The following is a 144,179-nucleotide window of genomic DNA, read 5'->3' as shown; positions in this document are numbered from 1 at the left end:
TTCGCCCCTCCGCCTGGGAATAAGATCAAGGAGATCCTCTCCTTCGCCGAATTCCCAGTTACCTTGGACAACAACCATAACATCATTGACTCGCTTCCCAGAACTGGAAAGCATAGTCACTAATTGATGGTCGGTGTCCTTGGCCCTAAGGAAATAACGTCCATGCCGACCAGAAGACTTGGCCAAGGCATAATAATGCCGAATAGCAGGTATGCCGAGGTTAATCTTAAGGCGACGGTTTAGCTCTATGATCCCCATTACGATTCTAAAAAAGTTGACATTGGGTTGGGAGGGAATTAGACCCCAATAACGGAGGACAGTCCTAAGAAATGGGTGAAGCGGGAAACGGATACCGCCTTCAGCAATTGATAAGAGGGGGAAAACGATTGTGCTTTCATCAACCCTCTCCATATCGAGGGTGCTGTCTGTCACAAGCGACAGACGGACATCATCAAGAATAGAAAATGGCGTCGAAAGCCAAAGATTCGGTCCGCGGAGAGGAGGTTTTTCAGGTGCTTTTCCATTTCGGTCAGCCTATAAGAGCATACTTAACTAAAGGCAAACCAGGAAAAGGGATTCAAAGCAGAGGAAGAGAACTTACAAAAGATAGAGAGGACGGTGAAAGATGAATGGAAGTTGCAGAGACGAGTCGGAAGGCAGTCAAAAAACCAGCAACCAAAAGTGTGTTTGAAAAGACGACATGATTTTAAATCACAATAAATAGAAGTGTATGAAGGGGCGGGAAGTTGAAATGATAACCGAGAGGCATGTGCTCTGACATTTGCGTTGGAATGAGGTTAGCTGCCGAATTTCGGCTCTGACTTTTCGAGTTCGAAACCAAACACTCCAGCTAATTGTTGTTAGTGGAGTGCTTGGGGGGCAATTATGGGAACCGAATTATTGAGAGACGTAAATAGGCCAATAGATGGACTAAGAGAGTCGAAATATATACATCGCATTCGGCCCTATTTGGCCAAATAGCCAGTTCATTGAGGGGCTGAGTGGAAAGCGGTTTTGCAGTAAGAGGAGCCGGATAAGTAGTTATATGGCGAATCGGAAGTGGGCCCAACCCCAAGGCCCAAGAAAGAAAAGATATATATAGAAGAACGTCAGACAGAAAGAGGTATGTGAGAACTAGTATGCTTAACTTAAGACACAAGTAATCAAGAGAGTATACACTGACTTATCCGTCAGAGTGCTAATTCTGGCACTCCCGACCGGCGTGTTCATTCCTTTTCAAGTGACTAGCTGAGGATCACGAGCGTCCCCCAAGATCTGAAGAGTTTTTCCAAACCACTTCCTCACATATATATTTTTTTTATAATTTCTGTAGTTTATGATGATGCAAATCCCCATCTTTCTGTGTGTTTGTAATTGCAATATCTTGTAGAATCTTGTAGATCTTATCATAAATTCTAACTTCCATGAAATAATTACTCCTCATCCTTCTTCTTCTTCTCTACAAACTATAAAGCAATCACACTTCTCTGATTAAATCCACTTCTCTCTCTAACTTTTAAACCCACAAAGCAAACCCACATTAAACCCACTTTTTAATTGTAGCCACCATATAAAGCAAACTCCACTTTTTCTCTCTCAATTAAACCCACTTTTGTGATTTCAAATTTCTTTTTGGTATAATCGTTTGTATATTTGTTTGTTTTGTTTTATAAATATATATATATATATCCTCTCTGTGTTTTGTCTAGATCTAGAAGGAAACGAAAGAAAGAAAGAAAGGAAGAGGAAAAGGAAAGAGGAGAGGTGTGGCTAGGGAGCACCACCAGAAGAGGAGAATGACTGGGGAGGCGTCAGAGCTGGTATAGAAGGTGGCCAATGATGGGATTTTTGTTTGGTTATGTTTTATCTGCTGCTGCTGCTTGTTTTGTTTTGTTTTTGTAATTTTATGTTTTGCCTCAAAACAACGTCATTTTGAGACGCTATAGAAAAAGCTTGCAAGAAAAACTTGCAGATTATTTGGACTGCTTTGCTTCCTTTTGTTGCATTAGGACACAAATCATTCACAAGCATTTCTTTGGACAGTGACATAAAACAATAGGGTCTAGTACAATATTTGGATGAGTCTACATTTGTTAACAGGACTAATTATATTACAAGACTAATTATATTTATATTAATGATTTGAAATATTTATTTTGTATGATAAATTGAGAAAAGTAAATATTTAAAAAATTTAGTTGATCAAATATAAATAACGAGAGAGTTAAACCATCATATATATATATATATATATTAAAAGTAATATTTTTCTTATGTTTAGATGACATATTTTAAGGGCTTGTTTTTTTTTTCTAAGAGAGCCATGTCATTCTGTATTTTTTTAATTACATATAAAGGTTTACCCCAATCCAAACTTAATTTAAATTACACTAACTTTACCTATTTTATATGAACTCTATTTGACATATTTTTTTTCCCCATATATACTCTCGAGGAACCTCTAAAATTTGGATTTACTATTTGAATTACTTTTTCAATTGTTGAACTATAAGTTCTTTTATATTTTGACATCATATTATAGATGATTAATCACTTCACACATTCAGATGCATCTACCATTTTGATGTTTTCATTATTTTTTCTTTTTAAGTTTAGATGCTGTTATGTGATTCTTTATTGGTTAGTCATTATTGAATTTCTTTTATATAGTTGATATTTTAATTTAATTAATAGTGTTTATTTTATAATCTTATAAGTTAATATATATATATATATATATATCATATGAAATCATTATATGATAATCCAACTACAACATATTTATATTTAATTTTTTTAATAAATTTTATATAATTTCTGTTTCTAAATATTTTTATTTTCCAAATGAATATAAAAGAAAATTAAATAGTTAGAACTCGTTTTAATTTTATGTTACTAATTTTTCTTCTAATTTAACTATTATTTTTAATATCAAAATGAGTATTTATTTTACTATTTTTTAATTTAATATATATCATACAAAATTATTATATGATAATTACACTTTTATAATATGATAGAACTAAAATTATTAAAATATACAAATAATTAAACTAGAATTAATATATATAAGTAGTCAAGTAATAATTTTGTAGAACGATAGCGTCAATATTATCAAAATAAATAATTAAAATCATACTAACATAATTAATTTATGTTTTTTCTTCTTAATTATATTTAATCTTGTAAATAAATTTTGTGTAGTTCTATTTCTACATATTTTTATTTTTTAAATGAACATAAAATAAAAATAAAATAAAATAATTGGAATCACTTTTAGTTTTGTATTACTAATTCTCTTTTTAATTTAATTATTATTTTTAATATCAAAATGATTGTTTATTTTACTATCTTATAATTTAATATATATATATATATATATATCATATAAAATCATTATATGATAATTATACTTTTATAGCACAATAGAACTAAAATGATCAAAATAAATAAATAATTTAACTAAATTTATTGTATATAAGTATTCAAGAAACATTTTTATAGAACGATAGACTAAGATTATTAAAATAAATAATTTAAATTATAAAATGTTGTCATATAAAAGTATTATAATAGATCATAATCAAATACCACTTGAAATATAATTAAGGACTCGATACACCACTTTAGACATAACCAAAAATATAAGAAATTAGCAAAGACCTTTTCGATTAATAATCAAAATAATACATTATGAGTTATAACCAAGTCATAATTTGTATATTATGAAATATATATATATATATATTATTTAAACTTTGAAATAAATTGCTTTTATGAGCCTTTCACATAGAACTACATACACAGTGACAAAAAATTTTATCAGCCATTAGCAAATCTGTTTATATTTGGCTTTCAATTGTTAAATTTTTCTATACAAAGTATTAAGATTCAAAATCAATTTTTCATTTTAAAAATGAATTTCCGTGCATTGCACGGTCAACTGCTAATGTGTGTGTATATATATATATATTATAATAAATGAATGATCTATTTTTAAAAATATGAGTCTGTATAGATAAAAGTTGATATAATAGTATGACAATTGATCTTAGATTAAATTGATATTTTGCATGGATAAATTTTTAGTTGATTGTATAAGATGAATGGTTTAGATCACAAAAATAAGTCCAATTTAGTTCGCTAATAGGTCAACTTCATCGTGAAGTTGAGATCTTTAACTTTAACAAATCTAGACTTTATTTGGATTAGGGGATGCTGTCACAGTTCATAAAGTTCATCATGGTCCCATTTCAATAATTTATTTTTGTGATGTTGTTAGTGTGTATCATTCACAAAAGAAATTTAATGCGATCCCCTGATCAATTTATAGCATTTGTCTCTATAAAAATGAATAAGTATTTTTTTTAAATATACCATTTATTTTTTTTAGTGAAAAATGCAATAGTATAAAAATGAATAAATTAACTATTTTTCGCAACATGTCATTGATTTATAAGTATCGGATAGTCGTAATCTATAAAAATGAATAAATTTATAACATTTGTTCATAAAAAAATGAACAAATGCTTTTTTAAAAATAGATTATTCATTATTTTTGGTAAAAAATGTGATAAATTGAATAGATTATGATTATTGGATTTTTTTTTCCCTTTTTCTGGTGAATGATATTATGAAGAGTCTTATAAAATATATAGTTTGGATTATTGAAACAGAACTAATAGTGATCCTCACAGGCTCGGACATTACCCTGTAGTCCAGATCTGTACGAGAAAAAAGCCCAACCCAAAATGATAGTATAAAAATGAATAAAGTACTTACGTAGTCCTTCCAGTTTTTTTGTTTTTAATCAATTGGTCCTTATAATCTTTATTATATCAAATTTGTGATTAACTTTTTCATATTATGTCAATTTAGTCTAATTAATAATACCTCTTTAGATGTTGGATTGAAATTATGAGTAAAATAATTTATTCAATCTTTTTAAAATGATTGAAGGGCTATGTCCAATTTAAAACGATTAATTCTCTCTTGAATACAGCATTTTACTTTACCTTTTATTTTTATCAAATTTATCAACGAATGTTATTAATTAGATAAAATTGATATAATTTAAAAATTTTAAAAAAAAATTAATACAATTGAAATTACAAACACCAACTGTCACAAGATAAAAATTACAGGTACCATTGGTATAATTTTTTTAGAAAAATTTAAAAATAATATAACTTAGAAAAAAATTTCTTTTAAGCAGTGGGTCCTCGTGTAGGTGCTATCAAATACTGATGGAAGCTCAAGGGACATCATGGACCAACAAGGTTTTTGGCGAATTATTTCGCTATGGGAGTGCATGTGGATGAAGGATATTTGACAAAATGTTCTGGTTTTATTTGAATTTGGGAATCTATGTTAAATCATTTAGTATAGTTTTTATTTACAGATTATGAGACATAAATAATTTATATAAGTTAAAAGAAGCTAATCATCTTGAAATTGGAAAGGAATGCTTTAGGTTTTTGGTTTTTAATTATCACCTTTTAACTTACAATGGCTTCGTTTGGGAAGTTGACTATTTTAGTAGGCTATTTTAATAGGTTAAAATATTTGTATTTAGAAAGAGGGTTGAATTTTTTATAATTAGATGTGATATTTGTGAGAGAAAAAATAAAATAATTATAGATTTGATGTGATTTTTTGTATTTTAACATATTTTTTCTTTTTGTAAATTTTAATCCAAAAAGCTAAAAAAATCTTTTGCCAAATACCCCCAATAAACTGTATCAAACAAACCTAAGAGTAGAGTTGTGGGATATCTACAGAGGCCTTACAGTCATCCTCGACTAACGATTGCTATGAGTTGAAATCGAATTTGATTATGAGCGATTGCTATGAGTTGAAATTGAATCTGATTATGAATTAGCGTCGAAGTTGGCCTAAGAAGGAGCACCCACAAAATTGTAGAAGACTTCAAGGTTTTACTGTTGAGGTTTACATCAAACATATTTTCTAAAAAAAGGTAACAAATGTGTAAATTTCTAGGCAAATATGGATATGGATCCAATTGAGCCATTGGTGGTGATGGAAGATTGATTTGAAGGAATATTTGTAATGTTTATTATAAATAGATGTGACATGTAATTATAAAATTTAAAAATGTGAAATAAGATTTAATTTATTAATATATTAGATGTCACATTAAATTTTAAAAAAAAATTGTGAGAAATTGTTTGTTGTATAAATTGTAAAAGCCAATCACGATTCAATATGTGGCATGAGAAGGGCAATTTGGGAAGGCAATATAAATCGCTAACCATAGTAAGACACGTGTCAACCCATACTGGCAATAATAGGTCTGCATAACATTGGAATGATTAAGGGATATAAGGTGATGTGGCCTAACGATAGTCACAAGGTTCAAATTCAAAATTAGGAGGGGAGCCTAACTGCAGACATGGCGTAGTAGAGCTAACTATGAGTAAGCATGATCAGCGATCATGGAGAGATGCTCTGACGGTTAGAAGCTCATTTCGACAGTTATCATTGATAAGTATAAATAGCAGAGAAGACCCCAGGAAGACGGACCCAGACTCAAATCCAGAAACCAGTCATTTACTTCATATTTTCTCTCCAGTTTTTACATTTCTTGTTCTTTACATTTCTATACTTCAAATTCTTCTATTGCACTTTATTCATAAAAGTAGTTTCAAGTATCTTGTTACTGTAAACCTCTACGAGACTGAATCAGATTATTGTAAGTTTTTTATTTTTATTTAATAAAATGCTGCAATTGTTCTTAATTTGATTATTGTTTACTAAATTCTCCTAAACAAGCCACCAGTAAAAGTCCTCTTCATTGAGGCTGAAAGAACTGAAACACAATCGTCTAATAATTGGTTGGCAATTAATCTTCTGTAAGAACTGATTGATCCTTGCTGACACGCTTAAAATTACAATACTAACCTTTGAAAGTCAAAATAGCCAACATATATTTTTGGCACACTCAGTGGGACTAATTGAAATGGCTAGACGTAGGAGACAAGGAGAAAATGAATGCCTAGAAGAAGGTGTGGAAGGAGAGGTAGGGGTACCTGATCCAGAGGATAATGTAATAACACATCCTATAGAATCACCTATCTCATCAAAACCTATCGTCGAACAGACCAGTAATGCAGAACATGCACCACGTGTTCAGAATAGTAGACGAGACCATGGAATTAGACCGTCCACTGTTCCATCTACTCAGCCAATGAATCCGTGAGGAGGCCTAGTAGATGCCATGGGATAGCAATTAATGAACACAATGGAAAGATAGACAATATCCTTTATGGATCGGATGAATACCCATCAACCAACTAACACAAGGCATATAGAGGAAATTTCAAATGTCCCTCAGCAAAGATTGGCTAGAGACAAATAGCCTATGCAAAGTAATGGACATACTAATGGTCAGACTAATAATCAAAATTATAAAAGACCATCACCTCAGTCTTAGTATGAGCCACTTTCGAGGCCTATGATTAATCAAAATGCCTCATTACTTAACAGTGAAGCCATGCAGATTGGTGGATCTGGACCAACACAAGAGAATGGCATAAGGATATTTCCAAATCCCATGTTCGAAGCCATACTTGGCACAAAGGGGTTCATTAATCCTTTGTTCGAATTTGTACCCGGGGGGTTGGAAGGGTTTCCTATGGCTGGAAGAGACACAACATCTGTTCCTCCTATTACAACACATTTCGCAGGTCCCTTTGCAGGACAGGCACAGAGAGGTCAACCATACCCTCAACAGTAGCCAGTCCCAAATATACCTCCCCATGGACCAAGAGGACCTCAGGCACAAGGTTTTCCACCAAATCCTGTATTTGTTCCTCCAGTGGTGGTTCAACAAACACAAAATATGGTTCCTGGGGACCAAATTGCTGATATTGTTAGAGAAATGTGTGGACCTATGGCTCGGGGGGTTCAAACTCCTGTATATAGGAAACCATATCCATAATGGATGTATAGGGTACATGAATACCCAAAAGGGTTTATAATTCCAGACTTTGCTCTTTTTTATGGAAATGGAAACCAGTTAACAGTAGAACATATTGCTAGGTTCGCTGCCCAATGTGGTGAATTTACTAATAATGATTATATGAAGTTAAGACTTTTTTCAAATTCTCTAATTGAGCTAGCTTTTGTATGGTATATTAACCTTACACCTGGCTCTATCCAAACTTGGCAACAAATGGAGGAGGCATTTCATGCCCAATTTTTCTAAACAGAGCCAGAAGTTTCCATGGCAAACTTGGCAAGGTTGAGTCAAAGGCTTGATGAGAAGGCTATTCAATTTATTGCCAGATTCAAAAGAGCACAAAACAATTGTAGAGTCATTCTACCAGAGCCTGAATTTGTGAGATTGGCTCAAAATGATTTAGAGTTTAGGCTTCGAGCCAACTGAGTTTCGAGACTTAGTAGAATTAACCTATAAGGTGTCCAGATATGAGTCACTACTTGAGGAAGAACAAGATCGAAGTAATGCATCATATAAAATGTATTATAAAGATCCTAATTATGAGATTAGTGCTGCAGAGATCATAGGAAAAGAGTCTGTGATCTGTGAGGCGTTAATTCATAAGGATACTACAATAGATCAGCAGTTTAAAAAGAAAGACCTTCATAGAAAATATTCTTTCGATTTAACAAAGGCAAATGACATTTTTGATCATTTGCTTGTAGCAAATTTCCTAAAGTTACCAAAAGGAGTCAAAATTCCTTCTCCAGAAGAACTTAAAGGAAAAATGTATTGTAAATGGCATAATTCTTGATTTCACTCAACTAAAAACTATATTGTTTTTCGAGATAGGATCCAAGAACAGATTCGCAAAGAAAGTTTAAAATTCTCAGCTAAAGCAGAGAAAGCTATGGGGATTGACACTAATCCATTCCTAGAAATTGGAGAAGTTACAACCAATGTTATTGTGCCAGACTTCCAAAACTTATCCTTGAAGGAATTGGAAAAGGTTAATGTGCAAATATATGTTGCCAGTTATACTATTGTCGAGAAAGATGCTAGAAGTTCACCAGCGAATGGGCAGGGCTTTGCAGACCAAAGGGAAGACTTTGATGAAGAGGCACTGGATGACGACTCTTTAAAGGCAGCTGTCATGCAAAGAATGTGTCCAAGATGTAGGTTAAGCTACAAATAGTTGAAAAGGTTTTCGATTGATGGGAAGCAGTATTATAAGGATGTGCAGGGACACCTTAAACCAACTAGTGCCTTCAACAAAAGGCCATACCCAACTGGTCCTAGACAGTAGCCATTCTTGGTTGGACCAACAGCCACTAGAATGCATTCCAAGGGCAAGAGACCTTTACATGAGTTCAGACCACCCAACTATTGCAGAATAGAAGACAATCATCCTGAGAGGAGACTTGAAGTGGGCTTAAGTTATGGGGTCAAAGCCAGAGATTGGCCTTCTAGACCAGCCTCACACAAGATAGAAAGTAGCCACCATGGAAGGCCTGAAGTAGGCCCAATCCAGGGGATTAGGGCCAAGCAAGGACTTCCACAGACAGCTTCGAAGTAGGCCTCGAAGGTAGAAAGAGCTAGTTCAGCAATTGAGCTAGTGAGTTCATGGGTACCTGGGGTTCCAGATTGGTTTGTAATGCAAAACAAGCCTAGAGAAATGTCTGCCCAGAAAAGTGTTGTTGGGGACCAGGGTAGACTGGTAAAACCTCATTTGGTGGCTCTAAATAATTGGGTGTTGCTAAAGCACCCAAAAACAAAGGAACCATATATAGTTCCAGTAATTTCTAGGTCTCAAAGAAGGAAGATCCAATGAAGGTACACTCAGTACCAGAAGGATCTGAAAGAAAGTGAGGAAAGTTCTTCATTGGCCCAGCCAAAAGGCCAGACAGAAGAAAGAGAAAATCCAAAATTGGACCATAGTCCAAAAATCGACTCCTCAGAATAGAAGAAGTTTCAGCAAAGAGCAGTTGGCTAAAGTTCACTTTGAACTGAAAGCCAAAGAAAGATCTAGCTTAGCAAGTCTTGAAAAAGCTTTGATGGAAAGTGACAGTGAAACAGAAGGAGAACTTGGCCTAGGCCAGAGGAAAGAGATGGTCGAAGAGGAGACATTTTGGGTCAAAAAACCAGCAGTAACAGACCATTCAAAGGAAGCCACTAGTACTGAAGTTCCAAAGTGTAGCATGGAGAATGCTTCTCAGGTAACTGAACAAGTTAGCCTGGAAAAGGAACAAGATCAGCTGGCAGTTCAGTTTGGCTCATTTCCTCTAGTGTCAATAAATATGGTGCATATATTACCACTGGAGTTCCAAGCTGAAAATGGAAACCAAGAGGGTCAGAAGATTGACCCTATTCCAGTTTCTAGTGAAGATTTACATGTTAGTATGGTTCAAGATAAATCCAAAGTGGCCACACCAATGGAAACTAAAGATGAGAGTGAGAAAGAGATGAGTATTAATCTCTCATATTCTTTGGAGTATCCTATAACATCCATGACACAGCATGTCAAGCCCTTGTATATCAAGGCTTTTTTCGATAGGATACAGATGAATAAGGTATTGGTGGATAATGGAGTAGCGGTGAACTTACTTCTGAAATCTTATTTGAAGAAATTAGGAAAAAGGAACCCCAGATTAATCCCAACCAGCACAGCCATTCCTAGTTTTGCTAGAGATAAACAGATGGCTCATGGTATTTTGCCCATCAACCTGAGTGTAGGAACCAGAGATTGCATGACTGCATTCTTTGTTATTGATAGCAATGTTAAGTATAATGCTCTACTTGGTAGGGATTGGATTCACACCAACAAATGTGTGACTTCCTCTCTACATCAGAAGATAATGATGGCCTTATGCAATGGAGAGATAGAGGAGATCAATGCAGACCCTCAACCCTTCATAGCTTGTGCTGACTTTGCAGAGGCCAAATTGTACACTGAATGAGTGACACCACTCAGCCTACTGAGAAAACCTGATGGATCAACCGAAATGACGGCTGATAAGGAATTAGCACACCTGAAGCACTTGGTACAAGAGAGTACTGATGAAGAATTCGTCGTCAAAGATGATAATGATGCTTGGTTGTAGGCAAGAAGATGAAGCCCAAGAAGCCAGACCTTTGGCTTTAGTTAAGTTCACAGCATTGGACTTAAAAATAATAGTTCAGAAGGTTCAGGTACAAGAGAAGGAAGCCATGATAGTTGGCTGTAAGCATAAACAACGACAGGTCAGACCTTTGACCTTTGACAAATACTGTGCATTAGACAGCGAAACAAAAGTCCAGGAAATATAGGGGGAAGAAGCCTTATGGACAGACTTTGTCTATGAGGAAGAGGGCAAAGATGGTGAATCAAAGAAACTGGGAGCAGAACAAAGCAAAGAAATTGCTTCAAAGATAGAAGAAATAAAAAAAAAAAAAAAAAGCATTAGTGAGTTCTCAGATACAAGACCCCTTGGAAGAGGTTAACTTAGGGGAAGGTTCTATATAGCAACCCACCTACATTAGTGCTTGGTTAAGTGCTCTTGACAGGGTCCAGTTGTTGGTGGTCTTAAAGAGATATAAAAATTGTTTTGCATGGTTTTATAATAAACTACCAGGATTGGATAGGTCATTAGTAGAACATAGGCTCCCTATGAAGTCTAATTTCAAGCCATACAAGCAAAAATCAAGAAGGATGAGTCCTGAAGTGATTCAGAAGGTCAAGAAGGAAATTCTTAGGCTTCTTAAGGCAGGCTTTATTAGGACAACCAGGTATGTCGAATGGCTATCCAATATTATGCTTGTAGTTAAGAAGAATGGTAAAATGAGAGTATACATCGATTTTAGAAACCTGAATTTAGCAACTCCAAAAGATGAGTACCCCATACCCATAATAGATTTATTGGTGGATAGTTCAACATGGCACAAGATTTCATCAATGATGGATGGGCACTCAGGTTATAACCAAATCTACATTGCAAAAGAGGATATCCATAAGACAGCATTCAATGTCCTAGGAACATTGGCACCTTCGAATGGGTTAAAATACCATTCGGCCTGAAGAATGCCAGGGCTACATATGAAAGGGCTATGAACACTATCTTTCATGATCTCTTTAGAGGATATTTAGAGTGTTACATTGATGACATTGTAGTGAAGTCCCAATCCATGGAGGAATATTTGTTTCACTTGGAAGCAGCTTTTGAAATAATGAGAAAGTTCAAATTGAAGCTTAATCCTCTCAAATGTGCTTTTGGCGTATCAGCTGGAAACTTCTTGGGTTATGTAGCACACAAGAAGAGAATACAGATTGAGCAAAACAAAGCCAAAGATATCATTGAAGCTAGGCCTTTATCAAGTAAGAAAGAAGTACAAAAATTCCTTGGACATGCTAATTTTCTTTGAATATTTATTTCTAATACTGCAGGGAAAACTAAAGTATTTTCTTCCTTATTAAGGTTGAAAGATGAAGAGGATTTTGTGTAGACAGCAGAGCATCAAACTGCTTTCAAAGGAATCAAAGCCTACTTAGCCAAGCCTCCAGTGTTGATCTCACTAAAGGGTGATAAGCCCTTGAAGTTGTATATTGCTGCAGCAGAAGATTCACTAGGAGTTTTCTTAGCCCAGGACAATAAAGAAGGCAAAGAGCAAGCAGTTTATTACCTTAGTAGGTTCCTAAATTCTTGTGAATGTAAATATTCAGCTGTAGAAAAGCTGTGCCTTGTATTGTATTTTGCTGCAATAAAACTAAGATACTATCTTTTGCCTACAATTGTCTTGGTAATTGTAACCACAGATTTGGTTAAATATATGTTGTCTAAACCTATGTTAAGAGAAAGAATTGGCAAATGGATACTAGCTTTATAAGAATTTTATCTAGAATATGGCCTCCAAAAGGCAGTAAAATGACAAGTTTTAGCTAATTTCTTAGCAGATCATCCATGTCAGACAGAAAGCCAAGAGATAATGGATCTTAGTATGGTCAGTATTGAACCATAGAAAATGTGGTTCAATGGATCAAAAGCCAACGGTCTAATTTATAATTGATGTGGTGATTAAGTCACCACAAGGGGTAGAGACCACACATGGTTTCAGAGTGAACGAAGTTACTTGTTCCAATAATCAAGCTGAATATGAAGCTTTAATAGTGGGACTAGAAATACTTATTGAATTGCAAGCTCATGCAGTTGATATATTTGGGGATTCTCAATTGGTGGTTAACCAAATGAAAGGAATTTTTAAATGTCAAAGTACAAGCATGTTGCCTTACTATGTTGTTGCATTACATTTGCTTTCTCAATTCTAGATAGCAAATGTGACTTACATCCCAAGATTCATGAATAACAAAGCTAATGATGTGGCTCAGAAAGCTTCAAATTTCAAGAGAAAGGATAACACTCAAATGAACATAAGCCAAACAACATATCAAAAAGTAATCACATCCTTAACTAAAAGGAATGTGGTGTTAGAAGTCAATTATAATGACTTACAAGAACCAGATTGGAGGCATTCAATAATGCAGTATCTAGCTGGCCCATCTTCGAAAGCCAGCAAAAAAATCAAATTGCAATTTATGCAATATATAATGTATGGTAATGCTTTTTACAAAAGGAGGGTAGACGGGTTATTATTAGTATGCTTAGGGCCAAAGAAGGCATTGACAGCAATGGCTGAGGTACATGAAGGCATTTGTGGTGCTCATCAGCCTGATGTGAAGATGAGATGGCTGCTTCGAAGATATTCCTACTATTGGCCAACTATCCTTAAAGATTGCATAGAATATGCTAGAGGTTACCAGGCATGCCAAAAGCATGGCATGATAAGACATGTACTCATAACTGATCTGTATGCGGTTGTGAAGCCTTGACCGTTTAGAGGATGGGCTATGGACATGATAGGAAAAATACATCCACCCTCTTCAAAGTATTATTGTTTCATCTTAGTGGCCACAGATTACTTCACTAAGCAGGTCGAAGCTAAACCATATAAGGCTATAGACCAGACCGAAGTTATTGGATTTATTAAAGATCTGATCCACATATTTGGCATCCCATAAACTATAATTGTTGATAATGGGACTATATTTGATGGGAAGGCGGTAAAGTCTTTTATGGCACAATTTGGAATTAGCCTTGTTAATTCTACCCCCTATTATGCACAGGCAAATGGTCAAGCAAAATCATCCAATATATCCTTGAAAGAAGGAATACAGAGAGTTGTGGAAGACAATCCCAGGGATTGGCATAACTTATTGTTGGATGTATTATGGGCTTATAGGACTTCTCCAAGATCAAGTACATGAGTTACTCCTTATGCCTTAGTATATGGGCATGATGCAGTATTATCTGTAGAAATTAACATCAAGTCCTTGAGGGTGAGATGCCAGGATCAGTTAGTTCCTGAGTAGTACCATCAAAGTATGTGCTTGAAGTTAGAGAATGTGGATGAAGCTAGAATTCTAACATTAAATAGCATTCTTTTCCAAAAGAAGAAAGCAACCAAAAACTATAATAAGAAAGTCAAACATATTAGCTTTGATGCAAGTGATTTGGTATTGAAGATAATACCCACAATAGGGATTAAAAGCCATAGGTTTGGCAAATGGTCACCTAATTGGGAAGGACCATATCAAGTTTATAGAGTTTTGCCTTGGGGAACATATCATCTGAGAAATTTGAATGGATATGTACACCCTAAGAAAATTAATGGCAAATATTTGAAGCTTTATTATCCAACCGTGTGGGAAACACAAAGAATATAATAAGTGTTAAACAAAAGAAGCATGAAAACACTCAAATAACAAATAAAGATTTTATTTCATAAGGAGTTAAATACATGCAGCCATAGATTGGCCCAAAAGTCAGTACAATGTTTCAGTTGTTCCTTTACAATTGACTCTCTACTCTTAAGAGACGGGAACAACTAAATGGTCGTAGCCATCTCCTGCTTTCGATCAGCCAGTCCTTGGTTAGTAATCTACAGGTTGGTGGTAGTTCGATCTAAAGCCAGTTTGACTGCTGATAACTCTTCTTCTAGCTGAGCTTTCTTCTTCAATAGTTGAGCTCGAAATTGGGAGACAGAAGAATGTTGTTCTTTCAATTCTGACACTTTAGCATGTATCTGGGAAACAAATCTCTGGTCTCTCAACAATTTCTCCTCTGTAGCTTTGGTAACATGGCAGATATTGATATAAAAGTCAATGATAGTTGCTGCCTGAGATAAATGACTTGAAATAGTCATGCTAGATTGCTCAACAACTTTACAACACTGGAGGAAACCATTCTTGATAATAGGCCTTTGCAAGGCCTCGAAAGGGATCCTCAAGAAAAATGTCAGCAACTCCAAACAGCTGTTCAAATCTAATGAAGGCAAGGAAGTCCTACTGGTGGAGGAAGAGCTCTCAAAAATTTCTAAGAGAGAATCAGCCAGAACTAACGGCTCAGTTTCATTGCTAGCTGTTGGGATGGTAGAAGGCATGTCAAAAAGGCTAGCTAGACTAGCCTCGAAAATGTCCACCTCTTCTGTTGACATGGTTGGTGTAGAAAGGGCTCTGGTAGAAGGAAGAGATGGCTACATAGGGATAAGAGAGGAAGATGAAGTATCCCTAGCAGTTTCTATAGTCTTGGCTACCAGTAAGTCAACAGAAGAGGGATTGGAACTAGATAGGGATAATGGACAAGGAATTGGTGAGCTACCAGCGTCTTCTCTAAGGGAATCAGCTATCACTGGAGATAAGGTAATAGATGGAATTTCCTCAGGAAGGGAAGGAGCAGCAAGGCTTGAAGGGAGAATAATTTGGGCAGAGTTAAAGGATAGAAGAGGAAAGTATAGAGTTAAGCCGAATGATAGGGATGCAGGAATGCTTTGCCTCAAGAAAGGTATGAAAAATGTAGGACTAGGGAGTGGGAGTATTCCTTGAATAGGCTCCACATTTCGAGGTCTTTTAGCTTCAGATGAAACTGAAGGAGTTCTTATTAAAAGAGAAGGTAGAGTAGTTATTGCTGCAAAAGAAGAAATACAAAGTAATGTTAAGTTTCAGTATTAAGAACTTGAGAAAAGAAATTAGAGATACGAAAGGAAATTACTGGTTTCAGAAGTGGTAGCAATGGTTAGAGAGCTGCGAATGGTATAATGTTCAGCAGTTTGTTGTTTCCTTGCAGCTTCTCTTTGGAGTTCGTTAGCAGCAGCAACTTCATCCCTAAGCATTTGTTGTTGCCCCATCTTCTCAGCCCTCTGAAATACAATAAGTTCTTTAGAGTGTTCTACTTCCACTGCTTTAGCAGATGCTTTGTGAATGGGGTCCCCAATGAAATCAGAAAGAGAGACCGTCATTTTCTTCTTTCTTTTTAATGGTGTCTCTTGCTCTTTTTCTGTTTCTTCTTGCTTTGCTTCCTTTTCTTCTACATTAACCTTAGGTACCTCCTCTTCAGAATCAAGCAAGATTTTTCTTTTCCTTTGTTGTTGCTGTTTGCTCTTGAGAAGATTTAAAGCTTGAACTTTTTGGAGAGAATCTCCCTGTGAGGCACCCACACCATCTACACCAGAGAAAGAACTATAAGTAAGAGCAAGAGCATCATAAAAGAGGAGAAAAGAAAAGAAGCAGTGGTACATACTTTTTTTTGAGGCAGTAGGAACAGACTTTGTAGTAGCAGGCGCAAGAGCTGGGGTAACATGAGTAATGGAGGAAGTAACAACTCCAGTCCCTTTGGACTTGGCTTGAGGTACATCTAGTACCCTCAATAAATCTTGAGGAGAAATCACCAAGTGCACCTCCATGTTATCCATCTACCGGTTCTGGTACCTCTTCAATGAATTGCTTTGAGGAATGAAGGGTAGGTACTCAAAGTTAATTAAATCTTGGATAAATTTGAAAGTTGCTTCTTCCAATCTAGATCTTCGAATCTTCAAATCTCTGCTGGTAAGGCTTAAATTGGACTGACTGCAGAGAGAGATAGGGACCCCTTGTGAGAATCCAAATTGCCTAGCAAATTGGGTAGGGCAATTGGGCTTAGAGATGCACTTATAAGCTCTGGGGTTCATAGTCCCAATGAATAGTTCCCTGGGGATCAGAATAGAGGCCCACATGTTTTTGTGTTGGGGCATAGAACGTGATCTATCACTCAAAAAGGTCTTTAGCCAGGCTGGGCCAACATTGGTAGTTTCGAAAGGGTGGAAGCTATGAGAAGAAGGGGAAGCTAGGAGCTAGTGAAAGAAAGAAAAGTAAAAGGCAAAGTTAGAAGGATAAAGTGAAACATTGGCTAACTTCATACCATGAGTGGTGAGGTTTGGCTCCAAAAAATTTAAGTATTTAGACTGCAAATCAGTGAAGTATGTAAAAAGCCAAAGTTGGAGTATCCAAAATGGGCCTCCTTGATTGGCATCCAAGGGTTTTTCACAAAAAATGGAACAAGCTCTATAAACATGACCCAAAACGTATGGAGCTAAGGCCACATTTCTTTGTAAAATAAGGACTTTGGCAAGAGGAGCAAACTCAAGCATGATCCTCTGAGAAGTATAGAAGAGGAATTTGCAAAACCAATACAATAAAAAAGAGAAAAATTCCCTATCAGTCACAGGGCCTTTTTTCTGTTCTCAACCTTGACAAAGTCACTATAGGATGAGTTCAGAGAGGGGAGAGAAAAAGGGGTTTTGAGGTCAGGATAGTCTGGACCAATGGAGGTACCAGTAGGGGATAATCCTAACAGATGGCAGATGTCAAGGATAGTAAGAGCCATCATCCCACATCTAAATTGAAAGAAGTTGAAAGCAGAATTCCAAAAACAAAGAGCAGCAGGTATTAAAAATGGGTCCTTTGAAATAGTGAACCTAGACAATTGAAGGGCGTCGAAGAGGCAGAGCTCCTGAAGATCTAGTGTCTTATCAGGGACAACCCGATCATACTATTCCTGCCACTCTGGTCTTACTGTGGGCCAGCAGCGATGGGGTTAGTTCATTCTCCAGCTTTCCCAATCAAGACCGCCTTCATAAAGGAGGCAATGATCTTCCAGACGTGGATACAGAGTTGGATGCTTAGTGGGAATCTCCTTAAAAATGGGCCCAAACACATATTCTTGTTGCTCATGACAACGGGGAATGAAGATGTGTCCGTCAATGGCACTTTTCTCACCAGCCTTGTATTTCTCATATTCTTCATCAATGATCCTTTTTAAGGCTATGGATGGATTTGCACGCTCCACAACCGGTATTTTCAAGGAAGAAGAAGCCATTGACAGGAGTTTTTTCAGGAGACAAAGTTGAGGAAGAGGGTAAGGGGAAAGAGAAAGTTAATAGAGATGAAGGGTTTGTGTGTTAGGTAAACAAGTGAATTGAGGGCACGAAATAAAAGGGTTTTTAAACCTTTCTATCTAAGAAAATACCCAATCATTTTAAGTGGGTTGAATTCGTAAAGAAGTGCTAAAGGTACAGATGCAAAAGGTTTCTCTCAATATTGATAATTTCGGAGGGAAACGTATCTCAAATACTAATATTGGCTTCGAAATCAAATGTTTGGCTTCAAAGTCAAGCTTTGGCACCAAAATCAAGTGACAAACAGCTTCGAAAGCAGGAAGTTGACTTCGAAACACATTTCACACCTAGGAGTGCAGGAGTGTCCAGGTATTTGTTTACTTCAAAAGGATTAAAGACCTACTTTTAGGTTTCTTGGTGAAAGTAAAATCCTTCAAAGCAAAGTTTGAAATATCTAACGGTTAGAATTTGTTTGTTCTAGGCATCGAAGTGACGTAAAACCAATAGTTGGTTTAGTAATATACAAAAAGAATCACTCTTTTAGAATGAAACAATGCAGTCCTTAAAGGAAGTTTCCATACTTCAAAAAATTTAGACTGTTTGTTCGAAGCAAAAATAATTGATTCGAAATTGTTGAGTGTATTAACCATATTGGGAAAATTATCAATTACACTCCATATGCTGGGGAAGTTCAAATTAGGTCTCTAGTATTCCATTAGATATGTTTAAATCAAGTTTCGAAGGACAAAATTGGTGAATTCGAAACTTTAATTTTGTTCATTTTGGATAAACAGAATAAAATCAGACCATGCCGAATAAATAAAGGAAAGCCTAGCTTTATTAAGTAGAAAGTAATTGCATCAGAAGGCCTTTTTGGCTACATATTCAATTTCATAAAAATAAGGAATAGAGAAAATGACAAGGTCGATGAATTTTTGTTCCTTTTTTATTCTGTCTTCTATCTTCTCCAAGCTGGGCTGCTGAAGCTGATATGCTCTTATTTGATGAAAACGTTGTTCGGCTTTTATTTCGAGCTCTGTTTCCTTCAATCCTTGTTCTATCTCGTCCATATCCAAGTCATCCCAGTATGCAGAGTCTTTATTCTTGAAGTTATTATATTCATCGATAAGGTTCTCTGCTTCATACTAGGTGTAAATTCGACGGGCTGAGATGTTGTCCAAAGATTGAGTGGTGGCCACAGAAGTTTGGTGCCAATGAAGAAGAAGTGGGAGTTGATCCAAAAACATCTGAAGCTCTACTTAGGCAATATGATTGAGGACATGACTTCGAGTTATAATATCACAAGCCCATCAAAGGTTCTTAAGAGGAACATCACCCCAAGAACATTGAAGGACAAGTGAGAAAAGGCCTCAAGCAGAAGCTGAGCTTGATATCACTCAAAAATAGTGGGGGAAGTTGGAGGTTGATAAGAAGGAAGAAACTAATTCTCAAAGAAAGTAATTCTTAATTCTTTCACCCAATTAGGGTTTTGTGGAAGAGGAGGCGCAGGAGGATCCATCTCGAAAAAATGAGGGAACTAGGGGTTGTTTACGCAGTTAAGCCAGTCAGAAGAGCAAAATTTTTCCCTCTGGGTTAAGAATGATGGGCTGTACCCTTGTGCTTTCTCCAAGAAACAAGCGACTTGCACAATCTTCGTCAGCATGGTGGACGTGTACCATGCTATGAGCAAATTTTCTTCCAAACTATGTCAGCGATCAATGGATACATATAGGTAAACCACCGAGCTCCGAACAAAAGGAGGGAAAGACAGAAGATCAGTGAATTTGACGAAATGATGATTAATGCACTCTCTCAGCTTGGATTCCTTAGGTTCTGGCTAACCTCCCTAGCCAGAAGTCTTAGAAGAAGAAGAAGAAGAAGAAGAAGAAGAAGAAGAAACTGCAGCTTCATCCCATGCAGACGATTTTGGGTCAGAAGAAGAGCTTCCAATATCCATGTTTGCGAAATTTTGGGCTAGAGAATCATGAACAATAGGTTCGTAATCCAAAGGTCAATAGTTTGCAAAAGTTTCCATGACTTGAATATAGGAAGGTGGATAGGAGTGGCTAACAAATGCATGAAAATTCTTTCGAGGGAAAACATTATTATCTAGCAACTCCTCGTATGCTTGATCTATGTCAAAGAAAGTTTGTTTGGCCATGCGAGCTGTATCAGTCCTTTCGAATGCTCAGATAATGGGAAATGTTTAAAGTATGGAAAAGAATTTAATGCAGGCAGTTGCAGTTCTAAGAAGATGTGAAACCCATGCACGTCCTAGGACGTGGGTGAAGTGTTTTGATCCACTAATATCACCAAATATTAGGTATATTAGTGCGGGAGGTAATGTTCGCTGTATAAATTGTAAAAGCCAATCACGATTCAACACGTGGCATGAGAAGGGCAATTTGGGAAGGCAATATAAATCGCCAACCATAGTCAGACACGTGTCAACCCATATGGGCAATAATGGGTTTGCATAACACTGGAATGATCAAAGGATAAGGTGATGTGGCCCAACAGTTACTCACAAGGTTCAAATTCAAAATTAGGAGGAAAGTCTAACTGCAGACATGGCGTAGTAGAGCTAACTATGAAGAAGCATGATTAGCGATCATGGAGGGATGCTTCGAGGGTTAGAAGCTCATTTTGACAGTTATCATTGAGAAGTATAAATAGCAAAGAAGGCCCCAAGAAGACAGACCCAGACTCAGATCCAAAAAGCAGTCATTTACTTCATATTTTCCTTCCATTTTTTATATTTCTTGTTCTTTACATTTCTGTACTTCAAATTCTTGTATTGCACTTTATTCATAGGAGTAGTTTCAAGTATCTTGTTGCTGTAAACCTCTACGAGGCTGGATCAGATCATTGTATATTTTTCATTTTTATTTAATGAAATGCTGCAATTGTTCTTTATTTAATTATTGTTTACCAAATTCTCCTAAACAAGCCACTAGTAAAAGTCATCTTCATTGAGGCTGACAGAACTGAAACACAATCGTCTGATAATTGGTTGACAATTAATCTTCTATAAGGACTGATTGATCCTTGCTGGCACGCTTAAAATTATAACACTAACCTTCGAAAGCCAAAAAAACCAACATAAATATTATTATTACTATTTTTGTTTGTATAATGCTACTCTGATAAGTTATATGAATTTTTGTTATATTGCTTGCTTGTCAGTGTTTCACTTTCAATGTACCCCCCAAAAAAAATGACCGTAGTAAAAACAATTGAAGGCAAAGGAAATGTAAAAGAAAACTAAATACAAAATTGACATGAACATTGTCTAGTCATCTTCTCATTTTGCAATAATGTTTCATTTTTTGGCCTATGTTTACTAATTAAATTTGGGTGATGAAATATTTAAAATTTAGATTAATCATTTAAATTTAGATTAAAGTTACAAAACAATTGAAGCATAAGACACAATTGGATTCTTTACAAAGGAATGGAAGTGGGCCAAATTTGGCATGCAGCCCTATCACATGGGCCTGGATTAGTTCAGGTTGACGATGTCTTAACCTTGGCTAAATTGTAAAATCGACGAATGGCACTGATCATCTAAAATTGATTGAAATTTTAGTTAGGAGAACTGTCTCAAAAAAATCAATTAGAAAAATGGTGTAACAATACGTTCTCTTGACTTTTTAGTGCATCAAAAGGTCTTATTCACTTTTAATTGTTACCGCAATGTTTTTTTTTTAAAAAAATGTTTTAGTGACATTTCATAAAAGGGAGTCACTAATTATTAGTTTTTAGCGACAGTTAAAAAATTCATTATAAAAAATATCATTAATTGTCATTTTTTAGCGACAGATTTAGAATATCGTCACAGAAAAACGTTATAAACATTTGTGGGACTTTTTGATTCATACAAACACTTGTGAGGCTTAAAGATGCACAAGTCCTTATTATAAGACCTATGAGTAATTAACCCTTTTAGTTTTTGGTAGGTATTTCATAACGTACGATATGTTTTAACTTTTAAAAATTTTACATTGATGCGGATTGAACTGATTGAATAATTATCTTCTAATACTTTTTATGTTCTTTTTTTTTTTTTTAGTATTAGAAGATAAATTACAATAAAGGTAAGTACGGTGGATATTTATAGAGCATTTCCATCTATCTCTTTTTATTTATTCTAAAAGTTTTCTAAATTTTTATAAAATTTCAAAGTTTCTTGTGAATCCATCATTTATACTAAATCAAAATATTGACAAAATCAAATAGTAATATGTAATCGGTTTCATTTTTTAAAAAGTTTGATTTGGTACTATGTTTTCACTCATTACCGATTCAATTGTACCGTTTATATCCTGTGAGGGATTGTATTTGGATGAAAAATGATATGGACCCTAAATGTTTTATTAATATCTTTACTAAATGTCTCATATGGGTGTGAAACCCACATCATGTGAGTTTCACGTGGATCCTACACTCATGTGAGACATTTAGTAAAAATATTGATAAAACATTTGGAACCCCTAACATTGCTCTATTTGGATACTATTATTGCGGTGCTCATCATCCCCCCCCCCCAACAAAAAAAAAAAGAAAAAAAATGATTTTATATTGGAGAATTTATTAGAATATTCTCTTTTAAATATTGGGCAAACTTCACTTTTCCCCTTAATGGTTTAGGCCATGTGTGGATTACCTCTCTCACTTTCAAATATAGCCACATAACCCCCATGTGGTTGATGGAGTAATGTACACTGTTAACACCGTGAATGGTAGACGTAAAAAGACCAATTTTCCCTTGTATATATATATATATATATATATCGAAGCTTGCTTACCATTTTCACTTCCAAAAGTCGTGCATCTGAGAAGAGGAAAGTGAAGAGAACTAGGGTTGTTCGATTGAACGATTCAACAAATTAGGCTTGTTCGATTGAACGGATTAGGGTTTCAATCGAATGAAATAGTGTATAGATTTGAGAAAGTAGGGTTTCGATTGTTCGATTGCCACTGATTTGGAGATTTACGAAGCAAAAGAAGCCCAAAAGTTCACGAAGAATAAGTTGTAAGGTATTTTTTCGATCATTGCTTTTTTATTTTGTGTTTCATTCGGTTTGATTTGCTAATACATATATATATATATGTATATAAAATGTTAGTTTATGTACTTTTTGTTGCTGTATATTGTGGTCCCATATGTTTTGCAGATTAGGGTTTGTGTGCCTCCATTTTTCGTACCATTAGTGGTTAACTTTTTGTCATGGCACTGTGTGCGATGCAGTTGTTCATATCCTATTGCTATGGTGGTTTTTTGTATATATAAAGTTCATATACTGTGGTCCCCTATGGTTGTTTGTTTATTTGTAGTGAATGATGTGAGTGTATTACTTTGTTTGCTTATTGTCATTGTGTTTTGTGTTTTGTGTGGGGTACGCACTGAAAAGGTGAAGTTTATCCCTAATCCTCAGTGTATTACTTTGTTTGTTTCTTTCTTCAATTAACTCTTAACTTTATGCTTGAAGAATAGGTTTTTTAATTCTATTACTTTATGCTTTTATATTCTGTTTATGTTTGTGTGATCTGTTTAAGGATTAGGGATTACTTATTATTTTAGTTTATGTTGGTTACATGCATGACTATATCTTTGATTAGGGTTGTGGTCCCAAAATGAATTGATGAAAGTCTTTTCTACTTTAGGAGTGAATGCTGAAAATGTCAGACAAATTCATAACTGTTCAAATGTACCATTGGGGCCATTTTGCCTTTCATCCACATGTTGTTTATGAGGGTGGTAGGGTGAATGAAATAATTAATTGTGACCTTGACAAAATGTCTATGTTTGAGTTAAGAGACCTTTAGTATGACCTAGTTGGTGGAAAAGGAGTAAACATAGATATGTATTATACATGGCTTGGTTATAGTTTAGATGTTGGGTTGAAAGCAATGTACAGTGATGCTGATGTGATGAAAAAGCTTGAGGCTTATAAGGGTTTGGATTATGTAGTAGTTTATGTAGAGAAAGGTGTAGATCCTATTATGGTTTTGTTATCCAATGGTGAGTTGTTGTCAGATCCCAATGGTGCAGAATAGGGTGGTAATGCCATAGGTGGTGGTGACACAGAGCAGGGTGGTAATGCCATATATGGTACTGACATAGACATTATTGATATAAACTTGTCTGATATTGACATCATAGTTGATGATATTGGGAATGACTCAGATGATAGTGCAGAGGTAGCTGAGGGTAAGGATGTGGGTAAGCGATGTGAGGGTAGTGATACATAACATGAGGGTAATGATACACAACATGAGGAGGGATTGCAGCATACTACTGACACTGAGTCTGTAGAACATAATGAGGCTGATGAGAGTGATAGTGCACAGATTGAGACTGATGAAAACAGAACTGGTAGTGATGATTCTAAGGACTTGGACTATATAGTTAGTGAAGAATATAGTGATATTGAGACTTTTGAGGATAGTGCTGAGGAAAGTGATGACCAAAGTTGGTTGTATAAAGACCTAGAGAGTCCAAATGATGACATTTTTTATGAAACCTCACACAGAAGAACTGAAGGACTACCACCTAAAGTTAATCTACCAGGTGATGTTGGGTGGTATTCAGATGTTAATGATGATAATGAATTGAATGATGCTGGATACCCAGAATACAAAGAATGTATGATGAAGAATCCCAAACTTGTAGTTGGAATGAAATTTCCCAATCCCGAAGTTTTCAAAGAGTATTTGAGGGAGTTTAATGTGGTGCATGGTTATGATATAAGGTACATTAGAAATGAGAATGCTAGGATCACTGCTGTTTGTAGGCATGGTTGTACTTTGAGGATACATGCCTCACCATTTGGGGGAACCCCAACCTTTCAGATCAAAACTCTAGAGGGAAACACACATGTGGAAGGAATTACAGTAACAAACAAGCCACCTCTAAGTACTTGGGGAAGAAGTTTGTAGATAAGGTGAGAGATGAGCCCTCCATTAACATAGCCTCTTTCAAGAAAAAAATTAGAAGAGAGATAATGGTAGATGCAAGTAGGTTTCAAATATATAGGGCAAAGAGAAAGGCAATGGAGATAATTGCAGGGGATTTGGTAGAACAATATCATAGGATTAGGGATTATGCAGCTACAATTGTTAGGAAAAATCTAACCTCACACATTTTAATAACAACTAATCTTGAAAAGATGGAGCCTATAATTGAAAGAATGTATTTCAGACTTGGTGCACAGAAAGATGGATTTCTAGCAGGGTGTAGACCAATAACAAGACTAGATGGTTGTCATTTGAAAGGGATTTTTGGAGGGTAGCTACTCAGTGCCATTGGCAGAGATGGAAATGATAACATGTATCCTATTGCAGTAGCTTTGGTTGAGATAGAATGTAAAGCCTCTTGGTCTTGATTTCTTCAGGAATTGATGAGTGATTTTGGGAGTGTTGAGGAGATGGGGTGGACATTTATATCAGATAGACAGAAGGGGTTAGTTGAAACATTTATAGAGTTATACCCTACTGTAGATCACAGATACTGCTTGAGACATATATTTAGTAACTTCAAGACAAAATACAGTGGTTGTGTGTTAAATGACCTGTTCTGGAAAGCTGCATCAACTCTAAATGTGCATAAATTCAATTATTAGATGAAGAAGATTGAAGAAGCTGATCCTAAGACTGGAAATAAGAAGACAACTGTGGAGTGGTTGAGGGAGACTGACCCTGCTTTGTGGGTGTAGACACCACATTTTTGACCGTTCTCAAAGACTTGGGCGTCACCGCTTGAACACTCGGTGATCATCCATGTCCGTGTTTGTTTTGAGTTCTCGGAGGTCTTGGATGCGCGCCTTGCCTCAGGATCTCTCGACTTGCTTGTTCTGTGCTTGGTTTTGCACCAAAGACTTGTGTGTTTTTGTACCTGAGGGTAGAGAGTAGCTTGTTAGCTACAGCTGACACCCATCGGCCCTGGTTTGAGGCCACCAGCCGTGTCTTCTAGCTACCGGCCATTCGTGAAATATATCATTAGTCGGTCGACATTTGGTGTGGTCGGCCGACCATCTATTTGGTCGATGGACTCCTTTTCTGGCCGGTACCACCTTTTTGCCTTTTTCAGGCATGGTGCATGCCAGCTGTGCCAGCTGGAATGCACAAACCCTGACCCCGTGCACATATGTGGCTATTTTGCCCCTTTTGCACCCTTTTGGTCTAGCTTCCCCAAGAAGCTTGGACAACTGTCCCAGCTTTCTGAGGAAGCCTTGGTCCCTTTGCCTTGGCTTCTTTAGGAAACCTTGATCCCTTTTAATAGCTTCCCTTGGAAGCTTAGTCTTGGCATGGTCTATATAAGAGCCCCAACCCTCTCCTTTGTTTTGGTTTAGCAAAATCAGACCTAGAACATACATATATCTGATATACACCTTCTCTCTCTATATCTCCCTCTCTCTCTTCATTTTGTGTGTGTTTAAGGGCCTAAGAGTGTGTTTTGTTCTTAGTTTTGCACTAAAACACACACCATTACACCATACTTCGACTTGGGAGGTCTTGAGGGTTTGATCTTGAAGTTTTGGGTTGATTTTGGACAAAAGAAGGTGGCTGACCTTGTTGTTCTTGAGGTGTTCTTCAAGGGTAACATTCTTACTTTAAATTCCCTAATCTTGCACTAGCTTTTGACCTGCTTTGCATACTGATTTAGACTTTGTGTATAACTGAAAAAAGTCTTGTATTTGCATGCTTAAGATACTTTATTAAGGTTGTTTTGGTGTTGGGGGTTGATCTCTCCCTCTAAGGCCTTGTTTGGCCCCTTTTTGTGCTCTCTTTGTTGAGCTTTGAATACTATTGTGTTTTGGCCTTCTCACCACTGAAATCCAGTGGATTTTCAGTGGTGATGAAGGGGTTTTGAGGTCTTGCATAGGGGAGAGATACCCCTCTCCTCTTGGTCTCTCATTTGTGCATGTTTTTGGCTCATAAGGATAGCTTATGTGCTTGGTTGTTTTTGACCTCATTTCAGAGGTTTTTGGATGTTGTTTGGTCATATGTTGCCTTTGTTTTTGGTCGGATTAAGGGTCTCTTGCATGCATAATATACTTGCTTTGTATTCCCTTATTTTTCCTATAAGAGCATCATGCATTTAGCCCACCATGCTCTCATGTTTTGGCCTAACTTTGTGAAGTTCTTAGCCATGTCTTACCATGCTTGAGGTCTGTTAGGTGCTGATTTGATCATATTTTCCATGTTTGGTATAGCCCCTTTGTATTTTGGCTTGTGAGCCTTGAGTGTGTGAGTCATTAGCATGCTTTAGTTGGGTTGTTTCAATGATTTGGAGTCATTTCACATGCCATTTTAGCCCCTAATCCATGCTTGTATGCTTACATTCATCATCACTTTCTTGCCTTGAAGGGTTGTTCTTTTGTGCCTTAAAAAGGGTCATAGTGCATGCCTTGTGTTTAAGTCATTTGGGGTTGCCATATCAGTGGGTTTTGGGGCATATTTTGATGCATTAAAACTCTTTTTTTGGTTGCATGATTCATGCTATGGGTGGTTGGGGTGGTTGTAGTAGAATACTCATTTTTGTGGCCTTGAATGCTTCATTTTTCACATCCATTCCCTAGCATGTTTTGATGTCATCTTTTGCATGCTTTTCAGAGTTTAACATGAGTGTTTAATGTCCAAGTATATTGTCTTTATGTGTGCTTAGAGTTGTCACCTTCCATGCTTAAGTGATGAACCTTGGTGTGTGCATGCTTGCATACATGATTTGTGCCCTCTTACACCACTTTTGGTCACCGTTTTGGGGTGGGCTGAGGTCTGCCCCTTTGGTTCAAGTCCACCATTGCATGATCATGTTACATTATTTTGGTTTCGTGTTTGCATTGTATCATGTTTGCACACTTGCATATTGTTTAGCTAATTGCATTTCATGTCATAGCATTGTATGATAGTTTGCATCACATTGCATGTTTGCATGCTTGGTTTGCATTACATTTGGCATGTTTGCATACTCAAGCCATCTTACATACCTGAGCCATATTTGTATACATGCATTGCACTGTTTGGTTTGGGGTGTCAAACCAAACATGAGAATTGAGGTGCGTTCGTACTCAAAGTGACGTAACGTGCCTCGATCCTCGGTCGCTGACGTCCTTGACCTCAACATGATAGGGCATTGGCACTCATTTGTTTTGTTTGCATGCATTTACATTGATTTGCAACTTGGCCTCTTAGGCCATCATGCATCGAAATGCGCAATTGATGGCCTGAGGGTCGAGGGCCACACTCCCTTGAGTCCATTACATGATTGGGAGAGTGGCCATGCACACATTTGCTTGAAAATTCCATGCCATACACTGCTTGCCCTCTGCTACTGTCAACTGCAGGATTCTGCAGGAAGCAATGGCCGACCGGCCACATACAGTGCCGACTGGCCACCAAAGTCCAGCCGGTGGCACAAGTTCTGGCCGATAAGACTGTTCCCATGGTCGGTGACCTTCTATCTTGGCCGGTGACATCCCAGAGCACTCGGAGGGTGAATTAAAAGTGGTCTGGAGACTTTTATAATTTTCAGAGGGGTGAGGCAGTGTAAACAGAGGCAACAGTGGCATGGTACAGGATTCCGGGCAAGGCGGATCGAGCATGCATCATCCACGCATTCCGAGGCAGGGCTACGGCCACCTTCCTTTTGCATTTAATTTGTTAATTAATTAAAAGTTCTGTAATAATTAATTTAGTATTATTTATTCAGACTGTAATATTTATTCGGACCCTCCGAGCGAGGGCAATTGTGTAATAAGTGTGTGTGAGTGTGTGCATGTCTTCTAATTCCACGTCTTTCTTCCCTTTTATTTACTAGCTTTCGATGGTTAGTTTAAGGCATGTTTTAATTAGCATACTGATGATAGCACGTTTGCATACATTCATTCGCTTTGCATGCACCGGGCTCAGCGCATCATACTAATTGCATTTGTATTTCAATCCCAAACTGAATACGTGTTGGCTGTAGCATTTCACATGTCATTGTAGATTAGCCGAGCCCATCTTAGTTGCATTTTGCATGTGTTGCATTAGCCATCTTAACATGAACTAGGATCATGCATATGATTACTAACTAGTTTCTGTTTTGGCTTGGAGTACTCGGTAAGTTCTCATGCTTTAGCATCCCTGCATGTGTGTGAATGTTGCCATGACAGCATACTTACCATGAGGCTAGCTGCTTATGTGATATAACTGCTTGAGTGCATGTGGATAGAGATTGAATTACCTAAATTTGAATAATGCACTAAAACTGTGAGTTTTAAAGCCCACTAAATAGTAGCCAAACCATCTTTTCTAAGCACACTCAAGGGTGGCAAAACCTGCATTTTAGCCTACTTGCGAGTAGCAAACCATTTTCAAAACAAACATGCAATGTTTTGTTCCAATTTAGGCGATTTGGTCTATACTTGTTTACTGTGCGCATAACATAGTATTTCTAGGCTAACAACCGGAATAGGAACACATAATGCTTTCAAAATAAGATATCATGGTTAGTAGAGGCCGATCTTTGATCGGACGAGAGGGGGTGCTCATAGCTGACCTTCCCCAATCGTACCCAAGTTCCCGAGCCGAGGCAACTTTGATGATGACGGACACGTGGCCTTTGGCACCGAGTCAAGGTTTCCTAAATTTTCCAAAATAAAATATTTAGGTGGCGACTCTGTATCTAGCAAAGCAGTCCATGTTTGACACTTCTTTTCCAAAAATCTGTTTTCCAAAACGATTTGCTGGATTTGGACTCTTTGGTTCAGATTAAGAACCGTGAGAATTTGAGAGTCCTGAACTGTAGTGAACCCAATATGAACAGAACGGGACTCATCCTCTCGGGGTGTTCGGGGACGTCTACAGTGGGTAAGATCACATTTTTCTCCGAGGAGCAAGTGTGACATCCTTGTGAACAATTAGAGCGAGTCATTCAATTCTTACATTCTAGAAGCTAGAGAGCTACCAATAATCTCCATGTTTGAATGGATCATAAGGAAATTGATGCAAAGGATTCAAGTTAAAAAGGCTGGAATGGCAAAATACAGTGGTGAAATTTGTCCCAATATTCATGACAAACTTGAGAAATTGAAGGTGGAATCAAAGAACTGCTTTGCAACCTAGTGTGTACAGTTGGAATTTGAGGTTGATCATTTTCAGAGAGGTATATAGTGGACCTAAGTTCTAGGACATGCAGTTGCAAGAGATGGGATTTGTCTGGTTTGCCTTGTAGTCATGCTATTAGCGCAATTCAAATCAATCATGAGCAGCCAGAAGGCTATGTGCATGAGTATTATAGCAAGTCTAGGTACTTAGATACCTATGTATTCATGATACACCCAGTTCAAGACATGCATGAGTATGAGGAAGGTGACCAGAAATTGAATCCACCAGAAATAAAGAAATTAGCAGGCGGACCAAAGAAGTTAAGAAACAGACAAGCAGATGAGCCAAGAAATCCACACAAGGCACCAAGAAAGAACATCAATGTCACATGTGCTAAGTGTCTGCGAAAGGGGCACAATCAGAGGTCATGCAAGAACAAGCTACATCCTAAGTCCAAATTGGTGAAGATTAGTGTATACTTATGCATTCATTTATTGTACACATGTTGTTATTTGTTTGTTGTATACTTAATTTATTGTATACTTCATTTGTTTGTTGCAACAGAGATGTACTACTAGGAAATCATCTCAACCTGCATCAACTCCTACTCCTGCTCCTGGTCTTACTCCTATTCCTACTCCTACTCCATCAACAAACATCCAATCAAATGAGGTAACCAACTTTTAATGTTGACTTGTAACTTCAAGTAGGAAACTAACTGGAAATTTTTTTGCCTCAGATGTCCAGTAACATCCAAACTAGAAGAGGAGGCCAAGTAGCATCTCAACCACCAATGAGTATTGCTTCTATTGGACTAAAGAGGAGAAGTACTAGGTCATCCACTTAGATAACTCACTTGTTTATATAACCAACTTTTTAATTTTGTAACTTTTCAATTTGTTAATTGAAAATGTTGTTGCATCCTACAAAACTACCAACCCATGGTGGAAAGGCATCAAGTGGTCCTGGCAAAAGGCTTGAAATCACAGTTGGTGGGAGGGGTAGAGATAGAGGACCAATTAATGCATCTGCATCTGGAGTCAATGTTGGAAGAACTGAAGTGAATGCTAATGTTAGAGGGCATGCTGTTTCAGTAACTTCTATACTAGAGACAATCAAAGTAAGGAGACTACACAAAGAACTGGCAACTGGGTCAAAGTAGACTATACTTATAGTTATGGTTTTTGTATATAGAGTTATGCTTTGTATTTAGAGTTATGGTTTTTATATTTAAGCTATGTTTTGTATTTTGAGTTATGGTTTTTGAGAATGGTTTTCAAATGCAACATACATATGTAAATGGATTGGTATTGAATAGCATTGTCAGCATATTTCTGTAAATGGATTGGGTATTGAATAGCATTATGAATCTCAATTTTTTTTTTTTTTTTTTTTTTTGGGGGGGGGGGGTATTGAATAGCATTGTTTGTGTTGGAAATATTGGTTGTATATTTTGCATTGGAATGCAGTAAAAGAAATTAAGCTTAGCAGGGTTGAATAGCATTGTTAGCATACTTTTGTTTGTGGATTTTTTTCCAATTAAGAATTTATAAGAATTTTTTTCCACTAAAACAAATTATGAATTTGTTGGAATAATTTCCAATGTTGCAACAAAAAAATTCATTCAAAAATCATGTTGCAATAAAAAAAATGAATTTATTTGCATATTGCAGTAAAAAAAATGCAAAAATCACAAGTTTCATAAATATAATTTCATTTCTTTCAAACATACATCATGTACATAAAGCACCTTACAAATTCTTACAAATTCATTTCATACTGAACATTAACATAGTGGAAATGAAACACACAAGCAAAACCACCATCGATGTCTTCATCATTATGGTTAGTGCCTCCATCTTCATCTCCAGTTTCATTAGTCTTCCATTAAACTACACACCTTCCTCAACTCTTGGCTTTTCATCATCAATCTCATCTCTTCCATAGATGGGAGCATATCTAACTGGGTTGCACCAAGCCCATAAATCACAACCTCCCACACCCGCATTTTCACAAACATAGTACAACTTACCTTTTGAAGGCTTCTCAGACTCCACGATTCTAATGGCTGTTTTTCTCCCATAACGCCATTTTTTGCTCATGAACCTCAACATTTGTCCTTCTCCACCACCAATGCTTGAAGATGACATTTTTTTTGGGTAGACTAACTGCAACTCAACGTATAAAGCAGCGAAGCAATATCAAAAGTAAGGTAAGCTTTTATGTTTAACCCTAGGGGCATTTTTGTCTTTTCATTGCGAGGGAACATCATCAGTTCATGGCCACTCGCACCACTCTCGCGTGCACTACACAGCCGGTTAAAAAACACGAAAAAGCTAACAGTGCACATTACTCCATCAATCACATAGGGGTTATATGGTTATATTTGAAAATGAGGGGGGTAATCCGCACCTAGCCTAAACCATAAGGGAAAAAGTGAAGTTTGCCCTTAAATATTTATACCTCAATTAGTTTATAAGATATTCTTGTATTCTAATAAGTTTTATTATTTTGGACATTTGATTCACCAAATTATAATTCTCATATTTAAGATATTTTACAGACAATTTTCTCCTTATAAATATATTTTTGAATCCTTAGTAACTTGGTGATGTGAATATTCACATTAAATGAATTTGACAGTGTGAATATTCACGTTGATAATGTGAATGAACATTCACGGTATCAATGTAAATATCAATATGAATTTCACCCTATTATTATTATGAGATATTTTGATAACTATATTATCCATAAAACTTGTTGGAATATAAGAAAATAATTTAAATTATACAAAATATAAATAAGTGAAAAAGGATTTATAATTAAATGTCCCTCGTATATTATGGGTTCGTTAAATCCTCATGCAATAATTATTTATTTATTTATTTTTGGCACATAGTTTATTCGTTGTTGATAGCCAAATACGAACTTGAGCCTAAGATATTTGTTACTTTGTCAACAAAGGTCGAATTTCAATTTAAAAAATTGAAGTCTTTTATTGTATTTTAATGAAAGGAGAATTACAAAGAAGTAGATAGAACTTTAAATAATAAATAATGTTATATACACCAATTATTTAAGAGATTTTTAGCATTTGTAATTTGTATAATGAGTGCGGTGGTACTATATATACCAATTAGTATACAAGTGTATCAACTAGTGTTATGATATCGTTAATAATCCTATTTATTATGCCACATCATCTGTTGGTACACGAGTGTGTACACTAATTGGTACATATAATATTATTCTAATGAGAGGGGTCAATAATAATGTTATTACTAGTGTTGGTACACTAGTTAGTATACTAATTAATACATATAGCATCACCGTTAAATAATTGTAAAAACATAGATGTGCGGGAGAAACTATTTACTCACAATAAATTTCTCATCACACTTGCAACCTAAATTGCAATATTTGTATATCATTCTACAAATGTGTATAATAAAAAAATTTATTGCGTGTAAATAAAATCACCCTGAATGTGCAAGTCTAGCCTATGTTTTAATGAAAATAAAGTCACAATTTTCACTTCCACCACAGCACAAGACCACTTAGATCTCCGTATTTTCATTTTTTCTTTTTTTTTGATTTTTTTCCTTTGAATTTCCTTTGATTAAAAGGAAAAAATAACATAGTTTGTATATTTAGTATTAATTGATTTGTATATTTACTTTGTGATAGTTGTTCAATTCTTAAACAACTTTAGGAATGATTTTGCTAAGGCCTATGACTTTTCACTAATACATAAATTTCATTGAAGGGAAAGCTTTGTTCACCTATTTTTTTATTCTATTTTATTTTTTTATTAATAAATTAAAATTTATTAAAGAATTATGTACTACAAAATCTTTGATTTTCATCAAATCAAGTAATTCAACTTTTACATTTGTTAGAAGACGCATACTTCAACGAGGAAAACAACTTACAATTACAATATATAACTTCAACAATGATTTGAGAATAATATTAATTATTTTGCTACTCATAATATATGGGAAAATTACAAATACATTTACTGAGATTTGTTTAAGATATTGATTGCCTCTAGTGAATTTGAAAATTACAAATATTTCATTGTTAATTTTTTTATTTAACAGAATTAACAAAAAAAAATAATAATAATTTTAAACTACTGTCCTATATAACAATAAAATTATTAAAATTGTTAATTGAATATATTTATAATATTATTAAAAACTATTAATTGACTTAATAATTTAATAATAAAATGAGTCATTTGTTATGTAATTAATAATTTGAAGGGATGTTATGTAATTTTTAAAACAAAACTAAATAATTCATATTTCAAGTAAATCTTGAAAAGTATATTTATAATTTACATCTATGAATTTATAATGAAGAATAAAGAATGGGACCCCCTTTCCCCCACCCCCTTTGACCCCCTTTCTTTTTTGATTGGTCACTTTTTCCTTTTCTTTTTCTTTTTTTTCTTCTCCTCCGATCACCACCCGCCATGTGTGTATGGGGTGGTGGGGGTTGAAGTTTGAGGGAGTCTAAATCACTGCTGTATAATGAATATGTAGGTACATACTTGTATATATAATTGCTTTTTATTTATTTATTTATTTTTAGGAAAATGTTTTGTACCTCGAAACATTTTCCTCCCGAATGGCCCGAATTTATGAAACGACGTCGTTTTGATTTTGATTTTTTTTTTTCCCTTCCACTTCTTATTTCTCTGTCAAAGGTTGAACCAAACCAGAGAGAAAAGAGAGAAGGAAGAAGAAAGGAACAGGGGGGAGGAAAATCTGTGTGTGTATCTCTTGTGTATCTGTGTGTGTTAATGATGATGGAGGGGGAAGATCCCTTTTGTATCTGTGTGTGTATCTCTTGGGGAGATCTCTCTCTCTCTCTCTCTCTCTCGGTGGTGGGTTTGATTTTTGTGTTTGATTGGGTTTGATTTTTGTGTTTGATCGGTGGGTGGGTTTGATTTTGATTTTGATTTTAGTTTTGTGATGAGTTTCATAGTTTTTAGAGAGAGAAAGTGGGTTTGCTTTAATTTTGTGATGGGTTTGGTAGTTTTTAGGAAAAGAAAGTAGAGGAAGAAGATGAAGGAGGTTCTGTTTGTCAATGTTCACTGTTAACATATGTATATAATATTCATATACTTATTAATATAATCTAATATGGAGACAGCTTTAGTATATAATATAATATAGTATGTAATATAATATAGTATGTATATAATAGGAGCTTTAGCTTTCGGCTTGTCCCTTCTTTCGGCCGCCCACTTCCTTTCGGTGTGCCTTTTTCTTATTTTAGTGATGTATACCATAATGATGTTTGTATTCAGCTCTCCTATATAATGGAGCCTCCATTTGGTTTGTAATCAGAGTGTTAATAATACAAAAACCCCTTTCAATATTACTCTCTCAACTCTCTCAATTTCTCTTTCATGGTATCAGAGCACAGGTGTGTTTCCTAAGTCTCTGCATCATATATATTGTTCCTGACAGATTGCTGCGTACCTGGTCCTTCCCTAATACACAGATTGGACAGTACCATCACCTTCGTCTCTTCACGATGAAGCCAACGCCACCAGATTCATCATCATCTGCCGCCTCACGCGCCTCCACGCGCCGCCAGAACATTCGGCCACGCGCTCACTCGGTTCAGACGCGCTCCACGCGCTTCCTACACTGTCCGGTGCTATTGTGCGCCCCGGCCTCATCTACTAACGTGAGCCGCGTGTTTCTGACGTCAGCCGACGTCAGCCCTAGCTGCTTCCGTGCGCCGTGTGTCTCTCGCCTGCTAACGTGCGCCGCGCCACTCTCTGCTAACGTGCGCCGCGCCTATGACATCAGCCCTGCATCATCCTGTTTGACCAGCTTCGTTGACTAATCCATTTTCGGCCTTTCTGGTCATATTTTTAGTCAGTTCACTCATTTTCTGACTAATTTCGACCTTCTGAATTCACTGGTAACCTCAGTTTTTTTAGATTCTACCTCATTTGTGCTATTTTTCTCTCATGGATCGCCTAGACTCCACTACCCACCCTATTTCCGCTATTCTTGACGGGACTAATTATGTCCTATGGGCACAAGCTATGTCTGGCTTCCTCAAAGGAAAGAAACTTTGGCGCATCATTACTGGGGATGTGTGCAAACCCGTTCCAGAAACCACAGATTCCACTGCCACGGACTCCGCTGCCAAATATATCGACCGACTGGAAGATTGGGATAGTAAAAACTATCAGATCATCACTTGGTTTCGCAATACTTCTATCACATCTATCAGCCTTCAGTTTGGTCGGTTCCAACTTGACTCTGCTTCCTCTCCTGCCAAAGCCATCTGGGATTTTTTACACGAACGCTATCAGACTACTGGCCTTGCTCACCAATATCAGCTTCTGAGTCATCTTCACGGTATGCGCCAAGAAACCACTCAAACCATCAATGATTTTCTCTCCCAAATGTATTATGCTTGGGATCAGCTCGCTCTTTCTGAACCTCCATGGGACTGTACTAAGGATGCTACCTTGTTTACTACTTACCGTGACCAACAGCGCTTGGTTCAGTTTCTCATGGCTCTCACTCCTCGATTTGAGCCAGTACGCGCATCTCTCCTTCATCGAACTCCTTTACCTACTCTTGAGCAAGCAATTTCAGAACTGTTGTCCGAGGAAACTAGATTTGGTACTCTCCATCCGCACCCTGTGGACTCTGTTCTTGCCACTCCCCAGATTCGAAGTTCTCCTTCCTCACCTTCACCACAGAGGTCCAATGCCTGCAATTACTGTCACAACCGCAATCTTCCATCGACTCATCTTCTGGTTAATTGTCCAGTTCGTCTTTGTCGGTTTTGCAACAAGACTGGCCCTGGTCATCTCCAGCAAGATTGTTTCCGCAATCCCGCCCGTGCCTCTCGCAATGGTCCTTCCACCGGGAATTTTTCTCGCAGCTATTCTCACCGTTCTGGGACTCCGTTTAAACCAATACCTGCTCAACGCACTGCTGCTGCTGCCTCCGAGGATTTACCTTCCTCTGTCCCTATAGACCCTTCCACTCCAGTCTTCTCTCAAACCGATGTCGCAGCCATGTTTCAACATTTTTGGCAGAATTCTGGTACTCCTTCATCTACTGCTTTATCTGTCACCGCAGGTAACACTTCTTGGTACTTTGATTCCGCTTGTTGTAATCACATGACCTTTGACCCTACTATTTTTACTCCTCTATCTTCTCCTCCTCATGTTCCTTCTATCCATACTGCTGATGGGTCTCTTCTGTCTATCAGTCATGTTGGTTCTGTTTCAACCTCTCACTTATCTTTATCCCATGTCTATCTTATGCCTGCTCTTACTCTAAATCTTATCTCCATTAGTCAATTATGTGAGCATGGTCTAACTGTTACCTTTTCCCGTACTGGTTGTTTGGTGCAGGACCCTCGGACGAGGCAAACTCTTGGGATAGGCCGTAAGCATGGACGTCTCTACGAACTCATCCATCTTCATGTTCCAGATTCCTCTCAAATCACAGCTCCTACCACTACCACTACTACCACAGCTCCTACCACTACTACCACTGCTACCACTGCTCCTCCTTTATCTCCTTTTCAGCTTTGGCATTGTCGTTTAGGCCATCTTTCTGTTGGTCGTTTAAAATCTCTAATTTCCAGTGGTCATTTAGGTCATGTAAGTTCTGATGTTTTAGATTGTGTGTCCTGTCAACTTGTCAAACAACCTGCTTTGTCGTTTAATAAAAGTGACTCTGTTTCTCTTGCACCATTTGATCTCATTCATTCTGATATTTGGAGACCTTCTCCTACTCCTACTATGGGAGGCGCACGCTATTTTGTTGTTTTTATAGATGATTTTTCCCGTTTTACCTGGTTGTTTCTTATGAAAAATCGCTCTGAGCTCAAACAACTTTATTACAATTTTGCTACAATGGTTAAAACTCAATTTTCTAAAAATATTAAGCTTTTTCGCTCCGACAATGCCATGGAATATAAAGATTCTGACTTTCTTTCCTTTCTTCAGAGTCATGGTACTCAACCTCATCGTTCCTGTCCCGGTACGTCTCAACAAAATGGACGTGCTGAACGGAAACATCGACATATCCTTGACACTACTCGAGCTCTCCTTCTGTCTTCCTCTTGTCCGGAACATTTTTGGGGCGAGGCAGCTCTCACTGCTGCTTACACTATCAATTGTATCCCTACACCTGTCATTCATAATCACACTCCTTATGAGCGTCTGCATGGCACCCGTCCCCCTTACACCACCCTTAGGGTCTTTGGATCTGCCTGTTTTGTTCTTCTCCAACCTCATGAATGTACCAAACTTGAACCACGTTCTCGCCTTTGTTGCTTCTTAGGGTATGGTATTGAACACAAGGGGTATCGTTGTTGGGATCCTCTCTCCCAGCGCCTCCGTATCTCTCGTCATGTAGTCTTTTGGGAACACAAAATGTTTTCCTCTCTCTCTCTCTTCCGTTTGTCCGTTCCCTCACCCTCTCTGTTTTTTACTGACCCTTCCACGGATCTGTTCTCTGATGACCTTACTCCCTCGCCCTTACCAGCCTCTCCACCGCCCCTACCGGCCTCTCTCGAGACTGTCTTGCCTTCTGGTCTGTCCCATGCCCCTGCTCACTCTGATGGTCCTGCTCTTGCTTCCTCGGGATCCTCCTCTCCTGGTGAATCTCTCCCTCTGGCTCCTCCTGCCTCTACTCGACCACGCCGGGTAACCCAACCTTCTACTCGTCTTCGTGACTTTATTGTTGGTTCTACTGCTTTTTCCACTTATGAACCGACCTCCTATCGTGAGGCTCGCTCTAATCCTCTTTGGCAGCAAGCTATGACTGATGAATTGCAGGCTTTAGACAAAACTCACACTTGGGACATTGTTGATCTTCCTCCTGGCAAGACTGCCATTGGTTGCAAATGGGTCTACAAAATCAAAACTTGTTCTGATGGATCTATTGAGCGCTACAAAGCCCGCCTTATTGCAAAAGGCTTCAACCAAGAGTATGGTATTGACTATGAAGAGACGTTTGCTCCTGTTGCTCGTCTCACCTCTGTTCGCAGCCTGATTGCGGTTGCTACCTTCCGACACTGGGATCTTTATCAAATGGACGTGAAAAATGCTTTCCTTAATGGTGTTCTTCTTGAGGAGGTCTACATGCAACCTCTCCCTAGGTCTACTTATCCCCCTCATAAAGTCTGCAAACTTCAGCGTGCTCTGTATGGTCTCAAACAAGCTCCGCGCGCTTGGTTTGCCAAGTTCAGCTCCACTATTCATGACTGTGGTTTCACCTCCAGTTCTTATGATACTGCTCTTTTTATCCGCAACACTGCTCAAGGGACCACCTTGCTTCTCCTTTATGTGGATGATATGATTATCACCGGTGACGATCTTGATGGTATTTTCTGCCTTAAACAGTTTCTTAGGCATCATTTCGAGATGAAAGATCTTGGTCCTCTCAGCTATTTCTTGGGTCTTGAAATCTTCCATGATTCCACGGGGTCTTTTCTCTCTCAGGCTAAGTATACCTCTGATCTTCTCACCCGCGCTGGTCTTACGGATTGCAAAACTGTCTCCACTCCTCTGGAGCCTCAAAGTCGTCTTACACCTCTTGATGGCACTCTTCTCTCTGATGCTACCTTATATCGTCAGCTGGTTGGCAGCCTTGTCTATCCCACTGTTACTCGTCCTGATATTGCCTATGCCGTTCATATTGTCAGCCAGTTTATGTCAGCTCCTCGTACCCCTCACTATGCTGCATTAGTCCGTATCCTTCGCTATCTCAAAGGTACCTTGTTTCATGGACTTCATTATTCCGCCCGGTCCTCTCTCCAGCTTCGTGCTTTTTCCGATGCTGATTGGGCTGGGGACCCTACTGACCGACGCTCTACTACCGGGTTCTGCTTTTTCTTGGGTGATTCTCTTATTTCTTGGCGCAGCAAGAAACAATCTCTTACTGCTCGCTCCAGTACCGAGGCCGAATATCGTGCTCTTGCTGATACTACTCAGGAGCTTCTCTGGCTTCGTTGGCTTCTTGCTGACTTGGGTGTTTCCCCCTCTGGTGCTACTACCCTCTTTTGTGACAATCACAGTGCTCTTCAAATAGCTCACAATGATGTTTTTCATGATCGCACCAAGCACATTGAGATTGACTGTCATTTTATTCGTCAACACGTTACTCGTGGTACTGTCCATCTCCATCCCATCACCTCTGCTGATCAACCTGTTGATATCTTCACCAAAGCTCATTCTCCTGGCCGCTTCGTTGAACTTGTCTCCAAACTCCAGTTGGTTGCTCCTCCTTGAGTTTGCGGGGGGCTGTTAACATATGTATATAATATTCATATACTTATTAATATAATCTAATATGGAGACAGCTTTAGTATATAATATAATATAGTATGTAATATAATATAGTATGTATATAATAGGAGCTTTAGCTTTCGGCTTGTCCCTTCTTTCGGCAGCCCACTTCCTTTCGGTGTGCCTTTTTCTTATTTTAGTGATGTATACCATAATGATGTTTGTATTCAGCTCTCCTATATAATGGAGCCTCCATTTGGTTTGTAATCAGAGTGTTAATAATACAAAAACCCCTTTCAATATTACTCTCTCAACTCTCTCAATTTCTCTTTCATTCACAAATGGTTTGTTGGTCTGCTGTGATGGGTGGTTTTTTGGTCTGTTGTGTTGGTTGGCTCTGCTGCTCGAAGTTGCCCTTTGGTATGTTCATGTAAGTTGGTGTTTGTTCTGCTGTTGTTGTTGTGGTTGTGTTGGTTGGATCCTCTCCAACTAGTTTTTTCTTTCTTCCCCTTTGTTGTTGTTTTCTTGTTGCTTTGGTTTCTTTTTCATTAATAAAATGTTCACAAATGTTTGAGACAGAAAAGAGATGAAGGAAGATGAAGACGGAAAGAAGAAGAATAAAAAAAAAATGCAAAACGACGTCATTTTACATTTTTGAGCTATTCGAGACAGCTGGTTTCAAGCTACCCAGTAGAACTGTTATTTTTATTCCACCGTTGTCCACGTCATAATAGGTTTCTGTGAACACACTACTTTACCCTTTTTTTTCCTTCTCTTTTGACTAAAGGTTGGTTTGGGGTACACTATATAATCTATCCTTTTATCTTTTTTTCATCACATCACCTCTCTACTTTTCTGTACATCTTTTCGTAAAAAAGACAAAAAGTGCACTTTTTTAGGACACTCCAAACCAACCCTAAGTCTCGTTTGTCAATTATATATTTTAATTAAAATGTCAAAATATTATTATAAGTTATCATATCATTTTTTTTTATTTTTTCGCACATTTTTTTCATAAAAATTTAAAAAAATTATTTAAATAACATATTTCCAAACAAGACCTTAGCCCCTATTCCATTTTTGTAGTTTTTTTTGTTTTTTTTTTTTTTGTTTTCTTCATGATATAGAATTTTATAAGGGAAAAGATATGTAACATTGTTATTATGATTGAGATCCTTCAATATTTTTATAAAAATGTTTCTAGCCCTTCACTGAGAAATTAATTACATATTTTATAGAAAAATTTCAGCTCTTTAAAGAGAAATTTCACAGAGAAATTTTAGTTTTTCAAAAAGAAATTTATCTCTGACGAATTGAAATTTCTCTAATAATATTATCGACGGACCTTAACTAATAAGAAAAATGAGGACTTACGTGTAGGTCCTGATATGTGGACTTATTGTCCAATAGGTCCTATGATAATAAATAATGGTTTTCATTAAACACTAATTAATGATGTTTTTATCAAATATTATTAAAAAATGTCACTAATTGTTAATTTTCAATAATAATTTGAAAATTATCACAAAAAATGTCATTAATTATAAATTTTAGCGACAATTTAAAAAAATTGTTACAAAAAAATCATTAATATTTAATTTTTAATGACAATTTGAAAATTTTGTTAGAGAAAAACGTTACTAATTTTAAATTTTGTCGACAATTTATAAAAATCGTGTCAATAAAAAATCATTAATTGTCAATTTTTAGCAAAATATAAAAAAAAAAAAATCGTCACAAAAATTATTTTTAACGACAATTTTACTATGACTTATTTTCCGTAGGACTTTATAGGAATTAAGTCAAATTATTAGAACCTGCTGTAGTTCACCCTAAAAAAAATATATATTAAACCTCTCCTACTACCAAAAATTGGAGAGGATGTTCTACTAATTTTTCCATTTTTATATTGATTGGAAATTCCATGAACTTTTATATTCTATTTTACCCATGTCATTTTCATTTTCATTTTTCCCTTTACCTTCTCTTTCTTTTTTTTCCTTTATTCTATATCTTTTCTCTTTAATTTCGTATCCCTAGTACCCTTATCAATCAAAGTGGTACTCGCTCATGTTGATTAAATATTTTTCTTTGGTGATTTTTTCTTTCTGATTTGAGTTTTCTTCAATTTCTTATCATTCCTTGATTTTGAACAAGATTGCCAATACTTAACAATCCTCACCAAAAACTCAAATTTTCAAAATTTCACCCTAGCAATTGTTATTTTCATTAAATCAACCACACTCTAATGAAAAATTAATTATGACAAATTATTCTTATGAACTTTTATTTTGACTTGAAAATGCTAATTTTGACTCAGAAGTTTCAATTTTTTTGTCAAGAAAATGTGATTTTTGCCGAACACACCAATTTTGAGTAAAAGGTTTAGAGTTTTTGAAGGAGAAATGGACCAAAGTTTTAGAATGTGACAAATAATGATATTGCCTCAAACATTTTCTGTTTGGTTAAGTTTCCAAATTTTGTTTTTAATTTTTTTTTCAAAAGCAAGTTTGGTGAAAAAAATGGAAAAAATTAAATAAATCAAAAGCTCACTATTTTCATTTGTTTTAACTTTTTTTGGGGATGAAAATAATTTTAGAAAATTCAAAAATAAAATTTTTAATTTTTAATTTTGTCAAACTAATTTGTAATTTTTTGATAAATTTTTAGAAATAGATTTTGAAAATTCAACTAAACAACCTTATTTTTTCCTATCTAAAAAAACACCTTAATTTTTTTTTTAAATATTTTTCATGAGAACAAAAAAATTTTGATTGGAAAACTATTCCTTCAATGTAGAAAACTAAGTCCAATGACAAAAGTCCCTTCTTTTGGTTGGGGAAATACAGATAACTGTTTTTGAAATTGTTTTCATGAAAATTCTCTAAAATAACTTACTTTTTAAGAGTTGACTTTTTAGTTTTTTAGTTTTTTTTCTTTGTGAGAGGGAAAGTGGGTTAAAAGCTAGAAAGTGACTTTTAACCCACTTTCCAAAATAGGCCTATTTTCAAAACCACCAACAATATCTCTTGCTCTATCAATTCTTCGACGGAAATCACAATCAACATAAACCACCAACTCCGGTGACCACAAACTTTCAATCTCGCTCTTTTGGCTCGGCAAGGCTGGAGATTATTGAAAATCCCCCACTCTTATTGTGCCCGTATAATGAAAGGAATTTACTTTCCCCACTCAAACTTTATGCAAGCTGCTCGGGGCAGGCGTGCTTCCTGGGCTTGGGCTAATTTGCTTCAAGGCTGGACTTTGCTTCAGCAAGGATTGAGGAGTCAAGTGTATAGTGGTGCTACAACCCGTTTCTGGGAGGACAAATGGATTCCATCTTTGCCTCACTTTAAGGTCATCTCTCCCAGACCAGTGGATACAAATGTGGATTTAGTGGCTGATGTTATTGATGAGGTCTCAAAGACATGGAAAATTGATTTCTTATGGAACCTAGTCACTGAACCTAAAGTCCAAGCTATTGTCTCCATACCCATTTCCCTGGCCCCGAAAGATGATTCCCAAATCTGGCACTTGGAGTCAAACGGCATATACTCGGTCAAATCAGGGTATCACTGTTCTCTTGATCAACATCTTAAAGCCCTCAACAAACCCTCATCCTCCTTTCAAGCCCCTAACAATTTCTGGAATCTTATTTGGGCTTTGAAGGTACCCCTCAAGCTTCGGCACTTTTGGTGGAGGGTGTGCAACAATGCCTTGGCTACCAAAGCAAACCTATGGAAGCGCCATTGTACCCCATCTCCCTTATGTCCTCTTTGCCTGAAGGCCCCCGAAACTGTTGAGCATTTATTGTTCGGATATGAGTGGGTTGCTCCAGTCTGGTTTGGGAGTGACCTGAATCATAGAGTTGATTGGAAGGACATTCACTCTGCCTTGAGGTGGTCCAGTGAGCTTATGCTTCAGTTCAAGCATGGGGAAGACAGGGATTTATTTTTTTAGTAAAATTGTGTGGATTGGTTGGTTCATCTGGAAGACTCGAAATGATTTCGTATTTAATCACCAAATGGTGGAGCCCTCCTCGACTTTACATCGAGCTCGAGTGGCTAAGCTGGAATTTTCTGAAGCTTGCTTAGTTGGTACCCTCCCCCCCTGGAGTCTTTAAAATTAATTGTGATGTAGCTACAATAGAACATTCCAATCTTGCTGCTGTGACTGTTGTTCTTCGGGACTCACCAAGGAGATTGCTCGATGGCTTGGCAAAGAGAGTCCATGTGTCACTACAAGAAAATTGGGTATATGAGACAGAACTATTTGCGACGGCACAGTTGCCGTCTCAAAAAGTCACTTTTTGCGACGGCAGAAAATGCCGTCTCAAAAAAGCAGAGTATTTGCGACGGCACCATTTGCCGTCTCAAAAAATGAGAGTATTTGCGACGGCAGAAAATACCGTCGCAAATACTCTTATTTTTTGAGACGGCAAACAGTGCCGTCGCAAATGCTCTGCTTTTTTGAGACGGCAAATGGTGCCGTCGCAAATACTCTGCTTTTTTGAGACGGCATTTTCTACCATCACAAAAAGTGACTTTCGTGTTTTTTTTTTTTAGTGAATATTTTTTAAATTTAAATATTTTTTTTAGATGTACCTTACTTAGATGTATCTAAAAAATAAAAAAATTATGAAAAAAATATTTTTAAAAATCAATAAATACATAAAAATACAAAAAAAAATGTATTGAATTATTGTATTTTTTTATATTTTTGGTATTTAGTGAATTTTTAAAAGATTTTTTTTACAATTTTTAAAATTTTTAGGTGTGTCTAAAAACAATATAACACGGAAAACAAGAAAGTATAATTTTCTCAAAAGAGTTTTTGGAAAACTCTAACCTAGCATAGTGTTGTGGTTTTGAGATAGCTTCATATGTATACAGTCACAAAATGGTTTGAATAAATTCAACGGTATTTTTCTGTTGCAAAAAGAATTTAAAAAAATAATGTCGTCTTACTCTTTTGATATAACATTTCTCTTTTCATTTATTTTTTCATCTTCCTGTCTCTCTGTCTCTATCTCTCTCTCTTCTCTTTATCTCTTTTCATTCATTTCTCTCTATCTCTATCTCTCTCTCTTTCTATGTCTGCCTGTTTCTCTCTCTCTCATTTTCTCTCTGTGTCTCTCGCATATCTCTCTTCTCTCTATCTCTCTCGCTCATCTCTCTTATCTCTATCTCTTTCATTTTTTTTTTCTCTCTCTCTCTCTTATCTTTCTATCTCTCTCTATCTCTCTCGCTCATTTCTCTTCTCTTTCTGTCTCTCTCTTTTTCTGTGTCTCTCTCTCTCGCTCATCTCTTTTCATTCTATTTCTCTCTTTTTTTTGTCTATCTCTCGCTCATCTCTTGTTTCTCTCTCTTTTTCTATCTTTCCATCTATCTTTCTTTCTCTCTCTATCTCTTTTTCTGTCTATCTCTCTCTCCTTCTCTCTTTCTCACTCATCACTCTTCTTTCTCTCTCTGTGTCTACTTGTCCATTTGTCTATTTCTCCTTTACTATGTTCGCCTTGCTTACTCTCTTACTCACATCTTCTCTATTTATCGAGCTCCTTCTCGATTTATCGATTCACTATAAGAAAATACACTTTTAGCAACCACTTTGTCTATCTCTCTCTCTAGCTCATCACTCTATCTCTCTTCTTTATCTGTCTCTTACAAAATTAAAATATTTTTAAAATATTTAAAATATTTAAAAAATTGATTTGAATTAAGTTTTGAACAGAGTTTTGAATTATCTGTCTTCTTTATTTATTGAGCTCCCTATCGATTTATCGATCCACTACAAGAAAATGCACTTTTAGCGACCACTTTGTCTCTTTCTCGCTCATCACTCTGTCTCTCTATATCTTTTCTCTATTCGTCTCTTACTCATCTCTCTCTCACCACCCATCTTCTCTACCACATTTACCACTATTGCAAATGACATTCAACTACCACCACTCTTCTCTTTCTCTCTTTCACTCATCACTCTTCTTTCTCAGTCTGTTTGTCTATCTATCTGTTTGTCTGTCTGTCTGTGTGTCTTTCGTTCATCTTTCTTCTCTCTATCTCTCTCATTGGTCTTCTCTCTATGTCTCTCTCTCGCTCATCTCTCTTCTCTCTATCTCTCTCATCTCTTTTCTCTCTCTGTCTCTCTCGCTCATCTCTCTTTTCTCTCTCTCTGTCTCTCTCGCTCATCTCTTTTCTCTCTATATCTCTATTTTTCTATTCTCTCTATCATTCATCTCTTTACGCTCTCTTTCTATATGTCTCTCTCATCTCTTGTTTCTCTCTATTTTTCTATATGTCTCTCTCTATCTATTTCTATCTCTGTCTCTCTGTCTCTCTCACTCTATATCTCTTTCTCTCTTTATCTCTCTCTCCCTTATCACTCTTCTCTCTTTCTTTCTCTCTCTGTGTCTGTTTGTTTGTCTCTCACTTTTGTCTCTCTCTCTCTTTCTCTCTATGTGTCTGTTTGTCTCTCTCCCCCATTGTGTTCACATTGCTCATTCTCTCCCTCATCTCTTCTCTATTTACTGAGCTTTCCACTACAAGAAAATGCACTTTTAGCGACCACTTTTTCTCTCTCTCGCTCATCACTCTGTCTTTGTCTCTGTCTCTCTCTTTCTCTTCTCTATCTGTCTCTCACTCATCTCTCTCTCTCTCTCTCTCACCACCCATCTCTTTTACGACCTTCACCACTACTGCAAAACGCCATTCCACTACCACCATTACTTCTACTGTCGCCATTTCACCTCTACGACTACCATTACTACCACTATCGCCACCACTCCACTACCACCACTGCCACTACTGCCATTACTACTACCATTACCTCTCTTTCACCCCTGCCACTCCATTTACACTACCACTACCACAACTTCACCACTAATCTCTTTCGCCATCACCATCACCACCACCATCATCTCTTGTCCACCACATTCACTACTGCTGCCGTTCTTTTTCCTCTACCATAAAAAATTAGTTCATGATTTTTAGTAATAAAAAAAAGTAGGCCGCAGAAAAATATTTTTCATTGACTACAGAAAATTAATTTTTATTTTAGTGGAAAATATTTTTCATTAAAATATATATGAAACAAATAAATTTTCAACCTTAATAACGAAAAGAAAATGAAAATTATTATTTATTTATTTTTATTATTTAAATATTCATTTATGATGAAATTTTTTTTTTATTTTTTTTTCTCATCCCCCCCCCCTCATTTTTATTTTAGTGAAAAATATTTTTCATTAAAATATATATGAAACAAATAAATTTTCAACCTTAATAACGAAAAAAAAATAAAAATTATTATTTATTTATTTTTATTATTTAAATATTCATTTATGATGAATTTTTTTTTTAATTTTTTTTTTCTATTACAAAATAAAAAAATGAAAATAATATTTTTATTATTTAAATATTATTTTTTAAATAATATTTTTTTAAAAATATTAAAAAAAAAACCCATTTTTTCCATTCCCGCGCCCCCCCACACCAAAATCCCCAATTCTTAGAACCAAAAAAAAACCCCCCAATTCTTAGAACCAAAAAAACCCTAAATCTAATCGTCTCCCTTACATCACTCTCTCAGTCGCCTCTCTCTCTCTCTCTCACCCTTTCGTTCGTCTCTGCACCGATCTCGTTCATCTCTGCACCGATCACTCTCTCATTCTCTCGTTGTTCATCTCATCGATTCGCACCGATCATCGCACCGCCGATCTACTCACAGGTAAACTCTTTCTCTCAATCTCTGTCTCTCTCTCTCTCGGCCCGATGGTTGTTTTATATATATATATATATATATATCAGATATATCTCTGATCTAATCTGTCTCCCTCACTCTCTCATCTCATCAGATCAGTCTCATCTCTGTCTCTCTCTCTCTCGCCCCGATAGACTCACATTGTCTCACAGGTAAGTCTTTCTCTCTCTCTCTCCCTGATCTCTCATCTCTACACTGCACCGATCGAATCTGTGTGTGTAATGTCTCCCTCATTCTGTGATGTCTGTAATGTCTGTATGTTAATCTGAATCTGAAATGTTGATCTTAGTTGATCACACTGTGTAATCTGAAATCTGATCTTAGTTGTGTCTCACACTGTGTAATGTTGATCTTAGTTGTGAAATCTGAAATCTGTATGTTAATTTTATTAATTCTGAAATCTAAATTTGAATCTGAAATATGAATCTGTGTGTTTTTGTTTTTAATTAATTTAATTTTTTTTTTCAGATTTGGTATATTATATATGCAAATCAAGACAAAAGTACCCAGAAATTAAAATCAAGTTACATGTTTGTGCATTTAGGGCGTGTTTGGACATCCCATTGGACTTGAATGTTTACATACTTAGTTATATTTCAGCTTAGAAAAGCAGCAGTGTTATAGTGGACAAGTGATATAGTGTCATTTGGGAAGTCATTTGCTTAACTAGACGGTGTGTATTGAAAATAAACTGAGGTAATTGTATATAAAGTGGGAAATGTGCCGATGTAAGTTGAAATTTTCAGATTATAAAAAAAAAAAATTCAGAAAAGTGTATCAGTATAGTATCGAGATTGAATATGCTGAAAATTTGAATGAATGCTCTCAAATTTTGGTGGAAGCATAAATTGACAAATAATAGCAAGTTTGGCAATGATTTTACAAAGATTTTGTGATTCAGTCTAAACAGGATGTGGTCTTAAAGATACTTTTTTCCAATTCATGAATTTAAAGCCAGGGTTGAAACTCATTGATTGATGGTATGATTGATATTAGATGGAGAAACTCTAATCGGTTCTTTTCTCATTAATACATATTTCATTGGTGTAATGGAGAAAAGAACTTGGGGTTGACTGTCTTCTACTGATTGGAGTACAGGTGACTCAAAAGAAAGTTTCTATATTGGTCCCCTGGAAAGCATTTCAAGTCATAGTAATCTGAATCAATGGCCTTCAGAAGGTATTTTAATAATTTCGTGTGCTTTCATTTGTTTATGTTCTCTTAATGTGTCCTCATATAACAATTTCATTTCTCCTGCATTTTGTGATCTGTCATTTAGCATACATTTTGTACAATGGGTACATGATTCCTAAGGTGAAAACATTATTTCTGGTGTTGTCTGGCTAGGAAATTCCAGAAGTTTTTCCATCTTGGAGACCTACTATTGAATCTTACTATGAAAGAGTCCTGTAAGTTTTCCCCATTGTTTATTCCCGTGTCACACTCTGAAAAGAGAGTAGAAAGTTATCAAAAATCATAGTAGATCTATTCACTTAAACTGTGTCTGCCTAGTAAGTTCATTTCCTTCAATCAACGTTAATTTCTTTATACAAAATCAGAAGTTTTGCTCATGCATCCAATACATGATTTCTTTGACTAGTTTATAGTGCTAATTTGTATTTCCTTCCCTTGGATTTGACGTTTTGGATTTCTTTCTTGTGCAATTGAAGTTGGAGTGTTGCAAGAATTCTAATATGTAGAAGACCAGATTGAGGGTTGTGAAATGTGAAATATCAATGATTTCTTTGATTTTTTTACTTGTGTCCAACACATTCCATGCACTTAACTTTTTTTGTTTCTTCTTCCTTCTTGGATGTATGTATGTGGAGAATTCATATCATCTCTGTCATCCCCTTAAATTCTATAATTACTTTGAATGTTTTCATTTATATCTTTAAATTTCAATAATCTTATTTGGATTCTAATAAAGTTAGTAAATGAATTGCTATGACAATCCAAATGATCGAAAAGAGGATATGAGTGGATGGTACACTGACATTTGTTATGCCTTTTTGGTTGGCATTATATTGCCACTCTTTTTGGGTGAATACATTGTATTGCCACTCATATTGTATGTTTTGTGTAGCGCTGCATGAGATTGATCCAGTCTTCAAAAAATTCTCTTGCTCGGAGAAACTATCAAGCTTACTCTTATCCTTAGACTACAAGAGGCCGATGATCATTCAATCAATGTACATATTTAAGGTACCTCTTGTTCTTTTTTCATCATGTTATTAGCACACTTATTTTCTGTTAATGTGGCAGTTGTATGTATCCAATAGGCTGAGCTTGAGCTTGTGCTTGTGTCTTTGACATACAGCACTGTGCGAGCTTAGTGTGGCCTTCTTTAGAAGAAAAAATGCATTTGGCAGATGTCTGTTCAATTATGTTCTTTTTTTTTTTAAATATATAATTGATTTATCAAAGAATTTTTTTTATCAATTCTTTACCATCTCAAATAGTTGATCTCTTTCGCCCAAGATCACCTATGTTGAAGTTTAAGTTTATTAAAATCCCTCTCTATATTTTTTAATTCATCGTCCGTCTTAAGGTAAACATCTTCATTGGTTTAGTTTTAAACTCCCCAGTCCTCACTAGTAGGTGAAGAAATGTTGCTCAAATGATGACAATCCTTTAGGCCTGACATTTTACTCTTTGTTGTCACCATATCACTAAATCAAATATAATTACTCTGTTTCACAACTTGCAGAAAAGCATATATATATAGACTATGGCTATGAGTATTCTTGATCATCATCTCATACAATAATCATTAATGTACTAAATATCTTTCTAGAGTGCCGTAAAATTGTGAATTTTCGTCAACCCTTAGTTTGCAATTTTCAAAAAGGAAGTCTAATTTAATTTTGTTTCCTATTCTGATTTACTATCATTTGATGAATATTTTTCAATTTTTCCTATAGAGTTTTGTTCTCTTGGAGTAATTCTTCAATCCTTTTATTTGTTCTTTCAACTCAAAATTTATAGAGCTACATGTCTATTAGGTTGAAGCCTTGAATTTTAAATTCAAGTATATTTTTTAGATACTGAGTTGGCTCTTTTGTTGTATCTTCTTCAACCTCAACAGCTTTCCGAGGCAGAGAAGGAGATACAGAGGCTACTGGAGAGATGCGATGGTGTTTCAAGCAACAGCCCGACTTCATTGTTCTCCATGGAAGCCATGGATCCACCTTTTCTAGGGGAGTTTGGGATGGAAGGGTTTGGAAATATTTTTTATGTGCCAGAAAACAATTACAATCATGGAATGGATTGGGTTAATCTTATATGATATGTAATTAAAGCAATTCCAGTATTAATGTAGCTAGTGACCATCTTATGTACATTTTTTTGTTTTTTTTGCCCTTGGCTTTGTTTTTATGTTGCAGTGTTTCAGTGGTATTTTACATTTAACTAGAAGATGGAATTGTTAATGTTAGAATATAACTTGTTTTTTAATTATAGATGAATTTTTATTTATATATTGGACTTTTTAATTATTATATAATTATTGGTTTTTTTTTATAGTTATTTTTCATTTAATATAAGTCATTTTTATATTTTTAATAATTTTATTATAGGTTTTTTTTTTGTTTTTTGTTTTTTAATTTTTTTTGAGACGGCAGAACATCTCGTCTCAAAAAGAAATTTGAAATAGGCTTTTTGCGACGGCACCTCTACTGTCGCAAAAGGTAGGGAATATTATTGAAAAATAAGGCCTTTAGCGACAGTATCATAGCCGTCGACAATAGTCATTAGCAATGGCTTAGGTTGTTGTTTCAAATACACTTTTAGCGACGGTATTTTTTCCGTCGCAAAAAACCCTTTTAGCGACGGCAATACGGTGCCGTCGCAAAAAAATTCAGATTTTCATCTATTATTGGCGACAGAAATTTGCCGTCGCAAAAAAAGAATTTTCCCGTCACAAAAGCAAAGGCGACGGCACTTGCCGTCGCTAAAACCCTTTTGCAACCCCTTTTGTTGCGACCCCCACTTGCCGTCGCAAAAAGTCATTTTACCGTCGCAAAAACCTTTTGAGACGGCAATTGGGGTATTTGCGACGGCGTTTTGCCGTCGCAAAAAATAATTTTTTTTGTAGTGTGTCTTCCCCTCTCCAAGGAGAAGCTCTAGCGTGTCGGTTGGCTTGCCTCCTCGCCATAGCTTGCAATCTATTTGAAGTGGAAATTGAAGGGGATAATCAAAGGGTCATCCTGCTCAGTGTCTTAGAATCGGTTCCTCCATGAGAGTGTGAGGCTGTTATTCGCGATATCGGATGCATGACTTCACAAGGCAGGTTCAAACTTGCTTGGTGACCCATATCAGCCAATTCAGTGGCCCACTGGGTGGCAAAAGCCTTTTTTTGGAATCAGCTGCCCATCGACTGAGTTTCCAACCCTCCACTTGACCTTGCTAATCTCTGTGGGGCTTCTGCACCATTTCCTTGATGTCTGTTTCCTTATTTTCACAAGTTCAAAAAAAAAACAAAAAAACATTGGTAATTACCTAGTTCAGTGTCTCATGTGGCAATTGTCAAACCTCTCACAAACCTCTATCGCTCTGCAATCCCTGTGGCAGTAACCATCACAATCGATAGTGATAGTCAAAGACGGCATTGTCGCCGACTAGACTATCCTAAAAAATTAACCAAATTTTAAAATTCCACCAAAAAAAAAAAGGCTTTAATTGTTTTTAGTAGAATTTTCAAAATTTCATCCATTTTAAAAAAAATAAAAAAAAAAAATTCAGTGTCTTTTAGCTTAGAATCACTTGGAGCATATGGGAAAACAAAATTGCAAGTAATTAAATATTATTTAATGGATGAAAATGAGAAAATTTATAATCTCCACCCATGCACTAACATCATTTTAAATCCATTCAATTCGAATTGATATTTTTCCATCACAATTGATGTGAAAAGACATCTACAAGTGAGAGGGAGATTTATGATCTGGATTGGGCCGTGGTAATGGCCAGACAGATTTGGGCCAGACAAGATTGGGCCGAGGTAGCGCGGTCCTGTGCTGAAAGGATTTGCTCGGTTAAGGCAAGGCGTGGTTGGACTGAGCTACATAGCTGCATGGTATAGAGGCCAGTCAAGTGAGATGTCCGGCGCCAGGAAAAGCGTGGTTGGACCGGGGTTCACGAGTTAGCCCGGCATAAAGGCTGACGGCAAACCAGCATGAGCTGTCCCGAGCTCGGCTCTACCGGGATGCAGCCGAGCTCGGTCCTCATTAAGCGCGGCGAGCGGAGCGCTCTGGCCAGTTGCATAGCACGGCCGTTGATAGCCGAGAAGATGTAGTGTAACGCCCTCAAAATAATAACATTAAACCAACCATATTCCTTTATTCATTAGAGCTCCATATCATAAATATTACATGTTAACATCACAACAAAATTCCCTACAGGCTTACAGCTTTCCAAGTTAACACTTGGTTACAACAAAAGAGTACTAACTCGTTTACACATTAAGCCCTAGGCTTGAAGTTACATGTAATACATCAAAAGTTAAGTGACAAAAGTATATCCGCCACTAGCCTCCCAGCTATGTCCTTGGAGGTGGCATGCTTCATGCACCTGAAAATGATGTTCCCATATAGGGTGAGCCACAGCCCAGTAGAAATACACTAAACCAACCATGGACAATGACTAAAACATTAGCAATTGATAGTTGGTCAACACTGATACAATCACATAAATTACATATTTATGTCAACGACTTACAAGTTCCAATTACTTTTCATTTTCCCTTTTTCAACAGATAAGCATGCTAGCTCTATCATCATTTCCACAGATATGTATAAAAACTATATCTCACATTCAGATAAGCATAAAAGCTATATCCACATTCTCAACAGATATGTATATCAACAATATCCACAGATAAGCATACAAGCTGTATCCACACTCTATAACAGATATGTATATCAACAATATCCACAGATAAGCATACAAGCTGTATCCACACTTCACAAAGATAAGCATATGAGCTCTATCTTCACTTCTCTAGACAAGCATATGAGCTCTGTCTACGGAGTTCATCCCCTATCTCCTCCCAATACCTATCCGGTTTAGAGGTACATCCCCTATCTTCCCCTAAACCGCGGAGTACATCCCCTATCTCCTCCTCTACACATAACGTATATAAACACATTGGTTCTATATACAATCACACAATACACACAATTAATGTATTCTATCAACCGTCAAGTTCCATGACACATTCCATTGATTAGTTTCCGTTTACCTAATCATCATGCATTGTCTACAACAATCTCGACTATCCTCCACCGATAGCCCAAAGCAGTTATTTCTAAAACAGAAAATAAATGCACAAATGGATATTCAATCAACATTTCATTTCCTCATTTCTCACCAATTAATTATCCCAATTAATTAAACAATGTAATTAGGCCATTTTCCATAATTACCATTTCAACCCTTAGGTCCCATTTTCATCAATGATTCAATAATCATTCCATTTTTCTATGTCAAACATGCATCTAGGTTTATTATGAATAAAACCCCAACTTTTGTAAAATTACACAAAAGCTCCAAACTTTCACAAAATTACCAAACCAAGCCCAACATCTCAAAATACCAAAATTTAAAGACAAAACCCATAGAGAGGAGTAGGTTATCCCTACCTCAAATTCAGAGTCCCAAAGGAGAAGACGACTAAACCCAACGTGCTCCAAAACCCGAGATTTTCAGATTAAAAAGTAGCCCTCGACGATCAACAACTTTTTTGTAAAGGCCAAAGGTGAGTAAATCACTCCTACTAGATCAAAACCTAGAGAGAAGGTAGAGTCTAGAGTGAGAGGCTCAACAATGGTGATTTTAGAAAAGTAAGAGAGAGAAGAGAAAGTGAAAAAGTGATTTGAAAAGTCACAATTTCGGGACTTAAACCCAGTCGTCCGCTCGAGCGTAAAACACCCCGCTCGAGCAGCCACTCCCAGACTTCCGCTCGAGCGGCCAACCTCCCGCTCGAGCGCAGAATGCACTCGCCCAGCACTTTTGCAGAACCAGGCCTCCGCTCGAGCTCCCAACCCTACGCTCGAGCGGCACTCAGACAACCCCGCTCGAGCGGCCAATACCACGCTCGAGCGTACAACGCTGCACAGGAAAATACTGAATGGGTGTAATCTCCGCTCGAGCGCCAACACCTCCGCTCGAGCGTAAAGGCCAAAATCTGGGCAACTAGTTTTGGTTTGTAAACTCAACCAACCTGTAACAAACCCGCCCAACACATCCTATAACTCAAATACAAAGTAAGAAGGGATGTAAACAAGATAGTAAACAACTACCAACATCCACTGACACATGTCCGGATCACTATACAACAAGGGTAAACCCGGGATCGCTATAACCTCCCCCCCTTAAAGAATTTCGTCCCCGAAATTAAACACAAGTTTTCAAAAACAAGTTTTCCTCCATTTTAAACAATGTTACATTTTAACATTCAACAATTCGACCCATTACCGGTCATCCCATCCCTTTAACAAGAGACATATCACAATATGTAAACAACATATGTATTTTCAACATGCATCAACATTATGCACTATCCTTCCAATTTCAACAATATATTTAACACATATAATGTCATTTTCAACTTCCATATGAGGCAAGTTCCAAAACATGCTTCCAATAATCAAAACATTCTCAATGTTTTACAACTTAAGACATATATAAAAGCTCTTAAGTTCAACATAATGTAAAATTTAAATACAAGATCACACATCAACAAACAAGTCCGGATATTTCTCACGGACTTCCAACTCACGTTCCCAAGTGGCTTCCTCCACTCCGTGATGTTTCCACAAGACTTTCACCAAAGGAATGGTCTTACCACGCAGGACCTGATCCCGCCTATCCAAGACCCGAACCGGTCTCTCCTCATACGAGGCATCCTCATCTACCTCTAAATCAGTCCAATCCAACACATGTGATGGATCTGGCTCATACTTCCGAAGCATACTCACATGAAACACGTCATGCACTCCGGATAACTGCGGCGGTAAGGCTAACCGATAAGCAACCTCACCTATCCTCTCAAGGATCTCAAAAGGACCAATAAACCGAGGGGATAACTTCCCACTCTTCCCAAACCTCATCAGACCTCGCCTAGGTGATATCTTCAGAAAGACATGATCACCTACCTCAAACGCCAAAGGCCTCCTCCTACGGTCGCCATAACTCTTTTGTCGACTCTGGACTATAACAAGCCTCCTACGGATAAGTTCAACTTTCTCCGTCGTCTCCCTAACCAACTCCGGACCCAACAAAGGTGCATCACCCACCTCGGCCCAACAAACTGGAGACCTACACGGTCGGCCATACAAGGCCTCAAACGGTGCCATACCGATGCTAGACTGAAAACTGTTGTTGTAGGCAAACTCTACCAATGGCAAGTGCCTCTCCCACGTCCCACTAAAATCCAGGACACAACCCCGAAGCATATCCTCGAGGATCTGAATAGTACGCTCGGACTGCCCGTCAGTCTGAGGATGATAAGCCGTACTAAAGGTCAACTTAGTGCCCAGTGCACTTTGCAAACTCTGCTACAACCTAGCAGTAAAACGAGGATCTCTATCTGAGACGATCGTCACTGGGACCCCGTGCAATCTCACTACGTCCCGAATATACAAATCGGCAAGATGATCTACCGAATCTCTCACGCGCATAGGAATAAAGTGCGCCGACTTAGTCAACCGGTCTACAACCACCCAAATAGCATCACTACCCCGCTGAGTCCTCGGAAGACCTACAACGAAGTCCATAGTGACATGCTCCCACTTCCACTCGGCAATAGGCAAGGGTTGCAACAAACCCGCTGGCCTCTGATGCTCGGCCTTCACTTGCTGGCAAGTAAGGCACTTCGATACGAAAACAGCCACATCTCTTTTCATACCCCGCCACCAAAACTGGCGACCCAAATCCTGATACATCTTAGTACCTCCCGGATGCACCGCAAGGCGCGAATGGTGAAACTCTCGGAGTACTTCCTCACGGCAAGCCTCCGGTACAAACAAACGGTCTCGGTATCTCACACTCAGGTCGGGATACACCGTCAAACCCTTCTCAACTTTCCCACTGGAGATCTTCTCTCGGAGGGATTCTACCTCAAGGTCACCTCTCTGTGCCTCTAACACTCTAGTCACAAGTGTAGGCTGCGCAACAACAGAAAACAAGGCCGCAGCCTCAACAGATTCACCCAATAGCAAATCAAACTCGCCAAGTGCTCCCAACATCACCCATTCCCGGATGGCTATACAAGCTACATCACTAATGGTTTTCCTACTAAGGGCATCGGCCACAACATTGGCCTTTCCCGGATGATAATGCAGCTCAAAATCATAATCCTCGATGACCTCCATCCATCTCCTCTGCCTCAGATTCAAGTCTCTCTGTGTAAACAGATACTTCAAACTCTTGTGATCCGAGAATACCTCGAACCTCTCACCATAAAGGTAGTGCGTCCAGATTTTCAAGGCAAAGATCACAGCTGCTAACTCTAGGTCGTGTGTGGGGTAATTCTTCTCGTGTATTTTCAACTGACGTGAGCCATAAGCTACCACTTTTCCCTCTTGCATCAACACACAACCCAAACCCTCTCGTGAAGCATCACAATAAACCGCATAACCCAACCCTCTCTCCGGAATAATCAACACCGGAGCGGTGGTCAATCTAATTTTCAGCTCTTGGAACGACTTTTCACAAGTCTCACTCCACACAAACTTGACTCCCTTCTGAGTCAGCCTAGTCAACGGTGACACTAACCTGGAAAAATCTTTCACAAACCGACGGTAATACCCAGCTAATCCCAGAAAACTGCGGATCTCAAACACACTCTTAGGCTGTGCCCAATCTTGCACTGCCTCAACCTTGGATGTATCAACCGACACCCCTTCCCCGGATACCACGTGGCCTAAGAATTTGACTTCCCCCAGCCAGAACTCACACTTCCCAAACTTGGCATACAGCCTATGGGCTCTAAGTAACTCAAGCACCACTCTCAAGTGTGCCTCATGCTCCTCCTCAGAAGACGAATAGATAAGGATATTGTCCACGAAAACAACCACAAATCGGTCTAAGAACTCCCGGAAAATCCGGTTCATCAAGTCCATAAAGACTGCCGGTGCATTGGTAAGTCCGAATGGCATCACCAAAAACTCATAATGGCCATACCGCGTACGGAATGCCGTCTTAGGAATATCTTCCTCCCTGACCCTCAACTGATGGTAACCCGATCTCAAGTCTATCTTAGAGAAACAACGGGAACCCTTCAACTGGTCAAACAAATCATCTATACGGGGCATAGGGTACTTATTTTTAACCGTAGCCCGATTCAACTTCCGGTAGTCTATACACAATCTCAAGGCACCATCTTTCTTTTTAACAAAGAGTGCCGGTGCTCCCCACGGTGAAACACTAGGGCGAACAAAGCCCTTATCGAGCAATTCCTGGAGCTGAACTTTCAACTCAACTAACTCTGCTGGAGCAAAACGGTAAGGTGCCATAGAAATCGGCGCCGTACCAGGCACTAAATCAATAGAGAACTCTATCTCTCGGTGAGGTGGCAAACTAACAAGATCTTCGGGAAAGACATCCGAATACTCACAAACCACCCTCGGCAACACAATCTGTGTCTCATCACACTCACTACTCTCAGAGCTAGCAAGCAAACCACTAAGCTCACTTCGCCCTCGCGAATCATACCCCGGTGGCAAAACACTACCAACCCGGTCTCCCAAGAAATGGAACCACTCCCCGCTCAAGGTACATAACGTGACCCTCTGGCGGTAGCAATCAATAACAGCCCGGTATGACGATAGCCAGTCCATACCCAAAATGACATCAAAACCCTTCATGGGCATGACAACAAACGGAAAAGGAAGCCTATAGTCGGCGACCTCTATATCACATCCTCTAACACCCTGTTTCAGAATCAACTCACCACCCAAAGGCGATACCACACAAATAGGAGATGCTAACTGTGCTAACTCCAATTCCAAAACAGATGCAAATGCAGCAGATACAAAAGAATGAGATGCACCCGTGTCTATCAACACATTAGCAACCGAGTTGCAAAACAGAAAAGTACCTCTCACTACTGATGGAGTCGGTACTAAATCCTGCGCGGTAACAGCATACACGCGCCCCGTAGGCCCCTGGTCTACCTGCTCACCTCTCGGAGCAAAAGACTGCTGCACAGACTGGGATGACGAAGCTCCCGGATTGGCCCTCGAGGCCTGCACAGACTGAGCTGGCTGAAAACCCTGCGTCTGCCTAGAACCAGACGCTCCCGAAGTGGCACTCAACTGTGGGCAAAACCTCTTCATGTGCCCAGGTTGTCCACACTGATAACAAGTCAAGAGCTGCCCCCTGCCCAAACTCTGACTCTGCGGTCTAGCTGAAGAAGAAGCAGCTTTCTGACCCCCACCCTTCTGCGGGCAAACAGATACCTTGTGACCCAGCTGGCCACACTTGTAACAGGTGAAATCCCCCTGACCATCTCTCCCGGAGCCTGCACTCGGCACTGGGAAGGTCGATCTAGCAACACCACCCTGCGACTGCTGAGGGTTATAACCCTTCTGTCTCCTGCCATCACTCTGACTATCCTGGCTCCTCTTGGAGCCTCTCTGACCCTCATCCTCCTCCTGCATCATAAGCTCCATATGAGCTGCAGCGTCCACTAGGTGTCTATACTCTCGAATATAAGACCCACCAATTCTCAACTTGAGACCCCGCCTCAACTTCCGCTCAAACTCATAGCAACGGCGTTCCTCAGACGCCACCAGTTCAGGTGCAAACCTAGACAGACTGGTAAAAGTAGCCTCAAACTCGGCCACTGACAAGCCCTGCTGATTAAGCCGGCTAAACTGATCCCTCAGCTTTTCCCTAGCTGCTGCTGATAAAAACCTCTCCTGAAAAGCATTCACAAACGCCTCCCAAGTACCACCAACACGAGCTTTCTCGTACTTCCACCATTGACCCGCATCTCCCTTCAGTTGGAAGGATGCCAAGGTCACTTTCAGTGCTCCGTCCTCGATGCCAAGCATCTCAAACGTCTTCGTTGTCTGTTCGAGCCATTCATCTGCCTTAAGCGGCTCTTTAGGATCCCCGATAAACTCGTCCGGATTACACCGGAAGAACTCCCTCTTCAAGAAGGAAGGCCCTGTCTCAGCTGCCTGATTCCCAGCTCTAAGAATACCCAAAGCTCCTGCTATCTCTCTGGCCAAGGCACCCATAGCCTGCTGACCCACTGGCTCGGCCACATTGGCCTGCCCAACTCCCTCCTGCACTGCCGGAATCTCACCCGGTAACGGTACTTCCTGCCTCGCAGGTCTACCACGCCTAGCACCTCTTCCTCGTCCTGACATCCTAATAAAGGCAACACAGAACGTTAGCACATTCATAAATGTGCCGAAACTAAACACTCACGTCCTAATGCATGGACAACTGTAATTCACTCCACATAAGCACATAAACACATAAGCACTTACGAATTTCATTTCCGGATAATAATAGTCCCGAGGCGTTACTAGAGTTCCGGTTAGAAACAGCATTGATCAAGTGCTTTTCCAACAAGACTCCCAGAAACTCAAGGATCCAATCAATATCCTAGAAATTAAATCCCATACCCACATAGTCACATAAGCATGTTATCAAATAAACACATAGCATATGGTACTACATCTACGTCTCTATCAAGCGAGACAAACCCATTGTGATCCTAATCACTTCCCACGTACCCAAAGTATTCGAACCCGGTAAGCTCTGATACCAAGTTGTAACGCCCTCAAAATAATAACATTAAACCAACCATATTCCTTTATTCATTAGAGCTCCATATCATAAATATTACATGTTAACATCACAACAAAATGCCCTACAGGCTTACAGCTTTCCAAGTTAACACTTGGTTACAACAAAAGAGTACTAACTCGTTTACACATTAAGCCCTAGGCTTGAAGTTACATGTAATACATCAAAAGTTAAGTGACAAAAGTATATCCGCCACTAGCCTCCCAGCTATGTCCTTGGAGGTGGCATGCTTCCTGCACCTGAAAATGATGTTCCCATATAGGGTGAGCCACAGCCCAGTAGAAATACACTAAACCAACCATGGACAATGACTAAAACATTAGCAATTGATAGTTGGTCAACACTGATACAATCACATAAATTACATATTTATGTCAACGACTTACAAGTTCCAATTACTTTTCATTTTCCCTTTTTCAACAGATAAGCATGCTAGCTCTATCATCATTTCCACAGATATGTATAAAAACTATATCTCACATTCAGATAAGCATAAAAGCTATATCCACATTCTCAACAGATATGTATATCAACAATATCCACAGATAAGCATACAAGCTATATCCACACTCTATAACAGATATGTATATCAACAATATCCACAGATAAGCATACAAGCTGTATCCACACTTCACAAAGATAAGCATATGAGCTCTATCTTCACTTCTCTAGACAAGCATATGAGCTCTGTCTACGGAGTTCATCCCCTATCTCCTCCCAATACCTATCCGGTTTAGAGGTACATCCCCTATCTTCCCCTAAACCGCGGAGTACATCCCCTATCTCCTCCTCTACACATAACGTATATAAACACATTGGTTCTATATACAATCACACAATACACACAATTAATGTATTCTATCAACCGTCAAGTTCCATGACCCATTCCATTGATTAGTTTCCGTTTACCTAATCATCATGCATTGTCTACAACAATCTCGACTATCCTCCACCGATAGCCCAAAGCAGTTATTTCTAAAACAGAAAATAAATGCACAAATGGATATTCAATCAACATTTCATTTCCTCATTTCTCACCAATTAATTATCCCAATTAATTAAACAATGTAATTAGGCCATTTTCCATAATTACCATTTCAACCCTTAGGTCCCATTTTCATCAATGATTCAATAATCATTCCATTTTTCTATGCCAAACATGCATCTAGGTTTATTATGAATAAAATCCCAACTTTTGTAAAATTACACAAAAGCTCCAAACTTTCACAAAATTACCAAACCAAGCCCAACATCTCAAAATACCAAAATTTAAAGACAAAACCCATAGAGAGGAGTAGGTTATCCCTACCTCAAATTCAGAGTCCCAAAGGAGAAGACGACTAAACCCAACGTGCTCCAAAACCCGAGATTTTCAGATTAAAAAGTAGCCCTCGATGATCAACAACTTTTTTGTAAAGGCCAAAGGTGAGTAAATCACTCCTACTAGATCAAAACCTAGAGAGAAGGTAGAGTCTAGAGTGAGAGGCTCAACAATGGTGATTTTAGAAAAGTAAGAGAGAGAAGAGAAAGTGAAAAAGTGATTTGAAAAGTCACAATTTCGGGACTTAAACCCAGTCGTCCGCTCGAGCGTAAAACACCCCGCTCGAGCGGCCACTCCCAGACTTCCGCTCGAGCGGCCAACCTCCCGCTCGAGCGCAGAATGCCCTCGCCCAGCACTTTTGCAGAACCAGGCCTCCGCTCGAGCTCCCAACCCTACGCTCGAGCGGCACTCAGACAACCCCACTCGAGCGGCCAATACCACGCTCGAGCGTACAACGCTGCACAGGAAAATACTGAATGGGTGTAATCTCCGCTCGAGCGCCAACACCTCCGCTCGAGCGTAAAGGCCAAAATCTGGACAACTAGTTTTGGTTTGTAAACTCAACCAACCTGTAACAAACCCGCCCAACACATCCTATAACTCAAATACAAAGTAAGAAGGGATGTAAACAAGATAGTAAACAACTACCAACATCCACGGACACATGTCCGGATCACTATACAACAAGGGTAAACCCGGGATCGCTATATGCAGCCCGGCTGTCGAGCTCCCATTAGAGTGGGCTGGTAGTTTGGTTAGGTGGTGTCAACAAGATTTATGCTAATAGATGGGATAGCAGCACCACGTGTCAAAAGACGGATGGAAGTAGATTTGGGACGCAGAAGGTATATAAGCGAGTCTGCGCCCCCCATGCTGTAGAGATGAACATTTGGTGAGACATACACTAAACACTCAACACTCTCCCTTCTCTCTATCTATCCCCTGTGTGTGTGTGTTCTAACTTGATCATCGGAGGGGTTTTTCGGCCACACACAACCGGGTAGCTCACCGCCGTTGTGCTCGCAGGTCGATTGGACAGACAGGAGTTTGGAAGAAAGGAGTGCGGGCTTACCTGAATATTTTCTCCCCGCACAATTGGCGCCGTCTGTGGGAACTTTGAAAGACAAAACCTTGTCTTCTAGGCTCATCTGATCGCCGTCTATGGCGAACAACGACGAGATTCCGTTGTCTGCCATCGACGGAGTTACCCCGGAGTCAGGTAGACGGAAAGAAGGACATCCCGCCATTCCTCCTATGGCGGACCTGGAAACTTCTCCAGGAGGACATTCAAGAGACGCGCGGGATAAGCGCGGAAGAAGCTTTGGACATTCACGGAGTCCGGACGGTCACCGGCGGCGGAGAGAATCGCACGCTAGGCGACTGGAACACAAGCTAAGGGACCAAGACGCCGTCATCCGGAGAATGGCGGCGGAGATGGAGGATCTTAAGCGACATGTCAAAGGAAAGGGTGTAGCTGGAGTGGGAGACCACAGTGAGCGCACCCAACCCCACCGTTCATGCAGTCAGAGCCAGCGGCGTACTCCGTCCATCTCAATCACCAGAAGTTACAAGGTTGAAGATTCCGACGCGCACGTAGAGAAGTCCAGCGCGCAAGACAGCACCTATCAACCCTCACGTCCGGCGACGACGTCGAGGTATTCTTATTCCACTCGTTCAGAGGATTTGCGGGTAGTCTTGAAGGAATGGACTCGCCGGAGGGAGGCTCAGAGGGTGCCGGCGTTCCAGCGGCTATCCTATGGGGTTCACGCCAGTGAAGAGGTCGGAATGCCTCCACCTCGCCTAGCTACGCCTCTCCTTCTAGACACAGACTTGGCAAAGCTGAGCGCCACCCCTTTCTCCGTGGGGATAGAAATAACACCGCTTCCCGCAGGCTTCCACCAGCCTAAGTTCACGCTCTACAATGGAAAAATCGATCCCTATATGCATGTAAGCCACTTTCGACAGGTCATGGCCGGACATAGGCAGAATAATGCTCTTATGTGCCTTATCTTCCCGTCAAGTTTGGGCGAGCTGGGCTTGAAATGGTTTGAGAGGCTGCCGGAGGGGAGTATAGAAAGGTGGCGACAGTTGGCCGAAGCTTTTGTGATGCGCTTCAAAACCAACACCAAAACGCCAAAGGAAGTTGACCACCTTCTCAGTGTCAAGATGGAGCTGAGCGACACACTAAAGGCATACAACTCTAGATATTGGGAAACCTTCAACGAGATCTTGGATTGCCCGGTCAACTTGGCAATCACCCAATACAAGCGCAGTCTCCCGGTCAGACATAGGCTGAGGGACTCGCTTACAATGAACCAGCCGCCATCCATGGGACAACTAATGCAGCGCATCAATGAGCACATCCGAGTAGAGGATGATGCAGCGGCGTCCACCGCGAAGACAACCCCAGTGGCAACAGATAAACAGGGCTTACAAGATAACCGGACTGGCGGGTAAGGGGGCATACCACTTAGAAGATTTGGATGGCAAAGGCGTACCCCGGCCATGGAATGCGGCTGACCTCAAACTATTATATTCTTATCGTTCTTAAGTAATTTTTTGAGGAAGAACTTGTTTCCCCTACACTTCTGAATGTGATACTCTTTTTGTCAATGTAATAGAAGTGAATTATTTTTGCTGAAGAACTTTTCTGATTCAGTCGAGATAATTTACTCCGGCCAAATGAGTTGATGATTTGCTCAATTCTGAAGTTTTAGCCGAGATGATGTACTCCGGCTAAATGAGTTGATGATTTGCTCAACTCCGAAATTTCAGCCGAGATGATGTACTCCGGCCAAATGAGTTGATGATTTGCTCAACTCTGAAGTTTTAGCCGAGATGATGTACTCCGGCTAAATGAGTTGATGATTTGCTCAACTCTGAAGATTCAGCCGAGATGATTTACTCCGGCCAAATGAGTTGATGATTTGCTCAACTCCGAAGTTTTAGCCGAGATGATGTACTCTGGCTAAATGAGTTGATGATTTGCTCAACTCCGAAGTTTCAGCCGAGATGATGTACTCCGGCCAAATGAGTTGATGGTTTGCTCAACTCTGAAGATTCAGCCGAGATGATTTACTCCGGCCAAGTGAGTTGATGATTTGCTCAACTCTGAAGATTCAGCCGATATGATTTACTCCGGCTAAGTGAGTTGATGATTTGCTCAACTCTGAAGATTCAGCCGAGATGATTTACTCCGGCCAAATGAGTTGATGATTTGCTCAACTCTGAAGTTTTAGCTGAGATGATGTACTCCGGCTAAATGAGTTGATGATTTTCTCAACTCTGAAGTTTCAGCCGAGATGATGTACTCCGGCCAAATGAGTTGATGATTTACTTAACTCTGAAGATTCAGCCGAGATGATGTACTCCGGCCAAATAAGTTGATGATTTGCTCAACTCTGAAGTTTCAGCCGAGATGATATACTCTGGCCAAATGAGTTGATGATTTGCTCAACTCTGAAGTTTCAGCCGAGATGATATACTCCGGCTAAATGAGTTGATGATTTGCTCAACTCCAAAGATTCATCCGAGATGATGTACTCCGGCCAAATGAGTTGATGGTTTGCTCAACTCTGAAGATTCAGCCGAGATGATTTACTTCGGCCAAGTGAGTTGATGATTTACTCAACTCTGAAGATTCAGCCGAGATGATTTACTCCGGCCAACTGAGTTGATGATTTGCTCAACTCTGAAGATTCAGCCGAGATAATTTACTCCAGCCAAATGAGTTGATGATTTGCTCAACTCAAGGCTCTAGCTGAAATTCTCTATCCCGGTGGGAAGCTCAGAGGATGGCGGTGCGAACAACAGTAGAAGAGATTTAGGGAGTTTGGTTTTAGAAGTCGTCAGTTAGAAGGCCGAGGAAAAGGGGCAATTGACAATCATTTTGGTGGAAAGATCAGAGTTCCTTGCGGAGCTGATGTTGCTCGCCAAGAAAGAAGTCCCGGAGCGGACCTTGCTCGCCTTCCTTGGAGTTCCTTGACCGAGCTGATGTTGCTCGCCAAGAAGGAAGTCGCGGAGCGGACCTTGCTCGCCTTCCTTGGAGTTCCTTGCCAAGCTGATGTTGCTCGCCAAAAAGGAAGTCGCGGAGCGGACCTTGCTTGCCTTCTTTGGAGTTCCTTGGCCGAGCAGATCTTGCTCGCCAAGAAGGAAGTCGCGGAGCGGACCTTGCTCGCCTTCCTTGGAGTTCCTTGCCGAGCTGGTGTTGCTCGCCAAGAAGGAAGTCACGAAGTGGACCTTGCTCGCCTTCCTTGGAGTTCCTTGCCGAGCTGATCTTGCTCGCCAAGAAGGAAGTTGCGGAGCGGACCTTGCTCGCCTTCCTTGGAGTTCCTTGCCGAGCTGATGTTGCTCGCCAAGAAGGAAGTCCCGGAGCGGACATTGCTCACTTTCCTTCGAGTTCCTTGACCGAGCTGATGTTGCTCACCAAGAAGGAAGTCGCGGAGCTGACCTTGCTCGCCTTCCTTGGAGTTCCTTGCTGAGCTAATGTTGCTCGCTAAGAAGGAAGTCGCAGAGCGGACCTTGCTGGCCTTCTTTGGAGTTCCTTGGCCGAGCTGATCTTGCTCGCCAAGAAAGAAGTCGCAGAGCGGACCTTGCTCGCCTTCTTTGGAGTTCCTTGCCGAGCTGGTGTTGCTCGCCAAGAAGGAAGTCGCGGAGCGGACCTTGCTTGCCTTCCTTGGAGTTCCTTGCCGAGCTGATGTTGCTCGCCAAGAAAGAAGTCGCGGAGCGGACCTTGCTTGCCTTCTTTGGAGTTCCTTAGCCGAGCTGATCTTGCTCGCCAAGAAGGAAGTTGCGGAGCGGACCTTGCTCGTCTTCCTTGGAGTTCCTTGCCGAGCTAGTGTTGCTCGCCAAGAAGGAAGTCGCAGAGCGAACCTTGCTTGCCTTCTTTGGAGTTCCTTGGCCGAGCTGATCTTGCTCGTCAAGAAGGAAGTCGCGGAGCGGACCTTGCTCGCCTTCCTTGGTGTTCCTTGCCGAGCTGGTGTTGCTCGCTAAGAAGGAAATTGTGGAGCGGACCTTGCTTGCCTTCTTAGTGCGGTCACCGTCTTGCAGACTAAGAACCGAGGAAGAGTTACCCTGATCAGATAGGTAATCCCAGTCACGCTTGCGTGGACTGAATTAAGGGGCAATTGAGAGGGAGATTTATGATCTGGATTGGGCCGTGGTAATAGCCGGACAGATTTGGGCCGGACAAGATTGGGCTGAGGTAGCGCGGTCCTGTGCTGAAAGGATTTGCTCGGTTAAGGCAAGGCGTGGTTGGACCAAGCAACATAGCTGCATGGTATAGAGGCCAGTCAAGTGAGATGTCCAGCGCCAGGGAAGGCGTGGTTGGATCGGGGTTCACGAGTTAGCCCGGCAGGAAAGCCGACGGCAAACCAGCATGAGCTATCCCGAGCTCGGCTCTGCCGGGATGCAGCCGAGCTCGGTCCTCATTAAGCGCGGCGAGAGGAGCGCTCTGGCCAGTTGCATAACAGGGCCGTTGATAGCCGAGAAGATGCAGCCCGGCTGTCGAGCTCCCATTAGAGTGGGCTGGCAGTTTGGTTAGGTGGTGTTCAGCAAGATTTGTGCTGACAAATGGGATAGCAACACCACGTGTCGAGAGACGGATGGAAGTAGATTTGGGGCGCAGAAGGTATATAAGCGAGTCTGCGCCTCCCATGCTGTAGAGATGAACATTTGGTGAGACATACACTAAGCACTCAACACTCTCCCTTCTCTCTATCTATCCCCTGTGTGTGTGTTCTAACTTGATCGTCGGAGGGGTTTTTCGGCCACACACCGCCGGGTAGCTCACCGCCGTTGTGCTCGCAGGTCGATTGGACAGACAGGAGTTTGGAAGAAAGGAGTGCGAGTTTGCCTGAATATTTGCTCCCCGCACAACAAGAATAAGTCTTGGACAGTTTTTGGTGAAAATGTTTGGAAAAACAAAATTGAATAAATTATGAAAAAAAATTCACCAAAAAAAAAAACTGGGGCCAAAACTTATGCTTTCATTGCAAAGCCAATATAAAGAATGAAATGACATACTTTAAATTGAATTCAAAAATATCTTGTTTTTGCGTTTATTTTTTGTCTGATTAATTTATTTTTTCTTAAAAAAAATTAGAAACAAATTCTGAAAACTCGTGACAGAATTATTAGGTAAGACTTAAGAGAATATGGAGGAAGAAAATTCATTTTAGGAGTGCAAATTGCATTATACTATATTGTAATACAATAATGCTAGGTAGTTCAAAATTTTGTGGCTAAAATGGTTCAAATCACTCAAAACGACGTCGTTTTGAGTGTAAATGAGTGTAAAACGACGTCGTTTTGACAGATTTGAGCCATTTGAGTCACAAAATTTTAGGCTATCAAACATTTTCCATTGTAATATAGGACTGGGTTTCATGAGTTGGTCTGCAAATTGAAACTCCTCTCCAAATAAATAAATATATAAAAGAAAATGACATAAAAATTTACTCTTTAGATTCACTTTTTAGACTTTAGAGATATATTAAATAAATAATTAGTTGATAATTAAAAAAGACTTAAGATAGAGAGAATTATCTTAGATATTTTAATAGGCTGTCACATTAAGTAAGTTTAACTTTTGAGTTAAAATAACACTACTCATAAATAAAGGAAGGAATCACTGCTGTGATTTTCATTTGGGCTTATTATGTAATTACAAAAAAAAAAAAAAAAAAAAAAAATTGAAAAAATATTAAAGGTTAAAATGTTTGAAATAAAATTATTTTTAATATGATTCATATCACGTGCATTAAATCTATATTTGGCTTGAGTTTTTTATTATTATTTTAGTCACAAAAGACAAAATAGACTAAAAAGTCAATAAAATAAAATATTATATTCAAATCATAATTATTTTATTTTTTTCTTACAAAAGTTAAAAAAGTTAAAAAATTTATCCAAAACAAAATTTTTAACCTCAAACTAAAATAATTAAAAAATTACAAAGTTAATCCACATTGAAAGGAAAGGCTAAATTTAGGCCAAGTTTGATATCCTCAGAAAAATTTAAAAAATCAAAAAGTCACTATCTTATTTAAGTCATATCATCTTATTTAAGTCACATCACTTCTCTATCACATCATTTCAAACCCAATCCATACCCAACCTATATTTCATAAAAAAATGAAAAATATACTTATTTAGTACACTTCATACAACCCCTTACCATACAACATGCATTTGAATTTTGAACACTATAACACTTTTGTTTAGTCCTGACATAGAAAACAAGAAGAGTTGACATTTTGAATTGGGGATCGCACCGTAGCATAAGGGAAAAGTAAGGACTTGTTTGGGGATCTCACTGTAGCTTAAGGCATAAGTAAGGACTTGTTTGGGGAGTTTTTTTTTTTTTTTTTTTATATTCCAAAAAAAAAAAAATTTTGAAGAATTGACTCACTTTTCAAATTTTTTAGGAAACTAACCTATTTTTTGAAATTGCATGCAATTTTGAAATTGAAATTGCATTTGTAATATGCAATTTCACCTTGAAATCACATGTTGAAAATATAATTTCAAAAAGTAAAGTCTATGTCATCATAAATTGCATTTTTAACATGCGATTAAAACGTGAAATTACATGTTAAAAATGTAATTTTAATTTAAAATTGTAATTTCAACATACGATTTTAAAAAGTGAATTAATTTCTCAAATAGTTTGAAAAGTGGGTTAATTCTCTAAATTATTTTTTTTATAGAATATTTTTTTTAAAAACTCCTTATTTGGAAATATATTATTTTAATATTTTTTTAACTTTTTATAAAAAATATGTAAAAAAATAAAAAGAGTAATGTGATAATTTATAATATTTTTTTAACTTTTTCACTACCATTTGATAAATCTTTTATATAAAAAAATTTAATTAATTGGGTCATATTTTATTTGAAAATATTGGACAAATATAATTTTGTAACATTCTATTCGTGAAAGATAAATATAACATGCTTTTATATGATTTTTAATATCTGATCAATCTTATATTTTGGATTACTAACTTCTAATAAAATTTTATAAAATAAATAATTTAAATTATAAAAATGACCCATATGAGGCCCCACTGAAATGAGCAGGACCCATAAGGCATCCCATTCCCTCAAGTAAATACTTCTCCTTTAAGTTTACTACATCATCATAGCATACATCTATATAAAGGCTTAAGGTAAAGCCAACAATACAATTATTTGGAAGAAGTCCAAAATCCTTTCACATTCTAGAGATAGAGAGTACTCTTTTATTACAATTTTTTTGTGAAATCTACTCACCACATCAATGGAAAATCAACTTGAGGAGCTCATACCCAAATTTGCCAATTCCATTATCACCAAAGCAAACAACAACAAAATATTCACTACCATCCTCTTCTTCTTCCTCCACACCATTTACAACCATTTTCGTCGCCGACGCTGTCACCACCACCACCTTCCTGTCTCCACATTCAAACCCAATCCTCTCAACAATGACACCCCTCACTGTGCAGTGTGCCTCTACGACTTCACCGCCGGTGACACGTTCCGGAAGCTTCCAAAATGCAACCATTGTTTCCATGTTGATTGCATTGATGCATGGTTTAAGTCCCACGCAACATGTCCACTTTGCAGAACACAAGTTCTTCATCTTCCTTCTCGGCATCGACATGGAGGAGTTCTTTTATCTTATTTTCTTTCGTTTTCTTGGAATTTTCTCGGGAAAATGGAGAATTATGTTAATGATGAGTTTACCGCGGCTTTTGTTGAAAATTTGAGGCACTTTTCCTAGTTTAATTAAATCGTATCTTTGTTATGAGCCTAGCTTTATTGCTTGTTCTTATTTTGTAATTTTGTATTGTAAAAACAATTGGCATTCATTTTGTCTTTGAATTGCAACACAAAAATAGTTGTATACGTGATTTGCTTAATTTTTACCTGACATATATTAAATAACTATTAAGGTTAAAATCAAGAGTGATTTCAAAAGAGAATAATTTTTTTAAATGAATTAGTAATTCATTTATGAAATTCTTACTCACGACTTTTCACTTATAAATCTCCATGAACCAAAAATGTTATGAACTTAAACATAAGTATTACTGTACAATAATTGAATCAAATCCACATATTACTTTTACCTAAAATTCTTGACAAATTTTCATAATTCCTAAATTTTCTATTGGCTATTTGAGTTAAGAAAAAAGATTGAGATCTCCTTTGGGGGTCATCCTTGACCCCTTCGCTTTTCATTGGTCAACTTTTCTTCTTTTTTTTTTTCTTTTTTTTTTCTTCTCTCCCAATCCCCAACCCCCACGTGTGTGTGGGGTGATGGGGGTGAGAGTTTCAAGAGAGTCTGAATCAATGCCCTTGAGTTAATTACCGTAAAACTACGGTCTCATAAATATTACTAGCAAATTCACCCAGAATTGAAAAATATTGCGTAGAGTGTTTTATATCGGATTCATATAAAAAGTGAATGTATACTATATATTGATTTTTTTGAATGAAATAAAAAAATTATTTAAAAATTTTAAATTTATAATATTACTGAATTAATTAATCAATTTGTTGTTTTTTTAATTCAACTAAAAGTCCCGGAGTTAGTTTGTTGACCTCAACTAACAGTCTTAAAGTTAGTTTGTTGAGCTCATCAATCAAGTTGGTAGAGAGAGAGAGAGAGACAGAGAGACAGTACTTTTGTGTAAAGAACGTTAGTTGTCGTCCTGTATTACCACGACTCCAGTTCTCTAAGTTCATGTTTGTTTATTTCTTACTCTTCATTTTCTATTAAAATATAATTGATTATTACCATTTAAAAAACATATATATTTGATTTGAATTTAAAATCTTTCCAATTACTTAATATTAAATCCGGACTGATGCGCGGACTGAACACATCCAATCGGGATCATGGAGTCATCCTAGGCACCGTTTGGGAAGATGAGTTTGTGGCTTTTTTAGTTATTTTATTTTAGTCACAAAAGATAAAATAAGCTATTTTAGTCACAACAAACAAAACATCACATTCAACTCATAATCATTACACTCTTCTCTCACAAAAATAATCAAAAAAATAAAAAGCCAAAAAGTCCTTCCCAAATCAAGATTTTTAGCCCAAGCTAAAATAATCAAAAAAGTCAAAAAAAAAAAAGTCAACCCACTTCTCAAACGACACCTAAGTCTTTATTCTAATGATTTATTTCGTTAATTTTGTAAGACCTTATTATAGATTATTTAGAAAAAAAATAATTTCATAATGTAATTTATTTCAAAAAAATAAATTGTCCATTTTGAAATGAATAATTTCTATTTATTTTTTAATATATATGTGATTTGATTATTGATTATTCATATTTGATTAATCTAATTTTTTTACATGCATATTTTTCTTAATTTTTCATATGAGATGAATGGTTTGATCATTATACTTGATCAATCTAATTTTTTGCATGCATTTTTCTTAGTTTGTCATATGAGATGAATGGTTCAAATCATTGTCATGAGTATAGATTAGTCACAAAATACATCAACTTTACCCATGAAGTGAAGATCTTCGACTTTAATAAATCCAATCTCTGATAAATCCATGGACCTAAATAGATGTGTCAAATTCATAAGTACACCAAAGAGAATCCAATTCCTAATGACGCTATTAGTTGGTTTGAATGAAAAATATTTTTCTTATTTTTTAGCATTTGGTATAACAGAAAAGGAAATTTGACGAAAAATATTTGTGCAATTAACCAAAAACAAGCATAATTGAATGCAATTTTTTTTTTTTCCTTATGCTTTTTAAATGTGAAAAATATTATTGAAACTAAAACACTAGTTAAAGAATGAAACGCAAAAGTAATAAATTTCACAATTTCAACCAATGAACTACTAATTAGTACACCACATGAATTTGTCAAGGTCCATACTATAAAATTGTTCTTTATCTATGGAGGCCTTTGATTAGCAGATATAACAGCACACAATAATAGAGAAGACATTGGAGCAACTACTGCAAAACAGAGGACACATTCCTCGTGACATGAAATAATAAAGTTGGCTTTATTTATGTACAACCTAACGTTCTTCGTCACAATAAACTGGACACAGAGATTGAATGGAAGGTAAGGTTGATTGGAATTGCTCTCGTTACACTTTTAACTACAAGCATTTATGTATGGCCCACTCTCTAACCTTTCTAATTTAATTTATTCTTTGATAGTCACATTTGTTGGATGTGCCTCAAATTTTTAGAGATGCGCCTCTAAATGTTATGTATTTTTATAATAAATATTATGTATTTTTGTGGTAGAGTTACGATAATATATGATTCAGAAATTAAGTTATACATTTTGTGGTAATATTACATATTTATTCAAACATTTTTAATTACAAAAATATTTAATATTGTCACAAAATGCATAATTTTATTTTTAAACCATAAATATTGTCGTAACTCTACCAAAATATTTATGTAATATTTATTACAAAAATGCATAACATATACCACAAAATATGTATCAAGACGTATATAGTACATATCCTTTCATAAAATTTAGGAAAAATTATGTAAATAGTTCCTGTAGTTTACACGATGTGTCAATTTAGTCCCTGTAGTTTTAATTTGCTCGATTTTGTCCCTTAATTTAACGGATTGTGTCATTTTAGTCCAATTAATAACGGTTGTTAAGTTAATTGAACAGAAAGTCAAACAATGTGTCAATTTGGTCCCTGTATTTTTCACAATATATCAATTTAGTTATTGTCAAAATCGAAAAAATTAAAACTACACGGACCAAATTAACACATCGTATAAAGTACAGGGACCAAATTGACACATTGTTTGACCTTCCATTAAATTAACTTAACAACCGTTATTTATTGGACTAAACTGACACAATCCGTTAAATTAAGGGGTAAAATCAAGCAAATTGAAACTATAGAGACCAAATTGACACGTCGTGTAAGCTACAGGGACTATTTACATAATTTACCTTAAAATTCATATTCCAGTTTTTAAGATACCTCAAATTTAGGTTATGTTTTTTCTGCTTAAATAACCCAATTCCACCGTCATGCCACTCCTTCACCGCAACCTCCCCATCTCTTCCGCAGGCCGTCGCCCTATTATTATCATTATTATTCTCATTCCTTCTCCTCCTGAGCCCCTCCATTCTCCTATTCTTCATATACTCCATTTCTTTATTTCTTCTTTTTCTTCTTCTTCTTCTTCTGTTCTATATTCTAAAACTAAAAACTCTAGATTTAGGATTCGTGACGGGAAAGATTGAGGAGGGCGGTTCACGATGAGGGAAAGGGATTGGGTTGGGGGTTTGTTGCGAGGGAAGGGGGTCGCCGTAGAGCAAAGAAGAAGAAAAAGATGAAAAAAGAGAGGAAGTGGCAGCGACAAAGAGTAGAGGAGGTGGCAGGAGTCCAGATCCTCTGCCGCGTTTCTCTGCGGTTGTCCCTGCGTCACTCCAAAACGACGTCGTTTTGGGGCAAAATTTCAAAAAAAAAATGACGCAAAAACACAGAATCAGAAGAGGGAGAGGGGGAAGAAGGAAGCAGGGGGAGAGAGAGAGAGAGAGAGAGGAGAAGAACACAAAGTGGGTTTGAAACACAGCCTCTCTTTCACTTCATCATCTGTGTTTTTTTTCTTAACACACAAAGTGAGTTGTAGTTTGGGTTGTTTTGCTACTTCATACTGCATTATGCCTGTTGTCAGATTTTTCAAATTGCATTTCATACAAGTCCGTCCTAACTTTTCATGTGATAATTTTTGGGTCTTCCTATACTAGGAGCAAGCAAATCAACTTAGCTTAGAGCATGGATGTATTGACAATCTGCCAACCTCTGTTTTAAGGAGGGAACACAAGCGAAGAATATACATATATATATATATATATCGAAGAGTATACATATATATATATATATACATTGATTGAGGCCTTCTTTTGATCTGAATCTCTCAGATCTGGTTCAACATTACAAGTGGTGGAGGTTGGCGGAGGAGAAGATCTGGATGGTGGTGAGGCGGCGGAGGTTGCGCCAGAGATCGCCGTAGGGGTTGAATCCGATGGTGGTGCCGTTGTAGCCCAGGTGCTTGCTTGAGGTTGAGGCTGCTTTCCCCTCTCTCTCTCTCCCCCTGCTTTCTTCTTCCCCCTCTCCCTCTTCTGATTCTGTGTTTTTGCGTCATTTTTTTTTTTGAATTTTTGCCCAAAACGACGTCGTTTTGGGGCGCCGCAGGGACGGCCGCAGAGAAACGCGGCAAAAGATCCGGACTCGAGGTGGCAGTGGCAAATAGGAGGCTGGGAAGGGCTAGCTAGAGCTAAGGAGGGCTGGTCGAAGGATGGCTATAGTTAGGGTTAAGGTTTGGCCATTTTGGTAATTTGATTGGGGATAAATGGTATTAATTAATTAATTAATTTTTTTTTTTTTATAAATAAAGTGTCGGACAAAATTTTTTAGGTACATTTAGGGACTCCCAATTTTTAGTTATAGTCTTTTGACACGTATGGAAGTAATCATCTATGGGAATAACTTTAATATCGAGATTTTGAAAACTACAACTCAAATTTATGCGATGATCTTTAAATAAGATAATTATGAAACTTTGACTAATGTACTGTAGCTCGTTTTATTTGTTAACTATAATTCATGAACCCAATTACCATTGGAAATATATTGTAGTGTGTAAGCCTCTTTAATGAGTAAAATACGAGTCAAGTTAAAATAAGTCAACTTGATTCATAGCCCTAATTGGTCACACCCAAAAATGATAAATGCATACTGATCCGAAAAGGAATATATATTGTAGTACGACCCTTACATAGAAAGGGGGAGAAAAATACATGAAAAATGAAAAGTTCAGTACAGATATTAAAGTTTTGGAATGAACTAATAAAACAGGACTGTTATAGGCAAACTTGCGTACAATCGAAGGGTTTTTATTTATTTATTTATTTTGGTGACTAAATTGGAATCATATCATGATCAAAGAGGCTTAAAGCCATGTTTAAGAGTGGCTTCCCAAACAAGGCCAATGTCAAACATCTTCTGGCCACACTCATGGAGGTTCCATCCTTCTAAGGCATGCACTATCCCAGCTACACGTGAAGCACTCATCACCCTTCTTGGCAACCAATTCTGTTTTCATATATATATATATATATATATATCATTATTTTACATAAAACTAAAAATTAAAATTTTCACATAAAACATCTATTAGAACAAAATACATTTTATTTAGCTTAAAATTTAATGTTTAAACGGCTGTACTTTGTCATATTAAGGTGTTGGTTTAAAACTTTTCAGTTTTTCAACTATTTGTTTTTTGGGAATGGGCTTGTCTTTATCTCACATTGTGGATTAGCGGTAGTTTTCGGGTCTATAAGATCTATCACAAGTTCCATTTTAATTAGTTAATTTATTTATTTCATTGGTATGTGTATGTAGATCATTCATGAAAAAATACTAGATTGATTCGATAATCTTGCCCATATAATTTCATCATATTGGTCATCTCATTATAATTATCAGATTAATTTAATTTAACTTTTTTGTTGGTAATATACACGAAGAGGCATAGAAAATGAACGAACTAAATCATTAAAATTAGACCTAAGAAGGATCCATAAATTTGGACAGCACAGTCCAATCTAAATTTAGATAGAAGCGAATCGTTTTCTTCATTTTTAGGCTCAAAAAAGTTTGTTACACTCAAAGAATCAACTTTTTTATACTGGGTTTAAAATTTTTTTTTTTTTAAGTTGCAAAACAGACCCTTTTTTTTTTTTTTTTTTTAGGGTTTTTAATATTTTACCAAATACACCAATTTCAAAGTATATCTTCATTTTTAGGCCATGATGTTGTTGAAAAGTGTTTCTTTGGGTTCGTTGGGGATGTGAGTTGGCTTTTTGGGGTTTTGATTTTCTGGCGTTTTGATTTTTTTAGGTTGGGGTTAAAAAGTCTCATTTGAGATAAGTTTTTTGGTTTTTTTTGACTTTTGTAAGAGAAAAAATGAAATGATTATGGTTTTAATGTGATATTTTATCGTATTAATTTTTTAACCTGTTTTATTTTTTAGTGACTAAAATAGAAAAGTTAGATTTTTTTGACATGTCAAACGAATGTTTTGTTTGATATACAATAGGAGAGTAGTTAAGAAATGAATGTGTGATAATGAGTAAAGTGACTAACCTCACAAGAGTCCAAGTTTTGAAGAGAAATCGGAGCCATCATTGATGGAGAGTAGTGGTACAGGCAGTCACTGCGCACTCTCTCTGGGGGAAATTGTGAGAAAGGAATGAAAATTGTTCCTTTTGATGCCTTCCTTTGTTCTTCTTCACTTAATCCATCTCCCACTAACCATATCTACATCAATTTACCATCTTCCTCATTTCAAACATATATACATATCCAAAATTGACTTAATTTCAGCTAGGCTATGTTCAAATTTTGAATTTATAAAAAAAATATATATATAAAAAAAAAATTAGAAACTAAACTTTTTCTCTCAATTTTTTCTGTCTTTTTTATTATTATTATTTTTTTTAGGGCAAATTACAAACACCTCCTTAAGGTTTGGTGAAAATACAAATTTTCTCCTGAGGTTTGAGAAATTACAAATTGTCCCCTGAGGGTCAAATTTTCATAACAAATTAGGAGAAATTAGGGGGGAATCTGTATGAAAATAAAAACCTTAGGAGGCAATTTGTTATGAAAATATAAACCTCAGGGAGCGGGATGTAATTTCTCAAATTTCAGGGGAGAATCTGTATTTTCACCAAACCTCAGGGGAGGTGTTTGTAATTTGCCCTTTTTTTTATAAACCAATCCCCTCAAATAGTGAAATGATTTATCTACCAAATTTGGTGTCGCCCGAATTATCCGAATTTGTGCCAGTTGGATGACTTTTCGAATGACCAGCTTCACTCTCGTCTACCACGGTCGTCACCCTATCATCTAAATGATTGGTCGGTCGACCTACTAGACGACTGGCATGACAAAATTCAGACAATTCAACCGATATCAAATTCGTGGATGTAACACTGCTGTCCCAAATATATATAGTCCACAGATCCTAAATATATCAACTAATTAATTACTGAGTCAAACACTGGAGATTAACTTACCAAAAAGTGACGAGGAGTGAGGAACGAAACATAACCAGAGATTCAAATCCTCGTACAACTTTTTATATGAAAAGAATGAAGGAAAAAAGAAAACCTGTCTTCCCATTCCACTCCCCTCTACACAATCAATAAGCTAGTAGGCTATAATTTAAAAAATATATACATATATATATATATATATGTTGGGATTTGGGATCCCGCCCAAGACCTTATAGAAATTATTCCATGCAGAAAAACACACCCACACTCAAGGAGACACAATATTTAACGTGGTTTGGCCTCAATGCTTACGTCCACGGGAGAGTAGCCGGTTATCACTATAACAATGGAGATATTACAGAAAGATTACAATAGAGGAGGAGCTCATACTCTCCGAGCTCATACACTCACCCGTCTCCCTCGCTCACACCGAGGGAGACGGTCTCTCCGCCTCACATATTGGCTTGCTCTGCTCTCTCACTCACACCCTCCCCTTAGCCTCCATTTATACACAGTCAGAATGGAGATGGAGAGGCTGGCCTTGCATATGGCCAGCTATCTGGTGTGCTGGCTTCACATGGCCAGGTTATGTGTGTTGGCTTCCTAACATGGCCAACCTTGCAACACATGCAGGATCACCCCTCACATGGGGTGATGATATCCCACAAATCACCCCATCAACCCATGCGAGGTGATCCACAACACACATTGTTGCTAATCTTGTCACGCCCAAATTCAACATAGTTTGCATCTCCTCACTGAGACGCTGCATCCCTTGAAAGCTAGAGATAATACACCAGAGATACAAGAGGAGGAGGGAATCCTACATCCTCAACTCAACTCAGACCACTCTCTGATTTGGAGAGAACCGCCGCTCCTATCTCCTACAGATCTCTTCCACGCTTCCTGTCTCGGATGTCTTCAGCATAGTCTGCATCTCCTCACTGAGATACTTGCACCCCCTGAAGCTAGAGATAATACACCAGAGATATAAGAGGAGGAGGGAATCCTACATCCTCAACTCAACTCACACCACTCTCTGATTTAGAGAGAGCCTCTGCTCCTATCTCCTACAGATCTCTTCCACGCTTCTGTCTCGGATGTCTATACCTGCTATGCTTGAACTTGCGCAACCAAGATATCCGACACCCCCTGATTGGATGTCCTGCACCCCCTGCTCGGGATACCCTTGCATTACCGTGCAACTCCTTGCATGATGAACACTGGAGCAACTAGAAAACTTCAGAGTTTGACACATCAACATCCTCAATTTTCCTTGCTCGGAGCTTATTTCTGAACAACCAGCCTTTGCTTTCTGCACTTCAGAACAACTTCCCAGCGATCTTATACGCCCATTGTCTGTGCTGCAATCCCTGATGTTCGGTTCTGTCTCACTTGTACGTCCGTACTGATGTTTGACAGTTAGCCCTTCTGCCAAGACAACTTCCACCGGTCTGTACAAGTTACCACTATGCAACTCCGTGCATAGTGCTCGCACCCATGGCTTCTAGTCTCCCTGCGTCAAGCTTGCTTCAGAGATCTGCATCAACTCTATCATCTGCTGCCATGGAACTAAAGAAACCACCATAGAGAAATAAGACTTGCCACTCCTTGGCACGCACTCCTGCGTTTTACCTGTCTCAATTTCTCTGTCTGGAAGTTCCTGTGAACTTTCAACAACCCGTTGCTGCATACTCCTCTTGCGTCTCTGTACGATACTCTACCATACCCTTGCACTGCTGCACGTCTGCATTTGTGCTTCTGCGCTTAGTATGCTCCTCTGCAACTATTGTTCTACACGTCCACGTACCACCAGTACTGACTCGTATACAGTAGCTCCAACAGCCACAATATTTCCCTGAGCCTGAACTGGTTGCCAAATCATCTATCCGTCGATGAATGGTCTTCTCTTTTGATTGAACCAGATCCTCCAACGAACTCCGGAGATAATCATCTTTGCAATCCTCTGATCACTCCTGACCAATCCTGATCTCCCTTGATTTGCCATTTGATCAAGCCTGATCTCCTCTGGTCTTCAATGATCTATCTCAATCTGTATCTGGTTGTCCAATCTGGTCAGAATCTGTCCATTCTAACCTCTTCAGTGAATCCGCAACATTCCATAATATCCGGCAACCTTCCTTCGAGTATTGAAGATAGCAAACACCCATGTTTTGACAATCTTTCCAAACCGTTCAGAATTTCACTATTCTGACCTCGCGGTTGCGTCCGGAGCGGTCCGTTTAGCTAGAACCAATCTTTGCTGCATTTTCGGGGACCTCACTGAAAACTATCCCCGAAAGCTGGGCCACACCACAATTTTCTGAAAATTCTGGGCCAAATTTCAATTTTCAGAAGTTCAAGGAATATTCCGTGTACCAACAAAATATTCCGTCCACTGCACCTGATGCCGTTCGTCTCTTTAATCTGCCTTCTTTTTACAGAAACTCCGTCTCCAAAATCCGACCGTACGGATGTGTCCGGAATACTCCAAATAGTCGGAAACCACTATTGGATCACCAAAAACGGACTCCAAATGGCTTAGATCTAGCCAAAACATTTTGTACGCCTCAGATCTGCGGCTGCACCATAGCTGCGCCGCACCGGATTTTTCCTCAGAGTGATGACGTGGCGATGACGTGTCTGCCACGCGGTGATGACGTGTCTCGCTGACGCGGCCTGCGCGTGTTCCAGGCGCGTGGATGACACGCGCTGACTGCCCACTCGTCTTCTTCCTTGGTCAGCGCGTGGGGCGCGTGTAGGAGACTGGGACCACGCGCCGGGTGCCTGAACGGCGCGTGGTGGCGCGTGCCGAGACTGGGACTCACGCGCCAACTTCCAGAGGCGCGTGAGAGCGCATCCGGCCTCCGTTGGGTGTCTGCTTTATATGGTTGGACTCCTCTTCTCGAGCCCTTGCTCCTGGTATGCTCAAAATCGTATTTCGAGCAACTTGATTTCTGGGCAGTTTCAGACAACACGCTGTTTTTGTTCCGAAACGCCACCAACGAGGCTCTGATACCACTTGTTGGGATCTGGGATCCCGCTCAAGACCTTATAGAAATTATTCCATGCAGAAAAACACACCCACACTCAAGGAGACACAATATTTAACGTGGTTCGGCCTCAATGCCTACGTCCACGGGAGAGTAGCCGGTTATCACTATAACAATGGAGATATTACAGAAAGATTACAATAGAGGAGGAGCTCATACTCTCCTCACTCACACACTCACCCGTCTCCCTCGCTCACACCGAGGGAGACGGTCTCTCCGCCTCACATATTGGCTTGCTCTGCTCTCTCACTCACACCCTCCCCTTAGCCTCCATTTATACACAATCAGAATGGAGATGGAGAGGCTGGCCTTGCATATGGCCAGCTATCTGGTGTGCTGGCTTCACATGGCCAGCTCATGTGTGTTGGCTTCCTAACATGGCCAACCTTGCAACACATGGAGGATCACCCGTCACATGGGGTGATGATATCCCACAATATATATATGTATACTTAAAAATCGGATCTAGAGTTGACTGAATCATTAGGCCATTTAATCTGTTGCCTACACATGAAAAAAAAATATAAAACAACTTTTTTTTTAAGGTTGAAGATTCAAATTTTTTTAAAGATTTGTAAGATAAGGTTTCATCATTCGGAAAAAAAAAAAAAAAAAAAAAAAAAAAAAAAAAACAAACCAACAAACATAAACCTTGTGCAATTAAAATTTTGCATATGAAATATTGCATATTTCTATGTTCTAACTTGTTACAATAAAATGTAAGCTACATATATTTGTGAAAGATACCAATAAATAGAAACAGATCCTATTAAAGGCCAATTCCAGGAAAAAAAAAAGAAAAAATTATAAAAAGATTACCTTCTCAGCATAACTCTCTGAGACAACCACATTGTTTCCAAATTTAGTTGCCAGCTTAAGCTTCTCATATTCAGTTTTGTAAATGGTAGATACCTGTCACAAAATTTAAGACCTATGTAAGATAATTAAAAATAATAATAAAATAAAATAAAACATTTTTTTTTTGTTACAGGGAAATCCTCCCACCCTCCCGCAGGTCCAAGGCAGCGCCCCATGAGGAGATCACCAGGGTCTGTTGTCCGTTCCGAGTAAGAGACTATAACCTGGAAGCTTGTCCCGACCTCCCAATGCAAGCTCCGATTAAGTCAGGACTCGCACAGCAGGGGAGCATTAAACCCACACCAAGGAGCTGATTAGGCATCCTTGAGGTCCAACCTCCTAACCAACAGTGCTTCGCCCAGGAGATTGGCCCAAGAGAGGGAATTGAACTTGTGACCTTGGGGCTTAAACCCCAAGGCTTTTACCACAATACCACAACCCCTTGGGTTATAAAATAAAACATGGTTCATCTCTTTGTCGTTGTTTCATTTCATCATAAGATATATATATATATATATATATTTCTTTTTTCCTTTCAATAATACTATTGCTATTGATGCAAAATAATTGGTAGCTACACCTCAAAATAGGTAGCCCACTATCAACACAAGCCCCATCCCATTATGCAGTAAAAGTTTTATTCTCCCAACGGGCCCATCTAAATGTTGTGCTACGTTTGGGTTGTAGGATCATACAATCAATGCACACAATTTGAATTTGACCTCAAACCATTGAAAGTCTGTTTGAGTTCGGCTAGTTTACTTAACAAATGAGTAGAATCAAATCTTTTATGCTTGATCAGCTACAAAGACAAACTCAAGTAGAATTTACCAAAAATTACCTACTCGGCTTGAAAAACTATTGAACTCTAGAAAGATATTTAGTGACACTAACAGTTGTAAACGAGTTGAGTCAAACCGAGCTTTTATATATTTAGGCTTATTTATTAAGATTTTAACGAGTTCGAACTCGAATTCAAACTGAATGAAAGTTTAACGAACCGAAATCCATTAGCATTGTTATGTGGTACTTTCCATTAACCACAAATACATATGCTTTTTGTTGTTTCCCAACCAAACTTAAATGTAATGGATCTATTTCACTCTTAAACCAGTCACAACAAAGAAAGGTACCACGTGACATCTGTCATCACCATTTCCCAAATTTAACTACTTTGTGGACTTTTTCTTGGAGTTTTCTTAAGTGTGCAAGTGCACACCATGTGCCACTTACACAAAAAGTGTAAGTGTAAGATGTAAGTATAAGTATAAGGTGTAAGTGTAAGGTGTAAGGGTAAGGTGTAAGGTGTAAGTGGGTTGCACATGGTGTGCAACCTCAAAAAAGGTGTAAGTGTAAGGTTTAATTTTTTACAAAAGGTGTAAGTGTAAGGTGTAAGTATAAGGTATAAGGTGTAAGGTGTAAGTTGCACACCATAACCAAACCCCTTTTTCTTTGGCAAATAACTTTTAGAAGACTTACGTATAGGTCTTAATAGATGGACTTATTATTTAATAGTTTTTGTGATAATTAATAAATTTTTTCATCAAATACTATTAAAAAAAATCATTAATTGTTAATTTTCAGTACAATTTAAAAAATTTGTTACAAAAATGTTACTAATTACAAGTTTTAGTGACATTTTAAAAAAATCGTAACAAAAAATTAACTATTTTTCAACTTTCAGCGACAGTTTAAAAAATTCGTCATAGAAAAATGTCACTAATTGTAATGTTTAGCGACAATTTATAAAAATAATGACAAAAAAAAATCACTAATTGTCAATTTTTAGCGATATATGTAAAAAAAAAAAAAAATCACCATAAAAATTAATTTCAGCAATGATTTTAGTGGAACCAACTTTCAATATGATTTAATGTGTTATTAAGACCTATTGATAATTTACCCTAACTTGTAAGCCGATTTTTTAATTATTTTAGCTAGCTTCTTAGACTAAAAGCCAATAAAACGAAAAAGAAATGATATTATTTTTAAAAATGCAAATGAAGGCGAAAAAAAAAAAAAAAAAAAAGAAAAAAAAAAAGAAAAAAAAAAAGAAGAAGAAAAAGTATTGCCGAACAAAGCCTTATTGATGATGGAGGTGAGATGGGCGGCTTACCTGGATCTCTCTTTGGCATAAAGCAGAGACAATAGAATAAGCAACTTTGGATAAACAGCCTCTAAGGAGGACTTGTGTTGTTTCTTTTGGAATGCTATTCAGCACAATAGCTACTACTAGGCTACTTCCATCAACTACCTTCACGTTGAGCTGAGGGTACCTCTGTATATAAACCTCCCCATTATTGTTAAGTTCTTCACCCTACAAAAATAATTTACACAATTTATTTCCTCAACTTTAGACTTCTAAACTTTTAAAGGGTAGTGTAGTTTGATCCAAATGTTAATTTGATTTCTATTGTTTCAATTTGACTCATTTAATCCTAGTTTCAATTTGATTCTGTTCACACTATTGAGTGAAAGTTTAATTGATCAATTTTTAAAAGTATATTTATTTATTTAAATACAAAAAAAAAGGTTCCATTTTTCTCATAAAGACAAAAAAATAAAAATAAATAAATAAATAAATAAAAACATAGATTGGTCACATTATGGTTGAAAAATAATCAAGAGAGAAAAGCACCAACTTGCCTGGTTCAAAAGACCTAGACTTAACACATTAATGCCTCTTGCCTCTGCTTCTAGTATAGCGTCTTCAATCAAGCCACTGATGGCTTCTCTTTGCCGTTTAAACAAGTACTGCACCAACATATCAAAACACACACACACACACACACACACACACAAAAAAAAGAAAAAAAAAAAAAAAAAAGGATGAAGAAGAAGTATACAAAACCCAAAAATCAACAAGAAGCCTATAATTAAGGTGGGGTTTGGAATTTTTTTTTATTTTTGTTATTAAAATGGTTGTTACAAGCACTGACGCGTTTAGAAAAGGAATTTTTATTGGTATGTTCAATTTAGAAGTGTTTTAACCTAAGAAGTCCATAAATAAATTTTTTAATCCATTTAGTCCCATATATGTATAGTTTTATTCCATAAAGTCCATTTTCTTGATTTACACTATTTTCTTGGACACTTACGCCCTTATATTTAATTTTGATACCCTTATGAATATTTTTTTAACGATTAGCAATTTAATGATGTGAACATTCATATTTTAAAATTCACATTTGTAGGAATGTAAATTGGCCCGTGAGCGGCCCGACACCCGCCCGTGAGCCAGGGCGAGCTCGGCCCGTTGACAATGTAAATATTCACATTGACATGTTAAAATTCACATTAATAGGAGTGTAAAATTGGCCCCCATCCCGTGACGGCGCTAAACCCGCCCGTGGCCCATGGGCGGCCCGGGGCGGGCCCGGTCCGGCCCGTTGACAATATGAATATGCACATTGACATGTTAACATTCACATTGATAAGAGTATAAAATTGGGCCGCAGCCCATGGGCAGTCGAAAGCCCGCCCGCAGCCCGGGACGGGCCCGGCCCGACCCGTTGATAATGTGAATATTCACATTGACATGTTAACATTCACATTGATAGGAGTGTAAAATTAGCCCGCGCCTCGTAGCTGCTTGAAACCTGCCCACGGCCCGTGGGCGGGCCCGGCCCGGCCTGTTGATAATGTGAATGTTCACATTGACATGTTAACATTCACATTGATAAGAGTATAAAACTAGACAGCAGCCCAGGACGGGCCCGACTCGGCCCGACCCGACCCGTTGACAATGTGAATATTCACATTGACATGTTAACATTCACATTAATAAGAGTGTAAAATTGGCTCCCGTCCCGTGGCGGCGCGAAACCCACCCGCGGCCCATAGGCGGGCCTGGCCCGGTCCGTTGACAATGTGAATATTCACATTGACATGTTAACATTCACATTGATAAGAGTATAAAATTGGCCCGCGGCCCACGGACGGCCAAAAGCCCGCCCGCAGTCCGGGGCGGGCCCGGCCCAGCCCGTTGACAATGTGAATATTCACATTGACATGTTAACATTCACATTGATAAGAGTTTAAAATTGGCCTGCAGCCCGTGGGCGGCCCGAAGCCCGACCGCAGCCCGAGGCGGGCTTGGCCCGACCCGTGACAATGTGAATATTCACATTGACATGTTAACATGCACATTGATAGGAGTGTAAAATTAACCCGCGCCCCGTGGCTGCCCGAAACCCGTCCACGGCCCGTGGGCCGCCCGGGGCGGGACCGGCCCAGCCTGTTGACAATGTGAATATTCACATTGATAAGAGTGTACAATTGGTCCGTGACCTGTGGGCAGCCCGAAGCCCGACCTCTGGCCAAGGCAGGCCCGGCCCGTTGGCAATGTGAATATTCACATTGACATGCTAACATTCACATTGATAGGAGTGTAAAATTGGCCCGCAGCCCGTGGGCGGCCCGAAGCCCGATCGCAGCCCGTGGGCAGCCCGAAGCCCGATCGCAACCCGAGGCGGGCCTGGCCCGACCCGTGACAATGTGAATATTCACATTGACATGTTATCATTAACATTGATAAGAGTGTAAAACTTGTCCGTTGCCCGAAGCTCGCCCGCGGCCCGGGGTAGGCCCGAACCCAAACCCGGGCCACCCCGGGCCGCCCACGGGCTTCGGGCTGTAGACACCCCATTTTTGACCGTCCTCAAGACTTGGACGTCACCGTTTGAACACTCGGTGATCATCCATGATCGTGTTCGTTTGGAGTTCCCGGAGGTCTCGGCTCGCGCGCCTTGCCTCAGGATCCCCGAATCCGACTGTTTAGTGTCTGGTTTTGCACCAAACACTTTTGTTTTGTCTTAGAGGGGCAGGGAATGCCTTGTGAGACATCCCCATACACCACCGGCAGTGGCTGGAGGCCACCGGCTGGTCATTTTCTTCCATCGGCACTTTTGTTTGCCGGTCGGCATAATTTGTTGCCGGTCGGCACTGTTTTTTGCCGAAATAGCTTTTTTGGTTAGCCGACCACTGTTCCTCCACTTTATGGAGATATTTTGTGCTAGCTGTGATAGCTGGCACCAACTCTTTTCCCCTCCATACACGTGTATGGAGGGATTTCCCTCTAGCCAAGCTTGTTGAATAAGCTTTGCAAGAGGGATCCTTATAAGAGGGAGGCTTTCCTCTTGGTTCTAGGTTAGAAAAACAGAAGCAAAAATCAGTCTTGAGAGATATAGATACATATTATCTCTATACCTCTCTCCCTCTCCCTTCTTGTGTGTGTTTCTTGGCCCAAAAGGTGTGTTTTACCTTACTTTTGCACCATTACACACACCATTACACCTTAGTCCGAGATTGAGGGACTTGGGGGAGTTGTTTCTTGAGTTTTGGACTGGTTTTGATCCAAAGAAGGAGGTTAGGCCATTTGTTCTTCAAGGGTTCTTCAAGGGTGAGCATCTTCCCTTTTATTCCCCAAACTTGCATTGGTTTTCTACCTATTTTGTTTATTGTTTTGGCTCTTGTGTATAACATAAAAAAGGCTCATATTTTCCTGCTCTAACACTTTCATTAAGGTCACTTTGTGGTTAGATTTCAAACTCACCCTCTTAGGCCTTGTTTAGCCTATTTTGGTGCCATTTTGATAAGGTTTTGTTCACTTCAGCATTTTGATCTTTTGATCACCAAAAATCAGTGTATTTTAGTGTCAAAAAAGTTGGTTTGAAGTCTTGCATAGGGGAGGGACACCCCTCTCCCTTTATGGTTTTGTTTCCTTGCTTTTTGGGCTCAAGAGAATAGCATGTGTGCTTGTTGTTTCTTGGCTTCATTTCAACTTTTTTTTTTTAGGCATGTTAGGTCATATATAATCTCTGTTTTTGGACAAACTTGTGCCTCCTTGCATGCTTGTAATACTTGTTTTGTATTGTTCTACTTTGCTTAAAAGTGCACATCATGGTTAGGCCATGATTCTTGTGAGAGTTGGCTTAGTTCCATGAAGTTCTTGGTGTTGTTTTTCCATGCTTAAGGTTTATTGGTTATCCATTTAGCCATGCTTGACATGTTTGTTAGGGTTACTTTGTATTCTAGCTTAAAAGCTTTGAGCATGATGGCCTCTAGCATATATGTTTGTGATTACCCTCTTGGTTTAATATCATCTAAGGACTTTCTTTTTAGTCCAAGAATCATGCCTACATGTGTGCATGCATGGTCTTTTTCATATCCTAAGGGTGTGTCTTCCTATGCCTAAGAATGAGCCTTGATGTATTTGTTTCATGGGGTTTATTTTAGTTGCCATATTAGGAGTTTTTGGGGTCCTATCTTGCATGCATAAATTCTGTTTTTTACTTGTTTTAATCATGCCATGAATGGCCATGTTGGTGGGGGTAAGTTGTCTCCTTTAGTGCCTTAGCTTTGGGACCATAAGTTTGCTTGTTAACATGAGTTGATTGTCTATCATTTTAAGCACTTTTGGCCACTGTTTTGAGAAGGGTAAGGGCCTGCCCCTTTGCCACTTCAAGCCCTCTTGCATGCTTGCTCCATGTTTGTTGCATATTTGTTCCATTAAGCTTTGTAGCACATCAATTCCATGGTCAATTTGCTCCATGTTTGCATCATGTTTGTATCTTGTGCGCTTGGTATCATACATTTTGTCATGATAATTGCATATTGCTTGTTGTGTTTTATATCTTGGTGGCATGTTACATTTGAGGCTTGTGAGCATTACATGCATTGCATTTACTTGGTTTGGGGTGTCAAACCAAGTGCGGGAGTCAAGGACCATTCATACTTCAAGTGATGTAATGTGCCTTGATCCCCGGTCATCGGGACCTTTGACTCCAACTTGATAAGGCCCCGGTTTTCATGTTGTTTGTTGCATGCATTTTCATATCAAGTGGCAAATTCGGTCCTTTGACCCACCATGTACCATTGATGGTTCAAGGATTGAAAGTCATGCTTCTTTGAGTCCAAAATATGATAAGAAGTAGGACCATGCTTACATGTGTCCAAAAACTCCATGCTATGCACTGCCTGTCCTCTGTTTGCTGTCAAATTGTCTGTTGCAGGAAGTTTCTGCCGACCGGCAGAATTTAGTGCCGACCGGCACTATCTGGAGTGCCGATGAATCTGATAAAGTGCCGACGGGAATTTTGGAGTGCCGGTGGCAATTCTGTCTGGCCGGTGGTGCTCTGCAGGATGCAAAGAGCTTGTTCCAGTACTTTGGGAATTTTCAGAAAGACAAGGCAGTACAAACAGAGGCGACAAGAGTGTAGCACGGGTTTTCCGGGCAGGACGGATTCGAGCATGCATCATCTGCGCGCCCCAAGGCAGAGGCTGTGGCCACCCTCTTCATTCTTTTGCTTCCTTTTTTTAATTAATTAGGAAATTTTGTAATAATTTTATTTGTTCATTGTTTTGGGACTGTAATATTAATTCGAACCCTCTGAGTGAGGGTAAACATGTAATAAGTGTGGGTGAGTGTGTGTATGTCTTCCAATCCCCATTTCTTTCTTCCCTTTTATTTACCAGCTTATGATGGTAGATTAGGGCATTTTTGAAATTAGCATACCTTATGATATGCATGCGTGCATTCATGCATCTGTTAACATGCACCGGGCTCGGTACATCATGCTAACCGCATTCGTATTTTCAAATTCCAAAATTGAATACATGAATTAGTTGGTTGCATATCGTATGCCATATCTAGGTTAACCGAGCCTAACTAGAATTGCACCTTGTATGTGTTGCATTAGGAAAAATAACATGAACTAGGACACGCACATTTGCTAACTAGTTTATTGTTTTGGCACGGAGTACAATGTAAGTGGTTATGCTTTAGCATCCAACATGCGTGTGAATGTTACCATAAAAGTATGCTTGCCATGCGGCTAAGTGTTTACATGAGATAAATTGCTTGAATGCCTGTGGGTGGAGGTCAAACTGCTTAAATTGGGATAATGCGTTAAAACTATATTTGTTTTAAGCCCACTAGATGGCGGCAAAACCGTCTTTTCTAAAAAAGCACACTTGAGGGTGGCAAAACCTGCATTTTAGCCTACTTACGAGTAGCAAACCATTTTCAAAATGAACATAGAAATGTTTTGTTCCAATTTGGGCATTTTGGTCTATACTTGTTTGCTGCGCGCATAACATAGTAACCTTAGGCTAATAATTGGAATAAGAATACATAAACGTTTTCAAAACTCGATATCACGGTTAGTAGAGACCGGTCTTCGGACCGGGCGAAAGGGGGTGCTCATAGCTGACCTTCCCCGATCGTACCCAAGCTCCCAAGCCGAGACAACTCCGGTGATGACGGACATGTGGCCTTCGGCACCGAGTCAGGGTTTCCTAAATTCTCCCATTTTAAAATATTTAGGTGGCGACTCTGTATCTGGCAAAGCAGTCCATGTTTGGCACTACTTTTTCAAAAATCTGTTTCTCAAAACGATTTGCCAGATTTGGACTCTTTGGTTCAGATTAAGAACCGTGACACAAATCGAGTCCGAGCTGTAGCATTGAGGCCCCCACGCGGGCGCTGTTACAGTTTCTGGCGACTCCGCTGGGGAGATCTTAGAGAGCTTGACTCAAACTCGTGATATCTTGTTTTGATCTCATTTATGTGTTTCTTTGCATTGCATGTGCATTGGTGCGCCTAGGAACACAGTGTTTGCCATCTGCCATTCCTGAACGGTTTGCCGAAGGCTTGCCTTGTCAAGGCATGTCCATAAGGCTGACCGGCTATGGGCTCTGACAGTATGGGAACACAAACCCCGGTTTTACCGGGGCACCCTTTTTGACCATTCGACCTAGTGCATATTCGGAACCATAGTGACCATTCCAAGCTAGGACAGGTTGCTTACCCGATGCTAAGTTGCTTGAAACCGCTGCGTGCGTAGTGAAACCCTAGCTCCTGACAAAATAGGACAGGGAAACCCTACCCCAACATAGGGGTGTTTTGGCTCTCTTTACTTGCTATGTGCTTTCAAAATGTATTTCTGCAGGGAAATGAACACATCAGTTTGTAAGTTTGGGCATCAGGCCTGAGGGCATCAGTATCAGTTTTAAGAGAATCGGTTATCTGCGGGTATCAGGGTTTAGTATTGGGAATAGAGATTTTTGAGGACAGTGATCAGTATCGGGGACCCGTGTGCTCGGCTTATCGACTATGTGTTTTGAAAATCCAACTGTATATTATTTGTTTATTTTATGCTGTTGTGCTGTCCGGTTGTTGGTTTATTTATTGCTTTATTTATCTTTTTGCTAGGTAGTTTAGCATCATTGCGTCTAACCCAGTAGACATTCCCCAAGCACTCTGGATCAGAGGTCGCCGGCTCCATCGATCTGAGGATCTGATAGAAGGACAACCAGTGTACCATTCTCTACCCCCGGTTACTAAACGAAAAGCAACTAGGCAGAGGATATCGGTTCAACAGTCGGTACAAAGGGCTTCGTCTACCCCACCTGTGTACAGTAGGGATCAGGATCCCGTTTCACCCACAGAGAGAGAACGCATACCAGCAATTCAACCAGAGCAGAACAGTATGGCTAGCTTAGAGGAAATGGTGCGCCAACTTCAGGAAAGCATGAAAATGATGCAGCAAGATGCTGCCCGACAGGCAGAATTTGCCAGGCAACAGGCTACAGTTATGAGTGAGCAAGCGGATTTAATTGGGAGATTACAACAGCAAACTGGGGCATCACCTTCGCAGCAAATCCCTCCTCCATTAAGGGTTCCAATACCCGAAGAGACACCAAACGCCCGGAATGTCCAAGAAGATACAGACATCCCGACGGGGCCGGCTCCACCCCCGATTCCGCCTCAACAATCCAAGGCAACCACTCCCATTAATGTATCGGATTCTCCCTTTGAGTCTGAGATAGACCCCATGACGTTAAAAATGCACAAGCTTAAAAAGCTGTTCAAGAAATCTCAAGGTGCGAAGTCCATTCCGGACATTGGAGATGGGTACATCGACACAGCCGTGACGCTGCCAGATCGATTTAAGATGCCCCAAATTGATCGTTTTGACGGGTCTGAGGATCCCATGGTACACCTGCGATTGTTTTTAGACGTCCTAAGGCCAATGGGCCTCACCAGATTGCAGAAACTATCTTTATTCGGCCGGACCTTGTCAGGTGTGGCGTCCGCATGGTATGCCAAGTTGGGGGACGATGTCAAGAGAAACTGGGACGAGATGGCTGAGGCCTTCATCCTGTAGTACTCGTATAACACACAAATCGAGATCACGACCCGGGATCTCGAGACAACGAGGCAAGAACCCAAGGAAAGCTTCTCAGAGTTTGTAACTAGATGGCAGGCTAAGGCTTCAATGATGACCTTGAGACCCACAGACAAAGACCAGATTCGGATGATTGTGCGCAATCTTCAGCCGAAGCTGATGCAAAAGATGATTGTAGTCCCCTTTCCCACCTTTGCTGATTTGCATGAAATGGGGGTGCAGATCGAGGACGCCTTGAGACAAGGTTGGATTGATAATGATCGGGATCAACCCCGCAGAAATTTCAATCGTGGTACTAATACAGGCCCGAGTGGCGCTACGACTGCCAGGACCTCCGAAGTGAGTATGGTCACCACTAACCCTTCCCCGAGAAATACAGCAGCCACACCATTCTCCGGCGCATCCGGAAGCAATTCGCAAACAGCCAAATACCCTCCCAGAAACACCAGAACCTTCGCTCCACTTTATATGCCCCTGTCCAAAGCTTTGGGGGTTTTGATCAGAAAAGGACATCTGAAGCCCCTAGAGCAGCGGCCCTTACCTGAAAGACTACCCGCCACCCACAACCCAGCCAAATATTGTGCGTTCCACCAGCAGCATGGTCATGACACTGACCTATGCTTTCGTTTACGTCATGAGATTCAAGATCTCATTGATAATGGGGTGATTCTCCCCCCTGAGAAACCTAATGTTACCACAAATCCTCTCCCCGCACATAACCAAGTTCCACCACCCAAAAGAGTCAACTTCATCTACACTGGGGTCGCATCCTACGATCCCAGTATCTACATCACACCCTCCTACCTGCCTAAACCTAAAGTTTTCCTCCCCGATTGCACCGATTTGTGCATGACGGACATCTCCATAACCCAACCCAAGCCAGTGGTGGTGACCATCGAGAACAGGAAAGGGGTCGTCAAACCAGGGTCCGTGGAGCCTGAGAATGATGTTGGGAATGCTTACAGTCCGAATGACTATATTTCACCGGTGGGCCAGAATAGACCAAATGTCGAATTTCCAGTCGGGGGAGAGCTGTGTGTAATCCGAGGGGACAATTCAGGACAGGGAATGGATGATTTGACAGCCGTGGAAAAGGATGTTGTCAAGTCCCAATTTCATGATGACCAAGACTCAGCCATCAACTGGTATGATAATGAAGAATCAGCAGAGGCCACGGGGTGGTTAGACGATCAGCCGGATGTAATAGGGGAGTTCCAGTCAGAACAAGGCCCGGCAGGGGCAGGAATGTCAACAACGCCCGGGAGTGTCGAAAAGCAGAATACATCGCCGGAGAGCGCCGGCGTCGAGAGTTTCACTCGGGAATGGAGCATTTTAAGTACAGGGATCAGTGAACAATCTACTGCATTGACACAGTCAGAACAAGAAAGATTCGAGGATTCTGAGAGGATCAGAAAAGCAAAAGGCCACGTAGGGGTCGAAACCGCCGCAAGTACGGAAATGGAGGATGCTGTGAACATAGGGATAAAAGGTACTGTGAGTATCGGGACAGTTGTGCCAGAACCAGACAGATGCTTGTCAGTCGCAGATGGTATGTGGTGGGAAGACGACGATCTATGTCTTGCCCACACGGACGAGGATTGGAAAGGTAACCAACCAGATGATACCTGGTATATCGGCGAAGTCGATCACATGACTAGGAGTGGACGGTATTTCAAGCCTCCACACCTAGATCAACCGGAGGCGTCTGGGAAAGATAATGAAGCAGAGAAACAAAAGGAGAAGCAACTCGAAGATGAGGCCGTATTGAGACAATTGAAAAAGATACAAGCAGACATCTCCATCTGGGGACTGCTTATGGCTTCTCGAGTACATAGACAAGCTGTCCTTACAGCCATGGACAAGGCCAAGCTGTCCATAGACACCACGCCCGAGCAGCTGGTGGGATTAGTCTTTTCAGGAGGAAATTCCCCAACATTGAGTTTTTCTAACAAAGAACTGCCACCCGAGGGTGCGAACCATAACAAGCCGCTCTACATCTCTGTCGAGTGCAGAGATAAATGGATACCTGTGGTACTTGTCGACACGGGATCCGCTATCAATGTCTGCCCGGCAAGGACAGCTTATGCGATTGGTTTGAAAGTCGCGGATTTTATACCAACGGCCCAGGTGATTCGGGCGTATGATAACACAAGCCGGGAGGTAATGAGGACAGTTAAGATTCAAACAAAGGTTGGGCCAGGACAGCACGAGATAGATTTCCATGTCTTGGAGGTTCCTGCAACGTTCAACTTGCTTTTGGGACGGCCGTGGCTGCATCAGGTAAAGGCGGTCTCCTCTACCTTACATCAAGTGGTGAAATACCCCTATGGGAAGGGAGTAGCCATTGTTTTTGGAAACTCATCAATTCATCCACCACCAGAGGTGTCTACGCCTGTTCTAGAAATTGAGCATGGTATAGAAGATGTGTTCATATCAGGTTTTACCTTGGCCGAGGCTCGGGTTGTACAGAACATCATGGCAGCTAACGAAGGGGTGTATGTCAGTGCCCAAGCAGTTTATCTCATGAACAAACTCCAGCACATCCCCGGGATGGGATTAGGCAAGAGCGGTAGGAAAGGTGCCGCAGCATCGACCGAAGTGCCACATAACCCCCATATCTTTGGTTTGGGCTACCTACCCACCAAAGAGGATTGGATAAGGAAAGGAAAGGAAATGGCCGGAAGGGCCAGGGCGAAACAGATGGGGAAGCCCTTTGACTTGATGCACCAGCCCATTCGGGGGACCCTGAACGGACGTTTCGTCCGGGAGGGGGAGGACTTTCCGTTCTGTGGCTTCCCGGAGCCGTGGCTCAATGCGGAGAAGAAGCGCGTACCGGGATTTGAAATTTTCTTTGATTTACAGTTACCTGAGGATGACATCGCCGAAGGGCAGGCAGATCTATCGGCTGAGGCCGAGCAAAGTAAGGAGGTACAGTCCGAGGACGCTGAAAATGGAATGGGGGCAGCGCTGGCGTGTCTGCTGTCAGATCCTCCGATCGAACAGAGGTGCTTGGGGGATAGCTCCTCGGTATGTGTGATTGGGAATGAAGCGGCTGCGGGCCTACCATCAGCTATTTTGGATGCATCCATCGCACCTTCTCTCATCTGGCAATATGAAGAAGGCTTTTTATCAAGCAGCACCGGGTCAGGTACTGAGCCGGAATCTGATTCTACCGAATCTTGTACGTCGGAATCAGATTCCAGCTCAACTGAGTCTGAGTCCGGTATTCCCGGGGGTGATAACCCGGATGCCACAGTCCTGTCTAGATCGTCTTTTTCATTTTCTTTTGAGTCTGTTGTAACGGAAGAATCCGACGGCTCGGAAGTATTTAATGAGAACGACGTGGATGTGGTTTCGGAGTATTTTTCTGTGCCTTTGATTTATTGCTTAAATCAGGATTTTCAAAATTTTGATGAAAACGACGAGGAAGAAATTCCTCCGGTTTTGCAACGGTTAATTGATCAAGAGCAGGAAAGTTTTGTTAAACCTTTAATGGATGAAATCACTACTGTGAATGTTGGTACTGAGAAGGACCCGCGGCTGGTCCAGATCGGGTCCACGTTGTCTTCTGAGGAACGCGAGCGCTTAGTCGCTTTGTTAAAAGATTTCAAAGATGTTTTCGCGTGGTTCTACGAAGACATGCCTGGAATCGATCCTGAGATTGTACAGCACCGGATCCCTCTTGATCCCGAGGCCCGACCTGTCAAACAGAAGCTCAGGAGGATCCGCCCTGATTGGGCCATTAAGATCAAGGAAGAGGTCACCAAACAGATTGATGCAGGCTTCCTGTTGGTGTCTGAGTATCCGACTTGGTTGGCCAACATTGTTCCGGTGCCGAAGAAAGACGGCAGAATTCGGGTCTGTGTAGACTTCAGAGATTTGAAAGGGGCCAGTCCGAAGGACGACTTTCCCTTGCCACACATTGATGAACTGGTAGATTTCACGGCAGGACATGCCTTGCTTTCGTTTATGGATGGTTTCTCAGGCTATAATCAGATAGTAATGGCGCCCGAGGACCGGGAGAAGACTGCATTCACTACCCCGTGGGGTACATATTGTTATCGAGTGATGCCATTTGGGCTGAAAAACGCGGGAGCTACCTATCAGCGGGCAACAACTACGATATTGCATGATATGATCCATAAAGAGGTCAAGGTGTATGTGGACGACATGATTGTCAAGTCCAAAGAAAGAGAGGGCCACTACACCGCCTTACAAAAGTTTTTTCAAAGGATCAGAGAATTTCGGCTGCGGCTAAATCCCCAGAAGTGTACTTTTGGTGTTACAGCAGGAAAGATGCTAGGGTTTCTGATAACGCAAAGGGGCATCGAGGTCGACCCTTCCAAAATCAAGGCCATCTTAGAAATGCCACCACCAAGGACTGAAAAGGAGGTGCGAGGCTTTCTAGGTAAAGTGCAATTCATAAGGCGGTTTATCTCTAAACTAACCTTGACTTGTGAACCACTTTTTGGCCTCCTGAAGAAAGGAAAGAAATTCCAATGGGACGGCCGATGTCAAGCAGCTTTTGAGCAGATCAAAGAGTATTTACAGAACCCGCCTGTATTGTCACCGCCAGAACCGGGGAGACCGTTGATACTGTATCTTTCGGTAACTGAGACCACCATGTGCTGCATGCTCGCACAAGAGTCAGAAGACAAAGCGGAAAGGGCTATCTACTATCTGAGCAAGAAGATGCTGGATTACGAGACCCGCTATACACCACTGGAGAAGGCTTGTTTGGCCTTAGTATGGGCTACCCGAAAGCTGCGGCACTACCTGTTAGCTCACTCTGTAATGTTGGTTTCACGTTTGGATCCCATCAAATATCTTTTCGAGAAACCAGCACTTACAGGTAGGCTAGCTCGTTGGTTGCTATTGCTTTCCGAATTTGACTTGAAGTATGTAACACGCAAGTCGGTGAAAGGGAGACCGGTAGCGGAGTTCCTTGCCGACCACCCGGTTGAGGGGGATGAAGCGGTTGAGTACCTATTCCCAGATGAAGCGATTCTGCACATCGAAGATGAAACTTGGACGATGTACTTTGACGGAGCGTCAAACCAGTATGGGTATGGGATAGGGGTGTTGCTGATAGCGCCTGACGATTCCCGTATCCCTTTGGCATTCAAGCTCCAGTTCAGAGTCTCGAACAATGAAGCAGAGTATGAGGCATGTATTGCTGGTCTGGAAGCAGCCCTAGAGTTAGGGGTAAGACGGCTGGACGTCATTGGGGACTCGAATCTTGTTGTATCTCAAGCAAAAGGAGACTGGAAGGTCAAGGAGGAAAGGATGATAATTTACCACCAAACCTTGGATTTGTTAATTCCTCGGTTCGAGAAACTAAATTTCACCCACCTCGTAAGAGAGAACAACAGGTTTGCAGATTCGTTAGCAACTCTATCTTCCATGATAGACATCCCGTCGGGAGTCCGGATGCGTCCAGTCATCATTGATCAGAAGTTTGCGCCAGCATACGAGTCAGTTTCCGCCATAGATGAGGCCCAAGACGACAACCCCTGGTATTACGATATTTGGAACTTCTTGGAAAAGGAGACGTATCCGATAGGGGCAAGCGCCAAGGATAAAAGGGCCATTAGAAGAATGGCTATTCAGTTCATCATCTGCGGAGGTAAGCTGTACAAAAGAGGTCATCTGGGAATGCATAAGCTCTGTGTAGAAGTTGAAGAGTCGAAGCGCCTAATGGAGGCCATCCATGGAGGAGAGTGCGGTGCACACATGAATGGAGTAATGTTGGCCAGAAAGATCCTTAGACAGGGCTATTACTGGTCGACCATGGAAGAGGATTGTATCGGCTTTGTTCGGCGATGCCACAAATGCCAGATCCATGCGAACCGTATGAATGTCCCACCATCCAAGTTGTACAACATGACTTCCCCGTGGCCGTTTTCCGTATGGGGGATCGATGTAATTGGAGCTGTTACCCCGAAGGGATCGAACGGACATGAGTATATCCTCGTAGCGATAGATTATTTCACAAAGTGGGTCGAGGCCCAATCATACGCGGTGTTGAAAGCGTCGCACGTCGCAAAGTTCATCAGGAACAACATCATTTGTCGCTACGGGGTGCCAAATGAGATCATCTCGGATAATGGGTCCCACTTTAAGAAAGAAGTGGTCGAATTGTTGGAAAAGTATAACGTGGCTTTTCATAAGTCATCTACGTATCGGCCGCAAACCAATGGAGCAGTTGAGGCCGCCAACAAGAACATCAAACATATACTGCGGAAAATGGTGGAGACCTATCGAGATTGGCCAGATAAGTTGCCGTTTGCTCTGTGGGGCTACAGGACTTCGATTAGAACCTCCACCGGGGCAACTCCGTATTCGTTAGTTTATGGAATGGAGGCTGTTCTACCTATTGAAATTGAAGTTCCGTCTTTACGGGTATTGGCCGAATGTCAGATAGCTGAGGCAGATTGGCAGCAGAGCAGGTTCGAGGAACTAATGCTCTTTGATGAAAGAAGACTGAAAGCACTGTACCACGTTCAGAGTTATCAGCGCAGGATCGCTCGGGCTTTTAACAAGAAGGTTAAGTCCAGAAATCTAAAGGAAGGGGATTTGGTACTCAAAGACAACCGAGCTCCCATCCACGACCCGAGGGGCAAGTTCAGACCCAATTGGACTGGTCCCTACATCATCAAAGCTATCTGGTCAGGCGGAGCTGTGGTTCTGATGGACTTAGATGGTTTAGAATTCTCTCAACTGATCAATATGGACAAGTTGAAGAAATACTACCCTTGAGAGGCTCGCTAGGCCGAAAACCCGAAAGGGCGACCTAGGCAAAAGTTAGAGCACAAAAAAATTAGAAAATATAAAAACTGAGCTCGCAAGGTTGAAAACCCGCAAAGGGCGGCCTTGGCAAAAGTTAGAACGCAAAAGGAGAGTGAAAATACTCGAGCGAACCTAAGCCGGAACTACGTAAGGCTTGATTCCCATGTTTGGGATACGTAGGCAGCTTCATCCTGAAGTTCAGCCATAACACTTCCCCGATCAACTTTGTCCATTTGATCATCTCAGCCATCTTTGTCCATCAGCATTCGTTGGAATCTCCGGTGCAGTGCCACTCAGACTAGGGGCAACTTTCCGTTGCTATGCGGTGCTACGAGGCTCTTCAGACTAGGGGCAACTTTCCAGTTGCAGGAATCTGGGGTTGTGCATCTCGAGAGACAGATCTCAGGCGTGTCCAGTTCTGATCCACATCAAAAATATCTTTGAAAAGTTTTAATATAAGCTGACTTTGTTCAAATAATCTTTTTACAACTTTGACCATTTTTGGACCAAGGTGGAAAATTTTCAGTGCCACAACTTTCAATTTCATTGATTTCAAAACAGAGTCCTCCTGCTCTTACAGACAATTGAAGTTGCTTTTTATTACATTCAGAAAAGAAAACTTGAAAGTACTAATAAAGCAATGAATCTAGGGCATGGTCAAATCAGGTGTTCCTGCGCCCCCTCCCAGAGCTGGTCGAAGCTTCTGATGCCAAGCTGGGCCCGATCTGTGCTTCTTCATTGAGCCAATCTATGCACTCGTCAGACAAAGTGCCACTAAAAGTAGGAGCGGGGGCCAGGAGTTCTCTCATCCTCCACGCAGTGGCCTGCCAAGCAAGTTGCGCACCCCGGGCTGGGAATGCAGCAGGATACTCTATCCCCTCTGGCGGGCAGGTCTGATCATGGCCAAATTGGCGTCGAATCCGAAATGGGAAATAGAATACACAATGAGTGAGACCGACCAGTTGAATCCCAGTCTGTCGAGGCATATTGTAACTCATTGCCGGAAGGTTCAACCAAGGGCACCGCCAAGCAATACGGTCTGCGGACAAGTGGCACATCCAAGCGAACCACCATTCCTCATCCAAGGCATTAACTAGACGATGCCGGAAGAAGTAACCGCGAGCTGAATATGCTGGGCAGGAGTCCACAACCTGCAATTTATCCATCAACCACACCTGGGGAGGGATTGAAAAATGAGAGATTAAAGAATAGAGAGATGTACGAGGAGAGAAAAGTGAGAATGGGGTTTTGTGAGAAAAGACTGAGCTCGAGGGCCGAGTGATGTGAGCAATACAGAAATGCGAGATTGGGTGGGAAATATTACCTGTAGCAGTAGTGGACTCTCTGCCAACCTAGTCGTCTCATGACGGTAAAAGGCGTCTAAGCCCATTAGTGTCTCGGCCAGAACCATGGCAATACAGCTCTTGCCCTCTCTCAAGCCTTGGGCAACCTCAATCAGCCGGACACTAGCCCCTCCAGAGCCCGAAATGAACAGGAAATGAGACAGCATGCACAAGCAGAGGGCATGTCGCCGGAAGCCTTGCCAGTGATGGTTGCTGCGATTACCAGCATCAGAAAATTGATTGGCCAAACTCGGAATGTCTAACATCCCGTCGCCCATCAAAGACCGAGCATCGCGCATGCTGAGTCCACACATGCGCCCTAAGGATTGGACATGGCCAAAATTAAGTTGGGGTAGGAGCTCCTCGTCGCGCTCGGACTCCATTAAGGCTCGGAAATCTTCGAAGGTAGGACACATCTCTTGCCCGGCGAAGCTAAAGACATGTGTCACCGGATTCCAAAATCTTGCCGCGGCGTGAAGAAACGGGAGATGCAACGGGGTACGACCCAGAGTGAATAGTGCATTTATGCCGAAACCCCGGAAATTCACCTTTTCCGAGCCATCCAAGCTAGTAATCCAAGCTGTGAGATTTTGAGCAAGAAACTCTTCCATTGGAGCAAATCAGTGTAAAAATGAGGAAAACTACGAAGCTGGGATCTTTTGTAGGAGATAAGGTTGAGTGGGGGGACAGGTGTCAACATTCTGGTGGTTCCCCTCGTTTAGTGCCGACCGGCCAGAAATATATGCCGACCGGCATAAAAATATGCCGACCGGCCATTTCAGTTTGCCGACAAAACAGACATACGGCCGGTAGCCACTCCTTGCAGCCGGTGGTTCCTATACCGTGCCGGTGGGCTTCCTCCCTGGTTTCCTGAGCTGTTTAGGCTAAGAATTGGGGAACTTCACCACCTCCAAATCCCCCCCGGCGATAAACTCTTGCGAAGCCACGCCCGTCTGCTTATCGAGTTTTGAACATTTGCTTATCGAGTTGTATTTCGCTCTCTTGTAGCTCTCGGTTCGTTTATCGAGTTGTATTCACACTTGTTTGGTTGTGTCATAGCTTTGTTTTGCTTATCGAGTTGTAAGTCGGTTCACTACCTGATTATTACGATGGCAACTTTCCAAAATGAGTTCAATTTCGTTCACATTGTGGTGTGAAACCCTGCGATGCGATGCACAGAAGATCCACAAATGCAACATCTTTTGAATAAAACAATTCGTTTCGTTCCCCATCGTATGTTTTGCAAAGTGTGCGAATTTTGAGAAAGAAAATAAACCTGCCTGAGGCAGTGCAATGTGCTTAAACTACTAGTAAAAAAGGGAAATAAAACGTAGAATGGCAGGGTAGCCAAGTATCAGAACTGATACCGGTGAAACTCCCCTTGCGGTTAACGCACCTTCCGCGTCTTTGTTCGGGTCAGCCGCGTTGTGGGACGCCCTCACAATACGGAAATCACACCTTTTGAAACGTGAACCTTTGAGTTGACCTCAGGCCACAACTTCTGCAAGCAACGCTCGATGCGTACGAAGAATGTCCCGCCCCGTATCCTTTTCGTGCTTTGTGAGCCCCGCGAATTGTTTCGATTATGCTGTGTAATAGTACGTTCCTTTACTTGCGTAGACCGCATGTTTAATTTCAATACTAGCGTAGACCGCATATTTTGATTGCGTAGACCGCACGTTCAATTTCATTACCTGCGTAGACCGCATGTTTTACCTGCGTAGACCGCATGTTTAATTTTCATTACCTGCGTAGACCGCATGTTTTGATTGCGTAGACCGCATGTCTTGATTGCGTAGACCGCATGTTTAATTTCAATACTAGCGTAGACCGCATGCTTGGATTGCGTAGATCGCATGTTAAATTTCATTACCTGCGTAGACCGCATGTTTTACCTGCGTAGACCGCATGTTTAATTTTCATTACCTGCGTAGACCGCATGTTTTGATTGCGTAGACCGCATGTCTTGATTGCGTAGACCGCATGCTTAATTCCATTACCTGCGTAGACCGCATATTTTGATTGCGTAGACCGCACGTTCAATTTCATTACCTGCGTAGACCGCATGTTTTACCTGCGTAGACCGCATGTTTAATTTTCATTACCTGCGTAGACCGCATGTTTTGATTGCATAGACCGCATGTCTTGATTGCGTAGACCGCATGCTTAATTCCATTACCTGCGTAGACCGCATATTTTGATTGCGTAGACCGCACGTTCAATTTCATTACTTGCGTAGACCGCATGTCTTGATTGCGTAGACCGCATGTTTAATTTCATTACTGCGTAGACCGCATGTTTTGATTGCGTAGACCGCATGCTTAATTTCACTACTTGCGTAGACCGCATGCTTAATTTCATTACTTGCGTAGACCGCATGTCTTGATTGCGTAGACCGCATGTTTAATTTCATTACCTGCGTAGACCGCATGTCTTGATTGCGTAGACCGCATGCTTAATTCCATTACCTGCGTAGACCGCATGTTTTGATTGCGTAGACCGCTTGTTTGTTTCGTCACCTGCGTAGACCGCGTGCTTACGATCAATTTCGTCACCGGCGTAGACCGCTTGCTCCGCTTGCCTATTCGTATTTCAATATGCATTGTCATGCTCTCTACTTACTTTGCGCTGTCACGCATTTCGAGTACGCCACTATTCCTGCATTGTCGTGCATTTTGCTAACCATATTGTACCTGTTAAGTTTGTTTTCTTTTCAGGCACGATATTGTATGTACGGTTCATTTGAGGCTGGCGCAACCAGACGAACCGGACAGGTATTGTATCTCCCGAGTGAGACATATTGAGAATTCCATAATTCTCTTACATCCTTTCTGCATTATAGTGTAGTTTGATATGCTAGCTTAAAACTGTCGCATGTATGCTTCGTTACAGCTTTCCTTGCATGATCATAAGTATGCTCGGCTTCGTGCATTGTCTTGCATTTTGCCCCTGCCTCCGGGCACATATCTTATTTGTCTTGTTTGTTTGCCTGAGTTTTCGGCCTTGTCAAAAATGGGTCGTCTTTGGGCTTTGACATTCACTCCCGTCATTGTTATGACTTTCGAGTTCTGTCAAAGAGGGGCAACTGTAGACACCCCATTTTTGACCGTCCTCAAGACTTGGACGTCACCGTTTGAACACTCGGTGATCATCCATGATCGTGTTCGTTTGGAGTTCCCGGAGGTCTCGGCTCGCGCGCCTTGCCTCAGGATCCCCGAATCCGACTGTTTAGTGTCTGGTTTTGCACCAAACACTTTTGTTTTGTCTTAGAGGGGCAGGGAATGCCTTGTGAGACATCCCCATACACCACCGGCAGTGGCTGGAGGCCACCGGCTGGTCATTTTCTTCCATCGGCACTTTTGTTTGCCGGTCGGCACACTTTATTGCCGGTCGGCATAATTTGTTGCCGGTCGGCACTGTTTTTTGCCGAAATAGCTTTTTTGGGCAGCCGACCACTGTTCCTCCACTTTATGGAGATATTTTGTGCCAGCTGTGATAGCTGGCACCAACTCCTTTCCCCTCCATACACGTGTATGGAGGGATTTCCCTCTAGCCAAGCTTGTTGAATAAGCTTTGCAAGAGGGATCCTTATAAGAGGGAGGCTTTCCTCTTGGTTCTAGGTTAGAAAAACAGAAGCAAAAATCAGTCTTGAGAGATATAGATACATATTATCTCTATACCTCTCTCCCTCTCCCTTCTTGTGTGTGTTTCTTGGCCCAAAAGGTGTGTTTTACCTTACTTTTGCACCATTACACACACCATTACACCTTAGTCCGAGATTGAGGGACTTGGGGGAGTTGTTTCTTGAGTTTTGGACTGGTTTTGATCCAAAGAAGGAGGTTAGGCCATTTGTTCTTCAAGGGTTCTTCAAGGGTGAGCATCTTCCCTTTTATTCCCCAAACTTGCATTGGTTTTCTACCTATTTTGTTTATTGTTTTGGCTCTTGTGTATAACATAAAAAAGGCTCATATTTTCCTGCTCTAACACTTTCATTAAGGTCACTTTGTGGTTAGATTGCAAACTCACCCTCTTAGGCCTTGTTTAGCCTATTTTGGTGCCATTTTGATAAGGTTTTGTTCACTTCAGCATTTTGATCTTTTGATCACCAAAAATCAGTGTATTTTAGTGTCAAAAAAGTTGGTTTGAAGTCTTGCATAGGGGAGGGACACCCCTCTCCCTTTATGGTTTTGTTTCCTTGCTTTTTGGGCTCAAGAGAATAGCATGTGTGCTTGTTGTTTCTTGGCTTCATTTCAACTTTTTTTTTTTAGGCATGTTAGGTCATATATAATCTCTGTTTTTGGACAAACTTGTGCCTCCTTGCATGCTTGTAATACTTGTTTTGTATTGTTCTACTTTGCTTAAAAGTGCACATCATGGTTAGGCCATGATTCTTGTGAGAGTTGGCTTAGTTCCATGAAGTTCTTGGTGTTGTTTTTCCATGCTTAAGGTTTATTGGTTATCCATTTAGCCATGCTTGACATGTTTGTTAGGGTTACTTTGTATTCTAGCTTAAAAGCTTTGAGCATGATGGCCTCTAGCATATATGTTTGTGATTACCCTCTTGGTTTAATATCATCTAAGGACTTTCTTTTTAGTCCAAGAATCATGCCTACATGTGTGCATGCATGGTCTTTTTCATATCCTAAGGGTGTGTCTTCCTATGCCTAAGAATGAGCCTTGATGTATTTGTTTCATGGGGTTTATTTTAGTTGCCATATTAGGAGTTTTTGGGGTCCTATCTTGCATGCATAAATTCTGTTTTTTACTTGTTTTAATCATGCCATGAATGGCCATGTTGGTGGGGGTAAGTTGTCTCCTTTAGTGCCTTAGCTTTGGGACCATAAGTTTGCTTGTTAACATGAGTTGATTGTCTATCATTTTAAGCACTTTTGGCCACTGTTTTGAGAAGGGTAAGGGCCTGCCCCTTTGCCACTTCAAGCCCTCTTGCATGCTTGCTCCATGTTTGTTGCATATTTGTTCCATTAAGCTTTGTAGCACATCAATTCCATGGTCAATTTGCTCCATGTTTGCATCATGTTTGTATCTTGTGCGCTTGGTATCATACATTTTGTCATGATAATTTGCATATTGCTTGTTGTGTTTTATATCTTGGTGGCATGTTACATTTGAGGCTTGTGAGCATTACATGCATTGCATTTACTTGGTTTGGGGTGTCAAACCAAGTGCGGGAGTCAAGGACCATTCATACTTCAAGTGATGTAATGTGCCTTGATCCCCGGTCATCGGGACCTTTGACTCCAACTTGATAAGGCCCCGGTTTTCATGTTGTTTGTTGCATGCATTTTCATATCAAGTGGCAAATTCGGTCCTTTGACCCACCATGTACCATTGATGGTTCAAGGATTGAAGGTCATGCTTCTTTGAGTCCAAAATATGATAAGAAGTAGGACCATGCTTACATGTGTCCAAAAACTCCATGCTATGCACTGCCTGTCCTCTGTTTGCTGTCAAATTGTCTGTTGCAGGAAGTTTCTGCCGACCGGCAGAATTTAGTGCCGACCGGCACTATCTGGAGTGCCGATGAATCTGATAAAGTGCCGACGGGAATTTTGGAGTGCCGGTGGCAATTCTGTCTAGCCGGTGGTGCTCTGCAGGATGCAAAGAGCTTGTTCCAGTACTTTGGGAATTTTCAGAAAGACAAGGCAGTACAAACAGAGGCGACAAGAGTGTAGCACGAGTTTTCCGGGCAGGACGGATTCGAGCATGCATCATCTGCGCGCCCCGAGGCAGAGGCTGTGGCCACCCTCTTCATTCTTTTGCTTCCTTTTTTTAATTAATTAGGAAATTTTGTAATAATTTTATTTGTTCATTGTTTTGGGACTGTAATATTAATTCGAACCCTCTGAGTGAGGGTAAACATGTAATAAGTGTGGGTGAGTGTGTGTATGTCTTCCAATCCCCATTTCTTTCTTCCCTTTTATTTACCAGCTTATGATGGTAGATTAGGGCATTTTTGAAATTAGCATACCTTATGATATGCATGCGTGCATTCATGCATCTGTTAACATGCACCGGGCTCGGTACATCATGCTAACCGCATTCGTATTTTCAAATTCCAAAATTGAATACATGAATTAGTTGGTTGCATATCGTATGCCATATCTAGGTTAACCGGGCCTAACTAGAATTGCACCTTGTATGTGTTGCATTAGGCAAAATAACATGAACTAGGACACGCACATTTGCTAACTAGTTTATTGTTTTGGCACGGAGTACAATGTAAGTGGTTATGCTTTAGCATCCAACATGCGTGTGAATGTTACCATAAAAGTATGCTTGCCATGCGGCTAAGTGTTTACATGAGATAAATTGCTTGAATGCCTGTGGGTGGAGGTCAAACTGCTTAAATTGGGATAATGCGTTAAAACTATATTTGTTTTAAGCCCACTAGATGGCGGCAAAACCGTCTTTTCTAAAAAAGCACACTTGAGGGTGGCAAAACCTGCATTTTAGCCTACTTACGAGTAGCAAACCATTTTCAAAATGAACATAGAAATGTTTTGTTCCAATTTGGGCATTTTAGTCTATACTTGTTTGCTGCGCGCATAACATAGTAACCTTAGGCTAATAATTGGAATAAGAATACATAAACGTTTTCAAAACTCGATATCACGGTTAGTAGAGGCCGGTCTTCGGACCGGGCGAAAGGGGGTGCTCATAGCTGACCTTCCCCGATCGTACCCAAGCTCCCGAGCCGAGACAACTCCGGTGATGACGGACATGTGGCCTTCGGCACCGAGTCAGGGTTTCCTAAATTCTCCCATTTTAAAATATTTAGGTGGCGACTCTGTATCTGGCAAAGCAGTCCATGTTTGGCACTACTTTTTCAAAAATCTGTTTCTCAAAACGATTTGCCAGATTTGGACTCTTTGGTTCAGATTAAGAACCGTGACACAAATCGAGTCCGAGCTGTAGCATTGAGACCCCCACGCGGGCGCTGTTACACGGGCCGCCCATGGAACGCGAGTCAATTTTACACTCTTATCAATGTGAATGTTAACATGTCAATGTGAATATTCACATTGTCAACAGGCCGGGCCGGGCATGCCTCGGGCCGCCCACGGGCCGTAGGCGTGTTTTGGGCAGCCATGAGGCACGGGCTAATGTTACACTCTTATCAATGTGAACGTTAACATGTCAATGTGAATATTCACGTTGTCAACGGGCCGGGCCCGTGTCGGCTCGGGGCCGGGCTTCGGGCTGCCCACGGGTCACGGGCTAATTTTACACTCTTATCAATGTTAATGTTAATATGTCAATGTGAATATTCACATTGTCAACGAGCCGGGCCGGGCCCGCCCTAGGCAGCGGGCGGACTTCGGGCCGCCCACGGGCCACGGGCCAATTTTACACTCCTATCAATGTGAATGTTAATATGTCAATGTGAATATTCACATTGTCAACGGGCCGGACCGGGCTCTCCTCGGGCCGCCCATGGGACGTGAGTCAATTTTACACTCTTATCAATGTGAATGTTAATATGTCAATGTGAATATTCACATTGTCAACAGGCCGGGTCGGCCCCGCCCGGGGCCGCCCACGGGCCGTGGGCTAGTTTCGAGCAGCCACGGGGCGCGAGTTAATTTTATACTCTTATCAATGTGAATGTTAACATGTCAATGTGAATATTTGCATTATCAACGGGTCGGGCCGGGCCCGCCCAGGGCAGCCCACGAGCCACAGGCGGGTTTCGGGTCGGCCACAGGCCGCGGGCTAATTTTACATTCCTATCAATGTGAATGTTAACATGTCAATGTAAATATTCACATTGTCAACGGGCCAGGCCGGGCCCGCCCCAACCCGGGCCCCGGCTTTGGGCTGCCCACGGGTCATGGGCCAATTTTACACTCTTGTCAATGTTAATGTTAATGTTAATATGTCAATGTGAATATTCATATTGTGAACAGGCCGGCCCGAGCCCGCCCCGGGCGACGGGCTGGTTTCAGGCCGCCCACGGGCCGCAGGCCAATTTTACACTCTTATCAATGTGAATGTTAACTTGTCAATGTGAATATTTATATTATCAACGGGCCGGGTCGGGCCTATTTTTTTGGCTTGTGGGCCGGCCCGGCCCGACTAGAATTTTTCCGGGCACCCACGAGGATCGACATGAGCCGGGCCCCTACACATTGACGATATAAACATTTATATTGACGGTGTGAACATTCACATTAAAGATATTTTGGTAATTATGTCACCCATAGGACTTATTGAAACATAAGAAAATAATGTGAACTAAATGGAACATAAGTAGATGAAAAGGGTATTTTGGTCTTCTTATCTCAAATTGGACCTAATGGAATAGTCAAAAAGAATATGGGTTGGATGGAATAAAACTCTTAGAAAATGGATTTATCAAAAAAGCTCCCTTTAAAAAATGCTAAAAAAAATAAAAATATAAAAATTTGTTATTGGGAAAACGCCCTCCAAATAAACAAAGTGGCCTTTAAACAAGCAAGATTTTTTTTTGGTTTGTGATAGAGAAAAAGGAGAAATTATTCAATACTCCCGGAGCACCACGTGTCCATATTCTAAACCAATCACCAATTAGTTAGTCTTATGTTATCCCCCCATCTCCAACATAAATCGTGGGCCCTTGTGTTTCTCCACTAATCAAAACCTTATGGAGTACCACGTATCCATACTCCGGGAGTATTGAATAATCACCCGAGAAAAAGTGGCTATATTAAGCCACTGTTAAATTAAAAAAGCCACTCTTTTTTTTCTTTTTTAATTGTCAAAATTTTATTTTTCCAGTTTGTCTTGGATAGAATAATATAAAAAGTTAAAAAAAAAATCAAAATAAGCACAAAAAAAAAAAAAAAGTCCACTATTTTTTGCTTATTTTTATTTTTTCTAGACTTTTTGATAATTTTTAATTTTTCAGTTTGTCTCGTCGAGTTAAATTTAGAAGTCTAAATATTTTTGAATTTTTTTTTAAAAAATCACTAAAGAAAATAAGTAATAAAAAAAAAAAACTACCAAAATAAGCAAACCCCAAACAGATAGAAATAAGCAGTTTTTTTGCCTTTTGACTTATTCACAAAATCATTTGAGAAGATAGAAATAAGCAAGCTTTTTTTCTTTTTTCAAAATTATTTTAATATGTTGTCACATTACTTGAAAAATTGTAAATTGACCATATTACCCTAATGCAATACATATATATATATATATATTTTTTTGGGGGGGGGGGCTTATTCACACACATGAGGGTATTTTAGTAATTTTCTTGGCTTATTTTCAACTTTTGAAATGATTTTTTGAGTTCAAATAAGCTGGCTTTTGACTTTTTGAAAATAAGCCAAAAACAAGCTTTTTCTTTCGTCTCTAAAAAGGCCTAAATCTGCATGACTTAAATATCTCAAAAGTTTCAATGCATAAGATTCCGACTACATTTAAGTGTGAAAAGATTAAACCCATAACATCAAATTCACATTGGAACAATTTTACTATGGCCACAACTTGTCTCTATTCCCTTTTTGTAGACTATACTGTATTTGTTTGGATTTGTAAGATCTATCATGAGTTTTGTTTTGATAATTCAAATATTCATTTTTTAGATCACAACGTATACACCATCCATTAAAAAAAAAAAAAGAGATCAATCCAATAATCGTAATCATGTTAGTTCATCGCATTTATTTGCAAAAAAAATGAAAGACAAATATTAATTAAAAATAAACCATCTATTTTTTGAAAAACAAATGTAATATACTAACGTCATTATATTTATTTGATCAACTCAATTTTTTTATGGATGATTTTTACATTGTGATTTAAAAAATAAACAGTTTGAATTATCAAGATACGGTATAAACAGTGCCCTTAATTTACTATTATGCCAAGTCCAAATCCCACCAAATATGACCAATTGGGACTAACTTAATTAAGCAAAATTCTTGCACTTCACTGAAAGATAAAGTCTTGCCATGGTACCCCTTTCCTAAGCTACAACCTCCCATGTACTCGAAATAAATTTTTTAAAAAATAAATAAATAACCAAAAATATGTTGGATTATTGGCTCAGAACAAAATATATATATCCTCTTACTTGTATGTTGTATCTTGGAATAGCCCATGACTGTAGCTTGAGTTTCCCAAAGGTATTTCTCTCTACAATGAAGGCAGAGCCATAGATGCAAGTGATGATCATGGACCAACATGTCACAGGCCACATGAGCCACAGGTACCATTGTGACATTTGAGGTTTGGAGGCCAAGGAAGCAAGCCCTATGTGAAGATGATAGATGGAGTTTGGGGTTGTTAGATGTGCTAGGTGCACTACATTGGGTGAGTCTTCTTCTCTTTTCAGTGATATTTCATGTAGTGAATCTGTGGACTTGTCCATGGTGCCATATATGTAATCGTATATCGGCATGAAAAGTGAGTAGTTTGTCCGAAATTGAGTGTGATGCAGAGAATGAAATCTGTAATTACAAAAAAATAAATAAAAAAAATCATTATCAAATTTTAAGTGTATGAAAGTTGAAAAAATTAATTGAATTAAACTTAATATATTATTCAATTGAAGATGTGTTTTTAACATACATTGATATGAATGATTTTGTGCTACTTATACGACTTATACATGATTAGAATAGACACATAACAATGATAAGATAGGTTGTAACCACAATTGAACATTATCGGGGATAATATTCATGAATCTCAGAAATATTATCTCAACAATGAAATATGAAAAAAACTTTGGATGGTAGATCTGAGCATTACAACATACAAGGGTATTAGCTTATATGACTACTATTTCTGTGTACATAACAACACTACCAGTCAATTTTTCTTTTCGATGGTCGTCAATATTTCCATTCTGTTGATTATTGTCTCGAAAATATTAAAAACTCGTGTTAAAGTGATTTTCATGATAGTTGTTATCATTATTATAATATATAAGGGCTTTAAGTATTAACTTTTTTGTAACTTTTGAAAGTGAAAATAATCTTGCAAAATAAAAAAAAAGAAAATCAATTCCTGCTGTCATAGGAAGCTGTCATTAAAAGGCCGTACTGACAAGTAAATCAAGAAAGGAATTTTTAGTTACAAAATTTTGTAAATACATTATTAGATATAAAATAAGTTCGTGTCAATTTTTTTTTTTTTCTAGACAAGACTTTGGTTACAAAAGAATAATAATTTATCACTAATGTTTAATTTCATAATTAAAAATGCAATAATTACAATTTTGACAACTAAAATATTTCTTTCTTAAATTTTTCTTTGTCAGAATTGAGAGTATTTTTAGAACATAAAATTACACATAAGCCCAAAAAAAAAAAAAAAAAAAAAAGGCTAATTACACCGGTAGTCTTATAATATGCATTTTCTTTCCAAAATTTCAATTATGTCAACTTGTAACCGGGTTATTTTTTTATTTTTCATTTCAACACAAATTTAAATATTTTGAGAAAAAAATTGACACAATTGAAATATTAGTGACTAAAATGACAAAAAAAACATATTTGAAAAAATTACAAAAAAAAAAAAAAAGAAAATCCTAGGGTTTGACCTAGTAACAAAATACACTTAAATTTTAATTTTCTCAATTGAAATCTAAAGCTTTTAATTTGTTTTCAATCTAAATCATATTTTTATTTTCTTTAAGTAAAACTAACAATAAATAAATAAATAAATTTTAGTTATTAAACTTAATAAAAAAGAATATTTTAAACTACTTTTTTACACCTACATTGAATTGAATGACTAAAATATCATTTTTTTTATTGTATAAATAGTCTTGAATAAAATATTGAAGCCAATTATATGTTGAATTCACCCCATGTGAAGGAGGTGATGCTCTTCCATGGGAACACACCTTGGTCAACAATGGAAGGCCACCAACCATCTTGAAGAGTCAAGGATGGAGGCTGCCCAAAGGCTCTCCCACCTACTCCCTCACCTATAAATGGAGGTTGAGAGGAGAGAGCAAAATGTGAGCAAACCGTGAGACAACAAAGAGAGTGAGAGATGTGAGGCGGAGAGACCGTCTCCCTCGGTGTGAGCGAGGGAGACGGGTGAGTGGCTAAGTGAGGAGAGTGTGAGCTCCTCCTCTATTGTAATCTTTCTGTAATCTCCTCATTGGTATAGTGATAACCGGTTACTCTCCCGTGGACGTAGGCATTGGGCCGAACCACGTAAAATATTGTGTCTCCTTATGTGTGGGTGTGTTTTTCTGCTTGCAATGATTTCTATAAGGTCTTGGGCGGGATCCCAGATCCCAACAAGTGGTATCAGAGCCTCGTCGGTGGCGTTTCGGAACAAAAACAGCGTGTTGTCCGAAACTGCCCAGAAATCAAGTTGCTCGAAATCAGGTTTTGAGCATACCAGGAGCAAGGACTCGAGAAGAGGAGTCTAACCATATAAAGCAGACACCCAGAGGAGTTGGCACGCGCCCCCACGCGCCGCCTGAAGAAGGCGCGTGAGAACCAGTCGCGGCACGCGCCCCCACGCGCCGTGAAGGAAGCCGGCGCGTCGGCCCAGTCTCAGGCACGCGCCACACGCGCGGCGAGAGGAAGAAGGTGACTGAGCAGACGCGCGTCCGTGACACGCGCCAGGCCCACGCGCACGCCACGTGGACCCACGTCAGCAGCGACGTGTCATAATCTCCGCCACGTGTCATCCACGTGGCAGCCACGTGTCTGCCACGTCAGCGTGGTGTTGACCAGTCAACCAGAGGCAGGAGGAAGGATCCAGTGCTTCGCGGCTACGGTGCAGCCGCAGATCTGAGGCGTAAAAAATGTTTTGGCTAGATCGAAGCCATTTGGAGTCCGTTTTTGGTGATCCAATAGTGGTTTCCGACTATTTGGAGTATTCCGGACACATCCGTACGGTCAGATTTTGGAGACGGAGTTTCTGTAAAAAGAGGGCAGATTAGAGTGACAGACGGCGTTAGAGACAGTGGATGGAATATTTCGTTGGTACACGGAATATTCCTTGAACTTCTGAAAATTACAATTTGGCCCAGAATTTTCAGAAAATTGTGGTGTGGCCCAGTTTTCGGGGAAAGTTTTCAGTGAGGTCCCTGGAAGTGCAGCGAAGGTTGGTTCTAGCTAAACGGACCGCTCCGGACGCAACCGCGAGGTCAGAATAGTGAAATTCTGAACGGTTTGGAAAGATTGTCAAAACATGGGTGTTTGCCATCTTCAATACTCGAAGGAAGGTTGCCGGACATTGTGGAACGCTGCGGATTCACTGAAGAGGTTAGAATGTGCAGATTCTGACCCGATTGGACAACCAGATACAGATTGAGATAGATCATTGAAGACCAGAGGAGATCAGGCTTGAGCAAATGGCAGATCGAGGGAGATCAGGATTGGTCAGAGGGGCGATCAGAGGATTGCAGACATGATTATCTCAAGATCAAAGGTCTAGGAAAGTTCTGTCAAAAAGACACTGTCTAAGGAGACTGGTTCTTAAGTGGGACCGGTTGTGACCCCACCAGTCTTTCCTGGGAACTTTCCTGGTTTGTTGAGATGATCGGAGGATCTGGTTAAATCAAAAGAGAAGACCATTCATCGACGGATAGATGATTTGGCAACCAGTACAGGCTCAGGGAAATACTGTGGCTGTTGGAGCTACTGTATACGAGAAGGTACTAATGGTATGTGGACATGTAGAACAATAGTTGCAGAGGAGCATACTAAGCGCAGATGTACAATTGCAGACGTGCAACAGTGCAAGGGTACGCTAGAGTGTCGTACAGAGGCGCGAGAAGAGTGTGCAGCAGCGGGTTGTTGACAGTTCACAGGAATTTCCAGACAGAGAAATTGAGACAGGTAAAACGCAAGAGTGCGTGCCAAGGAGTGGCAAGTCTTATTTCTCTATGGTGGTTTCTTTAGTTCCATGGCAGTGGAGGATAGAGTTGATGCGGATCTCTCAGGCGAGCTCGACGCAAGGAGACCAGAAGCCATAGGTACGGGCACTATGCAAGGAATTGCATAGCTGACGATGCTTTGACAGATGGAGCTACTGTCAACCATCAATCTACTGGACAGCAAATCAGGGATTGCAAAGGCACAGACAACAAGCGTATGTGGAAACGCCAGGAGGTTGTTCAGAAGTGCAGAGGGCAAAGGCTGAAAGTTCAGAGGAAAAGCTCCGAGCAAAGAAGACAGAGGACGTTGATGAGATAAACAACGAGTTTTCTATTGCTCCAATGACTGGTCCTGCGAGGTAATGCATGACAGTCAAGGGCATCCCAGCAGGGGGTGCAGGACATCCAATCAGGGGGTGTCGGATATCTTGGTTGCGCAAGTTCAAGCATAGCAGGTATAGACATCCGAGACAGGAAGCATGGAAGAGATCTGTGGGAGATAGGAGCAGTGGCTCTCTCCAAATCAGAGAGTGGTGTGAGTTGAGTTGAGGATGTCGGATTCCCTCCTTCTCTTGTATCTCTGGTGTTTTATCTCTAGCTTCAGAGGATGCAGCGTCTCAGTGAGGAGATGCAAACTATGTTGAGGTGAATTTGGGCGTGACAAGATTAGCAGCAGTATGTGCAGTGGATCACCTCACATGGGTTGAGGGGGTGATTTGTTGAATTCACCCCATGTGAAGGAGGTGATGCTCTTCCATGGGAACACACCTTGGTCAACAATGGAAGGCCACCAACCATCTTGAAGAGTCAAGGATGGAGGCTGCCCAAAGGCTCTCCCACCTACTCCCTCACCTATAAATGGAGGTTGAGAGGAGAGAGCAAAATGTGAGCAAACCGTGAGACAACAAAGAGAGTGAGAGATGTGAGGCGGAGAGACCGTCTCCCTCGGTGTGAGCGAGGGAGACGGGTGAGTGGCTGAGTGAGGAGAGTGTGAGCTCCTCCTCTATTGTAATCTTTCTGTAATCTCCTCATTGGTATAGTGATAACCGGTTACTCTCCCGTGGACGTAGGCATTGGGCCGAACCACGTAAAATATTGTGTCTCCTTATGTGTGGGTGTGTTTTTCTGCTTGCAATGATTTCTATAAGGTCTTGGGCGGGATCCCAGATCCCAACATTATATTTGTGATATAATATTGAATAAAAAATAGTTGCCAAAATTAATTGAAGAAGAAGAGCATGGACTAACAAGTATAAAAGGAATGGGAGACTTACGAGGGGGTATACATGAGGTACTTGAGAGGTGGGAAAATGGAGAAAATCCACTTGGGAATGAACTCAAAATTGCAGTGTCCCATGTTGTTCATCAGATCAATGTAGGTGATATAACCAAAGCCACTGACCAACGAGGCTGATCCAATAAGCACTGTGGTGACCATTGGTATTGCAAACAGCACAAAATATGCTATATGCTCCGCAAATGGATGAATTACAGCTGCCCATATTAATTAATTTAAATAAAAAATAATAATAAAATTGTTTCCCATAGTTTAAAGTAATTAAACATTCCTCTTTATAGGTCAGGTTTGTCTGTCATATTAGATTAGGTGGAATTATGATGGGCTTACGAAAAAAATATATAAGTGTACATAGGAACAAACATAGAATAGATATAGATCTTTTATAAGGGGTGAGACTTACATGATGTTGAATTTATATGTGGGAGTTATCTTCTGTAAGATATTTGTGTCTATTTTATGTTTGGTCTTTTGTATGGATGTTCATGGACCTAATCAATCCACCAAAACTGACTAATCCGATCCAATCTATCCGCTTTTAAGCGGTTTTGTTAGTATGGGCAGACAGATGCGGATGAATTTTTTTTAAATTCGTCTATATTCGAACGAATGACGGATGAGAGGTACCCGACCCAACCTAATCTGCCAATTCCCTTTGCTTGGTTCCATTTTTTCAAAAACACTTTTTAGAAAATTCTACTTTCTTATTTTCTGTATTTTCTTGTTTTTATTAATTTTTTTTAATATTTTAAGTAATTTTTTTACTTTTTAGACACATCTAACATAAATATACTTAAAAAGTTAAAAAATTGTAAAAAAAATCTTTTAAAAATCCACTAAATACCAAAAATACAAAAAAAAAAATACAAGAATTAAGTATATTTTTTTTGTATTTTTTCTGTATTTATTAATTTTTTAAAATATTTTTTCACAATTTTTTTACTTTTTAGATATATCTAAGTAAGGTGCATCTAAAAAGGTAAAAAAAATGTTTAAAATTTTAAAAATATTCCCTAAAAACAAAAAAAAAACACAAAAATAAAAAAATTCGATTTTCAAAAAACTTAATTCAGAAAACTCAAATCAAACACATTATGTTTTTTACTTTGTATTTTAACAAAAATATATTATATTTAGTAATAATATTAGCTATTTATGAAATATGAAAATTGTCTTTATTTTTGTTATAAAAAATGAAGAACAAAAAATTTTGGACTCAAAAAAGGACAAAAATAATAAAAAAAATTACTCTAAAATAGTTCAAAATAAATAAATAAAACACTTAAGTTCAAACTGCCATATCGATCTGCATTCACTCGCTAACCCGCACGACTCACTTAATTAGAATCTACTAACTAAGCGGATAAATACGGTTTTTTTTTCTAATCTGTCCAAGTTCGGACAGATGTCGAATGGGAAGTCACCCGAACGAACCCGATTCACGAGTACCCCTAGTCCTCTATATTTAGTGACGAGTCTAGAAAATTTTATAAATGGGAATGCTTACAAAATTTAGGAGTAATTACACCACAATAGAATTTTGAAAAAATAATTACATATTAATGAAAAATTGTATAATTATAATGATTAATATTTATAAAATTGATCACTAAATTGTAATTATTTTTTAAAAATATCACTGCTTTGGCATTTTTCCCAAAAAAATAAGCTCCATAAATTTTATTAAAAAAAAGTTTTTAAATTAATTAACATTTGAACTTCGTCACCTGCAAACAAAATAAACTTTTAACAAAATACCATTGTCTTAACCAAAAAAATTTAAAAAAAATTCTTTTTCAATAATATTTGATGAAATGTCATTTTTTTTTAATTATTACATGATAATCTTATTGTCAATAGTGTCAATACATTTTATTTATTTATTTTTATTTATTTTACATGATCAATCTATCATTTAACTATTGTTCTCTCAATTGGTTTGAGTGTTCAGAAGAAAAAAAATATATATAATAGAGAAGAAGGACTAGGTTACAAAAAGGTTTTGGTTTCTAATAGATGGGGGGTAATTCTATTTGCACCAACCTTTTTTTTTTTTTTTTAACATTCATAATTTTCTTTCTTCTTTTTTTTTTTTTTAAAAAAAATTTTATCCTTATTTAAAATTATCAAAAAATTTCTTAAAACCCTAATCCTAATTTTTAACCCACCAACCTTTTCACTACCATCTCCACATGCAAGCACCACTATCACTGCCGCAAGGACGACTCCTTCTATTCCTGGCGACCAACTTTCAACCCAATGGATGTAAGGATTTTTTTTTACAGTGAGTAGAATTACCCAATGGATGGAATCCCTTATTTTTTTCAATAGGATCAGTTAATTAACAAATAAATTTTTTACCATTAAAAAAATAATAATTGAAGGCTGTTTTTTGTAGGGTGATAGGTGGACACTCCTGAGTGGCGTGACCCCTATTTGTGTTCATATGTAATAGATGTGAAATAAATTGCAATTTTTGTGCTCTGTTTATGTGCACTTAGCATAGCATAGCATTGTTAATGTACAAATTGTCTTACATGTAATGGGTTCGGTGACAATGGAGGAGTGGTGATGGGAATGGTAGCGAGAATAGAGGTAATGGTGGTGAAGAGCTCTGTGGAGCCAGTAATAGAGAAACTCCACTGGTCCCATATGAAGCAATACCGTGACGACTACACCATCTGTTCTCCATATTGGTATGTGAGAAGCCCCGGGTACAGTCATGTTTACTATGTAGAATAGAAGTCCACCGAACAGGATCTGGTCATCCCTACCAATCATTCAAATAATAATAATAATAAATAAATAAATAAATATAGCAAATTATACTGTTGGTCTATACATTTTGCCGGTAGCTTTATTTTGATTCTTATAATTTTAATTGGTTCAATTTTGACCTTAATTTTAGATTTTGTGTTAATTTGGTCCAATTGATAATGTTGTCCGTATTTTTTTTTTTTTATGAAAAATGATCACTAAATTTGTTGAGATTAACTCACTGAGTTTAATAGCTTTATAATTTTGTTCATAAAAATATGACACATGCCACTTATGTGAGTATTTTTTTATAAAAAAATGTTAAGAGTTGTAATCAATTGGATCAAATTGAGACAAAATTAAAAATTTAGGATTAAAATCGAGTTAATTGAAATTATAGAGACTAAAATGACATGAAGACCAAATATAGGGACTAATATCATAATTTATCTATAAAATAAAATAAAATAAAAACCTTTTTAAGGTCACAAATTATAAATACATATTGATTTATCTATAATATTATTTATATTTATAAATATGTGGCCGGGTTCAGGATTCGAATTTTGAAGACAAAACACAAGTAACTTTTAATAATAATAAATTATTGAAAAATTTAAATTTTCATTTCTAGCAAAACAAAAAAGAGAATAATATTATTATTAATCCAACACCTTTTGTCAACATAATTGCGTAAAACATATAATCTATCATTTTTTATGTTTTATTTTTGTATGGACTAACTTAACAATAATAGTAATTATTATTATATGTCTTCATAAACTATAAAATTAACTATCTGAAAATGTTGTGATTATCAAATTTTTATAACATATATAAAAATATGTATAGTAAGTTCGACATCAAAACTTCAAGTAGTATCTTTTGTAATATATGTTAATTAGTTACTAAATCATCTTCTATCCTATTACACATTTTAGTCTTTGAGATTAAACTATTTTGTCCTTAAAAGTGTATTTATTAATGATATTTTTTAAAATTTATCTTTAAAAGTCTTTTTTTTTTTTTCCTGAAATTTTTTAGACAATCTTTTAGCGACTATACTCATAACAATATGAATTTGTCCCCAAATGATTTTTTGCAATAATTTTTTTTTTTTTAGGAATAAAAAAGTTTGATCTATAAAACTCTTATTTGTTGGAGTAAGATTATTGGACTTACCTATTTTTTTGTGTGTAGATGATATAGACAAAAGGTGTGACAACATAAACAGTTCAAATTATTGAAATAAGACTCGTGATGAAACTTATGAGCCCAGACAACATCCAATCCCAACCCATGGCTGGAGGGAAGCTACGACTTTAAAATAAATGTATTTAAGGAATATATTAAATAAATTAAGGCTTGGTTTGGGATACTTAGAAAAAGTCAAAAAATCAAAAAGTTACCAAAAAAGTAAAAAAGTTATCACTATTCACAAAAAAAAAAAATTTACACACAAAATTACAACTCTCAGTCTGATCGGTTCACATATGTGACTGCGTTTTAATAGAAAAATTGCATAGTTGGGGTGCAATTTTAATACACTGCTGTTCGGCCCTTGAGGGGCCATCATGGGTCCCGTTTTGATAATCTGAACCGTTTAATGTGTAGAACTCGTCGAGTATTATGTATTTATAAAAAATCACATTGATCCGATATCGCTAACTATATGATCAAATCAGTTTTGTATAAAAAGTTGAATGGTGTTATAGTTTACAGTTGAAAAAAAACTAATCTGATCAAATAGCTATCGATATCCGCTCAATGTGATTTTTTACAGCCATATAGTACTCAACGAGTTCTACACATTGAATGGTTCAGATTATCAAAACGGAACCCGTGATGGCCCCCACGGGGCCGAACAGCACAGTCCAGTGTAATACTCGAAAAATAGGCAACTATTTCTTAATTACAATTCAACCCCAGTACGCCGTACAACTCATAGTCTAATCTTCTCCTACACATTTTTTATACAATTTTTTAATACACATTTTTTCATAAAAAGTCAAAAAGTTAACCCAAACAATCATCTTTTTTATCCTCAATTTTTTAGTCAAAAAAGTCAAAAAATTCACTTATTCATAAAAAGTCAAAAAGTACATTTATTTAATCTTCCCAAACTTGGCCTAAAATGAAATATTTTTAAAGAATTAGGTACATAGAAATTAGTGAAAATTAATTACTTATTAATTGAGAAAATAAATTTAGCAGACATTACATACCAATTGCTTTCTCTGTCAACTTGATCAAACTCAATACTCTTATCAACGATCCTGTTATTGCCTTTGGCTGTTCGGTGACGAGAATAAGTAATCCAAAGCTGGTTATGAACAGCCCTCCACAACAGTAATGGGATAACCAGAATATTCAGTAGATCTATCTCTTCATTTTCTTTCCTTCCAAACAGCTTGTACATGCTATGAACCACCCATGGCGCCAAAATCACATACTTTAACACACCATAACAAATATATATATAGTGTTAGTATATATATATATATATATATTATATTAGATCCACAAACATAAGAGAGGGTAATTTTTGGAAAAAATTGGGCCGAGCTGCGAATTGGGCATTGTGGTCCAAAGTGCGAAAGACTAAGTAAAAAGGCCGTAATAATTACTCCGGCCCAGGAGAGGCAAGGTTACTCCGGCTTAGGAGAAACAAAGTTACTCCGGCCAGGGAGGTAAAATTACTTCGGCTCAAGAATTATAAAAATACTTCGGTCTGGGAACGATTAAGAGTTATGCCGGTCTTGGAGTTATACCGGCCGAAAGTCACTGGTTCGGCCTAAGACCGTACCATTGGTTGTACATGGGAAAACCGAGATAAGGATAGAGTTAAAAGTGGAACCGAACTAAGGATAGTTCGGTTTACTCAGTGGCTCTGCATAGCCAAGCTTATTTCGGTCATATAGTAGTTCGGCCAAAGTGAAAACCATCCCACTTGGTTTAAGCAGTGGGAGAGGGTGTAAAAGGATAAGCATTATCCTTAGGAGTATGAATCCTAGGAGGACTCTGCATGGAGGAATAAAAGTCCTACTAGGATTGTGCCACTCGAAACCTATAAAAGCTCACAAACATCACCTTGGAGGAGGTAACACTATTTTTTCTGAGAACATAGAGCTTTGTCTATTTGTCAAGTTTTCTGACTTAGGCATCGGAGAGGTTTCCGGCACACACCCGCCGGCTAGCTCACGTTTGTGTTTTCAGGTGAAAAAGCGACGTCGTACGGAGGAGCGTGGACTTGGTCAACAGGATTATACGAGAAGGCGTATTTCTTTCCCGTACAATTGGCGCCGTCTGTGGGAAGAACAGACAAGAACAAAAAACCTCTTGACTAAGCTTCTCCTTTTCTCAATCAATGGCACACATTGAAGAACTACCGCAGTCCGCCGTCGACGGGCTAACTCCAGATGGGGGCGCATGGCGAGAAGGATTACCCTCTGTCCCTCCTATGGCAGATTTGGAGCCCCAACAACATAACTCCAGGAGGGGTGGCATGGGAAGGTGGAATAACAGTCTTTGTCACTCTCAGAGTCCCGACCGGCAAAGACGGAGGATTGACCCTCAAGCTTTGGAAGACCGCGTAAAAGAGCAAGACGAATTAATAAGAAAGATGGCGGCGGACATGGAGGCCTTGAAACGCCAGATGAAGAAAAAAGAAGTGGCGACAGGAGAGGGGCGCAAAAACAAGACACCCCCTCGCCACTCAGAAAATTGTAGTAGGAATACTACACCCTCACAAGGAGAAAGCAGAAGCCTCAGGACAGGCGACACTCAATCCTTGTCTTCCAGAACTCGTCACTTTAGGTCTGAGAGGACGAGATCTGAGAGATCATACACTGAAGGAAGCACGTATTGGCCTTCACATTCACACCAAACCAGATCTAGACAGACAGAGCTGCCCAGGTCATCCGACTTACGAACCGTGCTCGAAGAAAAAGCACGATGCAAGGAGGATGCCAGGGCAAGGGATCCACACCGAGTTTCTACCTTACAGCGGTTGGCTCCTCGGACGCATGGAAGCGTCGAGGTTGGAATGCCAATACCGCGCCCTGCCTACGAACCAACGGACAAAGCCTTAGCAAGACTACAGACTTCGCCGTTCGTTCCAGCAATCGAGAACGCACCCCTACCATCAGGCTTCCTTCAGCCGAAATTCACTACATATGAAGGGAAGACGGACCCGTATTCATACTTGAGCCACTTTCGCCAAGTCATGGCTGTGTACAGGCGAAACGAGGCCTTAATGTGTATACTCTTCCCATCAAGCCTTGGCGACTTGGGCTTGACTTGGTTCGAGAAGCTCCCAGAGGGCAGCATAGCCTCCTGGGCCCAATTGGCAGAAGCGTTCGTAACAAGGTTTCGAACAAACACTAAAACGCCGGTGGAAATAGACCAGTTGCTCTCCATCGACATGGGTGAAAAAGAGACCCTCAGATCTTACAACAGTCGCTACTGGGAGACATTCAACCAGATTGGAGACTGCCCCACCAATCTAGCCATTGCACCGTATAAAAGAGGCCTTCCAGTCGGAAACAGACTAAGGGACTCTATCACCATGACGCCACCCCTTACCATAGAAGCCCTGATGGAGAGAGTGCATCAGCACATCAGGGTAGAAGAGGATGGTGCACGTGCCAAAGCAAAATCAAGTGCAACCGCAGTACCAGAAAAGAAAACCTCAGCGAAGGTCAACACGGTAAACCGAAGTAACAGGAACGGACGTGGCAAACGAGATAACGGAGAAGACCCAGACAAAAGATGGTTGAGAATCCGCACTGCCATAACAACGGTATTCAAAAAACTGATATATCGGATTCTGAGCGAAATAAAGGACGAGCCTTTCGTCAAGTGGCCAGCCAAATTGGGAGAAGCTCAGAAAGACTACGACGACAGATCACGGTGCACCTTCCATAAATAAAAGGGGCACCGAACTGAGAATTGCACGCCACTGAGACAACACTTGGAAGAACTGGTGGCAGTAGGCCACTTGGACAAATATATTGAAGGAGGTACACAGCCAGCCCCCCAGGATCATAATAACCCCAATGGGATACCGATCGACGCCCCACCACAAGGCATCATCAATGTAATACATGGAGTCTTTGAACCTGAGCGTGTATGCGAGCTCAGGGGATCAATCAAGAAGACTGAGCACTTTAGGGAAGTATTAAGTGCCCAACCTGCCATCAAGAAGGGGAAGACAGAGGCAACAAATGTTATGTCCTTTTCAGATAAGGACTTGGATCGAATATACTGTCCTCACAATGATGCTCTGGTCATCACTCTCCGAGTCAAGGATTTTGACGTCAAGCGGATTCTGATTGACCAGGGTAGTTCATGTGAGATCATGTACTACGACACATTTAAACAACTGAAGCTACAAGACAAAGACTTGGCGCCTGCAGTTTCTCCCCTGATTGGATTCAACTCCATGCCAGAGTGGCCTGTCGGCAAAATAATTCTTCCAGTCAGAGCAGGGAGTGTAACAAAACAAGTGGAGTTCTGGGTATTGAAGGTCCCCTCCACCTACAACATCATCTTGGGCAGAACGTGGCTGCATGCCATGCGTTCGGTAGCATCATCATACCATCAGGTAATGCGGTTCCCCAACGACACCGGTATAATTGAAGAAGTCTATGGAGATCAGATCATGTCAAAGCAATGTTTCGCCACGGTGAATGGCAGCCACGCTGCCAAAGGATATGTTCATTCGGTGGAAGAACCAGACAGTAATGAACTATTCGCGGACGTCGGTAAAGAGGCTGATCAGAAAGCGGTGGAGGACTTGGTGGAGGTAAAAATAGATGAGAAGAACCCGGATAAGTTCTTCTTGCTTGGCTCATCATTGTCCAGCACTGAGAGATTGGAGGTCTTGGAATTCTTGACCTCTAACATCGAAGTGTTTGCATGGACGCCCTACGACATGCTAGGTATTGATCCAAACTTCATCAGTCACCAACTCAATGTCCACCCATCTGCCAGACCAGTCATTCAACACACACGCAGATCGGCACTCCACCACGCCAAAATAGTGGCAGAAGAGGTAGGCAACCTGCTGGAGGCAGGAGCAATAAGAGAAGTGCACTACCCAAGATGGATCTCCAACACAGTCGTAGTGCCAAAAAAGAATGGTAAATGGCGTGTCTGCGTCAACTACAAAACAGTCAACAAGGCATGCCCAAAAGATAGCTTTCCTCTACCAAGGATAGATCAACTAGTGGACCTAACGGCAGGGCATAACCGACTTAGCTTTTTGGATGCATACAGAGGCTACCACCAGATCGCCATGGATGAACCAGACCAGGAGGTCACATCCGTCACGACACCAAGGGGATTATATTGCTACAAGGTCATGCCCTTTGGCCTAAAGAACGCAGGGGCGACATTCCAACGGATGGTCACCAAGATGTTCGAACCATTGTTAGGAAGAACAATGGAGGCTTACATCGACGACATGGTGGTCAAAAGCAAGGATGAGAATGACCATCTTAAAGACCTAGGCGAGATGTTCCAGATCTTGAAGAAACACAAGTTGCGCCTCAATGCGTCCAAATGCGCATTCGGAGTTGGATCTGGCAAATTCTTGGGCTTCCTTGTGACCAACCGGGGTATAGAAGCAGACCCCTCTCAGATCAAAGCAATCCAGGAGCTGGAGAGACCAAACTCAGTCAAAGAAGTGCAGCATCTCACTGGTATGGCGGCTTCGCTCAACCGGTTCATAAGCAGGTCATCAGACAGACTACGACCATTCTTCCAAGCTTTAAAAGCCAAGTTTGAGTGGGATAAAGAATGCGACCAAGCTCTGGAAAGCTTGAAGGAGTACATGTCTTCCCCACGACTACTTGTTACTCCAGTACCTGGTGAAGAACTCTTTTTGTACCTAGCAGTCTCTCAGCACGCAGTTAGCGCAGTGTTGGTTCGTGCAGAAGGAATACAACACCTGCCCATCTTTTATTTCAGCAAGACATTGTTGGGAGCCGAAACAAGGTACTTGCCCTTAGAGAAACTAGCATTAGCATTAATGATGGCATCCAGAAAATTGGCACACTACTTTCATGCCCACACCATAGTCGTCCTCACAGCTTTTCTACTAAAAGCTTTGTTTAAGAGGGCGAACTTTTCTGGGCGAATCTTAAAGTGGGCAGTAGAGTTGGGACAATTCGACATCAAGTTCCAACCCAAGACCGCAATAAAAGCCCAATCTTTGGCAGACTTCGTCGCAGAGTTTACTCTTGGAAGTCATCATATCTGCCCAGTCGACCTAACTGACACAACCGAACTAGGGACGGAAGTTGACGCCGGAATAGCGCAACCCCTAGTAGAGGGTAGTCAATCAAGCACCAAGGCAGACCATACTAAGGACAACAAGGAAGAGACAAACAAAGGCTCACCAACAGTTCAATCAGAGGACGAAGGGCAGACAGCAAACATGGACCTTGAAGAAAACACCATCCTTGACCCCACGACATCATCTGACCTCTCCACTTGCTGGAAGTTATTCGTTGGAGAGATGTGGAAGCTCTTTGTGGATGGAGCATCCAACCGGCATGGTGCAGGACTTGGCATAGTCCTCATCTCCCCAGACGGCCTGGTTGTAGAGCAAGCAATCAACCTTGGCTTCCCAGCATCCAACAATGAAGCGGAGTATGAGGCGCTTCTCGCAGGACTCAAGTCAGCACACCACATGAAGGCCACCGAGCTAATGGTTTACAGCGACTCACAACTGGTGGTAAACCAAATTTTTGGCGACTACGAAGCAAAGGATGACAGAATGGCCAAATACCAAGAGCTGGTCAGAACAGAGATCAAAAAGTTCGATGTAGTAAGGATAGAACAAATTGGCAGGGAGGAAAACAGCAGAGCAGACGAACTAGCAGGCTTTGCCTCGATGGCAGATGCATCTACCCCTCATCCATTGCTCATCGACTACTTACCAAGACCAAGCATAGAAGACCTCGAAGCAGAAGAAGTATGTTGCGCAGAACTAGGCCCCTCTTGGATGGATCCCATCATCCTGTTCCTAAAAGACGGCATCCTACCAGAAGAGAAAAAAGAAGCCAACAGAATAAGGGCGAAGTCGCAGCGATTTTGGCTATCTCCATCTTTGGCATTATACAAGAAGTCATTCTCAGGGCCTTACCTAAAGTACGTTCATCCCAGCAAAGTAGAAGCATTCTTGTTCGAAATACACGAAGGAGTATGCGGAAGCCATCAAAGGGGAAGGTCGCTAGCCTACAGGGCCATTTCACAAGGTTATTGGTGGCCATACATGCAGGCAGACTCAGAGAAATATGTGAAGAAGTGTGAAAAATGCCAGAAATTCGCACATCAAATACATCAACTAGCCAGAGAACTCCTACCTTTGACTAGCCCATGGCCTTTCGCAATGTGGGGTTTGGACATCGTAGGACCACTTCCAACAGCGCCCGGCGGCAGGAAGTTCTTTCTCGCGGCAACAGACTACTTCACAAAGTGGGTTGAAGCAGAAGCATTGGCATCAATCAAGGAAAAAGATGTGAAGAAGTTCATCTGGCAAAACCTCATCACTCGATTTGGCATACCAAAGGCCCTAATCTCAGACAATGGCACTCAATTCGACGGCAGAATCTTCAGAAGCTTTTGTGAAGAGTACAAGATAGAGTTCTACAATTCTACACCAGCATATCCTCAAGAGAATGGCCAAGCAGAAGCATCAAATAAAGTCGTCTTGGATGGACTAAAGAAAAGACCAGAGAAGGCAAAAGGCAAGTGGGCAGACGAACTTCCTCATGTTTTATGGGCATACCGCACCACACCTCGGCGATCAACAGGAGAAACACCATTCTCCTTAGCTTACGGAATGGAAGCAGTAATCCCACTAGAAGTTGGCCTCCCCACAATTCGAAGCAAAAATTTTGATCCAGACTTAAATGGAGAAGCCATAGCTTTAGAACTTGACCTCGCAGAAGAAAGAAGAGAAAGAGCACTGGTTCACATCGCCACATACCAACGAGAGTTAATCAGAAAATACAACAAAAAGGTGCATCCAAGACAATTCAAGATCGGCGATTGGGTACTGCGCAAAGTAATGGGAAACACTTTGATCCCAGGAGATGGAAAGTTAGGGCCAAACTGGGAAGGTCCTTACAAGGTGGTTGGGTTAGCAGGCAAAGGGGCATACCACCTAGAAGACAAGGATGGCAAGGCAGTCCCTAGGCCATGGAATACGGCCAATCTTAAGTTATTTTTCTTTTAACTTTAATTTTTCAAACATATGTAATTTTTTTCTTTCTTTCTTCAATAAAACAAGCAATTCTTTTTAGCACAAGTTGTCCTTTGTAAAAGTTAGCTTTAGTAAAGATTAGGTATATTGCAGGCATTCTATTCTGAGTTAGCTGAAAAAACTAACTTAGAGGTTGGCTGGATTAAACCAACACCCTTCCTAAGCCCAAGATAAGGATCCAGGCTGCAGGACGTTTCGGTCGGAATAACCAAACATTGTTTTAAGTTAACTGGAAAAACTAACTTAGAGGTTGGCTGGAATAAACCAACACTTGTTACTCTTCAGCCAAAGTAAGGGTATGGCTGAAGAGTGGTTGGCTGGATTAAACCAACTCTTGTTACTCTTCAGCCGAAGTAAGGGTTTGGCTGAAGAGTGATTGGCTAGAATAAACCAACTCTTGTTACTCTCCAGCCGAAGTAAGGGTATGGCTGAAGAGTGGTTGGCTGGATTAAACCAACACTTGTTACTCTTCAGCCGAAGTAAGGGTATGGCTGAAGAATGGTTAGCTGGAATAAACACTGTATACTCCTCAGCCGAAGTAAATATATCGGCTAAGAAGTGGTTGGCTGGTAAGCATAGTTTAAGCAGCTAAAACCGGAATGAGAGTTCAAGTAAAATCTTCATTCAAGACATTACAAATGCAAGCATACGAATCAAAACCGGAATAAGAGTTCAAAGAAAATTTTCATTCATTGAAAAACAAGTACAAGAGGAACATAGCCCGGTTACAAAGAAAAGGTAACAAAAAAGGAGAAAAAATCAGGAAAAAAGCTCTTCAATTTCGGCGTCAAAAGCCGCATCACCATCAACTTGGAGACCGGTTTCAAGAGGAAGTTCGCTCTCGGTTGCCAGGATGGTTTCGGCTGGAGCCACGGTGTCACTTGGCTGATCAATAGGTGGGTCCTCTACCATGGGCTCCAACCGAAGTGATGGGTCTGCACTAACAACCGGAATGTCTTCAGAAGCAGAGGAGTCATCAGAATCTGAGTCTTCCAGAAACTCTTGTTGCAAGGCATCCGCATACTCCGCAAGGGACTTCGGTATAAAGTAAGCTGGAGGGTCGAAGACCTCGGTCTGTTGATCGTGACCGAGCTTCTCAACAGCCGCCCTCCAGCCGCACTTGAAGAACAGCTCTTTGGCAGCGTCGCACTGTTTGACATAGGCGTCTTCTGCCTTCTTGTAACCCTGCTTGTACCCCTCCTTTTCGGCTTCCTCCGCGCTCTTTTTTAGTTGAGTTATTTCGGTGTCTTTTCTCTTCTCAAGCTTCACCAACTCCCGCAGATACTTGTCTTTCATAGCAATGGCGGCCTTCTGCTTCTCTGCTTCAGCCGAATTAACCAGATCGGCAAGTCGGCCGTTCTCTGCTTGCATCTCGACCATTTTCTTTTCAGCTTCTTCTAGCTCGGCCACCTTTGCCTCCGCTTCCGCCATTGCCTGCCTTGTGGTTTTTCTAAGCTCTTGGACCTTCTTGTACGTAATGTTATTTTTTTGCAAGGCCTGACAGAACGAAGACTTTCCTTAAGCCGAAGTAAAAGTTTGAAAAATTTAGACAGAAGAAACGGACAGAGCTACTTACCAAAATCATGGACTTCGATGTGGACCGGATTGACTTCATTTCGGTGTTTAATTGCTTTAGGTGGTGCTCCATGTCCTTGGGGAGGCGCACACTTTTGGCCAGGTTAAAGGCCAATTAATGATCTTTTTTAGCCACAACCGAATCAGAATCTTTGATATCTCGGTCGTTGAAGGTTAGCTTCGGAGCCCAATTGGAAGATTCAGCTCGGTCGGTTTGCTCCGGTTGGAGGATAGGTTGAGGACTTTGGGGGATGGATTCAACCTCATCAACAAGTTGCTGTTCGGTCGATGTAGATCGGGCGCGTTTGGAAGGGCGAGATGAAGAAGGCCGTTGAGAAGGGAGGGCCACAACGGCAGGCTGCGCTTCAATAGTTGGTGGTACTTCGGCCCTGGTTGTGGCGGTTAGAAGGGCCCTAACTCTGCTTTTCTTTGCCATCTCTTCTTCAGCGGTTAATGGGACAAGTCGTATTTCGGGCAAGGTTGGGTCCGGTTCAGGTGCTTCTTCAAGAAGGAAATCGGTCACTCGGGCTTTTCGACGACCGCTATATCTGTAGGTCGGCTCAAAGTTTAGAAGTTTAGTCCAACTTCTTTCCTTAATGGGACAAGTCGTATTTCGGGCAAGGTTGGGTCCGGTTCAGGTGCTTCTTCAAGAAGGAAATCGGTCACTCGGGCTTTTCGACGACCGCTATATCTGTAGGTCGGCTCAAAGTTTAGAAGTTTAGTCCAACTTCTTTCCTTAATCCGTAGTGCGGCTCGAAGTATGTTCAGATTTGGGTAGCTATAATGGGATGCAAGATGAGCTGAGTCTGCAAAAAATATACAACTGTTAGATCGGTCATAACGCCTGAAACCGAAGTAAAAGAAAAACATGCATAAAACCGAAGTAACTTTACCAGGTTCTCCTTTCTTCCAGTTAATACTTCGGCCTGGGATATGGGCTTGGTGATCCTCAAAATTGCCCAATACCCAGAAGAAGTCATCATCATTGACATCCTTATCCGGTGTATCTTTTATTATCTTTTCTCTACGTCGGCGTATCCTAAGGTAATAAACCCAGCCATCATCTTTGGAACCTATGGAGTACTGGTGGAAGATTTCGGCTAAACCGAGGTTCAGGCCTGCTTGGCGGTTTAGCTCGGCAATACCCATTATTATCCGGTATGTATTGGTGGATAGCTGGGTTGAGCATAGTCTGGTTTGCCTAAGAAATTCACAAATTAAAGGCTGGACCGGGAACCTTAGTCCGGTTTCTATAATGGATAAAACAGTGAAGGGGACAAAGCCTTGGTTATTCCACGGAATGGTTTCCTTCTTGGCTAGGGTAAGGTGTACATCGTCTGGAATGCCATAATCTCTTCGGAATTCGGCCATACCACCAGAGGTCTCTACCAAGTACCTATACTTACCCATTTGTATAATTTACAAATAAGTTATATCGGTGCAAAAATTGTGCCCAGTAGCTCGGTTGAGCGCACGCAGGAGTGCCTGGGTAACCTAAGTCTGCAAAGTAGAAAACAAAGGGGTTAAGCACAGATCATTGGACCGTGCTACAAATTAAAAACAAGGTAAATGAGCCCTATTTCGGCTTTATGGGCTGGTTCTGTTTCGGTTTTGCACAACGCTCGATAGTTCGATTTGAACTTATTGCGCGCGAGATCGGTTTTCCTCTAGGGATTTGTTATCTCGGTTTGAACAGTGGGTTTTTTGCTTCGGTTAAGCCACTAGGGGCAGCTTTCTGAGTTTGGTTTAGAAACTAAGAAAGCTGGCTTAGCCCCAAAGGCTTAGCTCGGTTGAAGACTAAGGTTCTTAGTTTAATATATTCAGACTTCGTTCGGTGATCTTATTTCGGCTACAGTGAATCAGGAGTTGGTGATTTGTTAAGACTTCTACAAGTTCTAGTTCGGTTATTGTCTAAAGTGATCTACCAATATTAGACAAACAGTATCCTAGTTCGGTTGCTATGTGATTTTGGATCTAAGACTAGTTTTCTACATAATAGTTCATACACACATGAAGTTCTACTGGTTTTTTCATAAAAATACAGAAGCAAAGTAGAAATGGAAGAGCATGTTCTGCAAAAATACAGTAAACCAAATGCGTAGAACAGGTATGGAAGCAAAAACAAAAGAAACAAAATGAGTTTACTTACCAAATTGAAGAAAAGGAGACTGGAGATGGAAAAGTGGCAGCAAAAACAGTCTTCAGAAGCAACGGAAGAACAGCAAGAGCACAGAGAGAGAAGATGAGGAATAGTAAAAGTGAATGGTTCAAAGGCAGGATGATTGTTTTGTGGAAAGAGACAGAGAGGGCGGGAACTGTTCAAAAATTGCGAAACACGAAGACGGCGTTGACAGCTGCCTTCTACGAATGGGAGCGTGCCACGTGTAAACGGAAAGGGAAGCGTTACAGTCGTGGTTGAAGAGACGTTTTGACCGGACAAAGTAAAACCCGAAATAAAATTAGCTCGGCTTAAGGACCCAAGAGTTTTTGACTCGGCTGGAGAGGCTAAAGGGTTTTTTAGCTCGGCTGGAAAGGCTTAATAAACTCTAACTCGGCCAGTAGACTGGTAATCCCAATCATGTTGCGCAGATGGAATTAAGGGGCAATTGAGAGGGTAATTTTTGGAAAAAATTGGGCCGAGCTGCGAATTGGGCATTGTGGCCCAAAGTGCGAAAGACTAAGTAAAAAGGCCGTAATGATTACTCCGGCCCAGGAGAGGCAAGGTTACTCCGGCTTAGGAGAAACAAAGTTACTCCGGCCAGGGAGGTAAAATTACTTCGGCTCAAGAATTATAAAAATACTTCGGTCTGGGAACGATTAAGAGTTATGCCGGTCTTGGAGTTATACCGGCCGAAAGTCACTGGTTCGGCCTAAGACCGTACCATTGGTTGTACATGGGAAAACCGAGATAAGGATAGAGTTAAAAGTGGAACCGAACTAAGGATAGTTCGGTTTACTCAGTGGCTCTGCATAGCCAAGCTTATTTCGGTCATATAGTAGTTCGGCCAAAGTGAAAACCATCCCACTTGGTTTAAGCAGTGGGAGAGGGTGTAAAAGGATAAGCATTATCCTTAGGAGTATGAATCCTAGGAGGACTCTGCATGGAGGAATAAAAGTCCTACTAGGATTGTGCCACTCGAAACCTATAAAAGCTCACAAACATCACCTTGGAGGAGGTAACACTATTTTTTCTGAGAACATAGAGTTTTGTCTATTTGTCAAGTTTTCTGACTTAGGCATCGGAGAGGTTTCCGGCACACACCCGCCGGCTAGCTCACGTTTGTGTTTTCAGGTGAGAAAGCGACGTCGTACGGAGAAGCGTGGACTTGGTCAACAGGATTATACGAGAAGGCGTATTTCTTTCCCGTACATATATATATATATATTATATTAGATCCACAAACATAATTTGGAAAATGATTTACAAGAAAAATATTTATTTATAAAACATATAAAAAATGGTATGCAGTGACATTTTTATATAATGAATATTTTGACTGAAATTATGAAGACATACATTGCAATATATAAAAGTTTTAGGAATTATGGTGTTTGGTTATCATTTTGGGCTAAATAATCACAAAAAGACATAAAAAAGTCAAAAAATCACAAAAAGCCAAAAATTACAAAAAGACAAAAAAAATCCATTATTCAAAAGCTAAAAAGCCAATCAAGAATACCAAACAAACAAAAAAGTCACAGGCTAAAAAACTCAAAAAAGTTAAGGATTGGTTTGGGATGTTCTAAAAAAGTTTACTTTTTGACTTATATGGGTTAGATTTGGGTTGAGTTTGATGTGATGTGTTAGAGATGTGATGTGATTTAAATAAGATGATGTGACTTAAATAAGATAGCGACTTTTTGACTTTTTGTATTATTTAATTTATGGCAAACTAACCCTAAAAAGCCAATTAAAAAATTCATTGCCAAATGAAGGCTAATTTGTTTGGTTTTCAAAAGTGAAAATTTTGGTCTTCAAAATCAAATTGTGGTATTAAGATAGGGTAGTGTTTGGTTTATTAGAATGATTATTCTATTAAAATATTTATTTCAATATTTACTTAGACTAAAAAAAATAATAATAAATACATTACAAATGAAATTATTTTTTATTATTTTATAAAAAATAACTATCCTATAACAAAACTTAAAGAATTACTATTTCATTCTATTTTTTCTCATTTGAATAAACCACATAGAGTATAAGGATTTGATGCTTGTAGGTAGCAAACTCCTTGGTCAATAGTTACTTAATGGTATTGGGAATCAGAAAATTAATTGAGAAGGATACTTATTTAGGTAGCTTTTGGTAACATTAATAAGGTTTTTTTTTTTTTTTTTTTTTTTGTGCGCGCGCTTGCGCGCATAATTACCAATATAGAAAATAATTTTTAAAATTTATATTAAGCACAAAATCTTAAATATTTAATACAAAATATTTTAATATATATTTGTAAAATGGATCTTGAGGATGATTATAATTGAACATATGGTGTTATTTGCAAGTTGTAATTGTAACTAGTGTATTATGGGTAATGTTATTTTTTTATATGTTTTATGATAAATATATAATAAAAATAACATTCAGTTAATACACATTAATGTGTGTTTGGATGAAGAAAAATTAAGTACACACCTAACTTTTGTCATAAAACAACACGTGATGAGTGAATTTCACTCATCAAATGTAATTAACAATTTAATAATTTCAAAGCTACATGGTGGAGTTAACTATGTTTATATATAAGTATTAAGTAATGATGTGGTACCACCATTACATTAAATTTTTTTTACATAATTTTCATACATAATATTGTGACTTGTTATGGATTCTTTATCTTCAATCAAAACAATTCCAATTAAGAGATCATTCCAAATATTATTTTTTTATATAAATTTTTTATTTGTTAATTATTTTCCTTATATAAAAAAGAAAGAAAAAGAAGAAAAAAAGTTTAAATGACTGTTCATGAGGAATAGATATTGCAGGCAGGGGTGGGCATTTCTGGGCCGGACTGGATTCAGGACAGGCCGATACTAAATAATAATAGATTTTGTATATGTTCAAGTTTAGTCTGATCCTAACGTGGTACCTCTACATCTGTCAAAACCCGGTCCAATTTATTTTTTTATTTTTTTATAAATTCCAAACTTACCCATTGAATCTATATGTTGTTTTTTTTTTTTTTTTAAATATTCAATAATTAAATTCAATCATATATTATATTTCTTAAATAAATATACTGCCATCATTGTAAATTGAAGAATTTTATATATAAATTGAAAGATTTCTTAAATAAATTTAATCAAACATCATCACAAACGTGAGTAATAAAATCAACAAAGATAAAGTCTATGTCCGAACAATATCTATATATATATATATATATTATAATATTATAATTAATTAATTTAATAGAGGGTCGGGCTGGACGGGGTTGAATTGAAAGTATAAATCCCAAGCCCAACCCATTAATATGTGAGCTGAAAATGTTGGCCCAGCCCGGCTCTATGGGCTAAAAACAACTTTCTCAAACTTTAAAAAAATAGGACTGGGCTGGACCAAGCCGGCCTGGCCAACAAGCCAATATCCACTCCTAATTGAGGTAATGAAAACATCATGTGATGTACTATATTCAATGAATAATATTAATTTATGACAGGGAATATTTTTCGATAACTGGGCATTTGAGACCATAATACTGTGGGAGATAAGACTTTTCATTTAATCTCATTTATAATTTTTTATTGGTTAGTAATACTATGATATTATTATTATACTCAATATTTTTTCTGTTGGCTCACAACAATCAACTTGTGGGAAAAAAAATTCATTATAACGGTAATCCTAACCATTAACATATTATCACTTATCCACCATATATAGATGACCCCACTATGATGATATAAAAGTTATATATAAGTTATAACAATGACAAGTGAGATTTCGTTTGACAATTATATATTTTAGTCAAAAAATTTAAACATAATTATAAATTGTTATATTACTTTCTCTACTTTGATGCATATTTTTTTTATAAAAAGTTAAAAATTATTAAAATAGTCTGTACTATTTTAGTAATACCATGTATGTATAATTAAAAGATGGAGTTCACTCAATTATGTACTATATTATTATTAGTTAGTGATACTATGTATATATAATGATATAATATCACGGTTATTTATCCTCAAGTTTTACTCCATCTTGGGAGATGAAAGAGGTATTTTCGGGAAATAAGAAATGTATTTTCTTGGTGTATTCTTCCATCATCTCATATATTAACAGGTGTATAAGATGGTTGAGGGTGAGAGAGGATAGTAGGGTGCACAAGGTTCAATTTAGTTGGATTTAGAAGTAAATTAAATATTTACATAATTGTTTAAAATTAACTTTATTACTATACAAGAATTCGTTTGCAAGAATAGTTGGTTAGTAACTTATGTATAAAAATAAAATACTAATCAAATACTTGCATGAATAAATGGTGTGGTTGGATTTCAAATGGTTCAATGGTTGTAAAACTACGGATTGACTCATAAAGTATGGTTTGTCTATTTAAAAAATTAGGACTAAATTATGTATTGAGAAAACTAAACCAAATCGTACGGTTTGGTTTGAATCTAATCAGTTTGTGACTTTTTCAATTTTCTTACTCAACCCTAGAGAGTAGGAATCTCTCTAGTGTAGGTGAAAAGGAGGGGAAGTCTCTCCAATGTGTGTGAGAAAGAGTAGGAAGCAAAAATAAACATGTATGTCATGAGTAAAAAATACTAATGGACGCTAAGTTGAGCTATGACTCAACAACCTTGAGTATGGAGTTTGAGTAGTGACGCGAGTTTTGAATAATTTCAATCATTTGTACTTTTTGTTTTATTATATAGCAGAATATCTCTATTTCGTGGATGTAGATCTTGGAGGTGAACCATGCTAAATATCATGTCTCTTTTGTGTTTGCATATGTATTTTGGGTATGTTTGCACTAGCACATGAGTTTACATTTTTTAAATGGGGTATTAGAGTTTTTAGAGGGATTTGTTCTCAACAAAAGTAATACTACCATAATACTCTTATTTTCTCCCTCCTAAATCCTAATTTCCAAATCATCACAATTGTCAACCACCACCCCATTTTGTCCTCTCCTGCTATTGTCAGCTTTCCTTTACCCCTTCTCTCATACTCTTATATTGTATTTGATTGGGGGATTGAGAAATGATTTAGAAAGGAAAATAGAAAATGAAAGTGCAATGTGAATAAAATATATATACATTTCACATAATTTCACACACTTTTTTCCCTTTTTTTTTTTTCAAATCCATTTCTAAATCTCTCAATCGAACACAACATTAATGTTGCCAACCCTCTCTGGCCCCAACCCAAACGCACACACCACTACTCCCAAATCCTAACTATATCGCTCTTGGCTATTCGAAAAACCATGACAAAACCTATGGGTTTGGTTTGAAGAGGTGAACTAGTTACATTTTCAAACTATGGATAGGGTGTAGGATTTAGGGTTTGTGAATGCAACTTGCACTGTTGGATTTGCGACCTGTGCAAGTTCTATTTGCAACTCGTGGAACTTCGGGTTTGGACGTGCAAGGAGATACAGTGGGGAAGTCATGAAAGAGAAGGGTTGTAACTAACAGAGAATGACATGGAAGTGGTGATGGGAAGTGGTCGTCAAAAAGAATGGTGGTAGGTGGTGTATTTATGATGGTGGCTAGGGTTATAGTGAGGGTTTGAACATTGAAGAAAGTGAGGGAATTTTTAACATGATAGATTATGTACTGAGTAAAATATTGAACTTTAAAATCATTTAACGTGCACTAAAATAAGATGTGTACTTAATATTTTTTGTATGTAGAAATAGAAGCTCTTGTGGCCATAAAAAGTCATATCATTATTTATGAATTTATGGTATAGATTTAAATTTAACGCGGTGTGTATAACATTCAAAATATGAATTTGATCAACAAGATAATAGTACTATCGATTTTATAAACATAAGAAGAGTTCAGGTTTGTTTGGGAGTGGCTTTTTTAGTAGTTTTTTTTTTTTAATTTTTTTATTAACTAAAATATAAGGTGAAAAAAAGTAAGAATGACTTTGACTTTGACTTTGATTTTTACTAAAATATAAGGTGAAAAAAAATTAGGAATGACTTTTTTAGTAGTTAAAGTGTTTAGGAATGACTGCTTTATTTTTTTCACAAAAATGTGTAAATAATAGAGAAAATGAGAATGAATATTTGATTTTTTTTTTAATAATATTTTTTAAAATTTTATAATAATTTTTTTTTTAATAGCCATTTGCCAAACATAGCCTTCGATTACTAGAGTGAAGAGCAAATGTGATTAAATCAAAAGCACATACCTTAAAGCTCCCAAGCCTTTTCCATGGCCAGTCAGTTAGCACTCCTGGTTTTGATGCCATTTTTTTCCCCCTAATGACTCTATCTCAGAAAGTACTTATTTATAATATATGATCATGCCTCTTGGAGGCCTTATATATAGGTGTTCTTCAATAAATAGTAGAGAAACTTGTTCTGTTACACATCTACATCACAGGCTGCTAACCATAAATACTACATAGTAAAATTCCTCGAGGTCGGTATAATATTAGATGGAATAATTCTAAATATATTAACAATTTTACTAAAAATACAAGAGGCTCAATGTGATTGATTGCTAAAAAAATAATCTAATGATATTTGGACATCTATGTTTTCAATAAGATTGTTAGTAAGAATGTAAGTAAATGTAGCATCGCTCATATTAAATGTGCGATTCGTACAAAAGGATAATTCTATTCGTACAAAAAACTTGATAAAAATTATGTGGTATTGTCATCATTGTAAATAAATTCATATTTAATGGTATTTTATTTTGAAATGAAAGATCCACAATAAGGCACATCATTATGTATAAATTTTTTATTTGTATTGAATTACTCGTGACAAAATTAGGATAAGATTATAGGCGGCGACCTCCTCATGTTTCAGTGAAAAATAGTCTGTTACAACACTTTAAAAACTATATCTCATTTTATTCATAAATAATGTGGGTGTTGAAATATGACCTCACAACCAAATCATATTGCGTTTTTGAGATTCTAGGAATTAAGCCATAGAACACGTGCATTCGAGGACACTTCGACGATCAAGTTAATCAACTATCTCTCTAGGATATCAGTTCAAGTAAACAACTCTCGAATTAAAGCATACCTTAAGCCCACGAGGGTGCGTTCTATATAATGATTAGTGTCAACTTTTCTCTAGAAATCTTACTTTAGAGGACTATCCATTTCAAAAATAACTCTTATAAAGTACTTCTCCAATTTGGATTAAAATTAACTCTCTCAAGAGTTCTCACTTATCTAAAACAGAAAATGTGTCATCATCTAGGATTTCTATCATTTATCCGAATATCTCGGATTCAAGTATGATCAACTCACATCTCGACAAATCAAAATTATCTATGTGGCACCTTAGCTAACCACCTAGTCACGTGGACAACTCAAGATTATATCCTAACAAATAAAATATCCATTCTCTATAAAAAGAACTTTAGAGTTTAAGTTTTAAAATAAAATAAACCCTAATTTTTTAATTTTGTCAATTTAAATCTTACTTCTTTTTTTTTTATTATTTTCAATTTAAACCATCCACTTATTTTTGTACATAAATTGATGGAAAATGATATTTTAGTCATTAAATTTAATAAAAAAAAAGTGTTTTAAATATTTTTCTTACACCAACATTGAATTTAATGACTAAAATATTATTTTTTTCATCAATTTTTAAATTGAAAACAAATAAAAAAATATTAAGATTTAAATTGACAAATTAAAAACACAAGCCCAAATTGAAAACAAATAAAAAAATATTAAGATTTTATTTATTATTATTATTTTGTGTAATTTCTCCAAAACAAATATATATATCTCATTTTTTGCCATTTTGCATTCTCTTTTGAGTGTTTGAAATACAGGGAAAGTCTATACTACACATCCATTTTTGGGTATGTAAGTTATGGTATTATTTTTGGTTATAACCTATTATGGTAGTACTTATGACTTGATTATAATTTATTGTGGCATTATGTGAAGTATTTGGTTATTACTATTGTAGTATTAGTTATGATTCATTATGATATTAGTTATGACCTGTTATGATTATTATTTTAAATATGATAAAAAAACCATTAGTTATACCTTATGTTGTGCTTGATTATGACTCACTTTAGTTATGATTGAAATTGATTTAGGTATAACATTTGTGATAATTAACATCCACTACAAGAAAAAGCAGTTTTGGCGACTAAAATTCAAATTTTCGTCGCTGAAAGTAGCAGAATTGGCGACTAAAATGGAATTAGTAGCCAAAAGTGAAGACTTTTGGTGACTAAAACAGTTTAGTAGCCAAATGTATAGTTATTGGCGACAAAAAATCAATTTAGTTGCCGATTATATGGGTTTTAGCTACTAAAGGTTTTTTAGTAGCCAAAAGTGAAGGTTTTCGGCGACTAAAATAATTTAGTAGCCAAAAGTATAGGTTTTGGCGACTAAAGAATAGTTTGGTCGCCGATTATACGTGTTTTACTGACAAAAATCAATTTTGTAGCCAAAAGTGAAGCTTTTTGGCTACTTAAAAAATTTAGTAGCTAAAAGTCTACAATCGGCGACTAAAATTCAGTTTAGTAGCCAAAAGTGGAGGTTTTTGGCGACTAAAAACAAGTTTAGTCACCAAAACTGGTTATTTTTAGGCGGAACTTGTTTTTTTAGCGACTAAAAAATAATTAGTAGCCCAAAATTATAGAATTGGCGACTAAAAAATAGATTTAGTCACCAAAAGTGGCCTCAATTTTTTTTTAGTAAATAATTTATTTTTTACATAAATTATATTGAATAAAAATAATTATATTTATATATATAGTTTTATATTAATACGGCTCAATATATTATATAAATAATATATATTCATGTGGTGTTGTACTGGCATAGTGGAGGGAGTATGTTGCTAAAGGTTTAGAATGTAGAAGGTAGAAGGTTGGTGGTTCGAATCTCAGAAAAAACAGAAAAGTTAGTTTTTTTTTTCCACCGAACAACCTTTGGCGACTAAAACTATTGGTCGCCAAAAGTGTTCCTTTTGGCGACTAAACAGTTTGGTTGGCGTTCCATTCACCATTGGCGACTAAAAGATTAGTCGCTAAATGTATAATTTAAAAAAGTGGAATTGACTACTGGCGACCAAAACTTTGGTCGCTAAAGACCTATTTTTTTACCGACTAAAACCTTTTTAGTCGCCAAAACTTCCGACAACCATGTATTCGCGACAAAACCGGCGACTAAAAAATTTAGTCGGGGAAATTAAAAAGTCGACTTTTGACAACTAAAAATAGACTTTTGACGACTAAAAATTTAATCGCCAAAGGTGATTTTTCTTGTAGTGATAACACGTCATAATTTGCATGTAGTATATACCTTTTAGGAATGTGTATTCTAAAATGACCCTTGAATATTATTGTATGAACTCATTTTTTGAATCTAATGCATGGAATTTTCTATCAATTTTTTTAATGAATATATTCTAGCCTGCTTATTTAATAATAATTATAATTGGGTGGTAGTTTTCTACAAAATTATTAAAAAATAATTACTAATCAGTTATAAGTTTTATAAATATTAGTAATTAAATTCTTAAATATTTCATCAATTTGTAATAATTTTGTAGAAATACAATTGGGTGGTAATTTCCCTTAAAATATATTGGGGAAACTACTGTCCGGTGAAGAGGAGAAAAAAAAAATTATAAACATATAAAAATGCAAATGATTCTATGATGGGTGGGAGTGAAAGTTTATGACTTGCATCCCCCATTCTCCAAATATATTTGAGAAAAATGTTATATATATATATATACATATATATATTTTAAATATAAATACTGTAAGCCACGTTGCTGGCATGACAAAGGGCTTTTGGAAAGCATCTGCTGTTGTTATTGGACCCATTCCGTATTCATTTGGATGCGCCAAACTATTTTTTATTTATTTATTTTTTTTAATATTAGATATATGTAACCATTTTTTCAAATTAAATTTGTATTTAGATTTATACTTTTAAATTATACCTATTATTTATTAAAAATAATTATCGATATTCGATCAACAAGCTTTTTTTATAAATATGTTTTACACAATATCTTTTTTTAAAAAATTCGTATTATTAAAATAAATTTTAAAATAAATAGATTTCAAAATAAGTACAATAAGTTACCTGATTCCAACCCGCAACAAAGGTGTAGAAAAGTCATAGATGAATTTCGTGGGCTTACTCATCCTAGGATTATTTTTTGGATTAATTACCCGTAAATCTTGATATAAGGAGTTGTACTCCATTTAATCCCACAACTTTTTATGTAAACTTAAAAGTCCTAAGACTTATTCGTCTTTTATTTCTCTTTATGATATACACTCACTGAAAATTCATGACCACCATTGATTGAAATTCACAAGCATCCACCGACCATCTACTCCTTACGTCGCCCTTATCGATGGCAAATGAGATGAGTTTTCAGCAATGTTCTTAGCATAGATCTGCTCAGATTTAACCATGGTTTTAAAAACCGGACCGGACCGGCCGGTCGAACCGGTGACCGGATGGGGTTCCGGTCCGGTCAGCCCCCTTAAACTGGCCAATTGTAAAAATCGACCTATTTATTGAAAACCGATGAACCCACCGGTTAAACCGGTGAACCGGTCGACCCGGTCACGGGTTGATCGAACCGGACCGGCTTGATTTTTTTTTTCTTTCTTTCTTTCTTATTTTATATATATATATATATATATAATATAAGAATATAAGAAAATTTTAATTTGAAGCTCTTTTTCAAGGATCTCCTCTTGTGAGGAATCCCATTAAGAGTTTGATGAAATTATTGTGAAAGTCTTCACTTATTTATAAGAAAAAAACTCTTTCAAAAAAACTCAAGAAATCCATGTGGGATTCAATCAAATGTATTGGAGGGAATATTGAAATTTTGATATCCCTCCAAAATTTTTGCTTTCCTTTCAATCAAATTATTTGAATTAAAATCATATGGAGGGAATATTAAATATTTGATTTCATCTTCCAAAATTGAAATTAATAATATTTTAAAATATATTATTATATTTTTCAGTAAAAAAAATATTAGGACAAATATTTAAGATAATTTAATATTTTTAATATTTTTAATTTATAATTTTATTACTTATATTTTTATTTAAATATAATTTTAATATATTTATTACGTCACGGTTCGATTCCAGTTCAACCCGACGGTTGAACCGGTGACCCGTCCACCCGATGCCTTTTCCGGTTCGTTCACCGGTCCGATTTTTAAAACATTGGATTTAACCAAGACTCATCGAAATGTTCAGATTTAGAGCAAATTTGAGCAGATCTACATTTGATTTGGTCAAATCTAAAAATGATTTCTGGAGTACAATTCTCTCTTTATGTCTTTCTCTTTTCTTCAATCTCTCAGTGTTTTCCTTTTTCTCTACTCTACACTTTCCTTTTCCTGTTTTAATATAGAAAATTTTCTAGTACTGAACAAAAAAAAAAAAAAAAATTCAATTTTAACTACAAGTGGTGAAAACTAAATTTTTTATGCACTTTTAAAGATACGTTTATGTTTTTCTTTATGACTCTAGCATTTTTTTTCCTTTATTAAAAAAAGTAAAAAAAAAAAAAAAAAACCAAATATTGACAAACTAAAAAGTTAGAAACCCTTAGAAACTACTGATCTAAGATCTCCACCATTCCTGCAATGTAAAATTATGTTTTGATAAATTACAAACAAGCAAACTAATTTTTTTCAGTTTTGAAATTGTAAATTTATGCAATTTGATAAGAAACAAATTTGAATTCTAAATTTTTACAATTTTGTAAGCTAAAAATTATATATTTTGTATGATAAAGAATTTTTTCCCGTGTTTTGTAGTGTTAGAGAGGATGTGATTAAAATTTGCTATATTTTTGCTCTAATTTCTCCTGGATAGTCCAGTAAGTCTGCAGCGATATTCTTGATGTCCGGCGATGTTCTTGACATCCGGCAATGTTTTGGACATTCCGGCATGACTTCTTGGCAATGTTAAACATTCTGCAAACCTCCAGTGATTGTTTGACGGAACTCCGGTGGAAGTCCGATGGTGGTGAGATTTTCAGCGTCCTTAAATTAAAAAAAATAATAATAAATAAGATTTTTTTATAATAATTAAAAATTTGTAAGACTAATTAGTACAAGTATTTTGTTTTGAAACTAATTAAGTTTTGAACTATGCAAAGAGAACATGCGGGCCAGTGCCCCTTATTTTTTTAGATACATGACACTGATCTCTTCTGAAATTTAAAAATATATATAATAAATTTTATAAATTTAACATAATTATATTAGATTTTTTAAAAATTTTAGTTTATATAACAATTGAGCTCTTCTCTATAAAAAATTTATAAACCTTATGAATAAAAAAAAAAAAAAAATTGACTTGACTCCTACGTAAATACACTAAGATACAGTGGATGCACTCAACTACCATCCACGAACTACTCATTAGAGTCAAATTAATGCA

At 38.9% G+C, this 144,179-nt stretch overlaps 1 protein-coding gene and 1 long non-coding RNA gene across 2 annotated transcripts; one reads left to right on the top strand and one right to left on the bottom strand.

The window, feature by feature from the left end:
* Positions 1-48,107: 48,107 nt before the first annotated feature.
* On the top strand, positions 48,108-50,128 carry LOC145819756 (uncharacterized). The gene is made up of 3 exons (XR_014360528.1): positions 48,108-48,308; positions 48,436-48,493; positions 49,440-50,128. It is a non-coding gene; the product is annotated as an uncharacterized LOC145819756 (long non-coding RNA).
* Positions 50,129-76,274: 26,146 nt separating this feature from the next.
* On the bottom strand, positions 76,275-138,006 carry LOC114261768 (very-long-chain aldehyde decarbonylase CER1). Its single transcript, XM_082913632.1, has 10 exons — positions 137,938-138,006; positions 120,937-121,163; positions 118,492-118,724; positions 115,932-116,151; positions 110,881-111,256; positions 85,130-85,237; positions 84,600-84,800; positions 82,445-82,537; positions 77,659-77,832; positions 76,275-76,602 (listed from the first exon to the last, which is right to left on the bottom strand). Exons 1-10 carry the CDS (start codon positions 137,995-137,997, stop codon positions 76,450-76,452), a joined length of 1,845 nt encoding a protein of 614 aa, XP_082769758.1. The 5' UTR covers positions 137,998-138,006; the 3' UTR covers positions 76,275-76,449.
* Positions 138,007-144,179: the final 6,173 nt, after the last annotated feature.

Source organism: Camellia sinensis, chromosome 2 (genome assembly GCF_055761805.1).
Source record: "Camellia sinensis isolate YWXY chromosome 2, ASM5576180v1, whole genome shotgun sequence".
Classification (NCBI taxonomy): Eukaryota; Viridiplantae; Streptophyta; class Magnoliopsida; order Ericales; family Theaceae; genus Camellia; species Camellia sinensis.
The sequence above is the reverse complement of the archived record's forward strand: the minus strand, read 5'-3'. Positions and strand labels throughout refer to the sequence as shown.

Coding starts and splice junctions, on each gene's coding strand:
- LOC114261768 (XM_082913632.1), bottom strand. CDS start 137,997: ATGGCATCAAAACCAGGAGTGCTAACTGACTGGCCATGGAAAAGGCTT. Junction 116,152..118,491: donor TGTCACCGAACCCATTACAT/GTAAGACAATTT, acceptor TAATATGGGCAG/CTGTAATTCATCCATTTGCG. Junction 76,603..77,658: donor AAAACTTGGACTCTTGTGAG/GTTAGTCACTTT, acceptor ATATGAAAACAG/AATTGGTTGCCAAGAAGGGT.